The following is a 144,179-nucleotide window of genomic DNA, read 5'->3' as shown; positions in this document are numbered from 1 at the left end:
ACTTCAAGAGTCAAAACTTTTCCTCCTTTAGCAAGTGTGATAGAATGGTCGATCGTGTTTTGATTCGTCGCCGATCTCTTATCCAGTTTCCAAGATGCCCGGATCAAGTGATGAAACGAATCTCCAGCAACTTCAAGAGAATAGTGATCGAATCCTAGCCGCGCTGGCCCAAATGCAAATCACTCAAGAACAAACCTATGACCGCCTTGAACTTATCGAAGGCGGCCGTATCTTTGAGGTAGAAGGAAGGTTACCTTCCCCTAAAAATGAAGCACGTTTTTCTGACGACGAGTCTAAAGATGAAAATCCTCCCGTGGGGATGACTATAGCTGAGAAAAGACTCCAACATTTGGAGGAACAATTGATGTACCATAAGGGGAATGACATTTACATGGAGAACAATCGCAAGTATGAAGCCGTCAATTCCAAATTACCCACTAACTTTAGCATGACGTATATCCCTAAGTTTAAAGGACACGAGAACCCTTTGAACCACATCCGTGCCTTCAAGGATTACATGTCTATCAAAGGCATCAAACCCGAGATGTTCTTAAGGATCTTTCCTTCATCTCTTGACACCATCCCAAAGCAATGGTTCTACACATTAGATCATAAGAAGGTCGCTACTTGGGAGGACGCCGCAATCGAGTTCTCTAAACAATATGCGGATAATGCCGAGATCCAAGTCAACATGCGTACTCTAGAGGTTCTTACCCAAAATGACAAAGAAGGATTCACCGACTTCCTAAGTAGGTGGAGGAAGACTAGTACTCAACTAGTCGAACGCCCGGATGAGGCCACTCTTGTGGAAAAGTTTGTGGATAATCTCAAGCCCATATATGCCAATCATTTGAGATATCAAAACATCAAAAGTTTCAAGGATCTAACCATACTAGGGACACGAATCGAAGATGACATCCGTAAAGGACTCTTGTCCAAAACAGTAGGTAGAGGATATCAAGGGTCCACAAGTCGTTCATACGGCTCTACTAGCAAGACCGACGAGGTTAACCTTCTCGAGCCATCCAAGAAAACTAGCCCACCAAGGAAGTTCACAAACCTTGGGGATACTTACTCCAACGGCCTAAAAAGGCTAATAAAACAAGGTAAACTCCAACCCATTGGACCTACTCCCGAACCCGAAAAGAAATCCAAGTTCTGGGATGAAAATTCGTACTGTGAGTACCATAGGGGCAAGGGGCACGACACAGAAAAATGTTACAAGTTGAAACACGTGCTTCAGGATATGATTGAAGATGGTCGACTCCCAATACCACCAGGAGGTAAACCCAACAACACTCAGAATCCTCTTGGAGTTCTAGTGATTACAAGTGATGAATCTACCTTAGATTGCTCACACCTCATTTCTTCCACCGAAAATGAAATTCATGCAATTGAGAGAGAGGGGTTCTACTCTACTATCTCCCCTACCATCTCCGACTTTATCACATGGGCAAGAAGTGTAGATAGACAAGTTTGGGAACTAGAGAGCATGGTGACAACCTTACGCAATCCCAACGCAATACCCGAAGGACATGCGCCACTAACCTTCTCCCAAGATGCCACTATGCAAGAGGTAATTACCGTGGTTGATAAAGTAGTTGATCAAATCATACGACTAGAAAGTGACATCATGAGAATGAGGGAACTAGCCGCGATCAACGGGGTTTGGGCCGATAATGATGAAGACGAGTATCTCATTGAAAACTCCGTAGTCAAGGAAATAGTCCAAAATGGCAAAGACCAAGATGTGGATCACCTAACTCGTTCGGGCCGCCCATATCAAAATGCTACTCAAAACGGTCCAACCAACGTCATCACACCTAATGACAACGAAGATGATCCCACTGATCAATTGCTCAAGCAATTACAAAAGACCAAGGCTGATTTTTCAGTCTGGCAATTAATAGCAAGCTCATTTCCACATCGCCAAGCTTTACTGCAAGCTTTGGCCAAGCTAAGTGTAGCACATAACTCCACTCCCGAAGATGTAGTCAACTTGGTCTTCCAAGAATCACCGAAGCTAAGTAATCCTATTACTTTCTCAGACGAGGACTTGCCACCTTTTGGCGCTAGTCACAACCTTGCTCTATACATCACCGTCATTTGCCTAAAGAAAAATGTACCAATGACCTTGGTAGATGATGGCTCCGCAGTCAACGTCATACCCCTCAAAACGGCATACAAACTAGGCATGAAAGAGTCGGATTGGACTCCCACCAATCAAGGTGTACGTGCATATGACGGCACACGACGAAAAGTGGTTGGACTTGCTAGCCTAACCATAGCTACGGGACCAATCGAACGAAAGGTTAACTTCCAAATAGTGGACATCGAAGCTTCATTCAACATACTTCTGGGAAGGCCTTGGATTCACGCTTCCAAAGCGGTAACATCCACCCTTCACCAAAAGATCAAGATCCCACTAAATGGCAAAGTAGTGACGATCACTTCGTCACCCATCAAGGCAATAATCGAGAGACAATCAAACAATCAAGTTCTTGCGGATCCCGTATACGAACTTGGGGGCTTCCAAAGTGTGAATGTCATAGAAAGTGAGTTGGCACCGTTATACTATAATCCCTACTCCAACTTAGTGGTCAACCACATACTCAAGTCCCAGGGATACTTCCCTGGAATGCCTTTGAACCCAATTCGGAAAAATGCCTTCGCACCATACAAGGAAGGCAACTCAAAGAGGATACCACTTGGACTAGGGTACAAACCCACAAAAGAGGAAGTCCTCGAAATGCTGGCCCAAGTCCAAAACCGCAAGCACGTGGGAGTCCAAATAAGGCCCTATCTCCCTACCTTAAATGGATACTTTGTGCAAGAAGGAAGTTCGGAGCTCTTTCATGGATTTCCCGAACCTTGGCATTACCTTGAGAGGAAGTTAGCCGGAATCGAGATCTTTCACGATTGCTACTTCATTCCTCCAGAAACGGTTCCTACCGTCAAAACCCGTCAAGCACCTTGCTTAGACGAACAAGCTGTTAGTCTTTTGTTTGGAGAGGACAGATTCATTAGGGCCGCGCAGGATGAGATCATCACTATGATTCTTCAAGACGATCGCTTCAACCCTACCGCATTGATCACAGAAACCGACACAAAGCAGCAGAAAGGATGGAGAAAGTCAATCAAATGGACCAACAACCAAGGAAGGCTCTTCAAGCTCACAACTGGAGAAGGAGAGATGTTCAAAGGAGAACCAGAAGACGACGAGTTCGAGTCGGAATCGGAGTCGGAGTCAGAGTCAGAGTCTAGAGGAGTCATTAGAGAGTATACTCCTGTTGTCATCCCCACTCCCTTCGTTTCTCCTAGCTTAGCCTCAAGTAGTCACGGTAGTTCGGGGAATGCCCCAATTACTGTTCCTTTGCCACCACTGACCATGGATCAGTTGGCTTCTTTGTTTCAACTTTACTCAAATCTTAATATGAATAAATCAGGTTCTGCTTACTCTCTGTGTTCTTTCGAGTGCAATTCTGTTTGTGATGATACCGAGGATGACCAAGACCCAGACTTGACCGAAATACCTCCCTATGTAGCCAAAGAAATACTGCAGGAAGGGGAAGGGGGACCAGTAATAGAGGACACCGAACCCATCAACGTAGGAACCGAACTAGAACCCCAAGAACTTAGGATAGGGACTACCTTGAGCTCTACCGAAAGGGCCGATTTCATAGACCTCCTAAATGAATTCAAAGACGTTTTCGCTTGGTCCTACAAAGACATGCCAGGGATCGACGGGGATATTGCCGAACATAGGATTCGATTAAACCAGGGTTCAAACTTTGTGAAACGAAGCTTCGACGAATGAGAACGAAATGGGCTCTAAAGATTAAGGAAGAAGTTGACAAGCAATTCAAAGCCGGGTTCATCAAAGTTTCCGAGTATTCTGACTGGGTAGCTAACATAGTACCCGTACCCAAAAAGGATGGGAGAATCCGTGTTTGTGTTGACTTTAGGGACTTAAACAAAGCAAGTCCAAAAGATGACTTTCCTCTACCTCACATCGACATATTGGTGGACAATACTGCAGACCACGCGTTACTATCCTTCATGGATGGATATGCGGGTTACAACCAAATCAAGATGGCCATGGAAGATATGCATAAGACCGCGTTCGTCACCCAATGGGGAACCTATTGCTATACGGTAATGCCATTTGGACTAATCAACGCCGGAGCTACATACCAACGCACCGCAACTACGCTCTTACATGACATGATGCACAAAGAAGTTGAGGTATATGTAGATGACATGATCGTCAAATCCAAGGAAAGAGAGGGACATATTGCGAACCTTCGCAAATTCTTCGCAAGGCTACGGAAGTACAACATGAGGCTCAATCCTCAGAAATGCACGTTCGGGGTGACATCTGGCAAACTCCTAGGATACGTGGTTAGTCAAAGAGGAATAGAAATAGATCCCTCCAAAATCAAAGCTCTGATCGAAATGCCACAACCCCAAACAGAAAAAGAAGTCAGAGGATTCCTGGGAAAGGTACAATACATAAGTCGATTCATATCGAAACTTACGATGATTTGCGAGCCTATCTTCAAGAAACTCAAGAAAACAGACCATACCATGTGGGACGATGATTGCCAAAAGGCATTCGACCGAATCAAGGAGATATTGGCCAAACCACCAGTGCTCATGCCGCCACAACGAGATCAACCTCTTGGTTTATATCTCACAGTAACTAAAACTGCCATGGGTGCTATGCTAGCTCAAACTGTAGGGAGTGAAGAAAGGGCTATTTACTATCTAAGTAAGAAGTTCTTGGAATATGAGTGCAAATACTCGCAGCTCGAAAAGACATGCCTCGCTCTTGTGTGGGCAACGAAGAAGCTACGTCATTACATGCTTAGCTATTCCGTCAAAATATACTCCAAAATAGATCCAGTCAAATACCTCTTCGAGAAACCCGTCCTCAACGGACGTCTGGCAAGATGGACTCTGATGCTCTCGGAATTCGACCTCAAATATGTACCATTGAAAGTCATAAAAGGTCGCGCCGTCGCCGAATTCTTCGCAGAAAATCCTATCGACGACGCACAAACCATAGATACTTGGTCATTTCCCGACGAGGATATACTTCAAACAGATGTAGACTCCTGGGATCTATACTTTGATGGAGCATCAAACTTAAGAGGATTCGGAATAGGAGTGTTGCTCATTTCTCCTGAAGGTGAGCATACACCGATCGCTGTCAAACTCGACTTCGAGGTAACAAACAACGCTGCAGAGTATGAAGCTTGTCTCATCGGGCTACAAGCGGCAGTGAGCTTAGGCATCAAAAACCTCCGAGTACACGGGGATTCATCACTGATCATCAATCAAGTTACAGGATCTTGGAAAATCCGAAGTGAGAGCCTTGCACCCTATCAAGCCAGGATAGACCAAGTAGCTCAATTCTTCGATCACGTAACCTACTTACACCTACCTCGAGAAGAAAATCAATTTGCAGACGCTCTTGCGAAACTTGCATCTTTGATAAATATGCCAGACCACATGATGGACATGCCTTTGTGCATCGAGCGAGCCAGTCGAGCGGCTTATGTTCACCAAATCACCGATGAAGAAGAAATCGCACAGGAACCTTGGTTCCAAGCAATCTTGAATTTTAAGCTCAATGGTACCTATCCACCGGATATGGACAAGAGGGGACAACGTGCTATACGCCTATTAGCTTCCCAATACATTCTCATGCAAGGAGAACTATACAAAAGAACACCTCTTGGTGTAGTCCTACGTTGCCTTGATCATTCACAGGCACGAAAGGTGATGGAAGAAGTCCATGACGGAGAATGCGGTCCTCACATGAGTGGGCCCATGATGGCAAAGAAAATCACACGTTTGGGATATTATTGGACCACCATGGAATCTGATTGCATCAAATACGTGAGACATTGCCACAATTGCCAAATCTTCGGGAATGTACAACATGTCCCTCCTTCATTGCTCTACACGATGACATCTCCTTGGCCATTTTCCGCATGGGGAATTGACATAATCGGAAAGATAACCCCAGCCGGAACAGGAGGTCACTGTTTCATTCTAGTAGCAATTGACTACTTCACCAAATGGGTAGAAGCGGCTTCCTACACTGGTCTTACGGCTAAGAATGTGGCAAAGTTCATACAAAACAACATCATATGTCGATATGGTTGCCCACATGAGATCATTAGTGATAATGGGTCACACTTCCAAGCTGAAACCGAGCAATTGCTAGCCAAATACAAGATTAAGCATCACCACTCCTCGCCCTATAGGCCACAAACTAACGGCGCGGTAGAGGCAGCAAACAAAAACGTTGTCACAATTCTCAAGAAAATGACTGACAACTACAGAGATTGGCCAAGCAAGATACCCTTTGCTTTATGGGGGTATCGTACATCAGTTAGGACGCCCACTGGGGCTACTCCTTTCTATTTGACCTACGGCATGGAAGCCGTACAACCCGTCGAACTAGAAATACCATCTTTGCGTATTCTACTCGAAAGTCAAATCCCTGAAGCCGGTTGGAAGAGGGATAGATATGAAGAACTCATCCTCCTGGATGAACGTCGGCTACGCGCCTTACATAATGTCCAGACATATCAAGCACGTATCAAACGAGCTTTCAACAAAAGGGTTAGGCCGAGAAACATCAAAGAAGGAGACTTAGTACTCAAATCGGTTAGGGCTCTTTTACCTGTCGACCCAAGAGGAAAATTCAAACCTAATTGGGCCGGACCATATCTAGTCAAATCCATACTCCCAGGGGGTGCGGTTAGAATCACAGACCTAGATGGGAATGAGTTTTCAAACCCCACAAACCTTGACCAACTGAAACGTTACTATGCCTAGGATAGGACAAAAACGCGCCTCGCGTAAACCCATGTGTCGCTCTTGTGGCACTAAACACACGGCCCCTGGCCAAGCTGAAGTAAGCTAAGTATTACTATGCTCTTGCATTTTGACTAACTTGTCGTCCTCATATCATCAAATAAACTAAATTCGCACCTTGAGAACAAGCAAAAGCTCATGCTTATTTTCTATGTTCAGTACAAGCTCTTGCTTCGAACAATTATTCTTTTACATTTACTCGAACTACGCGCAAGGGTTTGATTTCGCTTTTTTAAGTGAATACGTAGGCAATCCTTCGCGGGATTCAACCCATCATATCTAAAATGTAAATAGAAAGACATTTGCATTGCATTTGAAATTCGACAAGAATAATAAAAGAAAATCACAGCGGTTTCTTAACCATCCAACCTTTTTTTATTCCATTCGTTTTCTAATAATAGTACGTTACATAATAAAAATAGAATAGGCTAGGATTCTAAAAATCCCTCCTTTTTATTACAACAATAATAATAATAATCAAATAGTAAAGACTAGGGCTATTCATCCATCTTCCCTTTGCCCTTGTCACTCTTCTCATACTTCTTGTCACGACCTCGAGCGGGGCGCTCATGCACCACTTCCGACCTAATCACCAACGGTCTTTCTCGAGGCCTGACTCTTCCATTCTTTCCAACCACCACCTCTGCAATAGGAGTAGTCTTTGATTTCTTTGAAGGACGAATGACCTGAAGCCCGGCTTCCTCTTCTCCCTCGGTCAAATGCTTCTCCTTCTCTTTCTCTCCCCCGCGCACCTTTTAGTCTACAGGTTCGCGTTTCCTCAGTTTCTCGCGCTCTTCCGGAGTTGCGGCCTTTCTCCACCTCAGATAGGAATCCGACACCCACAAAGCATTGGCGGAGAAGCTCAAGAACCACATGTTCCTTTGGGCCCATTTGATAGCCCACTCTCTTCGGCTCTCGGTGGTAAGCGCTACAGCAGTCTGCGGAACGGTATCAAACCTCGGGATAGTCTGCTTCAAACCAACTTGCCTCATCAATCTTTCCGGAAAGATGCATACCATAAACTCCAATCCCGGAATGCGCACAGACCTAGTGGGATCCAAAGAAGATACTCCAGTGACAGACTTGAGGTGCCACCACGGTATGACCCACCTAATCAACGGGCCATCATCACTCTTCAGCTTGTTCTTCCAATAGTCACAGACCCGGGTGAAGTCCACCATGTACAACCGCGTCCTCATCGCAATCATACGGGAATGATAGGAAAGTGCATGAACTGGGGGCTCGAGCAGTCGGAGCCGTTCCATAAGCCAAACCTACCAAAAGCAGGTATTAGACACCAAAACAAAAAAAAAAACAAAAAAAAAAAAAAAAACAAAAAAAAAACAAAAAAAGAGAGGTGTCTTTACCTGTAAGATGACGGGACTACCCAAAAATGGAAGATCGCGGTTGGATTTCCTATTATCCAAACCCAAGATAATCTCCCCTAAGCACAAGCAAGCTGGGCTCCTGCGCAGCTCCATTTGCTCGATAAGACCCAAAAGACGGGGATCACCTCGCAAATCTTCATCAACGTATCCATGGAAGACATAAATATGAAGCAGACAAAAACCAAATGCTCTCCTCCTAGCAACATAAGAGACGGTGGGGTCAGCCCCGTTGATGAATCGATCTACAAAGTCCAGCATTCTCACGCCTTTCGGGGTAACCAAGCGATCCACCTCGAGCCTAGTCAAGCCAAGCAAATCTCTGAATTTGGTCTTATACCCTTGCGAAGTGGAGGGAATAGCAGGAAGGTGCTCGGGATTCCACCCACCAATAGCAGCAATTTCCTCCGGAAAAGGACAAATATCACCTCCTGGGAACGCGAAAACATGACAATTTGGGTCCCAGTAGTCAAGGCAAGCATCCAAGAAAGGTTTTACAACCTTAATGAGTTTCAAACTCAATAAAGACCCAAGGTTATGAGCACCCATGTCGTGCTTCTCGACATTCGAAAATTCATTAGTCCATTCCTTCAAACGGATCTCAAAAGTGTTCATGATGGCAAATTTTCTCTTGAAAATTTATTTTGGGAGTTTCTGTGAGATTAACGGAGAAAAGACGGAAGAATTATATGATTTAAAGCTTCTGTGATTTCCGCGTCTGGATCTTTCCTAATTCTATAACGAATAATTTCCTATTCCTACGGGATTTTATTTTGGTAAATACGAGCAGTTTACCATGTTTCAAACTTCCTGAAATCGCGGGCACGCATTTCGAGGCGACGTCGACACCTTCGCCATTTTCATCGCACTTAATTCTTCTTTTATTTTAATTCATTTATTAATTCTTAGGAAATAAAATTTCATTAAATTTCATAAATTTCATTTTAATTTCATTTTCACTTTTTAGGAAATAATTCTCTTTTGTTTTCATTTCAACATTTTCATTTCTACACTTACAGGTTTCTCTTTTTTTTTCTTTTTAGGGGGTAACCCTCCCTACCGTCCGGTCATTTTCGACGAATTTTTGCATTTTTTGTATTTTTTTGAGTCTCTTTTTGCGCTAATTAAGGCCATATGTGTACGAAATGTATGTTTTGCGTAATTTCCATGTAAATTTCGGCAGCACGACGGCGTAAACCGTTGTCTACCAAACCTGTTCAAGAACTAACCTGCAGGTACAAGCAACACAACCCAGCAGCAAAGGCACTCAGGCCATCATATACACCAAATGAAGCAAATGTACAAGCAAACTGGGGGCTGGCGCCCCGAACAAAGTCCAAAAGTCCGAGTAAACTGGGGGCTCGCGCCCCAAATAAAGTCCAAAATGTTCAAAATCAGAAGTCAAGATGTACAAGTCTACAAAACTACGCCAGACTACTGTTGGGCACCCTCCAACTCAGCAACCCTCGCCGTGAGAGCGGCAATCTCGGCATCCCGAAACTCGAGCTCCCTCAACAAGCGTGTTGTCTCCTCCCGAGCCTGGGTCAACTCCCGCTCCGACTCACGGCCGACCTGTAAACAACAACAAATTGGCTCATGTCAATCAATTCAAACAAAATTGGAAATCAAAAATCAAAAGAGATCAAATGAGGTTCATACCTGACGACCACGACCACCGACGAGTGCCTCGATGGCGGTAGCTCGCAGCCGGTTGGCCACCCTCCATAGTGCCACGAACCGAGATGGCGCGACCTGCAATTCAAAGGAATTCTCAGCAAATTGAACAAGTTTAATCAAATGTGTTCTTACACGAAAGGTAAATAAGCTGGAGGCTCACCCTCCGAATCAGATGCTGCCAATCGTCTAGGCCAGCATCCGCCACCGCTGCGTCAAAGTCACGCAGCTCGGAGATCGTCGTCCTCCCGGTCGCGTCAGTGTACTCGAGGGTCTCGGGATACACTGGGGGCTCGATGCCCGCCGCCTCGACCTCCTGCAAAGACAAATAACTCTCATTAATCGACGATCTTTCGTCGTAATTCCCAAAATCAAACAAAGAAAAGTAAAGGATACTCACCACTACTGGCCAGTACGCCAACCTCCCGTAAAGGAACGCTGAGTAGTCCTCACCAGGCAGAAGAAGGTCGTCGCCACTGGCACCAGCCAAGTCCGCCTCCCTCTCAGCCTCAGTAGGCTCCCTGAACATCGTCCTCGGAGGATCAACGGGAACCGTCAACGCATCCCGAGAGCACTGACGAGCCAAACGCTCGCCTAAGTACCACACAGAACCCATCGACGTCCACAACAGCAGCCGACTCGAGCTCCTAGGTCGAAGGACCTCAGCAATAAAAGGAGGCGCCTCAGCGTACTCCGCCCAAGGTCTGGGCACCCACTGCGACAAGATAAAGCAAAGATCATTCCTATGATCAGATGAAGGAAAAGCAAAGGAAATATAAATGGATAATGCAAATGGGATACTCACGCTGCTCAGCTGAAGGGCGTTCACGTCCCGCCGGTAGACATTGTGCGAAGAACGCTTGCTCTTCGTCCGGCACATCACCCAATCCCTCACCACGGGATAGGCCTTCTCCAGTGGCTCCGTCCTCTTCGGCGCAAGACTCGGGAAGTAGGAGTACACCCAGGCCTGTAAAACAGAATGATCAATAACGATCCTTCGTAATTCGATTAAGAAAGGAATTTGCTATTAAAAGAAAGGTTCATACCTCCAACAGTAGTCCAGGTCCGACAGCACCGGGAGAAGTCCCCTTCTCCATCAACTCCGGACGAACCATGGCCCTCATGAAACGGATGAGGACCGCAAAGCCGTGATGACCCGGTCCCAACGCCTAGGGAACTCGGTCGAAAGAAAGGGAAGAAGCTTCGTCGATAGCCTCTCGCCCTTGTCTCCGAGGTAAATCGAAGACAAACCACCACGGCCACAAAGGCGAGCCCTCTCGCTCACCAGGGAGGAGGAGCAGTCTCCCTCCCATCGATCGTCACCAGCTCCGGGGTCTTCCCCGCAAAGTAGTCTCGGACGTAGGAAATGGGTACCAAACCCGGCACCGCAACAGCCCTCGGCGACAAGTTCCAGCCGATCAACCTCCTCGCCTCAGCCGAGTCCGCCCTCATGGCAGTCTCCGGCCACACCATCTCCTCGATCCCACACGGCAGACCAGAAATCATGCCGTAGTCCTCCAAAGTAACTCCCACCTCACCGAAAGGCAGGTGGAACGTGGAAGTCGTGTCCCAGAATCGATCCAAGAAAGCACGGACCAGGCTAAGGTTGGCCCGCAACTTCCTCTTCACGATATCCCTCCAGACCTGAACCAGAGGACCGAACGCTCCACGCTCGATCATGGCCCTCTCCTCCGCCGACAGCCGCTCGTAGTGCTCCAACGCTGTCGTGTAACCCGAGAACGACCTGATGTTCCCGGCCTCCTATTATGATTTGAAACAAAGCTATCTTTAGTTTTGAATGAAATATGAAAGAAATTTGGACGAAAAGACTGAAAGAGAATGGATAATGAACAGTGAATTCTTATTTACCAAGCTCTTCACCGTCCTGTAGGACAGGTGACCCTCTGCAGCCCACACCAGGTGCCTACTCTCCCAGGTCTCGGCCCACGCGGGCGCTCCCCTCAGCTGACGACCTCCTCGCCCAACGTTGGCTCGTCTCGGAGTCTCCTCCTCCTCGGCAGCCTCCTCCTCATGAAACTCAGCAGCCATCACCGCGTCGGTGAAAGCCTGCTCTAAATCCTCCTCAACCGCAATGGCGTCTATCTCCATGGGAGTCCTCCCAGAAGTAGAAGCGTCATCACCTGCAAAGTGAATTCAGGCCACGTCACGTGACGACAAGCCTTGGTTAAGAAGTTTTTGAGCCTTCAAAGCTCTGAAAACGCCCCTTTCCGGCCATCCTTGGCCATATTCCCGCCAACCCAATCACTCATGTGATAAATTGGGTCAAGTTAAGTCTAAGTCAAAGCCTAGTTCCGGGTTCGAGTCAAAAATTCGGCAGCATTTCGCTATAACGGCGATTATGACCTAGAAAGGTGTCCTGAAAAAGTTGTTACAAACCAAAATTCCGAGGTGGTAGGAAGATTACCCATCACTCAAGGATTCCAAATATCAAATTTCATCGCCAATGGGCATTCCTAAGGCTATTTTCGAAGCAATTTACGGTTTAGCTGTGAAACCGTCTCAAAATTCGCTCAAGGGCTCAAAACTCGATGAAAATTCAAAGTAAATACATGGTTATGTTCCTAACATTGCCTACTATCCATTTCTAGCATCAATTTGGCATAACAAATCCATTTGGGGGAAAAGCCCCAAATTTTCGATCAAAAGGGTCGAAAACCCTAGTTCTTGCGGCTCAAAATTCGACAAATACGGATGTTTAATGCAAGATTAAGAGACATACCTCGATTAGTCATATTTCAAGCAAGCTTTTGAATCCAACCTCGACGGAAATGGTGAAGATTTGAGAGAGAAATTGAAGGAATTGAGTTTCGAAATAATGAAACATAAACCCTTCTGATTTCACGTTTTACGCGGAAATTGCCAATTTGGGGAAAAGACGCAGCAGGTGCTGCGCCTCTTCCAAGAGACGCAGCTCTTGCTGCGCCTCTTCCTTTTGTTCCCTCCATGCGAATTTTCAAAAATTCGTTATGAGTTCGTTATTTATGGGCCCATCTTTGGTGCGCCTCTTCTTCAACGCTATTATATTCTTTTGGTCCGTTTCGACGATTTTCTTTCGTTCCGGCCCGCGTTTTATCCAGCGCGACAGTATTTTGCAGTATTGTCCAAATTCGTTTTATCCCGCGCAGCAGTATTTTGCAGTATTGCTCATATCATTTTATCCGGCGCGACAGTATTTTGCAGTATTGTCCAAACACATTTTATCCAGCGCAGTAGTATTTTGCAGTACTGCTCACTCGAGATTCCTTCCATGACGATCAAGATGTTCCTAGTCGTCAATATAATCACCCAACGAGAGTTTGCCTGAGGACAGAGACAGGCAGATTCCCCAAAGTTATCGCTATATTCCCCAGTAAGAGTTTGTTTGAGACCGACGCAATCAATCAACCTCAAGTTTCGCCAGAGTTCGTTTGAGACCGACGCAAGCAGACTTCCCCAGCAGTTTCTACCGACGTCCTGCTGCTTTCAACATTTCTTGTTTCCCCGCGAAGTTCGATTAAGTCTCAGGTATGATCTCTTCTTATGGCTGGCGAGCTTCCTTACGTAGTCTAATGGACTTTAAACGACCCTCCCCGATAGTCGACAGACTCTAAAATGTTCCCGACGACAGGTCCTTGGCTCAGACCCCTTGAGCCGCCTCGCGTCGCCATAGTCGTCAGGTTGTAATCTTCGATTGACCTGATGGCTATACTTTAACTTTCGCCTTGTCCAAGCCTCAGTCAAAGTGGGGGCTCTGTAGACACCTCGTTTCTGCACCCCTCGCAAACCACCCGGTGATGATTGGGCCGCATGTTTGATACGCGGAAGGATTTGTGACAGTTCGTAAGATTATCGTCAAGTGATTGCTCAAATATTAATGTCAACCTCTTAGTTGTCATCTACGTCCTGATACGGTCGTTTTGGCAGTAATTAGAGTACATTCGGAGTCCGGGTCAAAAACCGTCTCCATTTTCTCGATAGTTTGTTAAATCCCGAGTCGGAATGTTCGAATGTTCCTGATATTTCTATTCCATATTTTCATAAATTTTATCTTTTGGCAAATAATATCCCGTAATATTTATGATAACTATTAAGGATAATCGAATTATTTCCGTCCTACCATAACTCAAACACGGAAATCTTTCTTCAGCAGGAGGAAACCTCCTGGGAATAGACGCAGCAGTCTTTGCGCCTCTTCCAAGAGACGCAGTGGCTGCTGCGCCTCTTCCCAGGCCCTTCTCTGCATGATTTACGTATCTTTTTCATATCTTTCCGAGATTCACTTCCAAAGAGTCTCCGAAACCCTAAACCTTCACGTGATTAGTATAAATAGGAGCCTTCGCTCCTCATATTTCTCACGCGAGTGTCCGCCCTTCTCTTCTCCCTTTGCATTCTAGACTTCGTTCTTACTAATTGGCGCCTACGTGCTTGGACTTCCGACCACGTAAGCTCGGATCCTTCCGGGTACCAGCCTCTCCGTTGCATGACCGACCAATTTGACCAACTACACTCAATCAACTTAAATTAATCAATCGTTTTCCTCTCACGAGGGCACTCTTTCCTTGCATTCGCGTCGAGCATTCACTAGTCGATTCTTAGTTCATCCCGTTTCGTCAACATGTAAGTCTGAGGGTGTAATCTCTCTTTTTGTTTATTGTATTTAATTTCGTACCAATTGTAAGATTTATGTCGAATACACCATTAAAATCGATTTCTAAAACCGTGCTTTAAAACTCTGTTTTACGGTTTCCGATGAGAGATGACGAAGAGAAAAGACGCAAAGAATCGCTGCGCCTCTTCGAAGGAGCGCAGATTCTCGCTGCGCCTCTTCGTGAGGCTGCCGCAGTTCCTGCTTTTCTTCTTCCTCGTCCTCTGAAATTCGTGCGTTTTCTTATTGGTTTTAATATGTTTGTTCTTTAATTCATTCACATAATCATCATCAATAAATCATATGTATATTATGTATCATTCATCCATATGTTTAATTCATTAAATCCGAACTTAAATCCCAAGTAATTCAATATTTGCGGGTTTTCGTCATTAATATTCAATTCGGGTTTTAGAAATTCAATTCGTTCATATTGAGTTTCTGGGATTCATCGTTGATATATTTTCATCTGTCTTTTATCATATTCATCATCAATTCATCATCATTCATTATGTTTAGTCTAATTAATTTGTTTAGTTTGTTAATTCATTCATCATTGTAATTAATTCGTTTAAATCCGTCTCATGCATGTTTTACTGTTTTTATGACCCATTCATATGTTAAATAACATGCTAATCACTTTCATCCGAGTCAATAATCTAATCAATCCTTTAAATTAACAATTAACATTAACGCTTGCAATTACGGCCATTACGGCCAGTTCGAGCCAAGAATGACGCGTCTCTGCGCCTATTCCAAAGGACGCAGCTCTGCTGCGCCTGTTCTTGGCTGAGTTCTGTCCCTGAACTCCGTTTCTGCTTTGACTTAGTTTAATTAGTTTACATATCAATTAACTACTAATCGTATTATCACCTTCGGTTTAACTTGTTAATTTTATTCTTTTATTTCTTTTTCTCAAATCATCCGTTTTAAAGGTATTTTCGACATAAATCGCCTATTCCATTGTAATTATTGTAATTTCCATTATTGTAATTTTCTTTTATTGTATTTCTTTTATTGCTTGAATGTTTTCACATGAAATTGAGCATTAAATCCAACTTCGACATTAATTGTATGCTAATTATTTGTCAACCGACTTAGCATTAATCTTCACATGTTAGGATTAATTTATGGATGTTGCATTGCATGCATATAGCCGACGATATATCGAGTATAAATAAACTCCCTAATCATTAGTAGAGGCCGCTATCGAGGCGGGCGGGATTAGGTGTTCGATCAAAAGAGCTTCCTAATACGTACCCTCACCCCTTACTCCAGATCTCCGTGAGCACCCGTGTTCATTGGCATCCACGAGAGTCATTCTAGACATAGAATGCTAAGGGTAACGATTGCTTAGTGTTCATGTCACTACTTTATGTCTTGACATGACATGAGGTATTCGAACGGTTCCAATTTCCCATAAAAATTGGTGGCGACTCCATACAAAATGCAAACGCTTGTTTTCGCTCCTCACCAAGCGCCCCCGTGGGCGGCCCGCTGTCCACACTGATCGATCACAAATGCGAGATTATATTGATACCTCGTAGGACAAATTTTTGTGACAACGTAATGGAGTCCTAAATGTTTAAAAACATTCGGTGCCAGGTCGTGGATAGGACATCCATTGTGTTCCTAGAGTCGATTCTTTTGACTATCGACTGTCTCTTGAGATTAAGGCAGTTTTTGGGTGACTTTGGTTTCTTTCTCACGATCCGCCGTGAATCGGAGGCTAAGTAGATATTTTCTGGGTCATTTCATAATGTGCTTACATCTGCAGGATTCGAGTTGAGGAAAATATCCAACCCTTATCAGGTATAGTTATTTCTCAGGGCCACTCGAGGAGTTGTAACTGAAATGCATGGCCATGCTCGAATGATGATTCGTTTATCAGTTAAGTTACTCTCTAGTCGGGGAAACCACTCTTGATACAGATCGCTTGTAAAATAAGACCTTTGTGAATACGTAATTTTCAAATTGTTTTACATTTAGTGGGAGAAATTTTAGGATATGAGAATTGGTTATCGCATATACACTTGTGAGGACAAGTGGGAGTTTGTTGGAGCTTGCGTCCTCCACAAATTAGTGTGATAACATTTGTAAATCTCTTACAGGTTCACAAGGGTATACTTCGTATTTTAATCAGTTGATTAACGATTACCTAATAACGGTTGGCTTGCTAGAAAGTTTGACGTTATTATCATACAGATGGCGGTGATCAACTGGTCCCTAAAGGTCACACCTATAGGATGTGTTTGAGAGATGTGGTTATGAAAATATAATCACATTGATGCCTTATATGACTAAACAGTTAATCAATGTGTTGATGAGACGATTATTTAATGCCGATTAAATAATATTAATTGAGGCGAATTAACTGTCAATTCGTAAATTGAATATAATAAGTTATATTTAATTAATGTATATAATGTTAAAGCTTGGACGAATTAATATGTTAATTCGTAATTAAATATAATCGGTTATATTTAATCAACAAGAAGATGAATGTGTCATAGTGGTAATAGTAAGGATACTTAAACCAAGAGGTTATGGGTTCGATCCTCACTAGATGACAATTTATATTTAACACATTTTATACATTTTTGGAATAACCGAAAATAAGGAAATTATACTCCTTATTATTTCGGTATTTGGGCCGAAAATTAGGAGAAGAAAAATCCACCCTAATCTTCCCTCATACACGGTTTAAGAGGTAGAGAGGAGTGAATTTTTCTAACCTAATTTTTCTACTCATTCTTGCCTCTCATCTCAACAAAACACAAAACCCTAATTTTACAGAAAATTTTGGGGATCGATTCTAGCAAAAGGACAAGGGCATATCTCATATCGTCTTGGGTGCAACTGATAGGAGAATATGATTGCGATATTGTTCATAGGCCATAAAAGCTTGGACCGAAGGTTATTTCTTAATCCTTTACGTTTTGTTTATGCATTTTAGTTTTATGACTCGTAATCATCACTTTATAATTCGTTATAATCCTTAAATATAAAGGGATGCATACAGATAAATCCCACAGTGTTCAATTTCATCATCTAACATGTAGAAAACAACCCAAAATCAGTTTTGATTTTTGCAAACCCTAGAAAATTCGTCCCCAATTTGCGATTTCTTGACTATTTTTTTTACAGCAATTAATCACCAACATTCATGAAAGGAAAGCATGTGAATCATATTACAATAATTAAAAGCAATAATTCGCCCATATGAACCGAAAATTTCAGATTATACCATCATTATAACAAATCCAAAGTAATAAAAACATATAAATATGGAAGAAGTTCATACCTTGGCTAGATAGGAAAGTAAAAGAATGAAATTAACAAGCAAATAACCCAAATAATCACCAACAACACAAGAAGAGAGGAGAGATTTGTGAGAGAATTAGTGCTTAAGGTTCGAAATAAGAAGGAAGAATGAGAGGAATAAGAAAGAATAAGGGTTTTAAGAAACCCGTAAGAGGCTCTGTACTGTAGCCTACTCGATCGAGTGCCCTCTACTCGATCGAGTAGGTGCTATTTCGTCGAGTATCTGCAGAAAATTTCCACATCCCGACGTCATAGCTTCCTAACTAGATCGAGTGAGGTCTACTCGGTCTTGTAAGCACTTGCACTCGGTCAAGTAAGGTTGAGTACTCGGTCGGAAATACGAATTAAATTGACGATTCCTGCAAAAACAACATTGCGTGTCGATTCCAAACCATGTTCGGAATTCATCACTAGTCATCATACTCACTCATGTATTACCATTACTATTCAAGCATATCATACGTCTCATCAGATAAGATTTATGTCATATTACGCTACAACAATTTACCCAACTCGGTTTACCTGCTACCGAGTCATTCTTATACACAATTACATCACCATATCATACTTAAACTTATCTAACCACATTACTAGCAACTCGTGTTCACGTCAATATGAAACATGTAATTAACGATAAATCATTCTTTCATATGTTATCTAAGTATATTCCACACACACGTATTAAAGCTTACCAAGTTCTAATTTCAACATAAACAAAATTACTCTACACAAATTAATCATTACACAGCGGAAAGTTTCAATCACCAAGCATTGTATATACACATCACTAATTACCAATTCCCGTACTATATCTCAACACTTCCTTAACTATCTTCATTATAATTACGGCAGAAATTATAAACTCATATAGGTTCGCTATTATTAACAACTTAAAGTGAACACCAACACGTCCACCTTTCATATCACAGCATACACTCCCGTACTTTCACGCATTTCCATTAAATAAAACCTACATCACATAAGCTCACTAATTCTATCCAACTTTACCATATACGATTCAAGTGCGACTATCATGCTCATACCAACTTCAATAAAAACTCATCCACAGGTAGTTCCAACGAAACTAACATACACATTAGTCATACACACGGACTCCACATTCCCATACCCAGTGACTGGCTTAAGCACGATGGGGCTAAGATTTTGAAATGAGGGCGCCTACTCACCCAAAATCTAGCATCCACTGGGGCTCCCATTATACATACACCAGGTTCATTTTATTAGACTCTCTACGTTCATTAGGTTCATTTGTTACAGGTTCCAAAATCGTCGCTCTGATACCACTTTGTAACACCCCCATATTCAGAGGAGCCTTAACTAGGCCTTCCTTAGTATATAGAGGCGTTACCATCTCGGTTGCCCGAGGTAAGTAATCATCAAAAGTCGATAGAAGAACAATTATAGTTATAATACAAGCGTTACAACCAACTTTACAAAATAAAGGTACAACTCATTGGCTACATTCTAATACTATCAAAACTCGTGAAGACTCATCCCTGCCAGGACTCCAGCTATCAACCACATCAACACCTGCTAAGACTGACTGCTCAACATAAGGGATCACGGCAGACACATAAACAAACAAGACAACCACACAAGGTCAGTAACTGAGGCAAGACACAACATAGATCAACAACAATTATCGAAACAATACAAACACAACCAGTCACACACACAATCACACCCACATCAATCCATCTCCATCACCGACTGTCCACTGGACCAGCCCTGCCAATGGGGGACCGCAGCCGTACCCACCAAATCCCCGCTCATCATACCGAGCGATAACCCTGTCCCATTAATGTGCATATCCCCTCCCGTGGCGGGTTCCACGGAGGGCGAAACTAGGGCGTGAAGCCACTCCCGCAAGTGACTCCACTCAGCCGAGAACGCATCTCGAGAACCAGAGACAAACAATCACAGACAGCTGCAACACAATGACAATCAACCAACCACATACACCAACCGACTATCGCATATACACTGCCACACAAACCCAACTACAACACAACAACCATGACACAACAACCGACGCTCTAGACCAACCACAGAAACTGAGTAGGCGAACCTACCTTTAAGCAACTGCAACCACTCCATGCCAATCATACGAAATATCCAGCAATCAAGCAACACCTATATACACAACACAATCATCTATCACTAACAAGCAAACCCTAAATGCAAAGACAAGGATACGGATGATGATGACGACATACCTATAAGGAGAAACCCGGCAAAAGACCGCTACCCGACTCAAGTTACGCTCTCCTAAGGCACAAGAACCTTCAAAGGCTTCCATGGAGGTTATATGGTGAAGGGAAGGGAAGGAGGCGACCTAAGGATCTGAAGAAATGAGGCAGAAATGGTTTGCGGATATAACAAAACGCGACTATAGACCCTCGCTGAAAACCCGTTACTCGATCGAGTGTCCCACATACTCGATCGAGTGTCCCCTACTCGATCGAGTACCCAAGCTACTCGATCGAGTAGCCTCTACTCTATCGAGTATCGCGCACAACTCACAACCCAAAGCAACTTTGGCACGCACTTCTAAGGACTATTACCGCTCCCAAGGTCAGTCAACACTGGTCAAAGGGTCTCTAAAAGGGCGGGTATTACAGTGTAACATCTAATATGTAACATGTTATTAATAATATTAATGCATATTTAACAATTAAATATCATTACATATATAAATTCAATTATATATAACAATTGACTAGTAGTTCATAATCACAAGTGCATAAAATAGTTCAAGTTAATATATTCTACAAGACATTGTAATTATAATTAACCAATCATTCTTAATTAAATTGTTTCGTAAATAAAATTTTAGTAATATAACATTTTATTTACTAAAACGAATCTCATTTAATCGAATTACAATAAGATTCATATTCTCACTCACATATGTAAATTGTTCAATTTTTAAGGAATTAATTATTCTCTATCAGTATACAATTAATTAATTTATCTATTAAGGGAATCGTCCTTTAGGTGTGACCTTAAGGGATCAACTGATCACCACCGTCAAACGACAGTAATGTCAAACTCTAGTCAGCCAATCATTACCGATTAATGTTGATCAGTTGACGTATAAAAATGAATCATCCCTTCATGTATTCTTATCATGAGTTTTAATAATGTGATCGCACTATTGTCGAGGACACATACTCCAACATGTGGCTACGTCTAGGTGTGTCCCGGTACGGGTGTAATGATCATATATTAGTGTCTTGTTCAATTCATTGGCATGTTGCATATTTACATATCCTTTTGTGTTTTATGTCTTATTATCGAAACTGGCGTGTTTGAGTTGTATGTAAATTGTCACCTACTTCCGGGGTGACCTGTGTTGATCCATATGATATTTTCGATCATATGGGGAGCAGTTATTCACAGGTTGCATTTGGTGGCACGGGATTACAGGCCGGCATAGAGTTGGATCGAGTGGTTTAGTAGCTTATAGTTGGCATATAAGTTTTTGTCGTCATGTATAGAGATCACTTGTAATATTTATTAATTTGTTTGTAATTCATTAAATATGTTAATTATACAAAGAGTTTCGTAATTATAATTCTGATTTTATCGCCTCGGGAAACCGAGATGGTAACATCCTCCCATTACCTTGGTCGGGTAAGAAGGTGGTGTTACAAAGTGGTATCAGAGCGACGACTTTGGAACCTAAACCAATGAACCAAAATGAATCTAGGAGTGTCTAATAAAATGAACCCGACATGAGTACAATAGGAGGTCAACTTTGGATTGGTAGGCGCCCTCATCTCAAAACTAGATCATATTATCTCGGTTGGTCACTTCGTTGGTGGTTGCAAGGATAGGTGAACGATATAAGGAATGTTGTGTGATTACATGTTATGTGATTACATGAGTGATGTGATTGTCGATACACTTTTGCATGTTATAACCCTTCATGTGATATATGATGAAATGTGGAGGTTGGATAACCAGATTTACGTATTGTGACATGTTTGTTGGTATGAAGGATAATAGTCCCATTTTTTGGATTCATATCGTGTGCTTACTTGATGCTTGTTAGTGTTATCATTAGAGTATGACTAATGACGATTGTTGGTAGAGTCGTTGCGAGTGTGAAAGTAGTGTGCCAGAGACGATAACTAGCATGACGTATGAGCTAACTCGGGAGGAGTCACTGACAATCGGTGAGCCCCGAACCTTCTCTTTTGATGCAGGGATTCCTTCATTTAAGTTAATCGGAAATTGCGAACCGTTGGGAGTCAATCGAACGAGTACGAGCGAGCACTAGGCCGAGTGAAAAAACACTCGACCGAGTGGACCTTCACACTCGACCAAGTGGACCAATTTCCAGAATCTGGAAAGTTTATGGAAAATGGGCACTCGACCGAGGAAACTCGGCCACTCGACCGAGTGATTTACGCGAGCCAGAATTTCGATTAAAATCCCCTTTTTCCTTCATCTTATCTTCTTCATTTCTACATCTTAGCAAATATCTTCACTACCAAAATTCCTCTAAAAATAATTCCAAAACTCCATTGTAGTGATTCGTTGCTTGGGTTTGAGTTTTCTACTCCTTTTTACTTTCTCGGTCCCTTCTTATTTAGCAATGTAAGTATTTCATCATCTCTTTTATTTTTCCCCAATTTGATTTTGTTTAGATCTACACTAATTTGTTCAAGTTTTGTCAAATGTTTGCATGTTTTTACTTAAATCTTGGTAGTAATTAGCTTTCTACATCATTGTTGTTGTTAAATATCAAATTTTTAAGATGAATTTTGCCCCAAATTTGATGAACTTGAAAATTAGGGTTCCCGAGTCAATAAATTGATTTTCGTGTTTGTTACTTGGTTTAATTGAACAACAAAGGCTTAACTTTTGTTGTTAGTAATGGATCTTGTCTTACATGTGAAATTTTGTCTTAAAAATACGCCTTGTTTTCGAATTTTAGGGTGTTCATGCCCAAATTTCGATTTTCATGTGTAAAACTTGGTTTATTTGTCTTATAAGACTACTATCTTTACTAGTAATATGGTACATTGTCTTAAAAATGAAAATTTCACCTTCAAAGTTGACTAAATTTTCTAGATATGTAGCATGTATGAACAAATTTTGATTTTTACATCTCAAACATGGTTTAATGGTATTATCAGCTATAACCTTTGTTGATTGTTATAATATGATTTAAATCGAAAACTTCCGTCTTAAAAACTTGACCAAATTCTCGAAATTTTGTAGAATATATGCCAAAATTTTAATTCTTTTTTTAATGCTTACAACGTGGTTTAATTGTCCCATGTCATCCGAATCTTTGATTATGATACATTGTAAAGCCTTACCTTGAAAATTTCCGTCTTAAAGGTTCTCAAAATTTCAAAAGTAAGTAATACACGTGCCTAAATTTTGATTTCTTTCAAGCTAAATGTTGTCTTAATTGTCTTTTGATACTCCAAACTTGTCTAGTAATACCATGTACTATCCTATATCGAACATTTTGCCCTAAAGGTTTCCAACGTTTTTCGAGACAAATGGTTCTTATGCTAAAGGTTTTGACATTGTAATTCATTCTTGAGTCAAGCATAATTAAGGTTGGGTGATAATTAAAGATATTGCATATTTCTTTAATTAGGATTCGATGTTGCATTATTTCACAAGAATTTCAATATTTGATAAAATTTGTGATTTAAACAAGTTTTTGGCTTGATTAAATACAAAGGAAACCATGCCAAATTTTCTTTCAATTTGTTACATATCAACTAAAAGTGTTGGGGAGAATTTCATTCAATTCCAAGTTAGTTTCGATTCTTATCCTTCTATCCTATATTGTTGTGTGAACCGGTTTGTAGCATGTCAAGGAACGCCCGTGCCAACCGTGGAAGGCATGCCCGCCGACAACCTGAGGCACCCGCCATCAAGGCTCAAGGATTTCCGGGTGTGGAGTTTGAAAGTGAGGCTCACCGGAACACCTTTCTTGTCTTAGCCGGTAGGCGCATGGCTGCCACGAGGTGCATGTCGGAGAGTGCGTTGACGACCTTGGGAATTTAGGAAGAGGTACATGACATATTTCGAGTGCAAGGTATGGAGGGATTATATACTTTGAGGGAAAAGAGCTACCGTCACCTTACTCTAGAGTTCTTGAGCTCATTTGTTTATAACAAGGAGGACCACTCCGTGAGCTTTAGGCTCAAGAACACAACCTTTCACTTGACGAGTGATGTGTTTGCGGAACGTTTAGGGGTGGGAAGAAGGACCGCTTTTACCTTCGAAAAGGTGGGTAAGAAAATGAAGGCCACCAAGTACTTTGACCTTTATACTAGTAACCATCATACCCTAGTGAGTGCCATGAAAGTGAACGATGAGGAGCACTTCGTCTTGAGAATATTTCTTAGCCTTGTGACCATAATTCTCTATGGGAGGGATGACCCTAGCAAGCTAAACTCGACCGAGGTCTTACTTTTGAGCTCTTACCTAAACCCTTAACGCGAGGAGCCCTTTTACTTTAGTATCGTGTCCATAGTGAGTCTAGGCTTTGAAAGAATGACCAAGCCGTAGAAATGCTCCCTTGATTGCGATGCCTTGGTAACTAGGTTGGCAAGAAACTTGTTAAACTATAAGCCGGGGGAGGTGGATAGACCATTGACCGTTGAGGTGCCATACTTTGATATTGACTATTTGAAGCACCTTAACTGGCTTATGGACACGAATTAGAAGGATGTATATGGGTGGAAAGTAGATGCGGTGAGCATCCAAAGTTGAGCATCCCATGTTGAGTTTGTGTGGACTTATTAATTGGGCTTGACATTTCTTGACTTGTGTTGTGCATTTCTCAAATTAATCCACCACATTTGCTCATGCAAGTCCATGCTTTACTTCATTGTTGGTCCATTCTTCTCTCCAACTTAGATTTGTATCCTAGTGCTTGTAAATATGTGGAATTAAGCTCCTTAAAGCTTAAGTACCTATAAAATATGATAGAACATGCAAATGCAACTAGAAATACAATATTAGCTCAAAATCACTAAGGTTAGTGCATAATGTCAAATATATTAGAGCTAAAAGAAGGAGATAAAGTCTATATAAAATGGACTTATCATGCGGATTGGTATGTGAAGCTCCCCGTACGAGAGATTTTACCCCCGACCTTACACTTGTCGGACGTGAGTCCATCTCGCCTTCCTCCTTAACGTTACACAATTCTGAGTGAGCTTACCTATGTCATTTATGATGAGACTATGGAAAGGATTACCCCGTCACCACCCAGTGTACCCCCTAGACACTCTATGTGTGCTCCTTCGTCCTCTACCATGACCATGCCTTCACCACCTCGTGTACCTCCTAGACATTCTATACATATACCATCATATGCCGGAGGATATACCCAACCTCCGTTGAACTATGACCAAAAGTATCACATGTCGGACATCATTCAACGTGTGAACACCGACCTGGTGTTGCGGGACATGCAAGAGATGGATTATAGCCAAGGAGTGCGACCTGCACATCGCCCTAGCTATTGGTGTGGGGAGGGAAATACGTCGGGTGTCTTCAAGGCCTATGGTATACAACCATCATATTGGTGTACTAGGATCCCTTTTGGTGATGGACACTTGTTTGGTCCTTGGGCAGGACCTCATTATGCCACCGGGAGCTTCTTTGGTAATGCCTATCAAGGTGGTGGGAGCGGAGAAGGCATGTTTGGACCGGGAGCCGGATCCATGGAGCATGATGGTGGTGGCTATGATGATGTGGTGCTCGAAGATGTTGATGAGGAGACCTCGGGAGAGGTAGAGAGTGAGAATCACGTCACTCGAAGAGAAGGGTCACTGATGAATAATGAAGGAGTCTTAGTTCGGTGGATGAAGTTGCTTGGTAAGAGGAGAAAATCCTCTCATTAGTTTTGTTGTTTTGAATCTAAATTTGTTTGACATTCGTCTCGGTTGAGACTGGAACACTTTATTTTATTTTTATGATGTGTAATCTCGGCCATAGGGCCAAATTTAGTTTACATTTGAGACATATAATGGTGTGATAGTCACCATTGAAACTTATTTGCATTTGTATAATGAAATAAGTGAGTTTGAAAGCCATTCCTTTTAAGAAAAGCTGGGGCCCAGTACCACTCGGCCAAGTGCTCTCCTCATTCGACCGAGTGCTCCCTTACTCGGCTGTGTGGCCTTCCACTTGACCAAGTGAACTGTTTATGCCCCGTTCTGCATGTTTTCGACCAAGTATCGAGTGAATACCCTTGCTTAGCGACCATAATGGCCTCTCAGTAGTTGAATGGGCCTACTAGGACTTTCATGATTGATTTTCGTGAATTGTTTATGTTTGATCATAGTACTTGGGGTGTCATTATTGTTTGGCGTGTTATCATTTAAAATGTGTATAATTAATCAATAGCAACATGACATGACTAAATAAAAGGCAAATAAATGTGATAATCTTACGTGACATGTGATGAATTTTCGTGATTTTGTGATGACTGCCATTTATGAATTTTATGATAATTGTTCGATGCATAAATGAGTCTTGTAGTGGTTGTAAACGGGAATACTTGTATGAAGTGGAGATAGACATAGACACATGTGTGATCATGTGGTATATTTGACGCGGTATATGCATGGCATGAGGATTACGTGAATATGAAGTGTGGATGGTAACTGAGTTCTATTAGAATACATAATTTATCATGTGGTGTTCATCATTTTATTAAGTCATATGTTTTGGGTATGAGAATATATATATATATATATATATATATATATATATATATATATATATATATATATATATATATATATATATATATATATATATATATATATATATATATATATAGGCAAGATCCTGTGAGTTTGCCACTTTTCGTGACTTACCCCCGCATTTATATACCATTGGATCTAACAAGATCAAGGGCTGAGATTAGACCCAAAAAAATACACACACTCATTTTTTTCTCTCTCTTCTACATAATCTTACGTTTTCCCTTTTTTTCTCCAGCTTTCTTCATTCTTCACCTCTTTATTCTTATTTTCTTCAAATAATTCATGGCATAATCCAGTAAAATCTTTACGAAACCGGAGTAATTCAAGTCGAAAACACGAAATTAATTCATTATTTTCATTCAATTTGATTGATACACGCATCAATCGTCAGTTTTTGCCCAAAATTTGCAGAAATCCTAGCCCAAATCGACATAATAAAGGTAAGAGTAGATTACATAACTCAATATATGTTATTTTTCGAGTTATTTCAATTGCTACTCTGTTAGTATACTTGTTTATCATACCTTTGGCATTTGATTGATGATTTATTATCATTATTCTGAAAATTTGTTGGTGTAACACCCCAAGTTATTGAGAGTAAGGTTATCCCACATCGGGGAATTGAGGAGGTTGTGATATGTTTATAAGGGATTCCACCCACCACTTAGTAACAAGGCCTTGTGCTTTTGGGCTTAAGTGAGGACAAATAATGGGCCCAAAGGTACACATCCCATCTTATTGGGGTTGTGTTACGACCGTGGTGGGTCGGGTTGTTATAAATGGTATCAGAGCGACCCTGCGACCGTGTGGTGAACCTGTGGTCGGGAGTACCCGGGTCACACACCTAGCGGGGGAGGATTCTGGGCTTGGCTGCGGTCAAGTTGGAGGCACAACGAGGACGTTGTGTTCTTTAAGTGGGGGAGATTGTAACACCCCAAGTTATTGAGAGTAAGGTTGTCCCACATCAGGGAATTGAGGAGGTTGTGATATGTTTATAAGGGATTCCACCCACCACTTAGTAACAAGGCCTTGTGCTTTTGGGCTTAAGTGAGGACAAATAATGGGCCCAAAGGTACACATCCCGTCTTATTGAGGTTGTGTTAAGACCGTGGTGGGTCGGGTTGTTATAGTTGGTAATCTAGAGTAGCACACCAACTGCTTGTTAAAATGTCTAGTTGAATATAGAAACTCGGTTATTGTAATGAAGAAACGTGGTTATTTAATAGTTATTCAAATCTGCGAAAATCGATTATTGTATTGTAGAAACCCAATTATTGTAATGTAGAAGCTCTGGTATGTTTAATTATTGTAATGTAGAAATGCAGTTATTGTAATGAATAAATTGTGTTATTGCATTGAGATGAAACTCAAATATATTCAAATTTCTTGTTCACTCGTTACTTATTGTAATATTACATCTCGATTATTGTACTACTTTAAGCCAGTTATTGTATTATTAAAACTCAGCTATTGTATCTTCTAGTTACTTCTTGGGTGTTTTGATAACTTATATTCTGTTTTTTGGTGATTTGCAGGTCAAGTCACGATAAACGCGGATAATTGACGTTCAATGGAAAAATTGATGTATATACTTGGTCATTTTAATGACGAAATGTAGTTATTTTATAGTTAACTCAGTTGTTTACCGAGAATAATATTTTCTAGTATTTATAGTTATTGTAATGTAGAAACTTAGTTATTGTAATGTATAAATTCTACTATTTGTAGTTATTGTAATGTACAAACTCAGTTATTGTAATGTTGAAACTCGGTTATTGTAATGAACAAAACATGTTATTGTATTGAGATGAAACTCAAATATATTCATATCTTTTGTTTGTTTTCATCTTATTTGATTGAATAACTAGTCATTTCCATTCAATCAATCATTGAGATTGATTAATGCAATAGGAAGATATGAAAAATGAAATTATCATATATAAGAAGGTTAAAAAAATTACTTACTCTCATTATATAACTATTTTGTTCCCAACACATTACACTTAAACATCTCCAACAAATTATATCTAAGCATCATCATCAACATTACAACTAAGCATTTCAAAATAATATATCTAACAATAGTAACATTACAAATACTACGTATATTTATCTCCAATACTATGTCTAAAAGTAATTTTCCATCGAGAATTGTGTCTTGTCGTTGTTTTCACCCTTCTTCCACGAGTATTTCTTCCCGACGAGAAACTTGTTTTGCCGTGAAGGAGAGGGTTGCACCAGTAGGAAACAAAAGCTCACTGAAAGAAATAAAGCAAAAAAGGGGGTAAGTTATAAATAACTACGCAACTATAAGTAATTATATAAAACCACAACAATAACTCAGAATTGAAATAACTAAGTTAAGACAATACAATAATTGAGATATAATATTACTATAACCAACTGATTATATAAGAAGACGCCATCTTACAACAACTTTAATTTGAAATAACTAAGTTAAAACAATACAATAACTAAGTTTGAATAATACAATAACTCGATTAAAGTAATACAATAATCAAGTGATAACATTAACACAACAAATAAAAAGTAACTACAGCATACAATAATTGAGTTTGAATAATACAATAACTCGATAAAAGTAATACAATAACTGTTGTTAACAGATTAACACAACAATCAAAACGTAACAAATCAACAAAAATGAAACGGATATTAGATAAGAACGATTATGAAAACACACAAATCGGATCTAGAAAAACAAAATTAGTACTTACATATATTGAAATTGAAGAGAAATACGAAGATAAAGCGAAATAGACAACGAAATCAAATGACGAAATCTCCTTAATTGATGACAAATTCGAACGAAGATGATGAAGATTGAGTATGAAGATTAAGTTTGTAGCCTGCAACTTGAACGAATTTGAATGAATTTGATGAAGACGGAATTTGATAATTGAACAAAATCAACGAAAAAAATAGTATAAAAGAAGAAATTTATTACCTGATTAGGCGAAATTGAAAATATGAAGTAGAACTGAACACGAAAAACAAGAAAGACGGATAAGATCGAAGAAACAACCACGAAAATCTGGAATTGAAATCGTAGTAGACAAATTGATGAAGATTGATTTCATAATTTTTATCGATTCTTTTTTTTTGTTCTGGTTTGTTACAGGGTGGAGGGAGGAGAGAGAGTGATTTTTTTCTAATAATAGGGGAGATTGAGGGAAAAGTGGGTATTTATGGGTTAAGTAAGATCTAATCTCAGCCATCCATCTTAGATTAGATTAGTGGTTCAGATTCAGAGGGGTAACTCACCAAAAAAACCAAACTCATATGATCCTATTTCTATATATATATATATATATATATATAAATGGGATCAAGTGAGTCCTTTAGTATAGGTGAGTCCCATGAGTCCTAATCCTAGCCATTAGATTATAACAAAATCAATGGCTAAGATTAAATCTGAAAATAAAAGTGCATATAAAAACCACCAAACCCTAATTTCATTCATTCACTCACCTACCTCCCTCACTTTCACTTCTCTCTCTCTAAATCTCCCTTCTCTTCCTCCTCCCACCCCGCCACCACCGCCTCTTCTAACGCCGCCGCCACCACCGCCCCTTCTAACGACACAGCCACCACCGTTCTCTCCTCCGCCTGTCTCCTGCCTCCCTCGGCCACCAGACGAAGCCGCCTTCCTCCTCCCCTCTTCTGCCTCCCTCGACCACCACCCGCCACCTCCATCCTTTCTTCTTTCTTTTTTCTTTTTTTTCAGATCTGAAAAAAAAGTTGTTGGTGGTGGTTGGAGATGCGTATGGCTGCCGCCTATCTACTTTCTCTATTTCTTTTTTTTTTCTTTACTTGTACAGATCTATGGTGGTTATTGTAGGTGGTGGCATGGTGGTGGTGATGTCGTATTTTTTTTTTTCTGCTGATTGGTGGGTGCGTGGTGGTGGCGGTTGCAAGGGACGTCATGGTTGTTAGTGAAGGTAGTAGTGGTTGTGGGTGGTTATTAATATAAAGTTTCAGCGGCTTGGATTAAAGTTACAACGCATATGGACTAAAGTTACGCTTAAATGGACTAAAGTTACGTTCTGATATTGACTTATTATACTTGTCCAAGACTTAAAATACATAAATTAAAATTAGTTTAAAGTTATAATTCAAAAAAAAATAATGTTTCAAAATTTATGACTAAAGTTACAAACTTAAAACATTAAAGTTTCAATTTTTAGTATTAAAGTTTCACTCGTAAAATATTAAAGTTTTATTTATAAATCGGTAAAATTAAATAAAATCAAATTTTTATATTAAAAATGTCCCAAAAAAAATTAAAGTTTCAATTTTTAGCATTAAAGTTTCACTCGTAAAACATTAAAGTTACATTTATAAATCGGTAAAATTAAATAAATTCAATTTTTTATATTAGAAATTGTCTAAAAAAATTAAAGTTTCAATTTTTAGCATTAAAGTTTCATTCGTAAAACACTAATCAAATTTATATATTTAAAATAAGATTTATAATATAAATTTTAATTTTTTAAATAAAATGACAATAAAATATTAAAGTTACAATCATAAAGAATTAAAGTTACATTTATAAATTAAAGTTACGCTTCTACAACATTAAAGTTACAGTTTAAAAGTTTCAAATCTCAAATATCAATCTTAAAAGATCAATGGCCAAGATTAGAACTCATGGACTCACCATTTTAGGTGGACTCATTTGTACTCCCCTCTCTCTCTCTCTCTCTCTCTCTCTCTCTCTATATATATATATATATATATAGAGAGAGAGAGAGAGAGAGAGAGAGAAAGGATCATGTAAGTCCTTGTTTTTTGGTTGAGTCCATAAGTCCTCATATGGACCTTTAGATCTAATAGATGTGTGGCTAAGATTAAAACAAAATGAAGGGTGGAGATTAAATCATAATAAAAACCCTAACCCCCTCATTTCTAATTCATTCTACTGCCACAACAAAACTTCTCACTTCTCTCTCTTCCTCCCATCTCACTCCGGCCAACAACATCGCCACCACCACTCCGACGCCCGCACGCCACCAGTCCAGCGCCGCCCACCATGATGTCGCCTCCCTCATGCGCCGCCTCTTCTCCACCAAACCTGCGCCGCCCACCAAACTGCCGCCACCCTTTTTTTTTTCTTTTTTTTTTTTAGATCTAAGTCATAAGCGTTTGGTGGTGTTGTTGGTTGTTGCGTTTTGGTGGCGGTGGATGTGGGAGATGTGGCTGGTGGTTCGTGGTCTGCCGCCTCCCTTTCCTCTTTTTTTTTTTTCCTCAGATCTGATTCGGTGACGCGTGGTGATGTTTTTTTTCTTTTTTTTTTAATGGTGACGCGGGGGATAGGGGGTGGAGATGGGGATGGTGGTGGTGGTGGTGGCGGTGTGGGCGTGGTGGGTCTGCCGCCTTTCCCCTCTTTTTTTTTTTCAGATTTGAGATAAGTGGTGGTGGTTATTGTTTTTTTGTTGTTTGTTGCGGTTTAGAGGTGGTGGTGGGAGTGTGGTGGTCGTGTTGTGGTGGTTGGGTTAGGAGGCCGTAGGATGGTGATGGTGGTGGGGTTGAGAAATAATAGTTATTAGTATAAAGTTACATTTTCCGGAACTAAAGTTACAAATTCAAGGACTAGAGTTATAATCGTAAGACAATAAAATTACACCTCTAATGACAAAACTTCCTCCACGCTAAAGTTACACTTTTGAAGGACAAAAGTTACACTTGCAAGTACTAAAGTTACAATAGAAAAGTTTATTAATTTAAATTTTACATACAAACCACTATACGACAAAAGTTACGACTATAACGACTAAAGTTACACTTAAAAGGGGTAAAGTTACACTCGTAATAGTATATAAATTCAAATAAGCCACCATATGACTAAAGTTACACCTAAAATGACTACAGTTACATCTAATATGACTAAAGTTATACTCGTAAAACAATAAAGTTACATTTACTTTTGTTAAAATTATATAAATTCAAATTTATAAAATCAATTTTTCATATACACAATGATCTTAAAATGAAAAAATTACATTCATTAAGCTAAAATTACACTCCTAAATCAATAAATGAATAAAATTACACCCATATAGTAGTAAAGTTACACTCAAAAAATGATTGGCTAAGAATAGGACTTATGGACTCAACCAAATTTGTGGACTTACCTGAACCTATCTCTCTCTCTCTCTCTATATATATATATATATATATATATATATATATATATATTTAGGATCCGGTGAGAACGATCACTCGGTGAGAACGGTGAGAACGATAAGAGATTAAACAAAATTAGACGGAAACAGGTAAATATCCACGCAAATGCACAAGCCCAACTTACGCACTGATTAAACCAACATATTGACCCCACCCTCATCCTTACACTTTCACTATCCTCTGTAATTTTCTCAATTTGCTTACCATATCTCATATTTTACGCACTACATTACTCATCCAAAGCAGTTTCTTTGTTTTTTCTCTGCGTACTTCGATTCCTAATCGGTTAAAGCTATTTTAATCACATAATTACGTAAATTTATTAATCAGGTGAAGCTTTTTTTACCTACATACGTCGCCGCTTCCAAATCCGTTGACCACCTGACAAGCCCACTCCACATCGCATTCTTTTTCCGACAATATACCACACAACCTCGATCCACCACAGACAGTCGACGGACGCAAACCTACATGGTGGTGCATTCCCAGTGCATCTTCATTGTCGAATTCATCAATTAATTAAGGATCTGCCATTGTCAAATTTGCTTTCTCCGTCCAACCATCATCAGATCCATCAATGTCAGCTAATTGAAATTATTGCATTTAGTTTATATATTGATGTATATCAAACCAATTTTGATGTACCTAATAATTAATTGTGTGTATCTATGTGTAATTAAAAATCGTCAGTGGTGATTCAATTTCGGCGGCAGAACCACGTGAATATTGGGAATGAGTTGGTTTTTGAGGTGTGATAGATCTGGGAATGTGTAATTAAAAATTGGGTTGTGTGTGCTTATCAAGGATTTAAGAAGTTGGAGATGCAGCACGATGGTGGTTGATGCCGACACTGTCTTGCTCCAGACTTCCCGATAACATCCTCGACGAGTTGGTCCCCATTTACTTCAATGTATCTACTCTAATATTTTATGTACCCAACCAATATTTTTTAATGTATCTAACATAGATACACAAAGTTACTTATTAGATACATTAAAATTGGTTTGAGGTACATCAAAATATAATCCAGATACACTTATTTCAATTAGCTCCATAGTGATGGATCTGATGATGGTTGGAGTGAGAAAGAAAATATGACAGTGGTGCGACGTGACCTGATGCGGCTGAGAGTCACATGGTGGTGTTGTTCGTTTAGTTCAGAGAGAGTGGTTGTGACGTCCATGGTGGACCGTGGTGGCTGGCGACGAGAAAGACACCGAGAAAGGATGGTGTTGGTGCGTTGGTCAAAATGTGTTGTTGGCGTTTCTTTTAAAAAATTCATTCATTTCTCTTAGATTATGATTTAAATGCAAAGTTTTTTTTTAAAAAAATGAGTGGATCTAATTAAGTTTTTATGGTGGATCTAATTAAGTAGTTATGGTTTTCTTTGTTTTTTGAAATAAGAAGTGGTTGGTGGGTGGCGTTCAATATTCACGTGTTGATTCTGAATGTGTCGTTGGCTTTTGTGTTATTTTCAGATCTTGTTTCTCTCTTCTTTTTTTTTCCTGATTTCATATTTCAAATATCGTCTATTAAAGTTACATTTTTTCTCTATTAAAGTTACAATTTTTTCTATTAAAGCTATACTTATCTCTATTAAAGTTTCACTCGTTATACGCTCAATCGACTAAAATCACATTTTTAATATGGACTAAAGTTACAGTCTCAATGGACTAAAGTTACACTCTTAATGGACTAAAGTTACACTTTTAATATGGACTAAAGACTACACTCTCAATGGACTAAAGATTACACTAAAATTACACTCTCATAGTCTCGTTGACTTAAATTACACTCTCAAAAAACTAAAGTTACACTTCTAAAAGATTAAAGTTATACTTATAAGTCAATTAATTTACAATAAGTTGTGTCAAAATTACGAAAATTTTATGAGTCTTAATCTACAATAAGTCTTTTATGAGTTTAACTTTAGTCTCTTACAAGTGTAATGTTAATTTATTAAAAGTGTAACTTTAGTCTATTAAAGTGTAACATTAGTCCATATTCATAGTGTAAATTTAGTTCATTGAGAGTGTAACTTTAGTCCATATTGAGAATGTAACTTTAGTCATTGAGAGGGTAACTTTTATCCATTAAAGTATAAATGTAACTTTAATAGAGATAAATGTAACTTTAATAGATATAAGTATAACTTTAACTTTACTAGAAGATTATAATAAACAAATTTTACTAGATTTGAATAAACAAATATGAAAAAAATGTAACTTTAATAGAGATAAGTGTAATTTTTACTTTACTAGAAGATTAAATAAACAAATAAAAAGAGAATCTTAAAAAAAATAGATCTAGGTTTAACTTTTCAAAATTAGATCTAACTTTTTCATAACTAAATCTAAAAAGTAAATCATAATTTCATTTCAAAAAATAAATATATAACAAAAACCACATTTTTTTTTTAAAACTAGATCTAAAATTTTAAATTTTCCTTATCTTCATGTTTAAATCTACTAAAAAAAGGTACAAATTTTAAGAATATTTTAGGAAAAAAACCGACATAACCACAACCATTCCTTCGACCACCACCAAAAAAACCGACCCAAACAAAAAAAAATATACTTCATAATAACACTAAATCTGGAAAAAAAACGAAATTTGAAAAAAAAAAAAAATCGTGGTGGTGGGCGACGGTGGTCTTGGGGTGGTGGTAGTCGGTGGTGGTGAGGATGGCGGTGGTGGGTGGTGGACGGTGGTGGTGAGTGGAGGAAGAGAGAAGTGAGTGATGTATTTGGGTTTTGGGGTTTTTGATTTATTTGGGTTTTGATTTATTTGGATTTTGAGTTATTTAGGGTTTTGAGAGAGAAGATGAGTGAAATGTGTGAGATGAGATAGAAGTGGGCTAGGTAGAACCAAAACGTAAATGGACACGGACACGGACACAGACACGGGACATGGCATCCCATAAAGTTTAGGACACAGGACACATTATTTAAATTTAATAAAATATATATTTTGTAATTATAAACGTTCAATTTTATTTTTGTAAAATTATTTGATAATAAATTTAAATAAGTGAAGGTAAAATTTGTCTTGAGTATAACTCATTTTCATTTACCATCCAAAAACATCTTCTAAGCAATCTCTTCCGACTGCTCATTTCTCGTTTAAAGAACATTATTCACCGCAAATGATGTACAAATGTGATGGACACGCGTCGGACACAACGTGGAACACGGCTCAAATACTATGCACACGCGTCGGACACATGTCTGAATAAATGTAGAAAGTTAGACACAGTTTTAAAGGCGTGTCCGACACATTTCGGCGTGTGTCCGAGGAGTGTCGATGTCGGACACGGTGTCAGACACGGGACGACTGATTAGTAGAAGTGTTCGTGCTACCTAGGAAGTGGGTGGATGGAAAAAATATATATAGAAATTAGTGTTTAGTTAGGGTGTGTTAGTAATTAATTAGTGTAAGTATGAGAGAGCGTGATAAATTAGTGTTAAGTGTGTTTTTTGCTTCCAATCTCAACCATTCATATTGTATGATCCACGGGCTCTAGTAAGGACTTAGGGACTCAAATAATATAAGGGACTCATTTGAACTTCATATATATATATATATATATATATATATATATATATATATATATATATATATATATATATATATATATATATATATATATATATATATATAGAGAGAGAGAGAGAGAGAGAGAGAGAGATAGTAGTTCTAGTAAGTCCACCCAAAGAATTGAGTCCATAAGTTCTCATCCAAGCCATTGCATCTTGTAGATGCAAGGTTGAGATTGACACACAAAAACATACTTAACACTAATTAATTTCATTTTCTCTCTCTCTAGACTTAATTAAACATGCACGAATCTATTATTCTACCCACTTAAAACTAATATTTTGTCTTCTTATGCTTTTAACTTTTTACAAGACACTTTTACGAGTATAACTCTAATGCTAATTAGTGTACTTCTATGTTTTACGAGTATAACTTTAATCCAAAATAGTGCAACTTTATACTAAAAAGTGATTTTGACGGATATTTTTTGACTTTATGTAATTTAAAGAGACGTTTAAGATATTTCAGTATTTTTTAGAATATAACTTCAGTGTTTTACAAGTATAACTTTAATCCAAAATTGTGCAACTTTATACTAAACTGTGATTTTGAAGTATATTTTTTTGACTTTTTATAATTTTAAGACAAGTTTACGACATTTCAGTATTTTGTAGAGTGTAACTTCAGTGTTTTACAAGTATAACTTTAATCCAAAATAGTGCAACATTATACTAAAAAGTGATTTTGACGTATTTATTTTGACTTTTTGTAATTTTAAGACAAGTTTGCGACATTTCAGTATTTTTTAGAGTATAACTTCAGTGGTTTACAAGTATAACTTTAATCCAAAATAGTGCAACTTTTTACTAAAAAGTGATTTTGACCGATATTTTTTAGTTTTTGTAAGTTTAAGACAAGTTTACGACATTTCAGTATTTTTATTAGAGTATAACTTCTGTATTTTACAAGTATAACTTTAATCCAAAATAGTGCATCTTTATACTAAAAAGTGATTTTGACGAATATTTGTTTTGACTTTTTGTATTTTTAAGACAAGTTTACGAGATTTCAGTATTTTTTAGTGGGTAATTTCAGAGTTTTACAAGTATAACTTCAGCCAAATTTATGTAAATTTAGTCCATTTGGATAAATTAATGGAATTTATTTAATTTTAAGTCAAGTTTATATAATTTAGTCCTTTTGTATTTTTAGTCATTTTTGTATAATTTTTTTTCAAAATTGTGTAACTTTAGTCCAAATTTGTGTAACTTTAGTAAAAGTTACTTGGAATTTATTTAATATTAAGACAAGTTTGTATAATTTGTCCTACTGTAACTTAGTCCTTTTTGTATAACTTTAGTCAGAAATTGTGTAACTTTAGTCCAAAATTGTGTAACTTTAGTCCAAATTTAAATTCAGATTTAAAACCAACACAATAACAAAACGAGGTTAAAGCTGCGCATAATATCATTAAAGTTGCACGTAATGCCACTGAAGTTGCGCATAATAGCATTGAAGTTGCGCATAATGGCAATTGAAATTGCGCATAATGCAACTTTAGTTAGACAAAGTGTGCAATAAGGTTGAACATTATGGTTATTGAAGTTATACATAATGTGAAATAAAGTTGCACATAATGCAATTAAAGTTGCACATTATGGGTATTGAAGTTATACATAGCAGCTACTTTAGTTCATGAGAGTATCACTTTAGTATAAAACAAAATGATATTTGAAATATGAAATAAAGGATATCTTGAAAAATATTTTATCCAACAAAAATTAAGAAATAGAAAAATTAAAATTTTAATTACACCAACACCCAAAATAAAGAAAAAAAAAATCAAATGTAAATTAAAAAATAAGATCTAAAAAAAATGTAAATTAAAGACGAAATCTGGAAAATGTAAATAAAAAACAAAATTAAACATATTTGAAATAAGAAATAAATGAGATCTGAAAAAAATATAAATCCAATAAAAATTAACTAATAGAAAGATTAAAAGGTTAATTAAACCAACACCCAAATAAACAAAAAAAAATCAAATGTAAATTAAAAACAAGATCTGAAAAAAGGTAACTTAAAAACGAAATCTGAAAAATGTAAATTAAAAAGAAAATCAAACCAACCCACCACCACCACCCCAAACACCTCACCACCACCAAATATGACGCCACGATTACCAGACGTGGCAAAAACTGTCACCACCTCGACGCCCACCATAGAAAAACCACACAGTCCGTTTTATTTAAAAAAAAAAGGAAGAGCAGATCTGGTGGCAGCAGCAATAAAAAAACAAAAAAACGAAAACAACAACAACCACCGCCGACAGCAACAACAAAAACCATGTAATATTTCAAAGAAACAATAAAAAAATTAAAAATAACAAATTTGAACAAAAAAACGAGCCACTACCGCCACCAAACACCGCACCAGGCCCACCTCGCCCTAGTGACAACCACCACTAACCTACCATTGACCTCTAACTAACACCCACAACAAAACGAGATCCGGGTTTGAATAACATCGAGATCCGTTTTTAAGGCGTGATTTAGTAAGGGTGTTGGCCGGAAAGAGGACGTGGCGTCGGGTGTTGGATTTGGAGACCATCGCGGTGGCGTCGGAGGGAGAGGAGATGGCGTTGGGTTGTGGCGGCTCATAAGGTTGTGTCAGGTGGTGGCGGAGAGGAGGTAGAGGGTGTCGGTTTTAGAGGGAGATGTGGTGGTACGGTTGGCGGTGGGGTAGCGGCGGTGGGGGAAGGGATTTATTTTGTTATTTTTTTGTGGTATTTGAAATGAGAGGATTTAGTGAGAGAGAGTGTTATAGAGAGAGAGAGAGAGAGAGATGGGGGTTGTGAGAAATGAGAGGAATGAGAGAAAGTGAGGGATTTAATTAGGGTGGGTTAATAGGTTAGTGATTAATTAGGGTGGATATGAGAGAAAAAGTAATTAAACACCCTTTTTAGGTTTAATCTCAGCCATTCAATCTCTAGCTCTAAGGGCCTCTAAGAGGACTTTTGGTCTCAATACTAAAGGGTGGACTTATGAGATCCTCTCTCTCTCTCTCTATATATATATACACACACACACACACACACACACACACACACACACACACACACACACACACACACACACACACACACACACACACACACACACACACACACACACACACACACACACACACACACACACACACACACACACACACACACACACCCAAGAGTGAGGTACGAAAATAGTGACACGAGTCGGAATTGTTACGGGATTAGAATACAACGTTAAGTTTGACCGTGTTACTTGACCTTTGAGAAACTATAGTGGGAGAGTTATATAGACGATACTATCACCATATGAGGTTGACCATGAGATATTATTAATAGGAATTAGAGTACGCTTACCAGAAACTTACTAGTTTTGGATTTTATTGGATGAATAATGAGAGTGTTCATGATATTGAGCAGTGAACTTCGGGACGAATTCTCTTTAGAGGGGGATGTAATAATTGGGACTTAAAGAGAAATAAGCATGCTATGTTTATGAGTGTAAGAGAGTGTATACGGTAAGGATTTACAAGAGTGAGTTCAAGTGAGAGAGATGAGAACGACAGTGGCATGACAAGAGTAAGTGTGTTTGGGGAGAAGAGAAACACTTGAGAGTCGGTAACAAGACGGGAAGGAACTTAAGAGAGCGTTGTAAAGGAGAGAGTGAGGCGAACTTCGGGGACAAAATTCATTTTAAGAGGGGAAGATTGTAATATACCCGGATATTGTGGAACCCACATAAGAGACCTTGGGATGCGTGATAAGACACTCGGGTTTATAGAGTGACCCTACAGTGGACTTAGTGGAGTGTTGGATGGACCTAATGAGTGTACACTAGACCTAGTAGGACTTGGATTAGTCCTAGTGAACCTGCAGTGAACCGAGTGAGTGGCACTCGGCTGAGTGGACTCAGCACTCGACTGAGTGCACTTGTCAGATGGGTTAAAGTGACTCGTGATTCCCCTTATACTATCTTATCCAAATCATTTCCTTCTGCTTCCTTCTTAATCCAAATCCTATCCATTCTCTCTAAAATCCTCACAAACACCTCTTAATCAGATTTAAGCTTGGATTAAAGGATCATACACCTTCCTCCTTCCTTTCTTTTACCTTGTAAGTTGAGATCTACACTTTCTATTTCTTATGAACCCTAACTTTTGGGGTTTTTTATCTGGGTTAATTAATTAGAAATTAGCATATATAATATCAGTAATTGATGGGTAACAATAAGGGGTTTTTGATGTGACTCAAATTTGCGCACATTTAGTCCCCTAATTGAGCCTATCTTGTATACTATTATAATATTCTATAGCCATTTTATCCATCAAATGCTTTCTATTTTGCTTTCCTAGTGCATTTCGTATGTTTTGTAGGAAAGAAGGTAATTAGGCGGAAATTCCCGTCTTTTGAGCTTATTTGGAAGGACATTGATGAATTTGGCTGAACGAGTATGGAAGGAGAGGCAAGAACTAAGACCAACATTGCAAGAATAAGAAGTATGCGAGAGGAAGAAGCTAAGTACTCTGAAGAACAATCCGAGCGTCCAAAGCTCCAAGCCGCTCGTCCTCTGCTCCAACAATCCGAGCGTCCCGACTGCCTAGCCGCTCGTCTCCCCCTGCTACAGTCCGAGCGTCCCGACCCACAATCTGCTCGAATTCCTTCACAGTGCAAAACGTCTTCTTCCTTGTGCCACTCGAGATGCGCATATTTCTGAAAGACTAGCAAAAAGAAGACTAGCATCTTTCTTTGAGGGGAGCATTTCCCTACTCAACAATTAGCATTGTTATTTACTAACTTACCCTTGCTTAACCTAATGATGTACTACTATAAATAACCCATTTGATGATAATCAAAAGGGTCTTCCACATTAGAAAATGCTCTTAGAATAGATTAGGAGTAGATTAGATTAGATTACTCTTTAATCTTTCCACAAATTTCACATTAATCTCTCCTTAATTATTGTTCAAGTTTATTACTTTTGGGTAATTGAAGATTATTGGGTTATTATAGGAGGATTGACAACCCTTCATCAATCAATCAAAGTTCTCTTCTTTTATTCTTGCTTTATTATTTAGATCATCTCAAGTTGGTATAATTCCTTTGCTCTTTACTCTTTATTGTTTATTTCCTTAAGCTCTTATCATGTTTATACTTGTTGTAATGATTGACACCATTAATGACATGTTTTCCATGATAATGAGTGAGTAGCTTCTTAACTAGGATTAGTGGGTAATTAGAGGAGGTAAACATGGCGAATAATCATGCTTAATCCAATATGTTTCCATAATTAAATTGCTAGTTTGTTGTAATGTCAACCTATGCACATGTTATGTTTGATGAAATGCTAAGCCTATGAATCCTTGTATTTACAACCATCTCTTATCTACTCAACTTGACTTGTAAGATATAAACCAACTCGAGTCTTGTTAGACCATGCATAGAAGTGATTAGGAGGAAAGTAAGTCGACTTGTAGGTGTTGTACAATCTAATCGATTCGGCCCCGGGACCCAACTCTTCCTAAGAACCGTAAAATATAAACCAACTTGTTTCCTTTACAACATTAATTGCTTGCAACCTTGTGAACATGTTTGTATGGTCAACTCTCATGAATCCCCTATGAACACATGATATCCTAGTACTTTTAATCATTTGTTTACATCCTTACTTTTATTGCTTGTTTTACTTTATTGCTTGCATTAGTCTAGAGCACAACTACAAACCCAAATCAATTGTGACACTAGCATAAATTGAGATAGATAGACTTAGAACCTAAAGCACACCGTCCCATGGATCGACCTCGACTTACCACTAACTAGTTGTTTGTTGAGAATTATAAATGTGTTTTGATTGGGTGTACAACGACACGCTCACGTCAAAAATGGCGCCGTTGCCGGGGACGGTGTTATGTGATTAAGTTCTTACTTGTTTGTCTATTTTAATTGTGCTTTCACCTTGAGGAACTTGTTCCTCAAGATTCGTTCTTACCATTTTGTGTAGTTTCCATGCTTGTAGTTGGTTCCTTGTCTTAGCTATGATGACCCAAGACTTGACATATGGAGTATATGTTGGATCTTTTGAGTATGACTATGGGTATGAGGAGTTTGAGAAGCAAGTCAACACAAACCTACCTTACTACTCATACAATGAAAATCCTAACTACTACCCCAAAATTTCACACCAAAATCACCACATCCAATATCCACAACAACCACCCACTCAATACCCACTTCATAATGACTTTCAGTTGCCACAATACAACCACTTTCACACATACCCACAACAAGAAGATGAACCCATTCAAAATCTGATTCTCCAAATGATGGGAGATCAACAAAACTTCTTCAAACAAATGCTAGAGGAGAGCCAAAAGAGGGACAATGTTCTTCAAGGCATTGTTGCCCAAGGTGAGGAATTGGAGATTCAAATTGCCCAAATGGAAGAATCCCAAGCAATCACTCCCCACCATTCTTCGGACATTGATCATGAATGTGAATTTGAAGTAGTAACCTTTGATATAGAAAATGAGAAGTGGGAAGAGCCAACCTCTTTGAGCTCTTGTGAGTATGAAAGTGTGGTATTTGATGAGGAAGATATGAGGTTGAGTAAGCCAAATACTCTTAACCTTTATGAGTATGAGGGTGTGACTTTTGATGTGGACTTTAAGGTATTGGAGAAAGAGTTAATGAAGAAGAGTGAAGCCCCTATCTATGATTCGTATGGAGATAGCAATGATGACAAGCCTATGGAAGAAGCTTATGCGAGAGGTGTGTCTTGCAATACAGAAGAGGAATGGACTTGTGATATCACCTTGCTTGAGGAGCCTATCCTTGAGAAGTTTGAGGTATGCTTCCGTGAGGAAGATGAATGTCTATTTCCTATTGACCATGAAGACCTTTTCGCACCCACCATAGAACCTATGATTGTTGGAGATGATGTGGCAGACCTTCTCCAAAAACCCAAATCATCATATAAAGGGTACTTGGTGGAAAAGCTCAAGAAACAAACTTGCAAATGAACTTACTTGTGGAGATTTGGCACCCACAATTTTAACTCCAAAGGTACCCCGTCATCAATGCCATGAGAATTCTCCTTCTACTCTTGAAGGATTGACAAATTCAAACGCTATCATCATCACCGAAATTGAAGGAGAAGGTGGTGAGTGGAAGTCTTCGGACGAATATGAACCATACTTCATACCTAGTGTTGACGGGAATCATGGGCTTATTGGTTTGAAGCATTGGGAAAGCTCTAGTGCCAAGGACAAGGTGAAAGAAAGGATATATGACAAACTTCCTTGGCCAAATTTCACGTTCAAATGGAGCAACCCATACTTATGCTTATTTGGAGCTTGTTTACAAGCTTTTGATCTTCTTCTAAGAGCCTTGAGCTCTATGGACAAAGCAAAAGAACTTCAACAATTCAAACTAGTTTGGTGGAGTCCTATCTCAAACCACCATTTGTAAGATACCCTTTACTTTGACTTTGCATTATATTTACACTTGCATTTAGTTATATACATATACATTTAGCTTGCATTTGTATTATATTTCATATTACATTTACATTAGTTAGTTCATATAGTATAGTTGCATTGTAAAATATCCCAAATGATTATATTAGTTTGCATTGTGATATATCTCACATGATTCATGTAGATAGTTGCATATAGACTAGAATTAATGCATAGTCACTAATGACCAATCCTATTCTTTTCTACACTAGAAATAGTGTTTAAATCGGTTTGGGGAGGTTTGATCATAGGTGACCATATCTTACTAGAGAACATGCATCATCTAGTGTAGTTTAGATTGCATTCATTTGTTATATATGTCATATAGAATTACATTTAGTTAGAGCATGCATTTATTCATATCATATCATTGCTTTTGTACTTTATTTCAAAAAAAAAAAAAAAAATCCATAAACATGTATTTCCTTTTTCATTCCTACTCCTACATGTACATTTAGGACAATGTCCAAAATAAAGTGGGGGATAGGAATTTATATTCCAAAAATGAAAAAAAATTGAATTTTTTTGAAAAATACAAAAAACATGTCTTTTTGTTTCATAAACACAAAATACAAAAAAATTGAAAATTTGAAAAATCCAAAAACAAGTTCATTTCCTTTGTAGTGTAGTCTTATATATATATATATATTGTTTGTATATATTGTGTTTGTTCATCCTTGTTCACATTCATTGACTACGCCACATCCGAGACATGAGGATATTGAAGACCGCATGGTATGATCTTTCCAATCTCAATTTTCCTCTTTATGTTAATGACTATGTGGCTCTATTTTGATTAATGCGGTATAAACAATGTGAAATTAGGATTGCATTTAGTTTATTTGGCATACTAGTTGGTAGAAGCATATGCATTAGGTTGTATATATGTTAGTTGCATCATGACATATAGTTGCATTTAGGAAAAATTTTGTGAAACCGTCTATTTGGGAAGCTTGACAAGTGTATATAAGGCCCTTGTAGGTACTTTTTCTTCTGAAGACTTTGCTTGTTAGCATACTTGTAAAACACCCTAGGATGTGTTATGCTAGTATCCTTTGACCCATGGATTAAGGCCTAGTCAAGAGTACCTTGTGGTGTGATAACTCTTTGGCTACCGTTTATTCCAAGGTGACCCTCGAAACCATGCAACCATCATCCATATTCTACCACATTTTGTCATCAAAGGGAATGGGCACAAAAATTGTTCAAATTTGAGTTCAAGAAATGAAAAGTCAAAAAGTTTGCAATTGCATCAAAAGAAAAGAGGAGTAACAAAAATGAGAACTCCTATGCTTCAAATATAAGGCACCCTCGTTACTAATTGGGGTGACTTTGAAAATGTTCAAAAAAAAAATGCAAAGAAAAGTAGAAAATTGTCAAGTGTTGAAAATGCCAAACATCAAAAGAAATGGCAAAGAAATGTTCTCAAATGTCAAATACCACAAGAAATTGGGGGGAAAAAAACAACAAAAGCAAAACTCCCATATGAAACTCAAATACAAATGATCCCTTTATCCATCAAATCCACTTTTGTGCATGGTAAAGAGGGGACGACCCTTCTTCTTGTCTAGGCAAGAAGGGGAATTCTGCGATCCTCCAGTGTTTCTAACACCATAGGGAGTCTACTCTTGACGAAAGCTTTAACGATTGAGGACAAAGGTACCCTAGCTCGACACAACTTGGAGGTGATTTATTGGTATCCTTCTAGGCTTAGTAGTTTGAAGAAACCATATCTATGATGGAATGTGTACCCTTGAATTGCTTCCCCTTTAGATAATTTTCGCCACTTAGATGAGGAAAGTGGCTATTCCTTTTGTAGATGCATCCATTACTTGATTTTGTGTGCTTTAATGATTGGATGTGTCGCCATTTTGGCAAGCCCCACCTTGCCTTGCAAGAAGGCAACCTACCTCATGGTTGTCTTGTTGTGAGTTGAAGGGGCGGAGTGAGACCCGCTAATTATCTCACATCGGTTATATTAGTAGGTTAGTTTGAATAAGGGTCCTAGTTTTTGTCACCTCTTTCCTCGGGACAAGCAATGGTTCGGTTTGGGGATATTTGATGTGACTCATATTTGCGCACATTTAGTCCCATAATTGAGCCTATCTTGCATACTATTATAACATTCTATAGCCATTTTATCCATCAAATGCTTTCTATTTTGCTTTCTTAGTGCATTTCGTATGTTTTGTAGGAAAGAAGGTAATTAGGCGGAAATTCCCGTCTCTTGAGTTTATTTGGAAGGACATTGATAAATTTGGCTGAACGAGTATGGAAGGAGAGGAAAGAACTAAGACCAACATTGCAAGAATAAGAAGTATGCGAGAGGAAGAAGCTAAGTACTCTGAAGAACAATCCGAGCGTCCAAAACTCCAAGCCGCTCGTCCTCTGCTCCAACAATCCGAGCGTCCCGACTGCCCAGCCGCTCGTCTCCCCCTGCTACAGTCCGAGCGTCCCGACCCACAATTCGCTCGGATTCCTTCACAGTGCAAAACGTCCTCTTCCTTGTGCCACTCGAGATGCGCATATTTCTGAAAGACTAGCAAAAAGGAGACTAGCATCTTTCTTTGAGGGGAGCATTTCCCTACTCAACAATTAACATTGTTATTTACTATTTTACCCTTGGTTAACCTATTGATGTACTACTATAAATACCACATTTGATGATAATCAAAAGGGGCTACCACATTAGAAAATCCTCTTAGAATAGATTAGGAGTAGATTAGATTAGATTACTCTTTAATCTTTCCACAAATTTCACATTAATCTCTCCTTAATTATTGTTTAAGTTTATTACTTTTGGGTAATTGAAGATTATTGGGTTATTATTGGAGGATTGACAACCCTTCATCAATCAATCAAAGTTCTCTTCTTTTATTCTTGCTTTATTATTTAGATCATCTCAAGTTGGTATAATTCCTTTGCTCTTTACTCTTTATTGTTTATTTCCTTAAGCTCTTATCATGTTTATACATGTTGTAATGATTGACACCATTAATGACATGTTTTCCATGATAATGAGTGAGTAACTTCTTAACTAGTATTAGTGGGTAATTATGGGAGGTAAACATGGCGAATAATCATGCTTAATCCAATATGTTTCCATAATTAAATTGCTAGTTTGTTGTAATGTCAACCTATACACATGTTATGTTTGATGAAATGTTAAGCCTATGAATCCTTGTATTTACAACCATCTCTTATCTACTCAACTTGACTTGTAAGATATAAACCAACTCGAGTCTTGTTAGACCATGCATAGAAGTGATTAGGAGGAAAGTAAGTAATGCGTGTCCTAAATATGATGTTTTACACCCTATTTTACACGCATTTCAGAGCTCAATTATGTAGTTTATGCTACTATTTTCCCTATTTCCGTCTACTTTCGTGTTCTTGGGTAATATTGCAGAAACGCGAAGAATCCAACGGAAAATGTGCCAAATCCGTCCCCGAGTACTTGGCATATTATTTGACATGAAGTATTTACTCAAGAAACGAACTTGGTGCATGTTTCGAGGCCTGAAAGACAAATTTACGAGAAGATGGCAGAAGCATAACTCCAAGAGGGCAATGATCGATCGGGCAACAAAGGGTCGATCGATCGGAGGATTGAACAAAGTCTGCGAGATCGAAACCTGTAGCATTGATCGATAGGAGACCTCGATCGATCGATCGACATACTCGGTCGATCGACCAAGGAAGTCAATCTTAAGTATCAAGTCGTGGCTACTTTCACATCGTGCTTAGGTCGATCGACCACGAACCTCACGGTCGATCAACCGCTATTTTAATCTGACGCAAATTTGGAAAACGAGAAAGCCCAATGTAATTAGGTTTTAGGAATAAAAGTTACGTAAGACTATCTATATAACGTAACCTGAGGTTTCAGAAGAGGGGATCGAATTAATTAAGGTTCAATACACATAAGTTGAATTTTGGATTATTTCATTAGTTTACATTAGTTTTCATCAATAAAGTTTTCTTTTCGCATTGGGTTTTGGCCTTTTCTCTTCAATTCTTGTTTACGGTATTCCTCTGTTCCTTTGTTCAATTTTGTTGCTTTAATTCTTCCGTAGTTTAGAATTGCTAGTTTAGATTTCCCAAAGCCAAATTCTCGTTTCATGTTAGTTATTTATTTAGTTATTTCAATTATGAATTCAATTGCTTTATTTGTTAATTTTATTGTTGTTATTATCACCATCATGAGTAGCTAAATCCTACGTGCTAAGATATAGGGGATCTGTAGGTTAGATGGTTTCGACAATAGGTAACCTGTTATCGGGCTCTGGTCGATCGACTGAATTTGTTGGTCGATCGACTGGGTCCGAAGGTCGATCGACCGCCCTGCATGGTCGATCGACTGCCACGTGTTAGATTAGCTTCGACTTAATTAATTTAATTGCTATATTTGACGAATCGAGTGCACGCGACTAGTTGAATGCTTAGGAATTGACCGACCTGATAGATCGAAAGATAGGGGAGGGAAATAGACTACTTAATTAAGACGACTAAATTAATAAGATCGAGAGATAAGTTAATTTAGGCTTTAAGTATCATTAATCAAGAACGAAAGTTAGTATTAGTGAGACTTAGGGACCCGTAGCTTAGGCCGAAAGGTTGCTACCTGTTAAATTGGACCGAGAGGACTTTTTATTTTCCCGTCTAACATGCTTAAATCAGTTTACTTAGAGTTACCGCCGTCGTAATAACTACAGTGAACCGACCATCTTAGTTCTTTTTCAATATTTGATTTCATCTACTTTCTTTAAATTGCTCATTTATTTGCTTTAGTTTAGTTTAAATTTCATTTAGTTTGCCCTTTTAGATATAGTTCAGATCAAAACACCTCCCTTTTAACTGTTACCTTAGACTAAAATTAGACAACTTTAAATTGCCTGTCTCCTTGTGATTCGACCCTGACTGCCACTATCTATAGTAGTAGTTTGGATTATAAATTTTATCTTTGATACTCTACGACGGTATCAGTAAGTCGACTTGTAGGTGTTGTACAATCTAATCGATTCGGCTCCAAGACCCAACTCTTCCTAAGAACCGTAAGACATAAACCAACTCGGTTCTTTTACAACATTAATTGCTTGCAACCTTGTGAACATGTTTGTATGGTCAACTCTCATGAATCCCCTATGAACCCATGATATCCTAGTACTTTTTGTTGGAGTTAGTGTCCTCCACAATAGTGCGTTTACATAATAAATCTCATTAAAGGAATATTATCAGATATTTAATTATTTGATCCTCGTCAGTTGATTAACGTAAATCGATAACGGTTGGCTGACTAGAGTTTGACGTTATTGTCGTGAGACGGCGGTGATCAACTGACCCCTTTCGGTCACACCTAAAGGAACGAACGCCAATTGATAACTAATTAATTGTATGAGATACAATTTATTTAGTCCCTTGATTTATAGAGTAGAAAGGTTAGTCGATTATTTTTAGAGAGATTTCGAGTTGCGAACTCGAGGAGCGGCAGTTATTATTTAATTACGCGATAATTAAATAATAAGTTTTATGAGACGGGTTTTAGTTAATTAATTTTTAATTCACTGAAATTGTACTAATTGATTAATGTGATTAATATTAGTACGTAAAATAATATGTGTAGCGGTACACGTATATTTACGGAGTGATTTGGACGAAATTAATTATGGAAGCATTTAAACATGAAACGATGTTTAAATAAAATTTACACGTATTTGTGCGACAAATATAAGAACCAAAATGGACCCGTAAATGGGACATGGGACCGTGTAAATAGAGTGTAGTGGATGATCATAATCATTTCACTTTACTAGATTTTCTTCCATAAGTTGTCATGTGATCATTATGCATGTCATAATGAATTGGACAATAAAAATATAAAACAAAATCAACACTCCACCTACTACTACTCCACCCGTCCTATTCCCCTCTATAATAGACCAACACAATTGTTCTTTAATCCACTACTTCATTTTTGTACACCATTTTGCATGTGTGTATAAAAGGTTGTTGGTCTTTCTCTCTAAAATCCAATAAAATCATTTACTAAGTTGTTAGTAAAATAAATATTATTACTAAGAGAGTTAGTAATATTACAAATAATATCAAGGGTATAATATTAACAAGTTCTAGTAAAATACTTGTTATTATTTTTGGGTAAGTTCTTGGGTGCAACAAGAAGGAGATCTTCTCTTTGAAGATTAGTAAACAGGATCATCCATTTGGAATAAGCTCAAGAACAAGCTAGTAAGGTGAACTAGTTTGTGCCCTTTTTACCACAAATTAAATGTAAGGAAATTGTTTTTCCTTATACTTTCATTTTTATGCTTTCATATTAGCATGCATGTTAAATAGATCACCTAAATGATAATTTATGAGATAAATTAATTTTATTAGAGAGTCTAATATGGATCTATGATCTTTCAAGTGGTATCAGAGCTTAGGCTTGTAATTTGCATGTTGATTTTAAGCATTTTAATGAATTATGAGATAATTTATAAAAACTCAAAAATGGTGTTAAAAGAGGTTTTAGCACGAAATTTTTGGGACATGCATACCTACTGATCTCAAAAGGTATGTGGTATTTTTGGTGATTTTTTGAAGTTATTTTGCTATTTTTGATGATTTTTGGTAGAAAACCGAGTCAAAATGTCGTATTTTAGTTAAAAATTGACTAAGTTTAGTTAAAAGTTGATTCGGTGCATGGATTTTTTATGACATTTCATGCATGTTTTCTAATGATTGTATTGAAAAAGTTGAAGGTTGGTTCGAATTTTTTGCATGTTTATTGATTTTATGAGATAAAAGTCGATAAAAGTCAAATTAATTAATCATAATTTTGAAACTTTTGATTCTGCCCATGATAAATTTATGTACATTTAAGAATATTATTTAATTGTCAAAATTTATTTTTTATGTGTGTTTTCACTTTGTTTTGATGTTCATTGGTTTTTGTGGTTAAAAACCGATAAATATCGATCTTTTTCTTCATAAATTTTATCCGGATTTTTTGGGAAATTTTTCTGACATTTTGGTGTTCTTGGGAGTTTTCCAGAATACTAAAAATTTGGTTTAAACTTTTTGGGTAATTTTTCAATTATTTTGGATTTTTACTTAAATATTATGATTTTACCGTTTAAATTAGCAAAATATCACCAAATCAAACTAATTATTTATCATAAAATTAGTGATAGCTAATTTTGAGGTTCAAAACAGTTTGGAAAATTAGTTTGGACTTAAATGAGATTTAAGAGGTTATTATTGATTTTTACATGTTAAAAATCGATTAAATCCACAAAAACCGAGATGAATACCAACGATTGATAGATAGGGCGATTTTGGCATCATTTTACCGCATTTTAAGCATATTTATTTAAGTTGAATGAATGATTGTCATTTATTTAAAGTATTTATCTTGTTGTACCTAGTATGGCCTAGTTAATTTTAATCGTTATTACCCGAAATGAATGGGAATAGCGATTTGTTTGTAATTAAATACGATCTCGTATCGTCGGTTTGTAATTAATTAATAGTTTTATTTATTTTATTAATTAATGTATAATAGGAATAGCTATGTAATTCAATTGTAATGGTTATTTTTACCGGCGTTTCCAAAAGACGGATTACAACGAGACGGAGTCTATTTTTGGAAGGTGTTTCAAATCCCACAAGGAAGAGCCACTTATGGAATGAAGAGGCAAGGGACCAAGGAGTTGGTTTCCGAAATGTAATAGACTAGTTTTTATTAACTAGGTGGCCATACTAGGATATGTTCATATGCTTACATGTTTGCTTGTTTTATTTTCGCGCATGCCAAAATCGCCATTCACATGGATTTTATTTTTGCGGTTATCAATTCACGTCATTTACATTCTCTGAATTAATTCACTTATAAGGAATTTATGACTAAATTGACAAGATCTCTCACATAACTAAAATTGAGATTAGCCTTACCAATTAGTAACACCTATGAATCTCTTGTTCATTAGAGCCACGCTCGCCTAAGCGGGGTGTTCTCTTTTTACCTTGGGTAAGTAGGGTTGTAAGCGGTTATCACACGCCAAAACTGGTTGGACTCAACGGGATATAATACGGTCTTGTGTTCCGGGGCTAGTAGATGGATTTAAGGAAATTCGCCGACCAAGAGTTCTAGAGGTAGAATTAGTCAACGTGACTTACCGAATTTACACAATTATGGGATGTTTCGCCCAAGCGATGCCTATTTTTGTCTAAAGACGGATCTTGGAATCATTTATATAATTTAGTGGGAGATTATTATATAGATGTTAAAACTTGTTGAACATGTTTTCACAAGTATTTTTAAAACATTGAATGCTAATTTTTCCTATTTTTCGTTCTTTTTCATTATTGTATTTACTATGACATCACGCTCTTCATCCTCCTTTCATCCTCTATTTATTATTATACTCGTTTCGTTATTTCATAGGAAGCGGTTTCTTTGAAAGAATTTGGTAGCAATAATTGGTAACATGATTTACTAATTCACCTACATAAGCTTACAACAATTATTGCGATTATCATACAACTTAACATCCATACATATTTAAAAAAGGGGTTTTCATGTTGCAAACTCATATTACGAGTTTAAAAGGGAGTCCAATTTTATCAAGAGAGTCTTGATTTCGGAAGTGACACCTCCGTCATGAAGATGACATATTAGTTTTAATTACTCAAGTGTAATTCAAAAGTTTGCAAAAAGAGTTTTCAAAAACACTTATAATACTCCAATATGATACCGTCAAAAGGCTCACTTCGAGAAAGGCCAAATCAATTGTTTATGCGCTAAAGAGTTTAGGCATATGATAACAATTGAACGGTTAGGTAGTCCAATTTCGCAAGCAGTTGAGATTTTGCCACATGTTGCACTCACTTTATAGTAATTCACTCTTACTAAGTGTATAAAATATCACGAATGACATGAAGAGAGGTCTTCATGAGATTGATTTTTGCTTGATTGAAGCAAAGAGGAATGTGAAAGTGAGTGGGAGTTAAGAAGAAATAACCCTAGATGTATGCGATAGGACAAAGTTGAAGGGGACATCTACTCAAAGGATAGGCTAGTTCCACTATCTTGGTATGAAATATCAAGTATGGATCATTTATTTGTAAAGAAGTTTACATGAATTGATAAAACGTAAGACGTCTAGCATAGGACATTTTGTATCGAAATGGTGCTAGATTAGCAATGATTTCGATGGGGACAAATGTACCTAAATTTGGTTTTAAAAGAATGTAATCATCTATGTTTATACATAGAAGGCATCACTCATGTGATTTAAAACAAAAGGTTGTACCTACTCCTATGATAACTTGGTGGTTGGTTTAGACCACTTAAGTTAGAGGAATTTTACATTCTTCACGAAAACTAAATGTTATACTATCTTGTAGATTTTAAAGTCTCTAATCTGATGAACCCAATTGATCAAACCTCAAGTAAATTCGTTTAAATGAATAAACGGTAAGCACATCGAACAAGAATCTTATGGTATGTGTGCATGTATTATGTTTTCTTTTGCAGAAAAGAAACACAATAGTGAGGTGATTGACCATATACATACGGATGTGTAAGGCCGATAGTTGGTAATATACATACTTGGTTACTTTTACCGTAATGTTAAGTAGATATGAAAACCTCATATCTATTTAATAAGACATAAAAGTGATTTTTGAAACGTGGAATATTTTCAAAATGAAGTAGTAAACCAAAAGCACGTCAAGATCAAGATGTTGATCGGAAGTTTCAAAGTAATGACTTTGAAGATCAAATGGGTAATATCAAGTAATGACCTTGATAATCACTAAGAAGATTGTGAACCAGTTCACATAATACCTTCTCCTTGGGACACCATAGAGTATGGTGTAGTCAAGTATATAAACCGAACTTTATGAGATATAGTTTGAGGTTTTTCGCAATTTTGTAAGCTATTTTCTCACTAAAAGTTTAAAACCCGACTATAATAGCCTAAATAACTCCATATGAGATATGGATAGGGAGAGTCCCTAATTTGTCATTATTATACATTTGGGACCATAAATGTTTATGTTCAGAACCAATTTATGTATTTGTGAGGGTTATCCAAAATTGAACCACTTGGTTTTTACTCCTCCAAAACGAGAACAAAGAGTTTGTGGCTCATAATACTGTCTTTCCAGAAAGATTTTCATTTTCAGGAAGACAGAGTGGGAGAAATTTTGAACTTGCGGAAGTCCAAGACCCACAAACTGAGTACAATGCAAAAAGACGTTATTTATTGAGGCTCAATGGTGAGTACAATGCAAGAAGACGTTCTTTATTGTGGCTCAGTGGTTATAGGGAGATAATTTTGCGATAATATTGCATTACTTTTCAAAAGTGACGAATCTTAAACCCACATCAAAGGCTTTTCTATAGTATGAACTCTATATGATGGTGTGTCACCATGCAATTCGAATTGATCTCCTTGCACACGATGCGATAAGGAAGGAAACACGATATGTTTTCGAGACTTGATTTAAGGTGAATACTTTGGTTGGTTACCTTGATCTTGTCATAAAGGTTACATAAGATGTTTAAAATTTGGGCTTGTTATAGAGAGTTTGTGACAACCCAAATGCCTTTATCAATTCGTATGTTCTTAGCAATATAGCTTCTCATGAGGATGAGATTCGGAAAATAAATAATGAAACTTTCTCCTTGGGATAAGTTTTGTTGATGTTGTCAATGCTAAGTGATCTATATACGTCAAAGAGTTGGAACTTTGGGTTCAATTATGTAGTCTATTAAAATGGTATTATTCGAGTGTTGAGGTACCATTATGATACATGGAGTTTAGTGGGAGCTAAAGTTAGTTTCTTAGTCTAAATATGTGTTTGACATATTAGTGACTAGAAATATAGCTAAGATGACGTTTATTAGTCTAAATATGTGTTTGACATATTAGTGACTAGAAATATTCTCGGGTGAATACTTGAGAGTAGCATGGCGCATATTAAATATCCGGATCTAATGAGATAGATCTCTATGGATATTAACATTATAGTCAAGAGACTTATGTGATAAGATTCTTGACTCGTTCAAGTTGTTGAACAATTAATATGATCTCTTGTGCTTCCGCTGCAGGATCTATTAAATATGCTAAAAGCTTCTCTCGTCGGAACTTATCATGTTGAGAATATGAGAAGTCATTACCAATCATTTTCTAGTGAGTGTCACTAGATGATTATCAAGAGCATCCTTGAGTACTTGAGAAGCACCGAGGATTTACTCTTGATTGGAGGAATTTATGAATTTTGTGTAAAAGGATTACACGGAAACATTCCTATGCTTATAAGAAGTTATGGGCCTCGTTAAGGAAGGGTTAGTATATAAGAGTGCTATGTGCCTAAATAATAATATGTATAAGAAGTTATACATATATGTATAAGAAGTTATACATGTATAAAGCAAATATGTATGAGGAGTCATACATAAAAGATGTCATATGAAGGACGTGTATGTATAAGTGTTATACGTACAAATCATGAACGAAAGCTAAGTACATTACAGCATCCGATGTTGTAAAAGAGATAATTGATATCCGGATTTTAATGGAACTAGAGTAGTTCTGTTAGCCGAATATCGTTCCCCGAGAAACTGTGAAAACAGTGGGAGTGTTTGACTGGCTTTAGAACCAGAGTCTAAAAACTTGTTTAGACATGTACTTAGAAAGGCTCTATGCGATGAAAAGATTGCATAGAACAAAGGAAAATAGCAATGGAAATTAGAGTGATGCAACTGTTGCTAATCCTCTAACCAAAGCCGTTGGCATAAGGTAGACATGATGGTTATGTTATCTCAATGTGATTGAGCAGTATACCTTAATTGCTGAAGATCGTTATGTAAATATTGGATAGAGTATTGATATTTACATAAGTGATGACCGCATTCATTGTTAGAGTTTCTTTAAGAACTCAATCATTCAGTTTGACTGAAAACATGAATACCTTGTTTATCTGAATAAGTTGTCGAGACAATGTTGAACAATATTCAAGTGAATAAGATGAACATTGTATTTTGTCCTTAGTCACTTAATGAGGTGACGTCTCGGAGTGACTAGATTGTGAGTCGATTGATGGTTGTTCAACACCATAAGGTCATACGTGATGACTAGTCGATTACATAGGCAGAGTGTGTGACACTTTGCCGGACAGTGACCATTTAGAGAGTCCCTAAGTTCTATTATAGACGTCAGGTCGTGGCGGGGATCTCTAAGATGTTCTAATGAGTCGATTCTTTTGACTGGAGACTATTATCTGAGCAAGTGCAGTTTCCGAGTGACTTTGGTTTTTGTCCTAGGTCGTGCCGTGAAAGGAGGCCAAAAGGGCATTTACTAGGTCATGGTGAGTCAGACAGTGCAATAGGGTAAATAGGGCATACAGGAATTGTCCACCCACGTTGGGTAACTATATCTCAAGGCCACTCGAGGAGTTAATGACTACAAATGCGTGGCCACGCTCGGAAGTAATCTGTGAGAGATTTTTCCGGTCAGGTAGTCACACTCCCGATCGAGAAAACCACTCGCGATATGTTCGTGTGCAAGTGCGACCTGAAATACACCTTGCATTGAGTGGGAGATTAAAACGGACAAGAGAATTGGTAGCGCACACCTTGTGTCGGACAAGTGGGAGATTGTTGGAGTTAGTGTCCTCCACAATAGTGCGTTTACATAATAAATCTCATTAAAGGAATATCATCAGATATTTAATTATTTGATCCTCGTCAGTTGATTAACGTAAATAGATAACGGTTGGCTGACTAGAGTTTGACGTTATTGTCGTGAGACGGCGGTGATCAACTGACCCCTTTCGGTCATACCTAAAGGAACGAACCCCAATTGACAACTAATTAATTGTATGAGATACAATTTATTTAGTCCCTTGATTTATAGACTAGAAAGGTTAGTCGATTATTTTTAGATAGATTTCGAGTTGCGAACTCGAGGAGCGGCAGTTATTATTTAATTACGCGATAATTAAATAATAATTTTTACGAGACGGGTTTTAGTTAATTAATTGTTAATTCACTAAAATTGTACTAATTGATTAATGTGATTAATATTAGTACGTAAAATAATATGTGTAGCGGTACACGTATATTTACGGAGTGATTTGGACGAAATTAATTATGGAAGCATTTAAACATGAAACGATGTTTAAATAAAATTTACACGTATTTGTGCGACAAATATAAGAACCAAAATGGACCCGTAAATGGGACATGGGACCGTGTAAATAGAGTGTAGTGGATGATCATAATCATTTCACTTTACTAGATTTTCTTCCATAAGTTGTCATGTGATCATTATGCATGTCATAATGAATTGGACAATAAAAATATAAAACAAAATCAACACTCCACCTACTACTACTCCACCTGTCCTATTCCCCTCTATAATAGACCAACACAATTGTTCTTTAATCCACTACTTCATTTTTTGTACACCATTTTGAATGTGTGTATAAAAGGTTGTTGGTCTTTCTCTCTAAAATCCAATAAAATCATTTACTAAGTTGTTAGTAAAATAAATATTATTACTAAGAGAGTTAGTAATATTACAAATAATATCAAGGGTATAATATTAACAAGTTCTAGTAAAATACTTGTTATTATTTTTGGGTAAGTTCTTGGGTGCAATAAGAAGGAGATCTTCTCTTTGAAGATTAGTAAGGAGGATCATCCATTTGGAATAAGCTCAAGAACAAGCTAGTAAGGTGAACTAGTTTGTGCCCTTTTTACCACAAATTCAATGTAAGGAAATTGTTTTTCCTTATACTTTCATTTTTATGCTTTCATATTAGCATGCATGTTACATAGATCACCTAAATGATAATTTATGAGATAAATTAATTTTATTAGAGAGTCTAATATGGATCTATGATCTTTCACTTTTAATCATTTGTTTACATCCTTCCTTTTATTGCTTGTTTTACTTTATTGCTTGCATTAGTCTAGAACACAACTACAAACCCAAATCAATTATGACACTAGCATAAATTGAGATAGATAGACTTAGAACCCAAAGCACACCGTCCCATGGATCGACCTCGACTTACCACTAACTAGTTGTTTGTTGAGAATTATAAATGTGTTTTGATTGGGTGTACAACGACACGCTCACGTCAATTTTGTATTGTATAAAAGTGTAGGATGCTTTGTGATAGTTATTACATGATTTGTACAGGATGAGACGGTTTCATGAGACGGAATCGGGTTGGATTCAGGTAGCTTATGAAGATTGCTAAACGGTAGGTTAGTCCTACTCAGTTTTGATAATGTGTATACTTATTTGTCTGTATTTTGTCATCATTTGCATAGTATGAGTCGTATTGCATTAAATGATGTTATTTGAGGATCTTCGTGAGTCTCATATGTTGTTGAAAATGCATTATAACATGATATTGAGTTATGGCGACTCTATGAGTCGGAAAATGGAGTGTTTGATGTCCATATCATATTTGGAAAGTGTATTTAATAATGAGTCGTGTTTGGAATATTGAGTTGTATACTATATTGTTGTGATATCTGTGTATGCCGGAGGTTGGTGGTGATACTTGGTTGTTTAGGAGACGTAAGGCGGTTGGGAGACCGTCTTACGCTCTGGTCGCCTCTTGGAGCTTCTCACTCCAAGAGGGATGTGCACATTAATGACTTGAGTTGTGGAGGGACGCATGTGGTTGAGGCACGACGTCTGGTAGGGGATCTTGTCAGCGCTCGGACCTGGTACCACGGGTGTGTCCCGAGTACCTTAATACGGACTGCGGTCCGACTGTTTGGTGGGCGGTGCTGCGGTGCCATCAACGGGTTGTGGGTACGTCTGGGTGTATCCCGGTACCGGTGTAATGATCGTATATTAGTGTCTTGTTCATATCATTGGCATGTTGTATATTTACATATCATATTGTGTTTTATGTCTTATTATCGAAACTGACGTGTTTGGATTGTGTGTAAATTGTCACCTATTTCCGGGGTGGCCTGTGTTGAGCCATATGATATTTTCGATCATATGCGGATTAGCTTTTCACAGGTTGCATTTGGTAGCGCTGGATTACGGGCCAAGACACGGAGTTGGAGTCGAGTCGTTTAGTAGCTTATACTTGGCATAGAAGTTTTAGTCGTCATGTATAGAGATCACTTGTAATATTTATTCATTCGTTTGTAATTCACTAAACAGGTTAATTATACAAAGAGTTTCTTATTTGTAATTCCATTTTCACCGTCTCGGGAAACTGAGATGGTAATATCCTTCCATTACCTTGGTCAGGTAAGAAGGGGGTGTTACAGCAGGAGCCTGCTATTATCGACCTTATACGTTGTACGACAAAGGGACGTAAAAAAGGAACTTGGGAAAGAAGATGTCTAGGAAAGGAATGAGATGCGGGCAGCTAACAGTTCCGCATACACTGATGTCCCACGTCTGATATAAAAGGCGCAAAAGGGCATTAGGATATATGATAATAATCCGGCCATATTATGTGGAAATTTTTTTGGGTAGTACATGTTGTGTATTGGTGCAAGGTTGTTATAACATTGTCAGCGTACATTTTGTAGTCAGAAGTGCTCAAATTGTTAAACATTTCACTCCAATATGTGACCAATGTATCTAAATATGTTACCATTTCACTTCAGTATGTCACCAGTTTAACTAAATATTTTATAATATCAGAAATCATTTCAGATTACCAGCAGAACATTATTGCATACAAATTAGATTCAAATGGTAACACTGTACTCTCTCATGGTAACAGTATAAATTAAATGAAGTAACTATAGTCGCTTAAATGGTAGCATTGTAATCTCCGATGGTAACATACTAATTTAAATGAATAAAATTTAATGTATTTTATATTTTTTGTGGTCACATATTCGACATAAACTGTAACATTTTTAGACGTTTAAGGTGACAGTAAAATTGTTAAAAACATATCCGCACATTTAAATAGATAATGATGCTATTTTATAATAAAGTGGTTACAAAATAAACATTGTCTTAGATCCTTGACATTATGAAGGACTAAAATTGTGTTTCAAAATAACATATCTTCATACTAACCACCAAGTACTAAACATAAGTTTTATTACAAACTGACAGTTAAACAGACCATAGTTCATAAATCGCCCCTTTTCTTATATCTTCTTGCCAGCACCCTTTGGAAGACCTCTAATTTCTATGTTGTTTGCACCTCCAACTTTTTTGAGGTTTGTCCAACTTCGAACTTTATGTTGTCCTCTTTCATTAGCTGCGATTGCATACAAATCTCTGCGGAATGAGAATGAAAACGTTACCGTTACTTTATATTAAAAGTGCCCTTCAAATAAAACATATTGCAACACATTTCTAACTAAGATGGTTATATTTAAAACGTAGTACAATTTTCATATGTCACCATGTTTATTCATAGATATTACCATCATAATATTCATTCACACATTCTAACTACTTCGATAATATTTCAGACAGGGTTAAATTTCGAGACAAAGGCGATAACATTTCCATATGTCACCACATTTATGCATAGATGTTATCCTTATAACATTCTTCCAGACATTATAACAAATATGACAACATTTAAAACATGGTTACATTTCGAGACTAAAGAGAGTAACATATTTAACACCAATCATAGGTCACATTGTTTTTTCATAAATGTTATCATTATTACATTCATTCAGATATTCTAACAAACATGCCAACATTTAAAACGAGGTTACATTTTGAGATTAAGGTGGTTACATTTTTAACAGAAACCATATGTCAACGTGTTTATTCATACATGTTATCATTATAACATTAATTCAAATCCAAACAAACACATTGTGTAATGGTTACATTTCAGCTTAAGGTGATATACATTACTATAGAAATTCTCATGTCGCCATTTGTAATCATATGTTTTCATTTAAGAGGTTATTGATGTGACTCATATTTGTGCACATTTAGTCTCCGAACTAGCCTCGTTCCTATGCTTTCTAGTGCTTATTAGAGTCGTTTCTTATCTTTATTTCCCTACTTTGCATATTCTTTGAGCTTTTGTGTCCTTGGTAGGAGAGGATTGCTAGCCTTGCATTTATGGAGCAAAGTAGAGCTAAATGGAGTGCACCTAAAGACCAAACATCAAAGAGGGGACTATTACTAAAGACCTAAGGGAAAAAATGAAGTAGAATGGGCAATGATGAAGACCCCCACGACCTCCCAAGGATCCCCACGGATCCTTAGGCAGTCAAAGAAGAAGAAGAAGAGCTGATCAAATATCTGGGCGTCTCAAGCCTCAATCCGGGCGTCCCGAGCTCAGGTCGGGCATCTCAAACCTCAATCCGGGCATCTCACCTTCAGGTCAAGCGGATCCCTGGGCAGCACGAGTTTGCTTCAATGACAATCCCGACGGCTCCTTATGGGACTTGAAAAGCACTAATCTTCTTCTTAGGGACATAATCTTCATTTAAGCCCTTAGTTACCCTAATACTTGTACTTAGTATAGATTACTAATCAAGTTGTATTCACTCAATTCAATATTAATCAAATCTTAATTCCTCTTTAATCCTTCAAGTGTTCTTAGTTTTAGTTGGGTAATTTGAAGACTATTTGGGTTTATTGAAGACTTGACAACTCTTCATCATTCATCAAGTGTTCTTCTATTATTCTCTGCTTATTATTTGTATCATCATTAAAGTTGGTATAATTCCTTTTACCCTTGCTTAATTAATTGTTACTTACTCATTCATCATGTTGAACTTTGCTAATATGATTGACACCTTTATTAGCATGTTTACCATAATCATGAGTGAGTAATCTCCTAGATAGGGTTAATGGGGGATTAGGGGAACTATAATATGGGGGTAGATTCATTCTTAATCTAATATGTTTTCATAAGATTGCTTGCTTGTTGTAGTGTCAACTTATGCACATGTTATGCTTGATAAATTGCTTGATTGAAAACCTTGCATTCAAACATCTCCTATCTATTCAACAAGACTTGTAAGATATAAACTAACTCGAGTCTTGTTAGACCATGCATAAAAGTGAATAGGAAGAAACTACGTCAACTTGTAGGTGTTGTACTATCTTGACCGACTCGGCTCCGTGACCTAAATCTTCCTAGGAATCAAAAGACATAAACTAACTCGATTCCACTACAACAATAATTTGCTTGCAACTATGTAAACATGTTTGTATGATCACCACCATAAACCTCCTATGAACCCATGACACCCTAGTACCTTAATCTACTGTTTACAAACTCCTACTTTACTTGCTTGTTTTACTTTTATTTATTTACATTTCATTGTTGAGTAGTGTAGTTTGTTACCTCAAATCTCAACCCAATTTTTGACACCCCATAACTTCCTACAACTGATAACTTAATTTATATCCGTCCTCTGGGATCCGCCCTTTACTTACCATTGTACTAAGAATGGGGCCATTGCTGGGGACGGTGTTCAATTGAATTGTTATCATTTGTTTTTTTTTAGTTGTGTCTTTCTTAACCTTGGGGAAGTCAAATTCCTCAAGGTAGTTTTAATTATTTTCTAGTTGTTTGCTTTTTGCATGTCTAGAAGATCACAAGGTAGACTTTTGCCTATTGATCCTGAGATTGAAAGGACCTTGACCAATATTAGAAGAGTTGTTAGAGGAACTTCGACAAGTGTGGGTATTGGAGAACTTGTGGACATTTGTATTGTCCAATCGGATAATGTTGAGTTTACCAACCCTTTTGCAAGATAAGGAGAGGAGAACCCAATTCAAAACCAACCACAAAATCAACCCACAATGCCTAAATTCTCATCTCATTTCGTACCAACCGAGGAGAACCTGCCAAATGGTACTCCAGCACCACCTCACTTAACCGTAATTTCATTGCTAAATCCGCATTCATACAATTAGTTGAGAGAAGTCAATTTGGAGGGATAGTCAAGACAAAGAGAATAAAACGAGAATACCAAATTCCATCCAAATATTTCATACAAGAACCAAAATGTCGAAAACCCTCAACCCACATATACACCTCCTCCAATGAGAAATCCTACTCAAAGACCATACTACAATCAACCTTATGACCAAGCTTTTTATGTTAAAAAAGCGGTCCTCCAAATGCAAAAGAGCCAACAAGATTTCTTTGCTCAAATGCAAAGGGATAGTCAAGCCAATGAGACTCCCATCAACAATATCCTTGCTCACACCAAAATGTTGGAGACTCAATTGTCTCAATTGGCTTCTTCTAGCTCCCAAAGACAAAAGGGACAATTACCTCCTCAAGGTAATCCTCCCACAAGACATGAGACCATCAATGCTATCCACTTGAGGAGTGGTACTAGATATGAGGGACCAAAGATGCCAATTGAAGAAGGAATTGTTGAGGAGAATGACAAGCAAAGTGATGTGATTGAACCACTAAAGAGAAATCCTAAGGTGGTGGAGACAACTACCAATGACTCATCAAAGAAGAGAAATGAAGAGAAGGCTAAATAAGAGCCTATTGTGATTAGACTTCCATTCCCAAGTCGCCAAGCTAAGCCTAAGTTTGATGAACAACTTGGAAAGTTCATGGAGATTGTGAATAACTTAGAGGTTTCAATACCATTCACGGAGCTAATCCACCATGTTCCGGCTTATGCAAAGTACATGAAAGACATCCTTACCAAGAAGAAGTCCATCCGAAAATTGGAAACCATTGCCTTTACTAAGGTAAGTAGTGCAATACTACAAGGGAATTCCCCTCCAAAGCTCAAAGATCCGGGGAGTTTCTCCATTCTATGTACCATTGGTGATACCACAATCAACAAGACACTATGTGATCTAGGTGCAAGTGTGAGTGTCATGCCATATTCGGTATGTGAAAGAGTAGGAGTGGGACAGCTCAAGTGCACCAACATGACCTTACAAATGGCGGATCATTCAACAAAGAAACCACTAGAGGTATGGGAAGATGTACCTATGAGAGTTGGAAAGTTCTTCATACCGGTGGACTTTGTCATTGTTGATATGAAGGAGGATTCTAACATTCCAATCATTCTAGGAAGACCATTCCTACACACCGCCGGAGCGGTGATCGATGTGAAACATGGAGAGCTCACCCTTAAAGTTGGTGATGAAACAGTCACCTCAATCTTGATTAGACTATGAGAGCTCCTAACTTGTTTTAGCCATGCTTCATGATTGATCACTATACTCGGGAGAGTGACAAAAAGAAGAAGGAACCTCCATTCAAAGAACAAGGGAAAGGTGGAAATCTCAAAGAGAAGGGCAAAGACACATCGCCCAATTGGAAGAAAGATACTGATGATGTTGAAATGGCACTATTCGGAGACCATGGAATTTTTCAAAACAAGAATGAGAGGTTGCAAAGCTCACCCATGAAAAGTATAGATGGAGGCCTCATTGGCCATGATAACAAGGAAGGAGAGTTGCTCTTGTAAACTCATGATCCACCCTACATAAGGGAGAAAGAGAATGAAGTGTATGGTCTATAGGACGATGAATTTGAAGGATTGGTTAATCCCTACATTGGGAATTGTGGACATGGCCCACCTCCGTATGCCCAGCCGATCTGTGGACAATGGCAGCGGTCTAGAAAGCCACGCTCGGTGGCGTAAAAATGCTTTCGACCGGATCGCTTTAGATCGGTCGGTTTCGTCTCGGTAAAGGTCTCGAAACGATTAGAGATGTTCGGAGTCGCCACCAAGCATTTATGGGATGCTTGGAACCCATTCGAATCCACTTTATACCTAGGTCAATCAAGGAAAAAAGCGGTGCTTGACATAGGTACTAAAGATAAGGACTCGTCCCCTTTTTAGCATTTTATGCCTAAAATAACTCTCGTGCGCCCTGGATAAGGCCATCCACTATCCAAAGGTTCTAAGTAAAGGGTGAGGGTACGTATTGGGAAGCCCTTTAATCGGACACCCAATCCCGCCAGCGTTAGCGGCCTCTACTGATCGATCGTGGTTGTTTAAGTGCAAGAGTTGATAAAACGGTTAAATGCATGAATGCACATCCAAAAGTTTAACCTAACATGTGAGAGCTTTCTAAGTCGGTTTGTTAATCCAAATATCAAGTAATTGATGTCGAGTTGGATTTAGATTGATTTGCATGTGAAAACGGAAATTAAACATCTATTTACCAAATTCGGATTACGATGCTTAACACGATCCATTTATTTGAAAAAGGGTGTCAAATGACAAAGTGTAAAAACGTAAGCTCGTCAATCTGATCTGTCATGTATTCGGATTAACCGTAATCGGGATCGTCCTAGACAAGTACAAAAATGGGACAGAACAGTGCCAAGCAGCCACATTGGGGCGCGAGCCTATTGGCGAGGGAAGGAGCTCTGCTCTGGTTTTAAAATATGAAAACAGGAGCTGCCTTGGGGCGCGAGCCATGAGCCGACCCAAGGGGCGTCTCCTGGTTGTTAAAGAGGTTGTTTAAAACCGTTTTTTGTGATTAATGATTTGCAAGTATGATTTGCACCACTCAGAATAATTACTATTATGTTAGTAATATTCTTTGTCGGATTTGCATGTTTGAAAAGCATAGTTTACAAATAAAAATGTAAAATGTTTGATTTGAACTAAATATGTTAAGTTCATTTCATTGTAGTTAGTCAAGTTTGTCATCGTACTCGGATTAAACCGACATGGTATAAAGAACCAAGGATGATTATAAATTATGACTAATATATTTACAGATGTAAACAAATGAGAAAAATGCTAAGTAAAATAAAAGGGGGTTAAATTACCCCTTAATTTGTAATTAACCAATAATATCATCGAGTCACGGAATAAACCGTCATGGTATAAAGAACCAAGGATGATTTTTGTAATGGTCAAAATATGTTTATCATAAAAATGAATTAAAATGGTAAATAAAAGAAAAGGATTTCCTTTAAAATGTAATTAACCAATTAATATCACCGAGTTACGGATTAAACCGTCATGGTATATGGAACCAAGGGTGATTATAATTTATGGCTAAAAAGTTTGTCATAAAAATGATATGAAACATTTGAAATGGTAAAACCCGATTACAAATAAGAAATGAAATAAAGAGGAAAGACGAGAACAAACACGTTTGAGTCTGACCCGAGACCCACAAGAGGCGCGAGCCTCTTTGCATAGCAAAGGGCTTCTGTCTCGGGCCAAAACTCGGTTTTGGCTCGTCTAACCTATGTTTAAATCATGTTATGCATTGTTCATGCATATAAACTCATAAAACAGTAAAGACATGAAATAGAGTGAGTTATTTACACCCTCAAACTTTCGTATTTTGATGTTTGCGACGTAGACGACTTTAGAGACGGTTTTCTCGTAGCGACTACTCAAGATCAAGAAGTTTAAAAGAGTGCCTTAAAAAAGGATTTTGTTTTGAAAATGAGTTGAAAATATGTTAATTAAAACATGTTGATTGATGAATTGAGTTGGTCAAATGGTTCGGTCGAATGCACGGTGACGGTACCAAACAATATGTGTAAGGCTTGTGTTTACGATCGCTCGGTCGTAAACACGTGTCAATTTTGTAACTTAGGAAGTCGAGTCTAGAAGTTTAAGAGAGAGGTGAGGGGGCGGACACTCGCGTGAAGATTGTGTTGTGTGATGGTGGGTATTTATAGAGAAATGTGGGATGGTAGGTCGGTTGAGTTTTCTTAGAGGCTAAGCAGACACCCCATTGAGGCGCGAGCTACCTAGTGATGGAATGAGGTGCTCTGTCCTTTTCAATTTGGACGTGGCCAAATCTCCATCCATTGTTTGGTTGGTTTGATTTGTGGTAACCAAATCAGATGTCGTATAACAATATGGGCATTTAATAAGATGATTTTGGTGTTACTTGAGGTAGGTGTTTTTTGTGCTTGACTCGGGTTTGACTCGTGTGAGTCGGGATTTGAATTTTGAGTCGGGTTTTGGGCCGGTGTCAGTTTAGACTCTAAATAGGGTCATTTTAATGGAAATGACATGATGAAGACATTCATGGCATTATTTATGACATTCGAGATTTTGGTTGACTCAGGTTGACTCGAGTTGCGGGTTTCTGAGTCAGTTTTGGGTCCGAAGACGGTTTTAACTCTAAATAGTGTTATTTTAATGCAAATGAAGTTAGAAAACTTTTGAAATCATTTTTCATATCCGAGTAGTGCATTAAACCGTCTCATGTATAGCCAATCCACGAAAACACGTTATAGTCTGATCATCATCGGGTGGTTTTTGGAAGGTGCAGATACTGGGTATCTACAGGAATGCTATGACTCTAGACCATGGCTTGATGGATCCTTATCAACACTTTGACTCGGTTTAGAACAATGAAGACAACAATGTGCAAGGGTCTATGCAAGACATTTACCATTAGAATGAACAAGCCTTTGACTACTTCTACAAGGTGTTGAGCAAAATCAATAACACCTTGGCTTTGCCCCCTTGAACCTATCAAAAGAAGGAGATTTTTGTGGAGTCCTACCTAAGCCACCATTTGTAAATATTCTAACCTCTTAACTTTAATTTCATATGACTTGTACATTAGTCATTTTTGCATTGCATTTTACATGCTTTGTTTGACGAATTTGTGTGACATGAGAGCAAGTGAGGGAGGAATTTTAATGTGCGTTTAATGTGTAGTGTTTGATGATCAAGTGTGGGGAAGCACATGCCTAGGCTAAAGCAAGCCTTTGTAATGCTACCCAAGAAGAAGTGAAGAAAAAGAGAAGAAGAATTGACACGGGGAGAAGATCCCCACGAGCAGACCTGAGCTCGTGGGGACTGGGAAAGGAGTACAAAGTGGAAATCTGCACTTGAAGGAAATCTTCCCGAGCCGACCTCAGCCCGAGCGCCACTGCTAAATTCGCCCGACTTCAGCTCAAGTCGTGGGGACTGAAGGAGCTCTCAATTGTTATGTTTTTACTGGAAGACAATCTGCCCGTCTCAGGCACAAGTCGAGCGAGCCAAGCAACAATCCGCCCGACTTGCCTTCAAGTCACCCGTCTCTAAAGCCTTGCACATAATTGATTTTTCACTGGATGAAAATCCACCTGTCTCCAGCCCTGTCCGCCCGTCCCTACCTACTATATAACCAAAACACGGGACCAAACTCTCTTCTTCATTTCATTTCATTTCATTCAAACACACACAATATTTTTCTCTCACTTCAACCTTCAAACCCTCATCCAAAAACAACAATCTCTCATCCAAATTCACCACAATCAAGTCCAAACTTGCTCAAATCAAAAACAAATCACTCCTTTATCAACAATAAGACCTTTCAAACAACAATTTCTTCACAAAATCAATCAATTCCTCTAGGGTTAGGAGAAATCCGAAAATCCTCAAATTGATTGGGCATTCAATTGAAACTTGAGGAAGAAAGGAGCATTCAAGCATAAACTTGGTTTGTTGATACTAGTTCGAAAGGAGAATTGCAATGGCAAGGACCAAGGGAGGCATCAAGGCAACAAAAACACCAACATTATCCAAAAGATAACAAGCTGTAGCATCCAAAGCAATGGTCTTGGTTCAACAAAAGGAGCAAGCTCCATCAATCGTCAATGCTATCAAGGAAGCTACTACTTCTATCCCGGAGGTGGAACAATTGAAGAATTATCCGGAGGTAACTTTCAGATCCGATAAGCATAGGCTTGCATTCGAAACCCTAGCCAAGAAAACGATTCTAGCTACAAAATTCATATGTCAAGATGTTTTGAGTAAAGTGGGTGTCCTTGAGCAAACAAAGGCATTTTTCGAGTCCATGTGGTAACCAACCCTCTATCAAATGAATGAATTGACATACCCCTCCTTGACATTGTAATTCATTAGTTCCTTGAGAGAGTATAAAATTGAGGCTCGAGATTATGTAGAATTCCGTCTCGAAAACAAGACTAGAACGATGCACAAAAGTGAATTTGGCAAAGTGTTTGGGCTTAAGAACCATGACCTATTCAACAAGAAACCTTTGGAATTTGATGCCAAACCACTATGTCAAGCTATCTCCGGTCGTGAGTTCACTACTTTCAAAGAATGTCATGCCTTGTACATTCTGTAACACCCCCAAAGTCCAAGTGCCTTACTAGGACCACTTAAGGCATGGGAATGCTACCATCTCGGTTACCCGAGGCAATGTAAATCAAATAGACAATAAAGAAACATACTTTATTAAATGAGTTTAAAGTGATACAAGTCCAAATCTCAAAATTGATAAAGTAAATATAACTGTTCCAAAAGTACTAAACCAAAATAATGTAAAAGAATGTTTATGACACAGCGGAAGACTTCTAGACATACCGTGGCGGCTCAACCCAGCTATTCCATGTGCATCAACTCATACATTCTCAGTAACTCCTCACCATCCCCGAATGGATCAACACAGTTTTCAAAACATTTAAACCGGGGTCGGTTACTGTTTACATAAAACAATACAACAAAAATAATACATCAATCCAATCTAAACAACCAATATCCATCATCACTCGACACAAGTATTTCACACCGCCAGTGAGGGACCGCAGCCGTTCCCACCTAAGCCCCGCTCATCTCATCCGAGCGATAACCCATGTTCCTAAATGTGCACATCCCCTCTGTGGCGGGTTCCACATAGGGAAAATCAAGGGCGTGAAGCCACTCCTGCAAGTGACTCCACTCAGCCGAGGACGCACCTCGCAAACCACATACAGTTATACAACCAACCACAACAATTACCAATTCTGATATGAAATAAATCAACAACAATGATCAACCATCAACAACACAATGTAAACAATAACCGAGTAGGGAAACCCTACCTGGAATAGCAACCACGAGACTGTCACAACAGCTAATCAGTAATGTTCCTCTACGAATCCTCCTCCTATAACACATATTCATATAATTATCACCTAATTAACATAATACACCCAAAACCCCCAAATCTACCCAATTAGGGTTTTAAACAAACTCAACGAAATATTATAAAAATTATACAAGAAACTTACCCTTGACGCGACGAACTCAACGGTGTAAAGATCAAGACAATCTGACGATCCTAGCCTTGGGATTTGCTAATAACGCGATGAAAGTGAACTACGTAACTTCTTTTTCTTTTGAAAGGTTTTAGAAAGGTGGAAAAGTGATTAGGGAAGATGACGGAATCCTTTTATACTAATCACGCGTTATTAACAAAACCCGACTAAAATAACCCGTAAGACCGACTTACTCGATCGTGTAAGTGACTTACTCGATCGAGTGCCCCTTACTCGATCAAGTGTCACACGTACTCGATCGAGTACCCAACAGGCATACTACTATTTTGCATAAAAACACACTTACTCGACAGAGTAAGCTCCACTCGATAGGAGTACTCATAGACATGGAAAACCGTAGTATTACAGTCTTCCCTCCTTAAAAAGAACTTCGTGCCTGAAGTTCAACCCATACACAAAAACAAAACACACTAACTCAACTCCATCACAAAACAAAACTACCAACCAATACTCAAACCGACTCAAAACAACTAGCAACTTTTACCAAAACCAACATAAACCATACCAAAACCTTATGCGATCACCTCCTACCCCCTTAAAAGAAACATAGTTACGTCCCTGTAACCACGCATACCTGATAAAAAAGAGACGGATACCGCACCCTCATGAACTCTTCCGCCTCCCAAGTAGCTTCCTCAACCTCATGGTTAGACCAAAGAACCTCAAGCAACACTGTTTCCTCATTCCTAGTTTTCCGAACCTGGCGATCAAGAATCTGTTTTGGCACCTCAAGATAAGACAAGGACTCATCCAACTCTATGTTCTCCAGCTCTAACACATATGAAGGATCGCTCACATACTTCCATAACTGAGACAGATGAAACACATTATGCACTCTATCCAAAGCTGCTGGTAACGCTAAGCGGTAAGCAACCTCACCCACGCGATCCAAAATCTCATATGGTCCGATAAACATCTGGCTCAGCTTCCCTTTCTTACCAAAACTCGTGACCCCATGCATAGGAGACACTTTCAAGAGATCCTTTTCCCCAACCTGAAACTTTATGTCACGATGGTGTAAGTCGGCGTAACTCTTTTGTCGATCCTGGGCCGCTTTCATCTTTTGCTTGATCAGCTTAACCTGTTCTATCATCTCTTGTACCATCTATGGTCCTAAAACCACTGCCTCAGCTCTATCATCCCAGCAAATCAGACTCCTACACCTCCTCCTATACAAGGCCTCGAACGGTGCCATACCAATACTCGTGTGATAGGTGTTGTTATAAGAAAACTCAATCAGGTCCAACCTATCCTCTCAGCAACCACCAAACTCCATCACACTAGCCCTCAGCATGTCCTACAAAGTCTTGATGGTCCTCTCTGACTGCCCATCTGTCGCAGGGTGAAAAGTTATACTCATCTTCAAAGTAGTTCCCATCAACTTCTGCAACACTCTCCAAAAACGTGATATGAACCTCGCATTCCTATCTGACACTATATCCTTAGGAACCCCATGCAAACAAATCACATGCTTCCTATAAGCCAAAGCTAACTGTATCTTGGTCCAAGTATCTTTCATTGGAACAAAGTGAGCTGACTTGGTCAAACGATCAACTATTACCCATATCATGTTATTACCTTGTTGACTCCTCGGTAAACCCACTATAAAATCCATAGAGATAGACTCCCATTTCTACTCAGGTACCTCAAGAGACTGAATCTTACCTTATGGTCGTCGCTGCTCTTTCTTAACCCTCTGACATGTCAAACATCGAGCCAAAAACTCAGCTGTTTCCTTTTTCATCCCAGGCTACCAGAAAGTCTTCTTCAAATCCTTATACAGCTTGTCACCACCTGGATGTACTGAATATGGTGTGCAATGAGCCTCTGTCATGATCACCTTTTTCAACTCCTCATCATTAGGAACACACAACCTGCCATCAAATCTCACACTGCCATCTGTATGAAAAGAGAATCGAGACACTGTCCCTCTCCACTCCTAAATCTTAGGATCCAAAGCCTGTTTACTACAAATGTCATCAAAAAGATCTAGCTCCACTGTCAAGTCCCCTCTAGCATCCCCTTTCTGTATCATATGTATCCCCATCTTTCCCACCTCATCTCTCAACCTCTTCAAAGACATAGTTGTGCTTAGAGATTGCACACTCTTCCTGCTCAGCGCATCTGCCACCACGTTTGCCTTTCCTTCATGATATATAATATCCATGTCATAATCCCATATCATCTTCATTCACCTCTCCATCTCATGTTCAGCTCCTTTTGAATGAAGATGTACTTGAGACTCTTGTGATTTGAAAACACCATAAAGGTCACCCCATAAAGATAGTGCCTCTAAATCTTGAGAGCAAACATAACTCAACCCAACTCCAGGTCATGTGTCGGATAGTTCTCCTCATAAGGCTTCAATTGCCTAGAAGCATAGGCAATTATTTTCTGATACAGTCATTTTAGTATCAAAAATAAATACCTAAGTACTACTAACAAAAGCCAGCGGTAAGTAGGGTCGATCTTCACAGGGAGGCTATTGTATCTATCTGCTAATTATGTCTGTCTAGTAACAAATGGCGGTTTTTAGTTGATTTCTAAACTACTGAAGGTCTAAGGCAAGAGAAATAGAGGAAAGAGCAGTAAAGGCAAGAAAAACAAAGATATGTGATCAGATAGAGAGAGATATGTCAGGATTTCGGTTCACCATGGTAGTTCACTAACTCAGTCATAAATAGTTCAGACGATCTACTGTGAGAAGGGCAAGGGAAAGGTCCTTCCGGTCCGCTATCCACCCTAGATTATAACTAACTTAACTTCCGCCCTCATTAGGGTAGTCTATTGTTCATAACAGGTCTGTTCAATCCAATCTTCCGATCTAGGATCGAATTCAACCAAATTAAAGGAGTTTAGAAGCGTGAACTCAACTAAACTTATTACAGTTATATTGCTATAAGGCAGTTCTCACAATCAATCATCTAACATATTCACAACATCGTCAATTCTTTACCATGGCTCCCCTAATCCTAACACAAAGGGAATTAGGTACTCATGCTTTTGATGTAATCAACAACAAGAACAATAAATATGCTAATAAGAGACATAATAAAGGAACTAAAGGGATGAATCATAAATCAATAACTAAAGAAATCAAGCAAGATAACAATAATAATTAAGAGCAAACAAGAGATTAAATTGAGAATAACGAGAAGGGGAAGATTACAAAGTTCGATTCCGGAAAGAAAAGAGGCAGAGAAAAGTTCCAGCAGTAATTAGAGTAAAGTAAAGTATGATAAGGCGTGATTAAGATCTTTCATAACCTAATGACGACTTCCTTTTATATAGGGAAGCATTTTATTAACATAAACAAACCTAACACGAAATAAGAATCCCGTGTAAACAAGCTAGTCACTCGATCGAGGCATTTCATTCCTCTCGATCGAGTGGTTCTTCAGCAATTTTTCTCGGTCGAGCAAACACAGCTCTCGATCGAACATTCCCAAAAGAGCTCACTTCGATCGAGTACAGCAGGGACTCGATCGAACAACTTCAACTGCCAAAACTACTCGATCAAACACAAAACCTCTCGACCGAGTAGATAACCACTGAAAATAGCATGGACTCGTTTGGTTAGCTTCCAAGGACCTCCTTCACGCTTCCCGAGGTAGGCATTCCGCTCTAAATCTTCATCTCCTCAAAATGCATGCTAAAGAGGATTGAACAAGGCGCGATTCCACTACTTTAAGGTCCATTCCTGCAAATGAGACAAAACGAACCAAAGTAGCCAATTCGGGGCATTTTGCAATACAAAGCAATGAAAATGACATAGCAATGCGTGCAATAAGAGGCTAAAAAGACTAAATAAATTGCACGTATCAAATCTCCCCAAACCGAACCTTTACTCGACCTCGAGTAAACTAAATGCAAACTAATGGAACAGATAAGAAAACTCAAAGCTAGCTATAACTTTTCCACTTAAACCGTTTAATGCAATCTAAACTAATAATTATAGCTACAACAATTAAGCGCAAACGAGTTGTATGATGTCTATAAATAAGTTAAACTGTCGACCTTACAAGACCTTTAAAATCAGACTCTCACGGGTCACTCTTCTCTCATGAAGCAAAGGGTGAATGTAAATCTGTAAGAGAAGATGAGAAATCAGTCACTCACCTGAACTACGACCCACATAAACATGCATGCAACTAAAATGATATACGATTCTAATCACCATACATACATTCCAACCAAACAGTGTCCGTCACAGCCGAGGGCTTGCAATAGTTATGGGAAAGTGAGGCTACGGGTAAGAAAAGGCAAAACAATTATGGATAAAGTGGAGGTAGAGCGTCAAGCTAGCACCTAAACAGAACCATATAAGAACATCAAATTCTCAGCTGATTATGAAATCAAATACAAGTGCCCGTCTTTGGCACTCAACTTACTAACCAAACACACAATCTCCTCAAAAAGATATAAATAAAACAGAGGTGTAAGACCGTCACAAACTTCCCTTTTTTACACGGTCTATTCTTTTTCTTTTTCTACTATTTTTCCTTTTCATGCTTTTTTCATTTTCTTGCCCAAATTCTTTTCTCTTTTTTTTTCACAACTTTTTTCTTCTTTTCAATTCAACATATCCTCCTCCTGTCTTTTCTTTTTCTACCAACTCCATATGAAATAGAACGAGCCAACTCGCATCAATGAGAAATATACCACAAGAATACACTAAACTAGCTTGACATGCAGGCTTAATTTGGGTGTAGTTAATGGGTGAAAAGGCAAAGTTTGGCTAATGTGGAGCTAAATGGGTGAAAATGAAAATAAGAGAAAAATTGCAAGCACCTCCCAGCATGTGACACCGACCACAAACTCGAATGTATGCAAGCAAAAAGCAATCGAATTTCATAAAAGTGCAAAGTGATGAACATGTTATGCAAGGAGTATACTACTCTCAAATTCCTACATGAACTTAGAAATTTTATAGTAGTTTGCCAATTTTTCAGATCAAGTCTATATGTGCAGCTGTATTTTTTTGACACTAACTCATAGACCATGCGCATGACAAAGCTAATAACTGCCAATCTGATGCAAGGCTTAAGTGAAATGACAAGTTATAGTGCAATATCATCATGGAAATCTACCGTTTCGACTCGACATATATACAAAATAAAACGTGATATTTTTTAAATTTTTCGAAATTTTTCTATTTTTTTTATTTTTTTTATTTTTTTAGAAATTAAAAGCAAATGCAAGCAAGAAAATAAACGTGAATGCAAAACAAATGCAAATCCAGACTCAAAGGATTCAATAACCTCCCCAAACCAAAACGGACAACGCCCTCGTTGTCCTCCAGCATACACCAGCAGTATATATATAAGGGGGAACGGGATAAAACAACCAATAAATGAATGAAACAATAAATAAAGGAGATGAAAAATAAATAAAGCACAAATACTTACAAAATAATGAACTTCCCCAAACCAGCCAGAAAACTGGGGAAGTGAGTAGACCAGTAGCTACTCGTCAGCCTCCTCCTCCTCAACCTCCGTGTAGTCAGGATCTCGCTCCTACTCCTACTCCTGCCTCCTCTGACGACCTCCAGCAGCGAGGTCAGCTCGTACTCTCTCCTCCCTCTATGTTGTGTCCTCCTCACTCTCGGGCTGTGGGTACCCCTCCGCCGGGTATCGTTAGGAAGACGGGTGTGTCCAGCCCTCAGGAATAGGACGTCTCTTCATCATATGGTACTCGTATAGAGGAAACAAGGCAAGTGCTTGGTCCCGCTCCATACGAGCCTGTCTACTGCACATCTCAAGGAGAAGAGCGTCACGACGCCCTTGGTCCATGACCTCGAGCGCCTAAAAGGGAGTAGGGGGCACAAAGTTAGCCGGCAGAACCGGCTGTGGAACAGAAGGAGTAGAGATAGGGGTCGGTGTGGGCGTGGGTGTGGGCGTGGACGTCCGCCCATCCTGAGTCGGTGTGGACCCCTCTCCAGTCTCAAGTCGCTTCCGCTTCTTAGAAGCGGAAGAGGTGGAAGGAAAAAGTGGAAAGTGGTATGAAGGTAGAGGTGGAGGCAACCTACCCGACACAGTGGTCAAAGGTACAAGACGAGGTAGGTCGGGAAAAGGTAAGGTCACGGACCTGGAACTACAAATCTTCCAGGTCCGCTGGTCTACAGCTAACCAAAACATCGCCAGAATGGCGTTAATATCTAAGTCCGCATCCTTATCTATGTGTCTCAGGCCTCTGGGGAAGTCAGTGAAAAGGGAACGGGCAATGTAGGAGGCTATGCCTCCGCAAGAAACCGTGCCCGTACTCTTCTGCCCGACATCGTTAAAATGTTGAGCTGTCAAATAAGCAATGTTAAGAACAAAGGGGCCAGTGCTATCAATGTTCAGATAGCCCCCTAAAATAGACAACTCAACGTTGTTAACGTTGTTAGGCTCCTTTCGGTCAAAGATCGTCCCTCCAATGAGACGAAGAAAGTAACGGGCCGAGGGAAGATGGATGTGAGCCAACTTCCGCTGGCTAAAGGGAGTCTGTGCCAAAGTGGGCCAAAGTAAAGCCAGGACCTTCTGAGGAGGGTCCTGATGGCCGTGAGAAGACAAACCTAAACTCCTCCCAAACTCAGCTAAGGTCCAGGTAGTGGTTTGGTTAAACAGTCTAAAGGAGACACAAGAGCTCTCCGGGTCAGTATCATAGGCACCACCTGAGAAAGTAAACGAGCTGAAAAACTCAAGGGTCAACTGCTCGTAAGTCAGAGCACTCATTGTGGTCAACCCAATCATCCCCACCCCGTTCAAAATTTCAGCCACAGACTCGTAAATCCCTAATTTCTCAAGTGAATTACGACACAAAAACTTAGTGGAAGTGATGTCACAGCGCATTAAAACTTTAAAACATTTACGAGGAATAGAATTCACGAAACATACCTCAGGAAAATCGGGAAGCGAATCAAGAGAGTTGTACGCGCGGTACGTGGCAGCAGTGCATCCAGCAGTAGGAGCTCCTCGACCCCATCCCCGTCCTCCTCCAGCAGCAGCAGGCAGTCCAGCAGTGTAGCCTGTGACTGGCCGAGGTACTAATGCAGACGAGAATGCAGCTGTGACAGCGGGTGACAACGCAGCAGGGGTCGTCACCGTGGAAGGGACAGAAGCTGCAGTGACAGCAGTGGCAGTAACAGTAATAGTGACGGTGGCAGCATGATGTGACCATAATTAGCGCATATTTAGCCCCCGAATTAGCCTTGTTCCCATGCTTTTTAGTACATATTTAGGTCATTTATTGTCTTTAGTTCTTTGTTTTGCATATTCTTTGAGATTTTGATCCCTTGGTAGGAAAGGAGTAAGAATCTTGCATTTTCATTGCAAAACGAGACTAAATTGATTGAATTCAATGACCAAGCATCAAGGAGAGACAAGATTAGAAGGCCTTTGTACATATTATAGTATATGGGCAATGATGAGGAAAGATCCTTGCATCCCCGAGGAAATCCCCAAGGATTTTATGAAGAAAAGGGAAGAAAAGAAGAAGAAACAATGCTGAGCTACAATCCGAGCGGATTGCCCTGAATCCGCCCGTCCTCCACAAGCACAATCCGTGCGTCTTCTCCCAAAGACGCCCGGGCAGAAGCTTCAGAATCCGGCCGTCTTCTCCCAAAGACGCCCGTCCCGCATGTTCGAATCCGCCCGTCCCGAGCCTAAGACGCACGGATTCCAGTCCAGCGCAAATTCGTTCTTCAAGCTCCGTGAAAGACTCCCTTCCTTCGAAAAAGACCGGCGTTTCCTTAAGTAGGGACTTAATCATCATTTAAGCCCTTAGTTAACCCTAATGCATACACCTATTTTCCACTATAAATACCCCATTAGTCTAATGAGAAGAGCATGTTCTTCTTAGCAATCTTTAGTGTAGTTAATATCAATCAAATCTCTCTTTAATATTGTAATCAACAATTAATCAAGTTCTAATACAAGTTTTATTTCCTTAATCTCTCTTTTGTTCATCCTTTATTTTGGGTAATTGAAGATTATTTGGGTTATTATTGGGAGATTGACAACCTCTCAATCAAGCATCAAGTACTTCTTTTATTCTTGCTTTATTGGATCATTAGTAGGTATAATTCTCTTAATCCCTTTTTAATTATTGCTAATTACTTTCATTTATTCATCATGTTTTACTTTGTTGGTATGATTGACAACCTTGCTAGCATGATCAACATGATAATGAGTGAGTAGTCACCTAGCTAGGGTTAATGGGTAATTAGGGGAACCAACATGGGGAATGATTCATGCTTAAATTAATATGCTTTCATGGTTTATTTGCTTGCTTGTTTTGATCTCGACTCATGCACATGTTATGTTTAATGAAATGCGAGCCTATGAATCCTTGCATTTTTTACCCATCACCTACCTTTTCAATGAGACTTGTAAGACATAAACCAACTCGAGTCTCATTAGACCATGCATGTTGTTGAGTAGGAAAGACTAAGTCGACTTGTAGGTGTTGTACAATCTAATCGATTCGGCTCCGGGACCCAAACTTTCCTAGGATTGTAAGATATAACCCAACTCAATCCATCACAACAATAATTGCTTGCTTATAATTTGAGAACATGTTTGTATGATCAATTCCCATGATTCCCCTATGACCCCATGATACCCTAGTGCTTTTCATTAATTGTTTACAACCCTTTTAATTCATCTTGCTTGTTTACTTTCATTGCTATTTAGTTTAGTGACCTTCTACATCAACTCAAATTGTGACACTCCTAAGACACCACTAGTTTCAATAGAAATCTCATCTCAATTCCCGTCCCTTGGGATCCGACCTTTACTTGCCTCTTTACTAATTTTAGAGTTATTTGTAAAGTTATAAATTGTGTTTTGATCGGACGTGACCTAACGACATCATCGCAAACCGCATCAAAAATGGCGTCGTTGCCGGGGAGACCCACCTTGCCTTGCAAGAAGGCATCCTACCTCATGGTTGTCTTGTTGTGAGTTGAAGGGGCGGAGTGAGACCCGCTAATTGTCTCATATCGGCTATGTTATTAGGTTAGTTTAAATCATGGTCCTAGTCTTTGTCACCTCTTTACTCGGGACGAGCAAAGGTTCGGTTTGGGGATATTTGATGTGACCATAATTAGCGCATATTTAGCCCCCGAATTAGCCTTGTTCCCCTGCTTTTTAGTACATATTTAGGTCATTTATTGTCTTTAGTTCTTTGTTTTGCATATTCTTTGAGATTTTGATCCCTTGGTAGGAAAGGAGTAAGAATCTTGCATTTTCATGGCAAAACGAGACTAAATTGATTGAATTCAATGACCAAGCATCAAGGAGAGACAAGATTAGAAGGCCTTTGTACATATAATAGTATATGGGCAATGATGAGGAAAGATCCTTGCATCCCCGAGGAAATCCCCAAGGATTTTATGAAGAAAAGGGAAGAAAAGAAGAAGAAACAATGCTGAGCTACAATCCGAGCGGATTACCCTGAATCCACCCGTCCTCCACAAGCACAATCCGTGCGTCTTCTCCCAAAGACGCCCGGGCAGAAGCTTCAGAATCCGGCCGTCTTCTCCCAAAGACGCCCGTCCCGCATGTTCGAATCCGCCCGTCCCGAGCCTAAGACGCACGGATTCCAGTCCAGCGCAAATTCGTTCTTCAAGCTCCGTGAAAGACTCCCTTCCTTCGAAAAAGACCGGCGTTTCCTTAAGTAGGGACTTAATCATCATTTAAGCCCTTAGTTAACCCTAATGCATACACCTAATTTCCACTATAAATACCCCATTAGTCTAATGAGAAGAGCATGTTCTTCTTAGCAATCTTTAGTGTAGTTAATATCAATCAAATCTCTCTTTAATATTGTAATCAACAATTAATCAAGTTCTAATACAAGTTTTATTTCCTTAATATCTCTTTTGTTCATCCTTTATTTTGGGTAGTTGAAGATTATTTGGGTTATTATTGGGAGATTGACAACCTCTCAATCAAGCATCAAGTACTTCTTTTATTCTTGCTTTATTGGATCATTAGTAGGTATAATTCTCTTAATCCCTTTTTAATTATTGCTAATTACTTTCATTTATTCATCATGTTTTACTTTGTTGGTATGATTGACAACCTTGCTAGCATGATCAGCATGATAATGAGTGAGTAGTCACCTAGCTAGGGTTAATGGGTAATTAGGGGAAACCAACATGGGGAATGATTCATGCTTAAATTAATATGCTTTCATGGTTTATTTGCTTGCTTGTTTTGATCTCGACTCATGCACATGTTATGTTTGATGAAATGCGAGCCTATGAATCCTTGCATTTTTTACCCATCACCTACCTTTTCAATGAGACTTGTAAGACATAAACCAACTCGAGTCTCATTAGACCATGCATGTTGTTGAGTAGGAAAGACTAAGTCGACTTGTAGGTGTTGTACAATCTAATCGATTCGGCTCCGGGACCCAAACTTTCCTAGGATTGTAGGATATAACCCAACTCAATCCATCACAACAATAATTGCTTGCTTATAATTTGAGAACATGTTTGTATGATCAATTCCCATGATTCCCCTATGACCCCATGATACCCTAGTGCTTTTAGTCAATTGTTTACAACCCTTTTAATTCATCTTGCTTGTTTACTTTCATTGCTATTAAGTTTAGTGACCTTCTACATCAACTCAAATTGTGACACCCCTAAGACACCACTAGTTTCAATAGAAATCTCATCTCAATTCCCGTCCCTTGGGATCCGACCTTTACTTGCCTCTTTACTAATTGTAGAGTTGTTTGTGAAGTTATAAATTGTGTTTTGATCGGACGTGACCTAACTGAAGGAAATGTAGATCTATATACAAACTAACATACTCATATATGTTAAATTAATTTGTCATAAAATTAAATATGGATTTTATGCATGCAAACAAATGATAAAATAGAGGAGAAATCATGTTCTTACATTGGTGATTTCGATTTAATGGGCACAAGAGAGATCACCTTTCTCTCTTGTTCTTGAGCTTTCCCTTATGGATGAACCAAGATCCAAGTGTAGGATCTCTCCCTAAGCTTTATACCCAAGGCTTTCTCTTAATTAAGATTAATATTATAAGAACTAGTATAATATAAATCTAGAAGAAAATTGAACCAAAATATTATAAACACTTAATATTTCGGTATAGTAGAGAGAAGAAGTGGAGGATTTTTTTTTTTCTCTCTAGAATTATATATTTTTGGATGATAGAAAGAATGGAATGAATTAGCACACACTAGAAGTAATGTGTTAAACAAAAACTAAGGCAAAACCTTTGCCTTTCCCTTGGTAAAACCGGGTAGGAGGGAAGAGGAAGGAAGAGGACTCACCCAATGCATGCCCTTGTTTGCCTTTACAATGCAAACTAGGGTTGCATGCCTACTCTTATTAGTAATCATTGTGTTTACTAATTATAATTAAACAACACAATATTAGACTAATGCTCCTTCCTCATTTCGGCACAAGTATAATATGGAGTCCATATTATTTTGTCAATTTGTCAATATGTCACATGTCACAAGTCACATAAATTTGTTATGTATTTTTAACATATTAAAAATCAACGTATTAATAAAAATACGTCATATACAAAAACGACTTAGTAATTCATAATTACTTGTGCCAAAATATTTTACCGTTTATAAATCACAACAGATTGTATTTATAATAATTCATTCAAATCCGATTGTTTCTTTAAACAATAATTTCATCCGAGTAATGATACAATTCGATTACTCAGACCGTATCTCATTTAATTACATTTCAAAATGATACGTAAATTTTACTTCCAAAATCGTCCGTCAATTTTCAAGCAATTTAATTAACTCGTAACGTTATACGATTAATTAAATAATCAATTAAGAGTGTTGCCCTATATGTATGACCTAGGGGGTCAACTGATCACCACCGTCACACGACAGTAATGTCAAACTCTAGTCAGCCAATCATTACCGATATATGTTGACCAGTTGATAGTAACAATATTACTTCCCAATTGTATTCTATATAATGAGACTTAAACATGTGATCATCATGATCAACAGTCGTGATCGCATTATTGTCGGAGGACACATATTCCAACAATCTCCCACTTGTCCTCGACAAGTGTGCGTCACCAATTCTCTTGTCCTATTACTATCTCTCACTCAATGCAAGGTGTCTTTCAGGTCGTACTTGCAAGTGATCATAACGTGAGTGGTTTCCTCGATCTGGAGAATAACTGATTGACCGGATTTATCCACTCTGGATACCTTCCGAGCGTGGCCACGCATTTCCAGTTCATTACTCCTCGAGTGGCCCTGAGATATTGTTATAACCCTGACTAGGGGTGGACAATTCCTATCGCACTCATTCCCTTCGACTAGCCACAGCCATCATAACCCAAAATATGCCCATTTGACCCCATTTACGAAGGTCGTAGTAACACAAATCAAAGTTAATCTGAAACTGTGCCATCTTAGGTGAATAGTCTTTAGTCAAAAGAATCGACTCATTTGAATACTATAGTAGCTCTCGCCACGACCAGGCTATATAAATTTGCCAGAACTCTATAAGCGGTCATAAGGCCCGACAAAATGTTCCTAACAGTCTGCCTATGTGATCGACTAGTCATCTCACATGACTCTATGGCACTTGAACTTGCCATCAATCGCATCACACTCTAGTCACTTCGAGACGTCACCTCATATAAGTGACTATGGGCAAATACTATGTTAATCCGCGTTCACTTTAACGGGGTTCAATTGTCTTCACAACCCGTTTGGATGTAACAAAGTATAAGGTGAGTTAATAATAACTCAAATGACAAATGTCGACATCACACTCGGGTAGTCAATATCATATTACAACCTTGTGATGTATATCGTAAGTGTAAACACTCATTGATTGTAATAGAAGTTTAACATGCCATGTGTCCATGTGTTCAAACTTCTTATACTTGCATTTTCCTTTACATTCATGTTCTCTCTCATAGCATGAATCTTACCAAGTACACATCAAGGTTCCCAACCTTGGTGTCAGTTCTTTATCTTGAAAGAACTTCCTTGTTGATTATCACATAACGAACGAATTTGTGGTGAATGATATAACTTGTACTGATCAAGTACCCATCCACACACAATGCACTAGGTATATGTTTTGTAGAATCTTGCAACAATTGTCAAGATGATTAGCCTAGCACTTATAACAAGTCCTAGCTTATTAGGAAAGATTAGTTTTAAGCAACTTCTTGTTCAACTAAGTGTCTTCCCAAAACTTCTTATTTCTCTTTCTAGCTCGAAAGTTTTAGGATTCTCATAAATCCTTACATGTGTTCGGATTTCATTTATATGTGCAACCTATTGTCACATAATAGAGTATTCCGTCAAACACCGAAATCGCTCATCGGATTCTTAGTTGGGTAGATAAGGAGGTATTCTTCCCAAGTGCTTCTCAAGATGCCGAAATGGATAGTCGGGTGGGTAATAGAAAGGAGGTTGTTGTTGTTGTTGAAGACGGGGAAGGTAGTGATTCATGTCAAGATGAAGAAGAGCAAGGTTCAAGTTCCAATTATGATGATGAGAGTGGTGAATCCTCTGGGTCAATGGAGGTGGATAATGAAGAAGATGAAGAAGAAATTGATGATGAAAGTGATGAGGATGATGGCGGCGATGAGGCCGGATATGATGATGTCGGAATGAGCGACAATTGAGGGTTGACAAGCTATTTGGAGGATACCACATATGCGGAGTTGATTACTTGACTTCAACCTATTCCATTATGAATTTCCTACACCTCCTTTAACTTTGTTTATATCTCTTGTTTTAAAATTTTAATCTTGATCATTTGTTGAATCAATCTTGGCTCTTGGTAGTTTTGAGTCCTAGCAACACTTAAAGGACTCCCACCTCGGTTCCATTGAGGTGTCTCATATTTTGTTCCCACTTGAAAATCCAAAATGACAATTAGAATCTTGCATTGCATCCTTGCCTTGTGCATGAACTTCCCTATTTTAACACTAGAAATAGTGTTGATTGGTTTGGGAAAGTTCACACACAAGGAATGCGAGTTAATTTAAACTAGCTCTCCGATTAATAGAAAGCATGCATCATATAGGGTAGATTAGATTCCATCACTTGTATATATGTCATATAGTTTTGCATATTAGTGTATAAATCATGCATTTTTATTTAGTTTGCATTGCATAATTTCCTATCGTATTGGCCATTGAGAACAATGTCCATACTAGTATGGGGATGGGAAATTCTAACTTAACTTTTAAAATCAAAAAGTGATAAAATTTGAGAAATTTCGAAAAACACAAAAATATGTTCTTTTATTTCATAAAAATAAAAACCATAAAAATTTGAAAATTTGAAAAACCAAAAACATGTTCATTCCTTTGTAGTGTAGAATTATATATTGTGTCTATACTTGTGTTTGTTTGTCCTCCTATCACATTGGATCGACTACGACACATCCGAGGCATGAGGAATATGAAGACCGCATGGTATGATCTTTCCAATTTCCTTTTTCCTCTCTATGTTAATGACTATATGGCTTTATTTTGGTTGATGCGGTATAAACCATTGTGATTTTAGGAGTTGCATTTAGTTTATATGGCATACTAGTTGATAAAAGCATATGCATTAGGTTGTATATATGTTAGTGACATCATGGCATGTAGTTGCATTTTAGGAAAAATTTTGTGAAAACATCTATTTGGGAAACTTGACAAGTGTATATAAGGCCCTTGTAGATACTTTTTCTTCTTGAGACTTTGTTCATTAAAATACCTCTAAAACACCCTAGGATGTGTCATGCTAGTATCGTTTGACCCATGAACTAAGGCCTAGTCAAGAGTACCTTGTGGTGTGATATGTAACAAACCAGATTTTAAAATAACGTTTATAATAAAATTTAATATTTTTAATTAAATAAGTTCGCCCGATAGTGGAATTATCGAGTAAATAGAAAACCCGGTTCGTTAAACTCAAAATGAATAGTTAAATTACATAGAATAGCAAAGTTACGAAATACTATTTTATCTGTAAAATAACTATCTAAAATAATTAATTAAATCTTTGACCAGTCGTCCGTGTGCTCACTCGTTAATCCAACCCGAACAAATAAGCATCCAATCTTCGAAATATCAACCTGCACCAATCCGAATAACGGTTTCTCACTAGATGCCTCAACAGTTAGCACACAAAATACAATTTCATGCAGCATATTTTATGGTAAACAAACAATTATACGAATGCGGGTGAAAATACATGGCGATAGGAGAGTTGTGTCTAAATCACTACAAGTGGAACTCACGTAGCAGTTAGTAACTATACCATAGGAAACAACCTGACAAGTACAGCTATAGAAATCTATATTAGAGTAGATAACATGACAAGTATAACAACATATATTATAACTAAGTCAATTACAAATACGGTGGAACGCCCGTGAATGAACAATATGACACACTCTAGATAATCAGACAATACTGACATCTAATTCCCTATGGTAGGACGACGATCATAACACTAAAGGAATTTCGTTCTCGGGCTACCAAAGTAGGCGACGGAAAAGCAGGGTCGAGAAATTGGCGACGGATAAAAAAATCGGGCGACTGCGTCTAGTCGCCAAATTGGCGACTACAGTTTAATAAATTGGCGACCGCTTTTTATAGAATAGCGACCGAATTTAGTCGCTAAATTGGCGACCGCGTGGGGGTCTGTCGCCAGTTTCCGTCGCCCGAAAAAAAAAATACCATATACCAGATTTCCTCCCCCTCTCTCTTACTTTACCAATTCATAAAAAAAAGGAGAAGAGGACGACTCAAAACCCGACGCCGCGCCACCATTCGTCACCGCTGCCACCTACCGCTGCCGTCAACACCAGCCCACCACCTCGACCCCACCACCGGCGACTACCCAACCACCATACAACCACTAATTTCATTTGAACAAGGTATGAATCTTTGTTTATAATTTCAATTTCTTAGATTAAGTTTAGTTTAATTTGTGATTGTAATTAGTTTATTTAGTATATTAGTGTTTAATTTTAAGGTAGATTTAGTTTGGTTAGTATAAATTAATTTTAGTTTAGTTAGTATTAGTGTTGTTAGTATATGTTAATTATAGTATAGTTTTTGATTTGTTTGTTGAATTTGTTCTTGTAGTTTACTTGGATGTTGTTTTGAATTTTAATTAGTTAGGATTTGTATAATTTGATAATTAGGGTGAATATGAATTGGGAGTTTTTGTGAAATTGGTAATATTATTTGAATTAGGGTTGTAGTTGACAATGTATTGGTGATTTTGATGATGTTAGTATACTTAATTACAAGATTTAGTCTAATGTTAGTATAATGTTGGTATAATACTAGTTTAGTAAATTGCTAGTCTTGTTAAAAACTAAGAAGTATAATAATGTTGTATGAGTTATATTGTTAAAAATTATTGTTTGGAATATTTTTTAGATTAAAATGAAGAGATCGGAACGCAAATGGATGTACGAAGATAGGGTAGATAAGAGGAAATGTCCCACTGGTAGATTTGTAAAGGGGGTTCTTGAGTTTATTGAGTTTGCTAAACAACAAGATGGATATGATTTGGTAGAAAATAAACTTAGGTGTCCTTGTAGTAAATGCAAAAACTTGAAATATTTTCATTACATTCAAGTAGAAGAACATCTTTATACAAATGGGTTTTCTCCAAATTATTATAATTGGATTTGTCATGGAGAACCATATTCTCCAATTACCGAGCAACCTCAAACCGAACAAAATGATAACCCATATAGAAATATGGTAGTTGATGCTTTGGAATTTAATACTTTTAATAATGACATCCACGAGCCTATCATTGAACAAGAACCAAACCCACAAGCAAAATTCTTTTTTGAAATGTTAAAGGCTTCAGAAAAACCTTTATATAAAGAGAGTAGAATGACATTGTTACAAGCCGCCTCTAGGATAGTAACCTTAAAATGTGAGTTTAATATGCCATTTAATGTCGTTGATGCTACTGCGTCTTTGCTTGAGGACGCTATCCCCGACAATAACGTCATGACCCGAAGTTTCTATAATACCAAAAAAGTAGTTAAGGGCCTTGAGCTTCCGCATCAAAAGATTGATGCATGTCCTGAAGGATGTATGCTTTTTTGGGGAGATGATGCTTTGCTTGACAAGTGTAAGAAATGTCAAAGGGGTAGATATGAGACAAGAGAGGGAGATATTTTTTTGAAGGGAAAAGGCAAGAAGGGTAATAAGACGGGTCCAAAGAGTAAGAAACCAATATCACAAAACCAATTAATTTATTTTCCTCTTGCTCCAAGACTTCAAAGAATGTATGCAACAAAAAACATTGCAGAACAAATGAGATGGCACAAAGAAAATCCTCGTACACCGGGGAAGATGTGTCATCCGAGTGATGGAGAGGAATGGAAGCGTTTTGATAAGTTGTACCCTGATTTTGCCGAGGAACCTCGCAATGTTCGACTTGGCCTATGTACGGATGGCTTTGCCCCTTTCACCCAATTTGGTAAAACTTACTCCTGTTGGCCTGTGATGATCACGCCATACAACTTACCACCTTGGTTATGTTTGAAAAGGCAGTTTATCTTCTTGTCGCTAATTCTTCCCGGGCCTAGTAACCCAAAAGCCAATTTGGATGTTTATTTACAACCATTGATAGAGGAGTTGAAACATTTGTGGGAAGTTGGTGTGGAAACATATGATGTGTCCTTGAAGCAAAATTTTCATCTAAGAGCGTCACTTTTATGGACCATAAATGATTTTCCCGCCTACGGTATGCTATCTGGATGGTCTACCGCAGGACAAAAGGCATGCCCTTGTTGCATGGATAAGAGCAAAGCATTTTGGCTTCCTAATTCCAAAAAAATAAGTTGGTTTGATTATCATAGAACCTTCTTATCGGATAGAGATCTAAATAGAAGGAACAAAAAAACTTTTATTAAAGGTAAGGACGTGCTTGATGATGCTCCGGATCGGCTACCAGGGGATGAGTTATGGGAGTTGATACGTGATTTGTCATCTACTGTTGATGGTACTGAAGAAGAGTTTAAAGAGTTGAAGAAAAAGAAGAGCGGTTGGTTTAAAAGAAACATTTTCTGGGACCTTCCGTATTGGAATATATTGTTACTCAGGCACAACTTGGATGTAATGCACATAGAGAAGAATTTCTTTGAGCAACTCATTCATACGATTATGGATGTAGAAGGTAAATCCAAGGATACTATTGCTTCAAGAAAAGAGTTGAAGAGATTTTGTGATCGTCCCAAACTACACATTCGTAAGGATGGGTCTAAGCCAAAAGCTATTTTTACTCTTGATAAAGCTCAAAGGAAGGCATTGTGTCAATGGTTAGGAAAGTTGAAGTTTCCTGATCGATATGCATCCGATTTCAAACGTTGTGTTGATCTTAAGAAACTGAAGTTGCAAGGGTTGAAAAGCCACGATTGTCATGTTTTCATGGAGCGCTTATTACCCGTTGCATTGAAACATCTTCTCCCAACTACCGTGTGGAATGCAGTTACCGAGATTAGTCAATTTTTCCGAGATTTATGTTCTTCAACCATATCGGTTGATGACATGATTCGTCTTGAAGACCAAATTCCAATTATCTTATGTAAACTTGAGATGATGTTCCCTCCTTCATTCTTTAATTCCATGGAGCATTTACTGGTCCATTTGCCTTATGAAGCAAAAGTTGGTGGACCCGTCCAATATAGGTGGATGTATCCATTTGAAAGGTATGTAATAATAATTTACTAGTATTTCAATTATAAATATTATTCATTGATGTATTTTATTCTAATAATAAAGAAATAACTACATTTTAATTTACATGTATAGGTTTCTTAATCATTTGAAGAAAAAAAATTGGTAATAAGGCTCGGGTTGAAGGTTCTATATGCAATGCGTATTTAACGGAAGAGATTGCAAATTTTTACTCTCTTTACTTTGAAAAACATATAGAAACGAAAGCAAAGAACTTAAATATTGATAAAGCCGATGAAGTGGACACAAGTGTACCCGAGTTTTTCCAAACTCGTGATGATGAAGGGTGTTCATCAAGTGGGGAGACAAGATATTTGGATGACAAAGAATATAATCTTGCTCACCTTTACGTTCTTTCTAATTGTGAAATCTTAGAGCCTTATGAAACACAATTTGTGAACGATTTCATTAAAGAACATCCTAATGTGAGCAATAATGATGTTTGGAATAAGCATGAGGATCAATTTCCATCATGGTTTCGGAAACATGTCATTGAATGCAATATCCAAGATGATTTGGTAAGGAGTTTAGCCTTAGGTCCTTCACGAAAGGTTAAAACTTGGAATCGGTATTCAGTTAATGGATTTAATTTCCATACATTCAATTACGGGAAGAGGAAGGTTAGATGCAATTATGGTGTTACAATTTCCTCCCTTGATGAGAATGAATATTACGGCATATTAGAGGATATCCTTGAGTTGTGCTATAATGGGCGTGGACGTGCTTATAAAACAGTCTTATTCAAGTGTGAATGGAAAGATAATTCCATAGCGGGAATTTGAGTCCATGATCGTTACAAACTCGTAGAAGTTAATCATACCCGAACATACATGACTTATGACCCATTTATAATCGCACATCAAGCTCATCAAGTGTATTTTGCTTCTTATCCAAGCACGAGTAATGATAAACATCAAAAGCAATGGTGGGCAGTCTTTAAGACAAAGGCTAGATCAAAATTTTATACAACATTTTTTCAAGAAGAAATTGTATCAAAATCAGTTTTATCTCCAATTGATGATGAAATCATTCATGAGAATGAGAAAGAAGCGGGAGGGGAGGAGTTGGAAGAAGAGGAAGAAGATAATGTGGAGGGGACAGATGATCACATGGAGATGGAGATGGAGGAGGAGGAGGAGGAGGAGGAGGAGGAGGAGGAGGAGGAAGAGGAGGGTGACGGTGATGACGATGAGGATGATGAGGATGATGAGGATGATGATGATGAGGATGACAATGAGGATTAGGATAATGAGGTTTTTACATCTTTTTGTTATCAATTTATTTATTATTGTGTTTTCTAGCCATTTTTTATGTTATATATGTTATATTATTTCGTTTTATTTAATTTTAATTAACACTTTCTAACAATTTTATTTGTTCAATTTGTAGTTGTATAATGGCACGTGGTCGTGGTGGTAGACAGCGAGGCGGAGGTAGTGGGGGGCCGTAGTACGCAGGAGGAGGAGGAGGAGGAGGAGGAGACCACTAAGGTCGAGCAGTCCTTAGAGGATGACACTGACGAGGAGGAGGAGGTCGAGCATGAGATCCCTGTCACATACACCGAGGATAACAAGATCATTATTGACATTAGGGGTCTTTGGTAAGAAATTCTCTTTATTTATTTTTTTATTAGTAGTTGATTTATTTTTAATATGAACATTTTTAATTCGTATTTAACTTGTATAATTTCAGGTTTAATTCAAAGTATGTAGTTCGGGGAGTCACCGCTAGCACTCAGCAAAAGATGACCAGGGATATTACTTGTTGGTCAGATGCAAGCGAAGAAGAGAAGGAGGGATGGTTCAATAACTTTCGGGTATATATATTTTTAAATAATTTTCGTAAATGTATTCTAATTAATTAGTGATTTGTGTTTTCTAACGATTTTTTTTACGTCTAGCAAAACTTTCATTGGCCTAAGGAACAAGAGCGTTCCGTTTGGGAGAGATACAATTACATCGGCAAAAAGAGGCTAAGAGATAACATGTATAAGGTTTCTAAAAGGAAGAAACTCCCTCAGTTTATGGAAGGTATTTAGTTACTTTTGGTGGTTGTATTTAATTAGTTAAATTATCGTCATTTGTTATCTATTTAATTAAATACTAATATTTGGCAAAAAAAAATTTTATAGGAACCGCATATGAAGAACTGATGGAGAAGAGAGATACCCCCGAATTTAAGGAGAAGTCGGCTCGAGCAGTGATCAATAAAAGGGGAGGGAAGAAGGATGCCCACATTGATGCTACGCATTACGGAGGTTCTCAATCATTCTATGACCGAGCAATGTCAAATGTACGTCGTATATTTAATTTTATATATAAGTTAGATTATGTTTGAGATTATATTTAAACTATTAATTAGTCTTTATAATTTAACCTTTGTTTTTCATTTTCGGAAGGCGGCCAAGAATAAGAGTAAGATGCCTACGGTTCCGGAGCTTTTCTATGAGACGCATACGAAAGAAGGAGCTAAGGGGAAAAGGGTGTGGAATTCGAAGAAGAACGCCAATTTATATGTAAGTATATAATACAATTCCTTTCAAATGTTTTGATTACATATATATTGTTATACAAATATAACATATAATCATTAACGCTTTAATTTTTTAGGCTAAATTTCGACTTCGAAAAGAGAGGAATCCCGACATCTCCGATAATGAGCTTTGGCTTGATTTAGTGGATGGCTTCAATAAGGGGGGGGGGGTGTATGGAACCGGAACACTTCTATGACCGACCTACTTCGGGAACCCCTCAAAGCCAAACATATATGCCGAGTATCGTGTCTCAACTTCAAACTACACTTGAGACCGAAAGAGAAGAAAGGAAGGCGGAAAGGGAAGCAAGGGAGGCCGCAATGGATGAAGAGTTGAAGAGAATGAAGGAGCAAATGGAGTTGATGACCACTTATTTCTCGTCTTGCAACCCGGGATGGCGTCCACAAAATCAAGACCCTAAAGATCCTTCCGGAGGAGGTGGTAGTGGAGCGGGATCTGCTTTGCCGTGTCATTGACTCAGTTGTTGGTTGTTTATCCTTTTACTTGTCGGATGTTTTAGTTAGATGCATGAGACTTTTTTATCCTTTGTTTAGTTAGACTTGGACCCGAACCATCTTGTTGCGTTGGTTGTAATAACTTGAATTCGGATTTCATTTGTATGAAATGTGACGTTGTTGGCCATCATGTGCGTTGTGTATGCTGCTGGGTTGTAATTTTAATTGCAGGTTCAAATTGTAGGAATTTGGCTCGAGCTAAATGAAAATTTTAGGTCCAATCTATACAAAAATAGCGACTGAAATCGGCTCATTAGCGACCAAAATCAGTCGCTAAAATGGCGACTACAATGGCCTGTCGCCAAATTGGCGACCAAAATAGCGACCACCCCCATCGCAAACCCCCTGATCATATTTTTCAATTTTTGCAACATAGCGACGAATTTGGCGACAGATACACATGCGTCGCCAATCTAGCGACCAAAATAGCGACCACTTTCCGTCGCCATTTTGGCGACTAACAGGTACCCGTCGCTATTTTTGCGACTACTTTCCGTCGCTATTTTTGGTCGCTAATTTGGCGACTACACGTTTATCCGTCGCCATTTTAGCGACTGAAATCCGTCGCCCGAGTGAATTTAGGCGCCTAAGCGTTGCGTCGACCCCTTGGCGACTGATTGTAGTCGCCCGAGAGCATTTAGCGACTATTTTTTGTCGCGTAAATCAGTCGCCCGAGAGCAGATTTCTTGTAGTGTAATACGGTCCTAGTCTAAGTTTGGCCAAACTCTCGAGTACCAATTATACCCGATTCAACAACTGGTAAACCTAAAGGGTAAACCAATCCTATAGTCTCAAATCAAGTAACCGCGACCACTTGATGGAGCGACCTCGTGGACCTAGTACCAACAATATGGTACAAGGATCTACCCACTCAGTGGTAACCCGTCAACGGGTGGCACCTGTTCCAAAACAAGGGGATCAAAACACCCGTCTTGTTACCTCTCAAGTAGACCCCACTAGTTTTACCTTCTACTATGCTCTCACAAATATCAAAAGAGTTCAGTCATGAATCGTAGTCCATACTTCGCCATTCATCAATCATATTTACATGCCAACAATAACATTATATACCAAACACCATACAAAAAGTGTCAGAAGAAAGGACTCTTTAATTGGCGTGAAACAATGACAGTAAGGAAAATTTGAAATTTAGTCAACCATTATCCTAAATATAAGTAAACAATCACAAAGAGCCCCTGCAAACTCTTGTACCAAATGATTTCATCACCATTAAGGCATTAATACTCACAAAGCATATTATCAGTTCACAATTAAAGAATTTCTAAGTTATGACACACCAACTCACCATATAATGTGAAGAAAATGAGTCTGCCCAAATCACAAGGACACAACAGCTATGCAAATGATAAATTACGCAACTAGAATAGCCAACATGTTCGACTTGAGTACAGCTCCATGCACCCGCATAGTAAATATTAGATATGAGTATAGACAACCCAGGAATAACATGATAAATTACATAATTTAAACAAACAAAGAGGCATCTAGATCACCTTATATGAGTAGCCCTAAATATCGTCGTCGATTATGTAGGAATCAACCTCCGGATCGTCACCACCTTCACCTATACAATTAAGGTAAAGAACCAAACTTTACTAATCAAATCGAACCCAAACGATTATATTTTGCTACTAAATCGAGTCTCGGGGTTACTTACCTAGAACGATTGAAGAGCAATAGCGGAGTAGAAGATGAAGATTGAACAGGAAGCAATTGAGATGGGAAAAATTGGGAAAAGGAGGGAAAAAAAAGGAAGGAGGCAGCTAGTTTTGTATACGTGAGTTTCCTGAGTTTTACTCGGTAATAAAATTAGGTCTAATAACCAAGTCAACTTATTACATATTAGCCTGTCCGATGTTTTTCGGGTCAGCCCGTGTCGAAAATTGGTAAATTAATCACAATTAAAATTATATTCATAGACTCAAGTCAATTAATTTACTTAACACACTCCATTTTATTTTATTTTATTTTTAATTTTACTCTAAACTTGTTATTATAAATTTAAAATTTTACGAGTGTTATAGTCTACCCACCTTTTAAAAAGTTCCGCCCTCGAAACTTGAGGGAAAAATGAATGGAGGAAGGGAAATATAAGAAAGAAAGATAAGTGGAACGCGATATGCGTACGATACTCACTCGAATAGGTGAGGGTGTTTCTCCCGCATCAATGCTTCTGACTCCCAGGTTTCCTCCTCGAACTTATCACACTGCCAAAGAACTTTAACCAAGGGAACCACCTTATTCCTCAGTCGTCTGTCTTGCCTATCGAGAATACAAATCGGTCTCTCCTCGTAGTTAAGATTAGGTTCAACCTCAAGTATATCAGCTTGTAAAACGTGTGTTGGATCACTCTGGTACTTTCTTAGCTGGGATACATGGAACACATCGTGTACCTTCGACAATTTAGGAGGCAAGGCCAACCTATATGCTACCTCGCCAATTCTCTCTAACACCTCGTAAGGTTCCACATATTTAGGGCTCAACTTACCTTTCACACCAAATCTTTTCACTCCCTTCATAGGTGACACCTTAAGGAACACGTGGTCACCTACCTCAAACTCCAGAGGCCTACGTCGTATATCGGCATAAGATTTTTGTCGATCCTGGGCAGCCTTCATCCTACCTCTAATCACCTCAATCTGCGCGCGGGTTTCTTGTAACAGTTCAGGACAAAGGGTCGCAACTTCACTCGAATCGTTCCAACATATCGGACTACGACACTTTCTCCCATAAAGTGCCTCATAAGGAGCCATCCCGATGCTAGCATGATAGCTATTGTTGTAAGAGAACTCCACCAAAGGTAAACTCCTCTCCCAACCCACGTGAAACTCCAGTGTACAAGCCCTTAACATGTCTTCTAAAGTTTGAAATGTTCTTTTAGTTTATCCATCTGTCGCTGCGTGGAATGCCGTGCTAAACCTCAATTCACTACCAAGAGCTAACTGAAGCTTCTTCCAAAATTGCGAACAAAACCTAGGATCTCTATCGGAGACAATATCTTTCGGTACTCCATGTAACCGGATGATCTCGCGTTGATATGTATTGGCTAACTCTTGTAGGCTCCACGACTCCTTCATGGGAACAAAATGAGCGCTTTTAGTTAACCTGTCCACAATTACCCAAATAGAATCCATTCCTCTAGCTGTCTTAGGGAGTGCCATCACAAAATCCATAGATATCGATTCCCATTTCCAAGTCGGAATCTCCAGTGGTTTCAGCAGACCAATGGGTCTCCTATGCTCAATTTTCACCTTTTGACATGTAAGACATCGAGCCACATAGTCAGCTATCTCTTTTCTCATGTTAGGCCACCAATACATTAGCTTGAAATCCTGGTACATTTTATCACCCCCCGAATGTACAGAATAAGGTGTCATGTGCGCCTCCCGCATAATCTTCCTTTTAAGTTCAGTATCGTTAGGTACACACCACCTTCCCTGAAACTTTAAAGCGTCATCAGAATCAATCTCGAATCCTGGAGATTTTCCTTGACTCAAATTCACCCTAAAACCTCCTAAAATCACATCATCCTTTTGCTTATCTCTAATCTCCTGAAATAAATCAGGCTCAACCACCATAGCTGACAAACGAGTATCCCCTGGGTGTACTTCTTCTAAATTTATTCTCCGAAATTCTCTACACAACTCATCGGGCAGGACTATGATAGAATTAGCAGAATGCTCCACCTTCCGGCTTAAAGCATCAGCAACGACATTACCCTTGCCTTCATGGTAGTGAATCTCCATGTCATAGTCACTTCCTAGCTCTAACCATCTTCTTTGTCTCGGGTTCAAGTCTTTTTGAGTAAAGATATATTTTAGGCTCTTGTGATCTGTAAACACCCGACATGGTACTCCAATCAAGTAGTGACGCCAAATCTTAAGAGCGTGAATTACTGCTGCCAACTCTAGATCATGGGTTGGGTAATTCACTTCATGAACCCTCAACTGCCTTGAAGCATAAGCAATCACCTTATCCTGCTGCATGAGCACACACCCTAAACCTAGCTTGGAGGCATCACTGTAAATCTCGAAATCAATGCCATCCTCAGGAAGGGTCAAAACTGGAGCCGTAGTTAATCTCTCCTTAAGCTCCTCGAAAGCTTCCTCACAGGATTCAGTCCAAATGAACTTCGACTCCTTCTTTAGTAGCTGAGTCATTGGCCTAGCCAGTTTGGAGAAATCCTTTACAAACCTACGGTAGTAACCAGCCAAACCTAAAAAGCTTCTTACCTCATTTACATTAACTGGACTCTTCCAATCCATCACTGCTCGAATCTTAGCTGCATCCACCTTAACGCCTTCACCCGAAATTACGTGACCCAAGAAAGCCACTTCACTTAGCCAGAACTCGCACTTAGAGAACTTAGCGTACCACTTTTGTCTCTGAAGTGTCTCTAGTATAATCCTCAAGTGTCTCTCATGTTCCATCTCATCCTTAGAGTAGACTAAGATGTCATCAATAAACACGACTACACATTTATCAAGGTACTCACTGAAGGTACAGTTCATCTGGTCCATGAATATAGCTGGGGCGTTGGTTAACCAAAACGGCATCACATTGAATTCATAGTGGCCATATCTGGATCTAAAAGCAGTTTTAGGAATATCCTCTTTCCTAACTGGAATCTGATGATATCCCGATCTCAAGTCAATTTTAGAGAAGACACTTGCACCCTTCAATTGGTCAAATAAATCCTCAATCCTCGGCAAAGGATACCTATTCTTAATTGTTACCCGGTTTAGCTCGCGATAATCTATGCAAAGACGCAAGCTACCATCTTTATTCTTTACGAATAACACTGGAGCACCCCATGGTGAAGCACTCGGTCTAATAAACCCTTTCTCGATCATTTCTTGAAGTTGCTTCTTCAATTCTTGCATTTCTGTTGGAGCCATGCGGTAAGGAGCCTTGGAAATCGGACTTGTCCCCGAAATCAAATCAATTGTAAACTCTACATCCCTTTCAGGTGGAATACCGGGAAGCTCATCAGGAAAAATATCAGCAAAGTCACGAACCACTCTGATTTCTTCCAACTTGGGAGTTACTAGCAAATCAGTGACACTGCACAAGTACAGCTCATACCCCTTTCGCTTCATACTGGCCATCTTCATGGCTGACACCAACTTGATCCCTTGCTTCACTCGCACACCTTTATAAGTTATCCTAGCACCCGATGGGCTCTTCAAAAGAATTCTAGAATCGCGACATTGAAATCTTGCATCGTACATAGCTAGCCAGTCCATGCCCAAGATGACATCAAACTCGGCAAGATGAAATTGAATTAAGTTGGCTGGAAGGATAGACCCCGCAATGGAGATGGGAACATCCCGGAATAGAGTAGAACAAGGAATGAATTCCCCCGTGGGTAAAGATATAGCAGTATCCACGGTGGTACTTGAAGTGAGAGTAGCCTTTTCGGCGAAGGAATAAGACACAAATGACATGGATGCACCCGTATCAAATAAAATAAGAGCATGAAGATCACAGATAAGAAATGTACTCGTAATAACTTCTGGATTTGCCTCTGCCTCAACTCGACTCATAACGAACACCCGTCCAACCTTAGGAGCTGTAGTGACTCCAGATGACATAGTCATAGAGGAAGTGGTAGCTGGTTTCTGTGGGCACTCAAAACTCCTATGACCCTGAGCATTGCATTTAAAGCAGGTATAAGGATTCCCCTTACAATCCTCTCCTTTATGAAATGGCTTCCGGCACGTAAAACATATCATTTCCTTCTTTGGTTGTTCTAAGTCCCGGTTCACAGCAGGCCGGTTATCAGACTTTCCTTTCTTTTGTTGATTCTGGTAGGTGGGAGGTGGTACGTAAGGCCTCTTCCCAGACTGGTTCTTGTTACTCTCCTTGGTGAGATCTTCAACTGCACCACCAACTCTTAAAGCACGATCATAAGCGAATTGAAAAGTCTCAGCCGGTGCACTAGCAATATGAGTGCGGATAGTGGCAGTGAAACCTCGCTCATAAAAAGTAACATGATCTTGCTCCGTCGGAATGATGTTCCCAGCGAACAGAGCAAGTTCATTAAACTTTTCAGTGTATGCCTGCACCGACATGGACCCCTGAGTTAAATCCATAAACTCTCTCTGCTTCCTCATGCGAAGTTCTTGAGGGTAAAACCTCAAATTAAGCATGTTATTGAATTGGATCCAACCAAATCCGGGCTTATTTATAGCAGTACCCCGAGCCACTGCCCACCATCTATCAGCATCCTCCTTCAGGTAATGAGCAGCAATATCAACCTTACGGCCTTCTGGGACTTCATGAATAATGAACAACTTTTCCCACTCACGAAGCCAGTTTGCCAGTGCTACTGGATCAACCACCCCATGGAAGCTAGGAGGTCGAAGGCAATCAATACGTTCAATAAGAGTACGTTGCTAGTTCCCATCATTGTTGTTTCTATCATTCATCAATTTCATGAGGGCTTCTTGCATAAGCCTATTGCTTTCTTCCTGAAGTCGGTTCCTCTCAATCTCCAGGTTGCGGCCATTGCGATTATTGTTAACGTTAACCATCTGTAGCACCAAGTGAATTAGTTATTAAGCGGGGGAAATACTATTTCCACCACTACACGTTACTACTCAGTTAAGATCGAACGAGAAGGATGTCCTTAATGGTTTCTACCCATCTCTCATACAATTATTTTAATTTGTTTACATATTATTTGGGTTTCCGAGTAAGTGTTGGGAGCGATTAGGCTCTGATACCAACTGTAACAAACCATATTTTAAAATAACGTTTATAATAAAATTTAATAATTTTAATTAAATAAGTTCGCCCGATAGCGGAATTATCGAGTAAATAGAAAACCCGGTTCGTTAAACTCAAAATGAATAGTTAAATTACATAGAATAGAAAAGTTACGAAATACTAGTTTATCTGTAAAATAACTATCAAAAATAATTAATTAAATCTTTGACCATTCGTCCGTGTGCTCACTCGTTAACCCAACCCGAACAAATAAGCATCCAATATTCGAAATATCAACCTGCACCAATCCGAATAACGGTTTCTCACTAGATGCCTCAACATTTAGCACACAAAATACAAGTTCATGCAGCATATTTTATGGTAAACAAACAATTATACGAATGCGGGTGAAAATACATGGCGATAGGAGAGTTATGTCTAAATCACTACAAATGGAACTCACGTAGCAGTTAGTAACTATACCATAGGAAACAACCTGACAAGTACAGCTATAGAAATCTATATTATAGTAGATAACATGACAAGTATAGCAACATATATTATAGCTAAGTCAATTACAAATACGGTGGAACGCCCGTGAATCAACAATATGACACATTCTAGATAATCAGACGATACTGACATCTAATTCCCTATGGTAGGACGAAGATCATAATACGGTCCTAGTCTATGTTTGGCCAAACTCTCGAGTACCAATTATACCCGATTCCAAAACAAGGGGATCAAAACACCCGTCTTGTTACCTCTCAAGTAGACCCCACTAGTTTTACCTTCTACTATGTTCTCACAAATATCAAAAGAGTTCAGTCATGAATCGTAGTCCATACTTCGCCATTCATCAAGAAATTGGGGGAAATAACAAAATAAAATGCAAACTCCCATTACGAAACTCAAAAATACACATTCATCCCTTTTTCCATTGAACCCACTTTTGTGCATGGTGGAGAGGGGACGACCCTTCTTCTTGTCTAGCCAAGAAGGGGAATTCCGCGATCCTATAGTGTTTCTAACACCATAAGGAGTCTACTCTTGACAAAATCACTTAGCAATTGAGGACGAAGGTACCCTAGCTTGACACAACTTGGAGGTGATTTGTTAGTATTCTCCTAAGCTTAGTGACTTGAAGAAACCATATCTATAATGAAGTGTGTACCCTTAGATTGCTTCCCTTCTAGATAATTTCCGCCATTTAGATGAGGAAAGTGGCCATTCATTTTTGTAGATGCATCCATTACTTGTTTTGTGTGCTTAATGCTTGGATGTATCGCCATTTTCACAAGACCCACTTTGCCTTGCAAGAAGGCACCCTACCTCATGGATGTCTTGTTGTGAGTTGAAGGGGCAGAGTGAGACCCACTAATTATCTCATATCGGCTATATTAGTAGGCTAGTTTAAATAAAGGTCATAGGTTTAGTCACCTCTTTACTCGGGACGAGCAAAGGTTTGGTTTGGGTATGTTTGATGTGACTCATATTTGAGCACATTTAGTCGCTGAATTAACCTCGTTCCCATGCTTTCTAGCATATAGTAGGGTCATTTCTGATCTTTAGCTTCCCATTTTGCATATTATTTGAGGTTTTGTGTCCTTGGTAGGAGAGGATCGCTAACCTTGCATTTATGGAGCGAAATGGAGCTAAATGGATCACATCTAATGACCAAACATAAAAAAGGAGACCGACACTAGAGGCCTAAGCAAATGAATGAAGTGAAATGGGCAATGATGAAAAAATCCTTGCATCCCCAACACGATCCCCGCGGATTGTTAAGGAGCCAAACAAGAGGAGAACTCTGTGCCACGATCCGAGCGGCCTGAGCTCAGGACGAGCGTCCCAGAGGCATTATGCGAGCGTCTCCTAGACAATCCGAGCGGATATTCTTACAGGACCAGCCGTGCTTCAGAAGAGGACGAGCGGATCCTGGTGGGAGTTGCAGAACGATCCGCGCATGTCCCTCGGGATGAGCAAGATTGTTAAGTTTTTCTTAGGGTCTTAATCGTCATTTAAGCCCTTAGTAACCCTAATCCTTGTACTTAATTTTAGTATAAATACCCCATTGTACATTCTAATTATCATCTTATCATAATCCTTCTCTTAATTTAGTCTTAATCAAAGTTGTAATACACATTTCAATATTAATCACATCTTAATCTTTCCTTAATTTCTCAATTTTTCTTAGTTTAGTTGGGTAATTAGAAGATTATTTGGGTTTATTGGAGGATTGACAACCTTCCATCAATCATCAAGTTTACTTCTATTATTCTTTGCTTTATTATTTAGATCATATCAAGTAGGTATAATCTCTTTTACTCTTGCTTAATTATTGTTAAATCACATCATTTATTCATCATCTTTTGCTTTGTTAGTATGATTGACAACCTTATTATCATGTTAAACTTGATCATGAGTTAGTAGTCCTTTAGCTAGAGTTAATGGGAAATTAGGGGAAACAAACATGGGGATTGATCTATGCTTAATCTAATATGTTTTCATAATTAAATTGCTTGCTTGTTGTGATTTCAACCTATGCACATGTTATGTTTGATGAAATGTTAGACTATGAAACCTTATATTTTTTATCCATCTCTTATCTTTTCAATGAGGCTTGTAAAACATAAACCAACCCAAGCCTTGTTAGACCATGCATAGAGTTGAATAGGAGGAGACTAAGTCGACTTGTAGGTGTCGTACAGTCTAGACGACTCGACTCCGAGACCCAAATCTTCTTAGGGATTGTAAGATATACACTAACTCGATCCCATCACAACAATAAGTGCTTGCTTCTAATTTAGAACGTTTTTGTATGATCTATTTCCATGAATCTCCTATGAACCCATGACAGCCTAGTGCTTTTAATCAATTATTTACAAACCCCTTTAATTGCTTTCATTAATTTATATTCATCTTGTTGATTAGTTTATATTACACCTCATCTCAACCCAATTTGTGACACCCTAAGACATAGCTGAAGGAAAAGTAGATCTATATACTTAACATATTCATATATGTTTTATTTTAATTTGTCATAAAATTAATAAATGATCTTATGCATGCAAACAATATAAAATATAGAGAAGAAATCTTTATCTCACCATATGATTTTCGGATATATGGGCACAAGTGAGTTCTCCTACTCACTTGTTCTTGAGCTCTCCAAATGGAAGAACAAGGATTCAAATATAGAATCCCTCCCAAAAGCATATACCCAAGGAAACTCATAATAACCAATATTATTTAGATCTAGTAATAATATTAGTTTTACTATAAAATTGACACAAAATAAATTGTATTTTTCTCTTGAAAATTTCGGTCAAGAGGGAGTATTTTGTGTGGTTTATTTCTCTAGAAATCTCATAAGATGTAGAGAGCATATTAATTTTCTTACTCTAGAAAATTATTGTCTTGAATGAATGAATGAATGAATGGTAAGAAAAAGAACCTCTCCTTTTCTTTTCTTTTGGCCGAAAAAATGGCTTGGGTAGGTTGCCCAATATTTTTCATTTTTGCTCTTCACAATAGACTAGGCATGCAAGCCTACAACCTAGGGTTATGATTGTGTCTCCATTTAAAAATAAAGAACACAATATAAACAATACACTCCCACCCTTATTTTCGGTTTTAAGCATAAAATGGAGAATCCATTTTATTTTGTCATTTGTCAAATTTGTCACATGTAACATGTTACATAACATGTCACAATGTAATGTATTTTTATCATATTAAAAATCAACATACTCATAAAATATGTCATTTACAAAATCGACTAGTAATTCGTAATTACTCGTACCAAAAATGTTTCCAAATTATAAACTACAACATTCTGTATTTATAATAATTTATTCATTCCGTTTCAATTGTTTATGTAAACAATAATTTCATCTAAGTAATAAAACAATTCGATTACTTAGACCGTGTCTCATTTAATCATATTTACAATAAGATACGTAAATTATACTCACAAAATCATCCGTCAATTTTAAGCAATTTAATTAACTCGTATCGGTATACGATTAATTAAATAATCAATTAAGAGTATTTCCCTATAGGTATGACCTAAGGGGATCAATCGATCACCACCGTCGCACATCTACGTAATGTCAATCTCTAGTCGACCAATCATTACCGATATGTGTGGACCAAATTGGATCAAAATATTACATCCCACATGTATTCTTAAAATGAGATTTAATAATGATATTTAAATCATGTGATCGCACTATTGTTGAGGACACATTTCCCAACAATAGCTACTTGTAATTGAAATCTTAAATCAATACCCGTCCCTTGGGATCCGACCTTTACTAACTTCTTTACTAAGAGTAGTTTGTGAAGTTATAAATATTGTTTTGGTTGGTAGTGACAACGACATAATACACATGATAAAGCTAGCCCGACCACTGCCCCATTCAACTGATCAAACAAATCATCTATCCTTGGCAAAGGATACCTGTTCTTCACCGTAACTCTGTTCAACTCTATGTAGTCGATGCATAACCTCAAACTCCCATCTTTCTTTTTCACAAACAGAACTGGTGTTCCCCACGGTGATACACTAGGTCTAATGTATCCCTTATCAATCAAATCATCCAGCTGTTTCTTCAGCTCTTCCAACTCCTTAGGACCCATGCGGTACGGGGCCTTAGAGATTGGTCCCGTCCCTGGTTTCAACTCCACACTGAAATCTATCTCCCTCTTTGGTGGTAAACCCGGTATCTCCTCCGGAAAAACATCTGGAAACTCTCCTACCACTGGTATTTGCTCAAATGTCGAACTCACCATACTATGGTCTCTCACATGGCATAGGATCAACGGACACCCCTTCCTCAGATAAGACTTCAATGTCATTGCTGCAATCACTTTGACTTTGGGTTTGAAAACAAACCCACGATAAGACACATTAAATCCTTTAGGACCTCTCAAAGAGACTCTCTTTTAGTGACAATCTATTCTAGCTTTATACTTACCTAACCAATCCATGTCAACTATCATCTCAAAACCATCCATAGGAAACTCTAACAAGTCCATTGGTAGGTCAACCTGCCCAACTATCATAGACACACCCTTATACAACCTCCCATAAGATACAGACTCCCCCGACTGTATAAAAACTTCCTCTTTTACAGACTCAAACTCTCTCAAACCCAAAAGCTTAGCATGACCTGACGATACGAAAGATTGTGACGCCCCCGAATCAAACAAAACAAAGGTAAAGACACCATTAACAAGAAATGTACCCGTGATTACGTGAGCATCATCCTTAGCTGCTTTCTTCTCCATCATGAAAAGCTTGCCACTGGTCTTCTGTCCACCTCTCTGGACAGTACTAGTAGAAGTAGATGGCTTAGCAGCCGACCCCTGGTTGTTGTTCGTTGCTGGTCTCTGATATGAATTACCGCCATTGCGGTTAGCCCCACTGTTGTTGTTGTTGTTTTGACCACCCTGATTATTCCACGACCCAGACGGCATGTTACTAGCATAGCTCTGAGATGGACCCTGAGAGAAACTCCCCTGCGATGGTTTCTGGAAACCCCTGCTCACAGCACTGGTGCACTCATGTCTCTTATAGCCCATATCGCCACAGTTAACGCAAGATACCCCCAGATGCTACTACCACCACCGCGGCCATGCCCATAGAAAGCTCCACCACTAAACCCCGATCCCGAAAAGTAAGCCCTCACCGAGTTATGGCCACCCCTCTTGTAACTAGATTGACCACCACCCACACTCTCAGCCTTCCTCTTCTCAGAACCTCTGTCCCTATTCTCCTTGGCCATCTCGACCAACCTCTCAACTCTCCCGGCTCACTCATACACTTCCTTAACATCATTAAGGACTCCTACAGGCAGCTTCTCCATGATCCTAGGTGTCAAAGCCATCTCAAACCTCAACGTTAAGTTCTCCTGACTTAACCCCATATCCTCTGCGTACCTAGACTTCTCATTGAACTTGTGATAGTACTCAACCACCGTCATATCCGGAGTCATTTTGAAATCATCAAACTCCTCTCTCAACTTACTACGCACATCTTCCGGCATAAACTCTCGACGCATAGCTTTCTTGAACCTACTCCAATGTATAGAAGACATCCCCTGTTTCACATATAGGTATAAAGCACTCTCTCTAACCTTATCCCACCATTCTCCGTCCGCGTCTCTCAGGTAGAACGCCGCTTGTTCCACTCTAAAGTCCTCAGGGCAATGAACCACATTCAGAATATTCTCCATATCTCTATGCCAATTATCAAGCAAGATTGGCGCACCTGTACCCATGTACTCTTTTGGGTTGAAACGAGCGATTTTGATACTCATCTTAAAAAAATTCACCCAAGCCTCTTTATCCTTCCCAAACTTCTTTAAAACATCTGTGAGCGCGTCTTGGTGCTCTAGCATCTTAACTATCTCATCAATACTCATCATCTTAGCCCTAGCATACAACGCATTTCTCTTTGGCGGCATCTTTGAACTATATAAGATAAAAGGTAAACATAAACACACATCCCATAACTTAAACATGTATATGACATGTGCAGAACCTACTCGATCGAGCATCACAACCTACTCGATCGAATTGAGGCAACTAGATCGAGTTGCCCACTTACTCTATCGAGTACCTCGACTCCAAAAACCTAACCAGAAAGCCTCACAAACCTCACTCGATCGAGCCTCACACTTACTCGATCGAGTTGACCCTGATCGATCGAGTCCCCCTACTTACTCGATCGAGTGCCCAAAAATAGTACACTGTCCAGAAACGATGTCCACCCCACTCGATCGAGTCACACCCACTCGATCAAGTCACTCACCTACTCGATCGAGTGCCCCTCACTCGATCGAGTCATGTTGACTCGTATAATACCCGCATGCTCAACTCAACACTTTTCAACCAACTATATATATACATAAATCGATAAACATACGCATATATACAACAAACAACATCCTATTTCACATGTTTCTAATAAGCCACATTAGAAATCACTTATCATGCAATTCCACCATTCACATTAACACATAAACTCATATTAATTATCACCTTTCACCACAGCATTCTCCATCCTCCACATGCGTTCATCCACCAATTCATACAACACATTACTATATAGATATGCAACTTACATAGATAAACACATAACGATCCCAAGACACACCCCATAGTGACCGGTTCAAAGTTGTAGAGCGAGATCGCGACTTTATTAGGATGTATCCCAAGTCTTTGCATTAGCTCCTAACAACTCATACCCGGGTTCATTTTATTTTCACTCCCTAAGTTCATTGGATTCATTAGTTACAGGTTTCAAAATCGTCGCTCTGATACCACTTTGTAACACCCCCATACTCCAAGTGCCTTACCAGGACCACTTAAGGCATGTGAATGCTACCTTCTCGGTTACCCGAGGCAATGTATATCAAATAGACAATAAAGAAACATACTTTATTAAATGAGTTGTTTAAAGTGATACAAGTCCCAATCCCAAAACCGATAAAGTAAATACAACTGTTCCAAAAGTACTAAACCAAAATAATGTAAAAGAATGTTTATGACACAACGGAAGACTTCTAGACATCCCGTGGTGACTCAACCCAGCTATCTCATGTACATGAACTCATACCTGCTCAGTGGCTGATCACCATCCCCGAATGGATCACCACAGTTTTCAAAACATTGAAACCGAGGTCAGTTACTGTTTACAAAAAACAATACAACAAAAGCAATACATCAATCCAATCTAAACAACCAATCTCCATCATCACTCTAGTGTGTAGTCCTGCCAGAATACCCATCGCAACAAGTATTCAACACCGCCAGTGGGGGCCACAGCCGTTCCCACCTAAGCCCCGCTCATCTCATCCGAGCGATAACTCATGTTCCTAAATGTGCACATCCCCTCTGTGGCGGGTTCCATAGAGGGCAAATCAAGGGCGTGAAGCCACTCCCGTAAGTGACTCCACTCAGCCGAGGACGCACCTCACAAACCACAGACAGTTATACAACCAACCACAACAATTACCAATTACCAATTCCGATATGATATAAATCAACAACAATGATCAACCGTCAACAACACAATATAAACAATAACCGAGTAGGGAAACCCTATCTGGAATAGCAACCACAAAACCGTCTCAGCAGCTAATCAGTAATGTTCCTCTACGAATCCTCCTCCTATAACACATATTCATATAATTATCACCTAATTAACATAATACACCAAAAACCTCCAAATCTACCCAATTAGGGTTTTTAACAAACTCAACGAAACATTATAAAAATTATACAAGAATCTTACCCTTGACGCGACGAAAGAGAACTACGTAACTTCTTTTTCTTTTGAAAGGATCGTCAGATTATTTTAGCTTATTAAAATAAATCACCAACATCCACTAAACCCTCTACATTCGGTCCACTTATAAAATGGACTACCATTTTATTTTGTCAATTGTCACACAATATGTCACATGTAGTATGTTACATGTTATTAATTAATTTAATGCATATTTATCACATAAATATCATTTTATAAATTAATTAAATTACATACAACAAATTGACTAGTGATACTTGATCACATAAATAAAATGGGTCATATAATTATAATTCACAACATCTTGTAATTATAATTAACCATTCATTCTCATCTCTATTGTTTCACAAACAATAAACAATTTTAGTAATAAAGTATTTCAATTACTAAAATAAATCTTATTTAATCCCATTACAATAAGATATCAATATTCTCTCTCACAAATTGAATTGTTCAATTTTAAGGAATTGATTAACTTGTATCGTCATACAATTAATCATCTTTACAGATTAGGGCATCATCCTTTAGGTGTGACCTTAAGGATCAATCGACCACCACTGTCCCCACGACGATAACGTCAAACTCTAGCAAGCCAATCGTTACCGATTAATGTTGATCAGTTGACTATAAAATGAATCATCCCTTACGTATTCTTAATATGAGATTTAAACATGTGATCTCAATATGATCAACAATGTGATCGCATTATTGTCGGGGACACTCCAACAATCTCCCACTTGTCCTCGACAAGTGTGCGTCACCAATTCTCTTGTCCTATTACTATCTCCCACTCAATGCAAGGTGTCTTTCGGGTCGTATTTGCAAGTGATCACATCGAGAGTGGTTTCCTCGATCTGGAGAATAACTGATTGACCGGAATTATCTACCATAGATACCTTCCGAGCGTGGCCACGCATTTCCAGTTCATTACTCCTCGAGTGGCCCTGAGATATTGTTTTAACCCTGACAAGGGGGTGGACAATTCCTATCGCACTATTCCCTTAGACTAGCCACAGCCATCATAACCCAAAATATGCCCATTTGACCCCATTTACGAAGGTCGTAGTAACATAAATCAAAGTTAATCTGAAACTGTGCCACCTTGGGCGAATAGTCTTTAGTCAAAAGAATCGACTCATTAGAATACTATAGTAGCTCTTGCCACGACCAGGCTATATAAATTTGCCAAAACTCTATAAGCGGTCATTAGGCCCGACAAAGTGTTCCTAACAAATCATTATGTGATCGACTAGTCATCTCATATGACTCTATGGCACTTGAACTTGCCATCAATCGCATCACACTCTAGTCACTTCGAGACGTCACCTTATACAAGTGACTATGGGCAAGTACCATGTTAATCCGGGTTCACTTTAACGGGGTTCAATATTGTCTCTACAACACGTTTGGATGTAACAAAGTAATAAAAGAGTTTTTAAAGTAAAAACTCGAACGATAAATGCGATTATCACATATGAATAGTCAATACCTGATTACTACATCATATTCTATAATCCACTTTGATCCTGAATGTAGTTGTTCATCTCAATTCAATTGAAATGACATGACTCATCATGTTAAGCCTATGAGAAGGCCTTGGTTAGTAGGTTTTATCAACTTCTTGTACCTTACTAAACCTTACTACATACTCGTTTTCATTTGTAATGTATACATTTGCATTACAAAACTTTCTGAGTACATGTCTAGATCCAATTTAGACATAAGCTCTCTAGTCATAGAACAACTCCCATCTTTTTTTTCACGATGTGCGGGGACCCACCCATCTCGCACATCTCATGATTGCAAGTGTACTCAATTTCCGTTGTAAGCATCTCTCATTGTTCTTTATTGCCTAGAACGATTCTAACAAATCCATTTCTTAAATAACATAGCCACAATGGTTCCTTAACCATCTTTAGGTGTTTTGAATACGGTTTTTGTCCGAAACCTTATACAATCTCAACAGTCATTAGTGTAAGCGCTTACACAAATTAGTGAATTGCATCAAAACACTTAACTTTACACCCTTAATGCTTCTACAAGCACTTAAGGATAATCTATATGGCTATTTGGTAACTATTACTTAAATTCGATTTTGAAATAATTCATCATACTCAAAGTATATGAAGTGTTATACATCATTACTCATTTAATTGATCCGGCAGCGGAAGCAAATGGAATTAATCAAATATGTTCAACTCGATTGAACTAGTCATGAATCTTATCAACATAAGAACTCTTATATGATGCTAACATCATATAGATTTATCTCCATAAATCCAGATATTATAGATGTATTATATTTCTCCAAGTCTTAAATCATTCCCAGTGATCAATATGTCATCCACATATTAGACTAATTAAAAATTACTGTAACTCCCACTAAACTCCATGTATAAACACAACTTCTCGACTTATCGAGAAAAGTTTTATAACATGATCAAAACATTGATTTCAACTCATTTATGTCCTACTTAAGACCCTCTCTTAAGCTTCCCATTATCTTAGGATTTTAAGAATCTACAAAACTCAAGACATGTATTGAATACAGTCCTTCTAATTGAAGAAGTGGGTTTTAGATTCACTCGGTATATATCTCATAATGAAACACAATCCCTAAGAAGATCCAAATAGACTTAAGCATTTCAACTAGTGCAAAAACCCTTTGCCACCAATCAAGCTTTGATATCTAACAATTCACATGGAATTTATTTCGGATTTTCATGGCTCTAAGCCTTGTATTGAGTTGTGACTTAAACACTCTCATGTAAGTCATATATTCATTACTTTCCAGAAGTAACTTGAATCAAACAATTTCTTTGTAAGTTGTAAGCTCTTTATTTTCTTAAAAGTAACATGAATTCATCATCTTCAACAAGTGATGAATTTAACCTCCTAGGTTTCGAAGAAACAACGTTTTACACAGAACGTCTCATGTAGCCAAGAAAGACCAGTTTCTTGTGACATACAATTCTTTTGTGGCTCTTGAAAAATGTATCCCACTCTGTCTTCTAAAAATAAACTTGTATTCTAGAAAGACAGCTTCACGAGCCAAAAACTCGTTGTACTCGTGATTATAGTAAGAAAAAATGAGCATTTGTTTCTTGTGAAAACTTACAAGCATGGTACCCTACCATTTCATATCTCATATGAATCGTTTTAGATTTAGTGGAAAAATAATTTAGACAATATGATAAAATCCCCAAAAGGATCAAGTAACTCAAAAGTAACTTGATTAAGGTCCAAACCATATTGAGTAGGGTTTAATTTCTTTATCCAACCCACACATTATCCCATAATGCGTACTAAGAGAGATTAACTTGTGATACTATATCACATTTGTTTTGGCTTATATCAAAGTCTTCACTTTGATAATCCCATCACGACTAAATCGTGATTCTTTGAACTCTTTGAACTTCTTCAAAGATTTCTCTATTTACCTTATTAAGTGAACACATTAGTGTCAACTTAAATCGTTGGTAAAAGAAAATGATCAACCTATTCTGGATCAATGATTTACAACCTCGATCTCCTTTTCAACCAAAGGTACGAGACATCTTGCTTTGAATACAAGATACGCATATACCATAAGATTAACAATCTAATGGTTCCAAGAGTACTCGCTAACTCTTTGCGTTCATCATTCCAGAATTTAAAGTTTAATCTTGGGTTACCAATTTGAGTCTTGCATCATCTACATGATATATCATTCTAGTTTGGTTTAGAATATAATCACCTTGATAATGGGCTAGCCATACATCAAATCGTGGTGTATAGGGTCACAAAAGTGAAACCTCTTTTGTATCTTAACAAGATTATATTCTTATTCAGAGTTTATGCACTTAATAGTCATAACTAAGGTACAACTATAAACCCAAAACTAGATTGATTACACAATGACTCTATCTCTCGCCATTATTTGATGCTAGTCGTCATATTATAATCATCTTATGTATCGAATACAATGATGAAAACCTCCACTGGTTTCTAATATTGACGAAGTAGTACTAGCAAAATTTATGTCAATCAAATAAACATTTAAAGAAGAAAATCCCATTAGATGTCCCAAAACTAACTTGCTGATTCTTCAATAATTTGGGGTAGTTTCCTTTCTAGCGTCCAACAATTAAGACAATGGAAACTTTATCGGTCGGGATTGATAGTTTTAGTATCATTATTCTCAATAATGTAACTTTTACCATTACCTTGTATCAATTCCATTCTAATTTTACTTCTTGGAACCTCGTCCTTTTCTTAACGGTTAAGAGAATGCTCCCACTCATTTCAATGAGTCTTTGCTTAGAGAAGCAAAATTGAATTTCATGAAGACTACTCTTCAATTTATTCGTTTAGTCTTGAAACTTTCATTGAAGTGGTTGCGGTATTTTGGTCAATTTTGATTTCCAACAAATCTAGTCACCAAAATGATGTAACGTTTCACAGTACTAACTCAATTAAGCGCATGAGAAATAATCCATTTCAAGTAGATATGTTAGTCAAGAATCAAAAACCCTTTTGATCACGAATAACTTTTATCTATACTCTTCACAAGAGATCCTTCCAATGGATAACACTAGGTTTTAGAAGAAAATTCATATTTGTCTTTAGTTACGATGTTTTAATGGAGATTTGAATTAAAATCGAAATGATATCGTATAATTTGCGGTAAAGAAATAGAACAATATGATAACGGAATAATGAAAACAAAACATTTTTCGTTATAATAATACTTGTAAATAATTAACAAGATATGAGCATTTATATAGTGATCTCTACCCAACTATTATAAATGATTCCAAGATCCAAATTCATATTAACTTGGGCACGCTTTGGCGATACAACCCTAATCAATATAACTCGGTGGATTAACTCTTTAATCGATTCTACTTTTAGAACTCTTGGTCGATAAAATTACATTAATATTTATCTTTAGCCCAAAACACATTCGGCTATGGTCGAGAATACTTATGTTGAGTCCAACCCAAATTTCGAATAAATGTGTTCATGATCCAAATTCACATTAACTTGGGCACGCTTTGGCGATACAACCCTCATCAACATGAATTCGGTGGATAGACATTTATGACCCACTTCCCCTACGTAACAAGGTTTGTACCCCGGTTTGGCCGAGCGCACTCCCTCACGAAATAGGTTTTCATGGTTTCTAATTTTTGGTAAGGCTAAGTCTCAATTGTTTATTTAGCGAGAGGTCATGTCAATTTATTATCTATCACGTTTTAAGTGAACTAAAGCGGTGAACTACGATAATTGTAATTGACACGGTCGATAAACTCGATTTAAAAATGCATGTTTAGTTATGGCGATTTAGCGATGCATGCAAACATATAAATAAAATGCAAAGCATAAATATAAAGTCCTAGTATGGCCTTCCTAAAATAGTAAATCTAATAAACTATTACAAATTCGGAAACCAACTCCTTTGGTCCCTTGAACTTCGGTCTTGGCACGCATCTCGAGGTAACACCGTCTTCATAGAAACTCCGGGAAATTACAAAGTAATAAATAAAAATTACATAATATCCTATTATACATTTGTAATAAAAATAAATCTATTAAATTACAAAACGGTAATACGAGATCACAATAATTACAACCGAATCGATATTCTCATACATTTCGGGTAATACCAATTAAAACTAAGGCCATACTAAGTAAAATTACATAATTCAAAATTATATAAAATGAAAATATGACAATCATAAATAAAATTCAGCATTATAATATGTATGAACATGCTTAATTTTATGCTAAATCGCCTTTGAAGAGCCAATATCGTATATTTTATCGGTTTTTACGGATTTGCGTGATTATAAACTTGTTAAAATCACAATATGTCTCATAAATTCATATTTATGTTCAAGTTAATTACCTTAACCATCTTAGGACTCAAAACTTAGTCTTCACTAACATTTTGACAATAATTCAACTTGATTTCTTAATATTGTTCATTATTGGACCAAAAATACAATATTATACTATAAACTTCAAATTAAATTATAAAAATTTCAAATAATTTCAAAATTTGAAATTTAAACTCATGAACATTCTGGAAAAATACCATGACACTCATAATGTTCAAAACTTAGGTTAAAAATTTCGAAAAGTTTTTCAAGAAAAACATCGTTGCGGTTTATCAGTTTCATCAATTATGACCATTAAAATATGAGCAAATTAACTTTAACCAACTTTTCACTTTTAGATCTAAAATGTGGGATAAAATGCAACATATGACGTTTTTCTTTAGTCATGAAATATGTTTTAGCATTATACACTAAATTAAGTCACTATTTATTGAATTTTTACTCAAAAATTCATAAATCATGCAAAAGGAGTTCAATCCGTCTAAGATTTTTACACACACTGAGTAAAAATGCATCTGACAACATATTAAATTTCTATGACCAGATGCGAAATATAACTCATATTAACCTAATAAACCCTTTAAATTCGATTTAAGCTTATAAAATCCATATTTCATGCAAAATAACTTAGTTTTTCATGAGATTTAACATGCCACCAGTAGATAATATATGTGAAAACATATCCAAAAACCACTTTAAAATTCGAAGTTTATCTATTTTTCGTCCAAAAATGACATTTTCCTCATAAAAATCACATTTTAATGTCAATAATTTATAAAATGAACAATAAAATCCATAAATAAACCAAAATGTCCTAAAAACCATTTAGGACCAGAAACTTTTAACATGCAAAATTATTTCATGATTTATCTTCATAAATCCTAAATAACAAGTTTTATATGTTAACTAATTAACTCGGAAAAACAAACCCGATTTTGCATGCAACAACCATAATGCTCTGATACCACTTGTTAGAAATCATATTTTAAATATCACATATTTTGGTTCAAAGTTTTAGTCATAAAACTTAAGGATCTTATGCATGCAAAACAAATACAAGAGTAAGGAGAAAAACGGTTCCTTACATTTGATATTTCGGATATTTGGGCACAAGTAAGGTCTCCTACCTTCACTTGTTCTTGAGCTATGATGAGTATTAGGATGATCCTCCAAAGACTCCAAGTATAGAAGCCACTCCTCTTGATTGCACCCAAGACTATCCCTAATCTCTACTAAATAATATGTGCTAGATATTTGTTTAGTAGTTTACCTTAAAATTGATTACTAATACTCATATATTACACTAATAATATTAGTAATCTCATTGAACAAATTAGATCATCATTTCTCAAGTTTTTAGAGAAAAATGAATTATGGAAGAGAGATGTGTATGAATGATAAGATGAGATACTAAAATGAATACTACACTAGTAAACATAGAGCACACCCACTCCATATGTAAAGGAGGGTCACGGTTTTTGGTGTGTGGGAGGACCAATATATATCTTTTACTTTTCCCTTTTGTTCTTATCAAAACCTTAGGCATGTAAGGCTAGGTAAGTAGTGTCATGATGATGTTATTTTAGCTTATTATAATAAATCACCACCATCCACTAAACCCTCTACATTTCGGTCCACTTATAAAATGGACTACCATTTTATTTTGTCAATTGTCACACAATATGTCACATGTAGTATGTTACATGTTATTAATTAATTTAATGCATATTTATCACATAAATATCATTTTATAAATTAATTAAATTACATACAACAAATTGACTAGTGATACTTGATCACATAAATAAAATGGGTCATATAATTATAATTCACAACATCTTGTAATTATAATTAACCATTCATTCTCATCTCTATTGTTTCACAAACAATAAACAATTTTAGTAATAAAGTATTTCAATTACTAAAATAAATCTTATTTAATCCCATTACAATAAGATATCAATATTCTCTCTCACAAATTGAATTGTTCAATTTTAAGGAATTGATTAACTTGTATCGTCATACAATTAATCATCTTTACGGATTAGGGCATCATCCTTTAGGTGTGACCTTAAGGGATCAACTGACCACCACCGTCCCACGATGATGAACGTCAAACTCTAGCAAGCCAATCGTTACCGATTAATGTTGATCAGTTGACTATAAAATGAATCATCCCTTACGTATTCTTAATATGAGATTTAAACATGTGATCTCAATATGATCAACAATGTGATCGCATTATTGTCGGGGACACTCCAACAGATTAAACCCTTTGTACCTCATAAGGTATGGAGACCAGTCAAGAGCTCTAATATTATTCATGCTCAGCCACAGAGTGGCTCTGATCCTTCTCCTCAACCTGCCTCTATTGCTACTCCTGTCATAAAATTAAAAGAGGTAGCAGTGGTTAGTGACAGAACACCTATTCCTAATACTACTGTGATGTCTAGTGGGGTTATTTCTCCAGTAAGGCGGTTCATGGACATTAGAAAAGGGAGTGAAAATGATAGCAGAACCCTTCACACTTCTCCATACCAGATGGAGCCTTTGAAGGGGAACCTCTCTCCTAAGAAAGGCACTGAGATTAATTGTCACGGCCCTCCTAAAATATATCAATGAACTTTGGTTTCTGGAATGTAAGAGGGATGAATAAGGAAGTGAAGCAAAGAGTTGTGAATAATTTCCTTCACACAAATAATGTGGGTCTCTTTCGTTGGTTAGAGACCAAAGTTAAATCCAATAATGTTCATAGGATAGTGAATAAAATTTTCTCAGACTGGAGTGTCTCTACCAATAACTCAAAGCATCCTGGTGGAAGGGTCTGGGTGATCTGGAAGCCTCATATGTTTGAGATTCATTTAATACAGTATGATGCTCAGTTCATTCATTTACATGTGACTAATAAATTTAATCATATGAAATTCTTTTATACCATTATTTATGCTTTTAATAGAATTAGTGAAAGTTAATCCCTATGGCTTAATCTCAGAAGTATAGCTCATCAGACCCATGGTCCTTGCGCTATAAGGGGAGATTTTAATTGTGTGCTACCAGCAAATGAAAGACTATGAGGGATTGTTTCAAATGCTAAAGCTGAGCCTTTCTCTGATTGTTTGCAAGATTGTGGATTAGTTGATATTGCTGCTACAGGCTCATACTACACTTGGAATAATAACCAACCTTATGACACAAGGGTCTACAGTAGGTTAGATGGATTCTTTGTCAATCAAGAGTGGGTGGATGCTTTTCCTCAGTATATGGCTAATTTATTACTAAAGGACACTTTGATCACACCCCATGTTTGGTAAGTGAAGGAGATAAAGGTGGGAGGCAGAATAGGCCTTTTAAGTATTTCAATATGGGGAGCTCTGCACCTGGCTTTCAGGAATGTGTAACTAAAGCATGGAATACATGTGTTCTTGGTACCAAGATGTACAAAGTGGTTAGAAAACTGAAGATGCTTAAACCTGTCCTTAAAATGATTAACAGATCTCACTTTTCTGACATTGAAAACAGTGCTGATATTGCTCATCTAAGATTGACTCATATCTAGGAGCAACTCATTAACAGGCCAGGAGATGTGGGACTCATTAAGCAAGAACAAGAAGCTCATCAGATCTCTCTCTCCCTTCAAGCAGCTAAGATGGATTTTCTCAAACAAAAAGCCAAAGCACACTGGATAAAGTATGGGAACTCAAATTCAGCATACTTCCAAGGTGTAATAAAGGCAAGAAGGAATAAAAATTTCATCTGTCAGATTGCTGACCATAATAATAAAACCCACAGTGACCAAGAAGGGATCCAAAATGCTTTCCTAGAGTATTATCAAATGCTGCTGGGTTCTAGAGCAACTATTACTAAAGTCTAAAAAGCTATTGTGAGAAAGGGGAAAGTTTGCACTGTTGCCCATAACAGTGCCTTACTTGCTTCTATCACCAGGGAAGAGGTCAAAGATGTAATTTTTCATATTCCTGATGATAAAGCTCCAGGCCCAGATGGATTTTCAATCAAATTTTTCAAAGATAGCTAGGATATTGTAGGGGAGGAAGTCACTAATGTTGTTATCGATTTTTTTTAGTCAGGCCTTCTTCTGAAACAAATAAATACCACTATGGTAACTTTGATCCCAAAAATTGAAAGGCCTTCTAGTGTTCTTCAGTATAGGCCTATTGCATGCTGCAATATTCTATACAAATGTATTTCTAAATTGTTGTGTAACAGGTTGGCCAGCATCCTACCTGATTTGATTGCTCAGAATCAAGGTGGCTTTATCTAGGGGGAGTATTTTGGAGAACATCCTCATTTGCCAGACATTATTAGACTCTATGAGAGGCAGGCTATATCCCTAAGGTGCTTATTCAAAATGGATCTACAGAAAGCATATGATACCATTGAATGGGATTTCTTAGATCAGATGCTTACTGCCCTAAATTTTCCAATTCAATTCAAGGGGTGGATTATGCAATGTGTTACAACAGCTAGCTATTCCCTCAACCTTAATGGTAATGTTTTTCTGTTTTTCAAAGGGCATAGAGGATTGAGAGAGGGAGACCCTCTATCTCCCCTCCTCTTTACTATATGCATGGAATATCTCTCAAGACTGCCGGCACATACTACTAACAATATTGAGTTCAGATATCACCCCCTTTGCAAAACCATGAAACTGATCCATCTTATGTTTGCTGATGATTTACTCTTATTTTGCAAAGGTGATGTCCATTCTATCATGACCTTACTCAGGACTTTTGCTACTTTCTCCAGTTCTACTGGACTTAACATGAGTAAGGGCAAATCTAATGCATACTTTAATGGGGTCAAAGAGGAGTTGAGGCAAGAAATCATACAGATCTCAGGTATGGTAGAAGGCACTCTCCCCTTTAAATATCTTGGAGTCCCAATCAAAACCACAAGACTCAATGCAAAGGACTGTAAACCTTTGATAGATAAAATAATCTAGAGAATAAGGGGACTTGGAGCAAGGAAACTCTTCTATGCAAGGATATTGACCTTAATTTAGGTTGTTTTAAAGACGCTCCATAATTATTGGGCTAGCATTTTTATTTAGCCATCTGGAGTGATCAACAGAATCGAAGCTATTTCTCATAATGTCCTATGGGATGGGGGCATAAACTATGTGAGATCTCCCCTAGTCTCATGGGAGAAGATTTGTAAACCTAAAAAGGAAGGGGGCCTTTGTCTGAAAAATGACACCCAATGGAACCAATCTGCTGTGGGAAATTGGTGTGGTGGTTGGCCTCCAAATCTGACCATCTCTGTGTCAAATGGATCAATCAAATATACATAAAAGGAGGAGAATGGCTAGATTACTCCCCCACCAATAACTTAACCTGGTCATGGAGAAAAATCTGCCAAATTAAGGAACTTTACCTGGTCTCTTATCAACAGCATGTCTGGAAATCCGAACCAGGTCACGGTTATACAGTTTCTCGAGGACATGAATCAATAAGGAAAAAGGGGGGAAATATGAGGCGGTCTAAGCTGGTATGGAATAAGTATACTATCCCTAAGCATGGAGTTTTAGCCTAGATCAATCATCAGAACAGTCTTAATACTAACGAAAAACTGCAGAAACTGGGTATTAGTGAGAGTGATACATGTTGTCTATGTGGTAATGATGTAGAAAGCTCCCACTATTTGTTCTTTGTATGCAATTACAGTCGAAGAATCGTCTCCTGTCTTGGAGTGCAACTAGGGATCACAATCCTGAATAGGGATACTGTTACCCGGAGACTTCGTATGTCGGGTACCGATTCGAGGAGAGGTGTGATCAACTCTATCTATAATGCTGCCATATACTGGATTTGGCGATAGCGTAATTTGAGTGAACATGAAGGGCTTATCCTTCGGCCGGAGAAATTGACGGACTTGATCGTAACAGACACCGTTCGGCGGATTCTGAGCTTGTATGCACTTCAAGTTGGGACCCAGGATAAGGGTCTCTTAGATCCTCTACAACAAAGACGATGAGACTGATGGCTGGGTTTTTAAACGGAGAAGCAGGAGGTTTCTGATAGAAGTTCTAAGGTTGACGGAAAGTGACGACATCTGTTTTTGTTGTTCATCTGCATTTGATGTCTGAAAATAGGTTTTTCTTTTAATCCGTGCCTTTGGGCTCGGTTTGAGATTTGGGCTGGTCTTGTATTGTTGTGGGTTGAGTGCTAGGATTGGTCTCTTGACCGCCTTCCCCTTGATGTATGGTGACTTTTTTTTTCTTTAATAACTTACATTTTAACGAAAAAAAACAAATACACATAAATATAATGGTACCATTTCAGAGTACAATGTTGTCATTCTCTTTCTCACCATTTTTTCTGTTGATTTGTATAGAAATGTAAAAAAGAAGATGCATATTGTAGAGGAGAGATAATATTAATTGCTAAAAAACCACAACCAAAAAACAACTATATTTAACATTAAGATCAGATTTAAAAATTAAATCAACGTGGCCATTTTAACATCAACAAATGTCCCAGTTTTTTACAAATAAAATTAAGATTTTAAGATAAATTACGAGTTATAAATTAAAATCAACAAGTTCAACACAATACTTGCATTGTCTTGGGCCGAGCTGAAGATGTTACCACCATATCTGGGATGAGCTGGAGAGATTGACGCCGAGATAAAAATGGTCACGATGAAGATATGAGATGAAGATCTTGATGAGGGAGATGAAGAATGTGAGGTTTTGTTTTTTCTAGAGAGACATATTTTTACTATAATTTTGTTGGTTAATTAGTCTTAGAGAGATGAGGGAGCTAGGACATGAAGATCTTTATGGAGATGGAGATGAGGTGTTTAGAGAGAGGAATTAATTTGTGTTTTGAAAATTTGATGAGAGATGCGATGATGTAAGGAATTGTATCCTAAGATATTATTTCCGTAAGATTACGTTATTAGATCATAGTACTTTATATTATTTTTTATACGTTCAATTGTGTGAACACTTAGAAGAACAATCAAGTGCTTTCTTATTAACGTAAGTTAGACAAGTCAGAGTATTTAACGGTACTCGAATTTGAGTTACAGCTAGACTTAGTTGTACGGGTAGGGTAGTAATTTTGTAATCCGGAGAAAGGTACTAAAATTATTAATCGAGAATAGTGGACGTAGGTTTCGACTTGTGAAACTGAACCACTTTAAAATCACGTGTGTCATTTCCTTACGTTCTTTATTTATGTTTTTTCACCGTATAGTTAATTAGTTAAAGATTAATCGATAAACTTTAAGTAATTAATTGTTTAATCACGCTTATATAAGATACTCGAAAAAGTGGGCTATATTTTTAATACTCAATTCATCCCCCCCCCCCCCCTCCTCGAGTATTTCGGATCGATAGACTCTACACCTAGACTCATTAATATTATTGAATTTGTCTTTTAATTTATTAGCAAACTAGATATTACCGCCTCCCTGTGGATTCGACCCTTTCTTGCCACTAGCTACCAGTTAGTAGTAATTTAGAATTATTTTGATATAGGGCATACAACTAAATTCTTATCATTAGTTGTAGTGGTTGGAGTTTATCAAGCTACTCACGTTTCGCTATATAAACCTTGGTGTGGGTTATCTTTGACTTGTCCTTGAGTTTTACTCGAGGAAGAGTAAGGTCTAAACGTGGGGGAGTTGGAATAGTGTAGTTTAGTAAGGGTTAATAAATATTATTTTGATGGTTAATTTGTAGGTTGAGAAGCATTTTAGTGGATTTTATTGCATATGTTTCCTATGTTGGGTTGGTAATAGACTTATGTGTTTTTATGAGATAATTGGATTGATTTCTTGTTATGTATGGAGAGGGTTTCTTTAGAGGTAGGTAATGGGCTAAAGATGTTATGTGAGTGTGGATTTTAAAGTAAGTAAAAGCCCAAAGACTAAGGTCAAAGCAAGGAAGCATCACGAGGAAATGCCACTCGGAGTGGCAAAACAAAGACTCTTGAACTTCTAGCCACTTGGAGTGGCTCAACATTGGATTCCGCATTGGATTCCGACAACTCCTTAATTCTCCTTTATTTTGGCAATTCTGCTCATACTTTATGAGACTTCATGGAGATGCTCTTTGAATACCTTTATAAGGAGGTGTTGTTGATCAATTTCCCATATACTTTTACATACATAAATACTTTGCTTACTTCTCTACCTTTTAATCATTAGAATAAATATAAACAATTTCCAATTTCTAGTTTGTTTTAGTTAGTTTCATTTTGTATGGAGGGCTAAGTTCTACATCTTGGAACAAGTTATTGAAACCAAATTAGTTCTTGAATTGTAAGACTCTTATTTTATTTCTATTTCATTGTTTGAATAACAAGTTTAATTTGAATTATTGTTGGTTTGTTAATTATACATCCAGAATGATCAACTAGTAGTTAGTTAATCAACCATTGCTACATTAGGTGAATGAATCTTTTATTTGCTTACCTATTCCATTGTAGCAATTATAATTCATCAAGTAGTATGCTAATTCATCATTGTTGAGTTATAAATGATTAAACTTGTATGAATCATAGTGAAGCATCGCTTATTTTCTTCATTAATTCATCTTTGCTAAATTCCATTGCTTTATTCTACAATCTTGATACGATTAAGCGCTTGACTAAATTGATAATATTGTAAGGGTTATTTGTTTACGCTTGTAGCTAATAACTAATCTTATGTGGAATTAGAAGTCAACAACTTCATAGCAAAATATTCAATAATGTAATATATAGAAGAGTCAATGATCAATTCATAACTAGTTGGTGGAAATTACTTGGTCTAAAAATTATTCTCATACTAGGTAGTATCCCGCGCTTCGCGCGGCCTGTTTTAAAATTTAACTATTATAATTGAAGAAAAAATAACATAATTTATATATGATCTTTAATATTTTTAATTAAAAATAAAAAAAAATAATTTTTCTCAAATTAAATTTTTAGGTTTATTTTCAATATTTTAAAATAAAATACATAATATTTTAAGTAAAACTAATAAGATTAGTTTGTGACTGATCGAATATCATATTACTTAAAATAAAATTTATTCGAATAATGCAACAATCAATATTAACTTCTCAAATTATATCATTTCACAATACGTTAGGCTCCAAATCAATTAATATTTGTTCAAAATGATGTGAATATAATTTTATGTCATTTTAAATTTCTTTTATATTTAACGTGTGATATTTATGTATCAAACATATAGAGTTCAAACTCAACTTATTCAAATGTTTTGATTGTGTTTTATGTTATATGTCAAACATATCAATAAAAATTGCACCTTTTGTATTTTTAAACAACTATATATAAATTATGTTTGAGAGTTTACCTGTAAATAAAATAGGTTAAACTTTCTCAAATAATATTTTTTGAGGTTTAATTTCAAAGTATTTAAAATATAATATATAAAATATTTAACTAATAGTAATATTTTGCTAGTCATAATCAATATTTATACTTGACGTATATGTATTTTAATTGAAGATATTAAAGAAAAATTTAACGTTTTTTTCTAGTTTTTCATGTCTTTTATAATACTGTAATATTTAATAATCATTACTTTTTTTTTTATTATTCAAATTTATTCGCGATCATTGTGTACATACATTTTCTTCAATTAAATTAAATTTAGAATGAACCATAACTATGTAGCCCTATTCCTAAGAGATTGACTCCAAAATAGCATATCCAAATTATAAGAAAGCCTATAAAAGCTACAATTGCAGAATTTGCACCCTGAAAAATTTTATTTGTTCCTAGATGTAAATAAATTGCAAATACAGTCCAAGTAATAAATGCCCAAGTTTCCTTTGGGTCCCAATTCCAATATGAGCCTCACGCCTCATTTGCCCATACTGCTCCTGAAAGAATACTCGTTATCACACTATTTAAACCCAAAATCTCATATGAATTCAATTTATCGCAAGATAATGTTTTTCATTCCTACATAAAAACTAATTTGTTAATAGTTTTCTTTAAGTTCTGTTTTTTAAGAAATACAATGACTCTTCCAAGTATATTTTTCTTAGGATTTAATGGTCTAAGTTTTATAACTTTCTCAAATATTTTTTTTTTTTTACGTAAACATAAAATATTATGAGACACTAACTTTAATCATCTATACTAATCATAAATATTTCAATAAATATAATGAAAATTATACTCAATTAGAAGCATTTTTCGCAATAAACGTAATTATTTACATTTTAGGATTTTTATCAAAATAATTTTTTAATAAATTTAGAATCAAATCACCGTATTTGTTATATGTAATTTTATAATACAATTTTTAAACTCTAATTATTACTTGTATTTAATGTTGGGTTGACACATGTGGCATCCACAAATATTTCAACCTTATATATATATATATATATATATATATATATATATATATATATATATATATATATATATATATATATATATATATATAGAGGAAGGATCAACTAAGGTCCATAGATAAAATAAGTCCATAAGTCCTATTGTGAGCCATTGGATGGAGGGAGATGGATGGCCAAGATCAACCTCCAAAAGTGTGTTTATGTACTAATATCACTCATTCTCTCCTCATTCACTAATCCTTCTAATTAATCACTAATTCACTATAACTTCTTTTCCTCTCATCCATTTCTCTCATATATCACACAACTCATCTTCTCTCTAAAACCCCAAAAAATAAAAACCCAAAAAATCCAAATAAATAAAAAACCCAAAACCCAAATAAATAAATAAAACCCAAAAAATCCAATTAAATCAAAAAACCCAAAAAATCCAATTAAATCAAAAAAACCCAAATAAATCATTCATTCTTCTCTTCCTCATTCACCACCACCCACCACTATCCCACCCGACACCAACTCACCGCCCACCACCGCCGCTACCGCCGCCACCGCATACCGCACCATTTTTTTTTTTTTTTTTTTTTTGCCTTTTTTTTTTTTTTTTTTTTTTTCGTTTGGTCTTTATTTTCATGTTTTGAGTTGTTTTTTCAATTCATTTTTTGTTGTTGTCTTTTATTTTCTTTTATTTTGTTACTTCTCCTTTTTTATTCATTTTCTCAAACCTCTTCTTGTTATACTTTTTTTTAAGATTTCGGGTTTTAAAACTTGTTATTTGGTTTATTTTAGATTTCGGGTTTGGTTGGGTTGTTGGTTTTTTGGTTTTATTATTGTTATTTGGTTTTTTGTTTTTGTTATTATGAGTTTTTTTGGTTTTTGTTATTATTTTTTTTTTCATATTTTTCATATTTATTGTTTGATTTTTTTACTATTTACGACTAAAGTTATACATTTTATGACCAAAGTTATACAAAAAAAGACTAAAGTTATACAAAAATTGGACTAAAGTTACACAAAAAATTGGACTAAAGTTATACCAAAATGAACCAGAGTTATACAAAAATGAACCAAAGTTATACAAAAATGAACCAAAGTTATACAAGAATGGACCAAAGTTATACAAAAATGGACTAGAGTTATACATCAAAGGCCTAGAGTTATACATTGTATGTCTAGAGTTATACAGATTGTGACTAGAGTTTTACATCTTTTGACTAGAAATATAAATACTGTGACTAGAGTTATACATTAAATCCCTAGAGTTATACATTATATGCCTAGAGTTATACATCATATGCATAGAGTTATACATTATATGACTAAAGTTATACAAAAATGGACTAAAGTTATACAAATATGGACTAAAGTTGTATAACTTTAGTCATATAATGTATAACTCTATGCATATGATGTATAACTCTAGGCATATAATGTATAACTCTAGGCATTTAATGTATAACTCTAGTCACAATATTTATAATTCTAGTCAAAAGATGTAAAACTCTAGTCACAATCTGTATAACTCTAGACATACAATGTATAACTCTAGGCCTTTGATGTATAACTCTAGTCAAAAAAAAAAATTACTCTAGGCCTTTGATGTATAACTCTAGTCCATTTTTGTATAACTTTGGTCCATTCTTGTATAACTTTAGTTCATTTTTTACAACTTTGGTATATTTTTGTATAACTTTAGTCCTTCATATGTATAACTTTAGTCCATATTTGTAAAACTTTAGTCCAAAATTGTATAACTTTAGTCATATAATGTATAACTCTATGCATATGATGTATAACTCTAGGCATATAATGTATAACTCTAGACATTTAATGTATAACTCTAGTCACAATATTTATAATTTTAGTCAAAAGATGTAAAACTCTAGTCACAATCTGTATAACTCTTGACATACAATGTATAACTCTAGGCCTTTGATGTATAACTCTAGTCAAAAAAAAAATAACTCTAGGCCTTTGATGTATAACTCTAGTCCATTTTTGTATAACTTTGGTCCATTCTTGTATAACTTTAGTTCATTTTTGTACAACTTTGGTATATTTTTGTATAACTTTAGTCCATAGTTGTATAACTTTAGTCCATAATTGTATAACTTTAGTCCATTTTTGTATAACTCTAGTCCTTCATATGTATAACTTTAGTCCATATTTGTAAAACTTTAGTCCAAAATTGTATAACTTTAGTCATATAATGTATAACTCTATGCATATGATGTATAACTCTAGGCATATAATGTATAACTCTAGGCATTTAATGTATAACTCTAGTCACAATATTTATAATTCTAGTCAAAAGATGTAAAACTCTAGTCACAATCTGTATAACTCTAGACATACAATGTATAACTCTAGGCATTTGATGTATAACTCTACTCAAAAAAAAAAAAATAACAACAAAAAAACAAAAAAAATAATATGAAAAATCTAAAACAAATCTAAAAATCTAAGGTCCATTATATATTTGAGACCATATTTTTGTATAACTTTAGTCCATAGTTGTATAACTTTAGTCCATTTTTGTATAACTCTAGTCCTTCATATGTATAACTTTAGTCCATATTTGTAAAACTTTAGTCCAAAATTGTATAACTTTAGTCATATAATGTATAACTCTATGCATATGATGTATAACTCTAGGCATACAACGTATAACTCTAGGCATTTAATGTATAACTCTAGTCACAGTATTTATAATTCTAGTCAAAAGATGTAAAACTCTAGTCACAATCTGTATAACTCTAGACATACAATGTATAACTCTAGGCATTTGATGTATAACTCTAGTCAAAAAAAAAAATAACAACAAAAAAACAAAAAAAATAATATGAAAAATCTAAAACAAATCTAAAAATCTAAAAACTAGATCTAAATAAATAACAACATAATAAGTAAATAACAAAAAAAAAAAAAAAAAAAAAAAAAAAAACAACAACCCAACCCAACCCGAAATCTGAAATAAACCAAATAACAATAAAAAAAAACCAAATAACAAAACCAAATTTAAATATCGTGTGTATAACTCTAATGCACATAGTGTATAACTTTAATAGACAAGATGTATAACTTTAGTCCAAAAAATCAAATAACAATAACAACCAAATAAAAAAATAACAACCAAATAAAACCAAATATGTAACACTAACAAAAAAAATACCAACAATAATAAATAACATTAAAATACCAAATCAGAAAAAAAATAAAAAAAATAGATCTAAAAAAAACACCACACAAAATTAATACCAAATAACTCATGAGAATAACAAATTATATGCATAAATCTAACAAAAAACCCGTAAATCTAACAAAAACCGTAAATAAAACAAAAACCAAAAATACAAATAAAACAAAAAACAAAGAACAATAAACAAAAAACAAAAAACAAAGAACAAAAACAAAAATAAAACAAAAAACAAAGAAAAAAAAACCAAAACGCATTACTGTCGGAGGTTCGAAGGAAGAAAGGACAAAAATAAAACAAAAAAACAAAGAACAATAAAACAAAAAACAAAGGAGGAGGAGAAGAAACAAATCATTTATCAAGCTCCAAGTGCAGTACATAAACAAACACCTTATTCTTCAAAAAAAATACTAGTACAACATAATCCCATCATCACAGCGAATTCAATTAAAATCGATTCCAAAAAAAAATGAAAGGAGGAGAAGAAGGAGGTGGCGCCGAGGTAGAGAAGGCCGGGTAATTGTTGTCGTTGTGGTTGCCACGTTGGTTGGAGCGGCAGATCTGGAAGGAGGGGAAGAAGGAGGTGTCGCCGAGGAGAAGAAGGAGATGTGTTGTTTTGGTGGGGTGAAAGAGGAGGTGTGACGGTGGGGTGAGTGGTGGCTGGTGGTTTTCGTGCTGGCGGTGGGGTGAGTGGTGGGTGTAGTTGTTAGTTGGTGACGGTGGTGATCGAGAGGTCCGTCGTTGGTGTCGTTGTTAGTTGGGTTTTTTTTTTTTGGTTTGGTTTTTGGTTTATTAAATGAGAGAAGTGAGATAGAGGGAGGGAAAATGGTTGTGATAATGAGAGGATAGGAATGATTAGTGAGGGGGGAGTAATTGAGTTGAGGAGGAAATTAGAGAAATGAGCAACTTGTTTAGTCAGATTAGTTTCTAGCCCTTCATTTTGATTGAATCTCATCCCTTCATCCACTCTATCCAAGGGTTCTTATAAGGACTTAGGGCCTTATATGATAGGAGGACCTTATAAGAACCCTTCTCTATATATATATATATATATATATAGGATCTCGTGCGAACCTAAAGTTCGGTGCGAACTAATAAAAACAACTCTTTATTACGTCATTTTAGGCCAAGTTACAGCAACACACTTAATACTACATCACTATTCTTTTTCCCTGATTTCTCTATCTCACTGTCAGTTACCTCGCAACAACATTCATCTACCATGCCCTGCTGCTTCAGTTGAGACATCGGCGCCGGAGCTCCGACAACCATCACCGATGCCTTTACCTTCTCCAGACAACCATCACTCCAACGAGATTTTTGTGGTTTTTTTATGTTTCATTCTGTTTTTCCTTTTTCAAATGTTATATCTACTAAGAAATACAAATAATTTCGAAAAACTAATCATATAATTGCATTCCTTGTGAAATTTTGATGATGGTTGAGTTGTCGACGATGGTCGTTTGATCGTCGACGCGATTCCGGCCAGATTACTACCGGCGATAGCTTGGGGTGCGGATGGAATGAGTTGTTATTGCTGAAGATGGTGGTGGTGCTGATTAGTGGTCGGTGTTGGTCGTCAGGATTGGCGGTGATCTGGAGTTGGTGTGTGGGGATTACCGGTGATGGGTTTCAGTTGCTTTCCGAGTATAAACGACAACTTTCCTCGCAAGACGTCGGGATTGGCGGTGATCTGGGGGTGGTGTTGGTGACGGCGGCAATGGTGGTGGTAGGTGGTGGTGGGCTTCGTGGATCCTAGTGGAGCGGTAGATACACGTAATACCGGCTCGGGTACACATGGTATAACTACGGGATACATGTGTATCTAGTATTTATACCATGTGTATCTGAGGGTAGTAGTATGTGTATCTGGAAGTACTAACTTGTGTATCCGAAAATATTATACTGTGTATATACTGTATGTGGTTGTGAACCATTGTGGATGAGGAAAGTATATACTGTATGTGGTTGTGAACCATTGTGGATGAGGAACAAAATCATATTCCTGTATATCATATTCTTATTTCACAGTAAAACTAAGCAATGCAATGTAAACAAAGTATGGAACATTTTTGCTCAAAAAAAATGAAAAAGGAAGAACTATGGAGCCTTTTAATTGCTTTTGACATGTACTGTGGGAACTAAAATAGTGAATTATATGCAACATTAGGAAAGTCAACGGGAAAATGACAATTGTTTTGTAAATTAATCGATTACGAAATACGTATTCATGTTCGTGATGAAATTAAGATGTATTGGCAATGTTTTGCTGCTTTGTTGCACGGGTATTTGTATATCGAGTTTGTGTTGAATAAGTGTAAGTTTAGTTTCGACGGTTTCGAGGCTTGTAAGTTTCTAGATACGTTCTTTTAAATTACTAGATGCGTTCTTTTAAATTACTAGATACATACCTTTAAGGTGCTAGATAAACTCGTTTAAGTTACTAGATACATTTCTTTATGATGATAGATACGCTTCTTTAACTTACTAGATACATACCTTTAAGGTGATAGATACGCTCCTTTAAATTACTAGATACATTTCTTTAAGTTGATAGATACACTTCTTTAAATTACTGGATACATTTTTTAATGATGCTAGATACGCTTCTTTAACGTAGTAGAGACACACCTTTAAGGTGCTAGATACGTTCTTTTAAATTATTAGATACATTTCTTTAAATTACTAGATACAGTCCTTTAAGTTAATCGATACATTTATTTAAATTGCTAGATACACTTCTTTAAATTACTAGATACATTTATTTATGATGCTAGATACGTTTCTTTAACGGACCAGATACACACCTTTAAGGTGCTAGATACGCTCTTTTAAATTAGACGCGTACTAGATATTAACTGAGTTTAATATCTGAGTACAAAAGAATGAAAAATAGGGAATTGTACATTAACTCGGTCTCCCTGGATTCTGGGGTTCGTTGATATGCACCGGACCCGGTAATCATTAGTTCATTACCCATCTGAATTCTGAAGGAGAAGGCTCAAATTCATCTACAATTTTATTCATCGTTCTTTTATTTTCGAAATACCTATTGATATATATTACACTGGTTAACTTTGCACAACCCAAAAAATGGCCGCGACATTACAGCAAATGGAGAAGAAAAAAAAAAGAAATTAAGTTGAGCATCTTGCATCAAGCCACTGAACAATATCACTAAAAACTCTGGAAATGGCTTCATCAGGTTCGCCTTCAAGAATAGAATGATAGCCTCCTTCATAGAGTTTTAGTGTTTTATCCTTGCTACAACCTCGATCATATAGAAACTTGCTCACATTTGGATCATCATCTGATACTAATCTTCCAAATGTGACTAAATGTCAGTACTGTGAACAAAGCCGTGAAACACACATTCTACTCAGGGAACATCAGGTCCAGGACCACCCAGAACTGTTTAGGTATAATACTTACTACTGACTACTTTACTTGATTCATTTTTGTGTTTCGACTCGAGTATTAATCTAGCAACCGAATGAACGGTTTCGCTTTACATGACTCACACTAGTAGTATACTGTATACTGTTGTAGACTCAAATTCTGATATCTCTTCTAGGACAGCAACAATGCAATCTTGTAAATAATTTTATGTACCATCTGAATTCAAACCCGACTCCACAGCATTCCCATTTTACCCTCGTCCAACAACTGCCTAACCCCCTCTTACCAACATCCTGAATTTACCATCTCCCTTTTACCTTCCATATTCACACTACCATGTCGGTCACAATTGGCGTCGCATCCTACACCTTATCTCTCACCTCTTCTTTCCTTTCTCGGATTCTGCCACCCATCATCGCATCACCCGAGCTAGCCATAGACCTCGATGCCACAATACCGAAAACAACAACAAAAAAAGGTGACAAACAATCCAAGTTACCACAACACCACCACTGTTGCCAATTTTCACTAAAACCTTGACAAAATAATTTTAAGGTATAACAACAAGAATTGAATTTCTAGGTAGAAATTAAAAAAAAAAACATAATCAATTATAAACAAAGAGGAATCAATTCATAATGCAAGGGCCGGAAAAAATGAAGATGGAGATCAAAGGTGGCGCTCTGAATTCACTTATTAAAGGTATGCATACAAAAAAAACCACCATTAAATCGATCGACCAAATCCTTAATCGAACGATGACAACCGAAGCTTCATCCTTCACAAAGCTTTATCACCCTCCCTTTCCACCATTAAATCGATCGGACCGCCTCAACAAAACCACCACTATCTCAATACGGACGATGATGAGGACTATGCAGGAAGGAAAAGAAGAGATGGATTAGAATGGCACTGGCAATGATGTTCACGGAGCTACGCCGGTGATAGCTACATCGGCGCTCTGGCGGTAATGGAAGTGGTGGTGGTGGTGTGGTTGGAAGGAGTTTGGTGTATAAGGAGAGAGATGGAAGTTTAATGCGTGGTGTGTGGCTAGGATTTAAAGGAGCAATGCAATATAATCTGACGGCCTCTAGAGTAGTTCGTAAAGTTCGTATGGAACATTAGTTCGTACCTGACCCCGACCTATATATATATATATATATATATATATATATATATATATATATATATATATATATATATATATATATATATACACACACATAGTCGAATCCGGTGAGAACCACTAACATAATGAGAACCTTGATAACCCTTACTAAATCATCATCAAATCTTGTTACGAAAGTTTTGATGGATCATTTACCCTTAGTTTAGTTTATTCTAACACATTTTTAATATAGTTAAACAAAAATTTTTGATTTTGTAAACATAATATAAACTTAATGTACAAAAATACAATTAGGTATACTAAAATGGCTATAGATGCACGAAAATCAATACTCGGTGCATGAAAATTGTTACATGCATGAAAATGATTACTAGGTGCATGAAAATACCAGGCTCAAGGTGCACGAAAACGAGTTCTAGGTGCGTGAAAATTGTTAGATACATGAAAAATGAGTACTGGGTGCATCAAAATTAATAAAATGTTTCTCGTCTCGGTCCGGTCAACAATTTATACTTTTTGGACAAAGAAATATGTTATCTAGACATAAAATTCTATGCTGAATCCAAATATGTCGTTATTTTTAAGAAAAAAAATCAACAAGGTGGAGTTCTCACGGTTCTCACTATGTGGGTGGTTCTCATCGCATCCAAAATCTATATATATATATATATATATATATATATATATATATATATATATATATATATATATATATATAGTGTTGAGATCATATAAGTCCCCCTCTTAAGTGTGAGTCCATAAGTCCTCCTTAGAGCCCTTGGATGAGGGAGATGGATGGTTAAGATCAAAACAAAAAAAAGGGATTAATAGGCTAAATTAAACCCCCTCTCTCTACTCATCATAATTAATCTCAACATCCTAATTAATCACTAATCTTAACATATTTACTTTTCCACCCAACATCTTCTCTCTCATCTCACACAATTTCAATCTTTCTCTCCCTCTCTAAAACCCAAATCTCTCAAAAACCCAAAAAATCCCAAAAACCAAAACCCAAAAAATCCCCAAAACTAAAAGACCCCTCTCTTCTTCACCGGCCACCACCACCAGCCACCACCGCCGGCCACCATTCGCACCGCCGGTCTACGTTTTTTTTTTTTTCTTCTTCCTCCCAGATCTGGGTGTTTTTGTGTACGTTTTTTTTTTTTTTTGTGTTTGTGTTTGTGTTTTTTTCCTCCTTCATATCTCTCCTTTTTATTTTAGTCTTAGATCTACTAAATAGATCTTATATTATTTTAGTCACATTTATTTTTCGGTTTCTTGTAGTTGTTGGTGGTGGTATTGGTTATATTTATTTTTTTTCGGTTTATCCCTATTTTTTTTTTTTTCGGTTTATCCCTATTAGTCTTAAATTACACATTTCTTTATTAAAATTACACTTATCCCTATTAAAGTTAAAGTTACACTTATTTCTATTAGAATTACACTTTTTTCTATTAAAATTACAGATTTCTCTATTAAAGTTACAGCTATCTCTATTAAAGTTACATTTTTCTCTACTAAAGTTACACTTATATCTATTAAAGTTACACTCTCAAGGACTACAATTTTACTCCCAATGGACTCATGTTACATGTTTAATATGGACAAAAGTTACAGTCTCAATGGACTAAAGTTACACTCTCAATGGACTGAAATTACACTTCAATGGACTAAAGTTACACTTTTAATATGGACTAAAGATACACTCTCAATGGACTAAAAATACACTTTAATGGACTAAAATTACACTTTAATGGATTAAAATTACACTTTAATGGACTAAAATTACACTTTTAAAAGACTAAAGTATCACTTATAAGTCACTCAATTCACAATGAGTTGTGTTAAAATTGGAAAAATTCAAAATAATATTTGTCGAAAAAACTGAGTTACACTCGTAAAACGCAAAATATATTGTAAATTTGCTTCAAATTTTCAAATTTCAAAATAAAATCCTACAAACCGCAATTTTTTTTGTTAAAATTACACTTTTTTCCGTTGAAATTACACTTTTAAAACAGTGAAAGTGTAGTAACATTTGTATAAAGTTTCAGTCCAAAAAAAAAATTATGCTCAAAAAAAATTTTTTGTGTATAATTAATGCATTAGTGAATGTATAATTAAAGCTAGAGAGAGAAAGTGGATTAATTAGTGTATAGGAAACTCATTAGTGTTAAGTATGCTTTTTGGCTTTCAATCTCAACCATCCTTAGTGGGATATCTAAGGGATGTAGTGAGGACTTATGGACTCAAATATATAGGTGGACTCATTAGAACTTCACTCTATATATATATATATATATAGGGTCGGGGCCAGGTGCGAACTAAAGTACGGTGTGAACCGTACGAACTACCACAGATACACATGGTATTATTACTAGATACACATGGTATTACTAATAGATACATGTGTATCTAGTAGTTATACAAGGTGTATCTAGTAGTTATAGGAAATGTATCTAGGGTGGTATTTTGTTTACTCACTGCCGCCACCATCACCACTGCCCCCACAACCACCACCGTAGTTGCCACCACCACAACCACCACCGACGAACACCATACCGCCACCACTCACAACCACAAATGACGCATTCATCACTTCACTAATAGGACACACCACCAGACCACCACCACCACGAATGACCCCACATGACCGATAATCCCTACAACCACCACCGACCCCACATCAACTTACTCCGACGAACTTTCCCCGCTCCACAATCTCCCTGCTCGTTCTCCTCCTGTTTCGTCACCTACCCCCATCAAACCTACCACCGCACCACCAGTTCTCGCCGGTGACAACCGATATCACGTCAAAGATATCACCAGCAAACCGGACCACCATAGCTCGGTCACGCGCCTGAATAACCACCACAAATCTCATTTTTTTTTTTAAAACGCTGTGATTAAATCATAGATCTACGAAATACTAAGACGAATTTCAACAAATTAATCACACTAATGACATTGTTAAAAGATTTCGGATCAAATTAAGCTTATAATGACTGGAAATGCCCTTAATTGTAGTGGTGGTGGCAGTGCCGCAAGCATGTCGGCGACGAAGGAGACGATGCACATAGAAAAGAGTGCAAGAGGGAAAACGATTACATGAAGGGAAGAGAGAGAATTGGGAGGATCGTCGGCGAGGGATTAGGCCGGTCGTCTCTGTCGGCGTCAGGTGGCTGGCGTTTGTTGGTAGTATTGAGGTGAGATAGTGGATAAAGAAAGTCGGGTTTTGGGATTCATAGCAACGACAGTTGTCTTAGTTAATTTTGTTTCCTTCAACCGTTGATTTGTTTAATCCATCAGTAGTCAAATTAGTTCGTATGAGAGTGTTAGTTCGTACAGGATCCTATATATATATATATATATATAGAGTAAAGATCATTTGAGTCCTCCTCTTACATTTGAGTCCATGAGTTCTCATCCAAGCCATTGGATGAGGAAGATGGGTGGTGGAGATCAAAACACAAAAAGGTGATTAATTAGCCAAAAAAAACACTCTCTCTCACTACCTTAACTAATCCACCCTAATTATCACTAATTTCACTATATATAATTTATCATCACACCCATTTATCTCTCATCTCACACAATTCATTCACCTTCTCTATCAAAAAACCCAATAAAATCAAAAACCCAATAAATTCAAAACCTAAAAATTCAAAAAAAAATTCCCCCTCTTTTCCTCACCAACCCACCTCCTCAGCCAACACCACCTCCTCGGCCGCACCACCACCTCACCCACCACACCGCCGCACACCCCACACCTCACAGCCACCACCGCCGCACGATTTCCTCCGCACAGCAACCACCACAGCCCACACTCCCCTCCCTCACCAGCCACGACCGCCACACCTTCTTTTAAATTCTAGATCATGCCAACCCCGACCACCTCTCCTCGCCACCACATTCCTCTTTTGCCCAGATCTGAAACCACCGCGCGCCAATCTCCGCCTCACGCCACAGCCACCACCACAGCCCACCACCTCCTCTCCTTCCCTACCCCACCTCAGATCTGCCGCCACCTTCCCTCAACCATCCCTCCACCATCACCGTCCCTTCCTTAGCACACCTACCCCACGCACTATACCCCACCGGATCCGCCACCACCCTACAACATGAACCGCATGACCATACACTACCCACCACCGCTCGCGCACCACCCCCGCGTGTATAACATGAACCATTTTCGTTTTTCATATTTCAATTTTTTCTTGTTTTTCCGTTTTCATTAGTCAATTTTTGTGTTGTTGTTCACGGTTTCTTTTAATGTTTTACGTCTCTTTTTTCTCGTAATTTTTTCTTGTTTTCTCGGTTTGTAATAAATTTGTTGTTGAATGTGGTTGTTCTTTGTTGTCTTTTGTTTTCTTATTTTTTGTTTTTTTTTCTTTTTCTTTTTCCTTCATGTCTTCTCGGATCTACTTTTTTTCTTTCTTTTTTTTTTTTTTTTTTTCAAATTTGGGTGTTTGTATTTTGGGTTTTTATCCCCTTCAAATGTCTTGTAAATTAGTCTTGTTATACTCACTTTTCTCCATTAAAATTCTATTATTAAAGTTACACTTTTCTCCATTAAAATTACAATTTTTTCTATTAGAATTACATTTTTCTCTGTTAAAATTACATTTTTTTCGTGTTAAAATTACACTTTTTACCGTTAAAATTACACTTTTTTCTGTTAGAATTACACTTCTCCTGTTAAAATTACACTTTTTTTCGTTAAAATTACACTTTTTTTCTGTTAGAATTACACTTCTTCTGCTAAAATTACACTTTTTTCTAATGAAAAAAAGTGTAATTCTAGCAGAAAAAAGTGTAATTCTAACGGAAAAAAGTATAATTCTAACAGAAAAAAGTGTAATTCTAACGGAAAAAAGTGTAATTCTAAAGAAAAAAGTGTAATTCTAGCAGAAAAAAAGTGTTTACCGTTAAAATTACACTTTTTTCTTTAGAATTACACTTTTTTCTTTAGAATTACACTTATTTCGTTAGAATTAAACTTTTTTCTGTTAGAATTACACTTTTTTCTGCTAGAATTACACTTTTTTTCATTAGAATTACACTTTTTTCTGCTAGAATTACACTTTTTTTCGTTTTTTTCGTTAGAATTACACTTTTTTTCGTTAGAATTACACTTTTTCTGCTAGAATTACCCTTACTTCTATTGGACTAATGTTACACTCTCAATGGACTTGGTTATATTCTCATTGGACTTATGGACTAATGTTACACTCTCAATGGACTAAAATTACATTCTCGTGGACCAAATTATACTTTTCTTGACTAAAATTACACTTTTCTGGACTAAAATTACATTCTCCTGGACTAAAATAACAAATTCATTGGACTGAAATTACACTTATATGGACTAAAATAACACTTTTTGTTGTTAAAATAACACTCTTAAAATGCTAAAATTACAATAACTTGTGATAAAATGACAAAAATTCAAAATATTATTCGTTAAAATCACTCGGAAAAGATTGAAGTTAAACTTGTAAAACGCTAAATTCTCGAAAATATTTCTTAAAATTACACTTTTTGCCGTTAGAATTACACTCGTAAAATCCTAAAATGTCGAAAACTTGTCTCGAAAAAAAAACGAAAAAAACGAAACAGTCGAAAACTTGTCTCGAAAAAAAAAAACGAAAAAAACCGAAACAGGAAAAATGTTAACAAAATTTTCATAAACTTTGAAGTATAAGACAAAATATGGTGTTAATTGTGTATGATAATGAATTAGTGAATGTATTATTAAAACTAGAGAGAGAAGTGAATTCATTAGTGTTAAGTGTGTTTTTTGCTTTCAATCTCAACCTTCCACCATGCATGATCCAAGGGTTGTGGGAAGGACTTATGGACTCAAAAAAAAAAGGGGACTTAGAAGAACTTTGCTCTATATATATATATATATATATATATATATATATATATATATATATATATATAGAGAGAGAGAGAGAGAGAGAGAGAGAGAAAGGATCAAGTGAGTCCACCAAAAATAATTGAGTCCATAAGTCCTCTTTAGAGCCATTGAAAAGATAAGATGAAAGGTTGAGATTGAAGAGCAAAAGTAAGGGATTAGTGCAAAAATTAGGGGATCAATGCTAATTAAACTCTTTCCCTCACTACCTTCACTAATCAACCACTAATTTTACTATATATCATTTATTTTCCACTCACTTCTCTCTCATCTCACACAATTACATTTCTCTCATCTCTCTAAAAACCCAAAAACATTCAAAAAAAAAATTCCCCCCTTCATTCTCTCATCCTCATCCGTCATCCCCATACACCACCCACATACCACCCACCACTCACACACCCGCCACCATCACCACGACGCATCTCTCCTGCCGGCGACCACAATACCACCAGCCACCCTTCTCGTCTCCTCCAACAACCACCACCACCAACAACAACACACCTCCTTTACCGCCATTCTCACAACCTAAAACACCACCTCCATTACCGCCATTCTCACAACCCAAAACACAACCACCCCTACTTTTCCACCACCACAAACACCACGACGGCCGCCACCACCAACAACACCACCACCCACGAACTGCCACCACCTTTGTCGCCCTCACACAGCGCCTCCTCACCTACCTCCCTCCAGATCTGGCTCCTCCCTTCTATTTCCGTCACCCACAACCGCCACCCTCCTCTCTTCCTCTGCCGCGACTGTCTCCACCACCACCACCTTCTCCCATCACTACTTGAGTCTTCTGAAGATGAAGAGGCGGCCATTTCAAGAAGTGGGGTTTTATTAGAATCAGAATTGTGATTTTGGGAATTACCCTTATAAATATTACTCGTATGTTGTTGTTTGGGATTTAAATCTTTCATTGTTTTTATTTGGAAAGAAATTATGAGTGCATACGTTTCTGTTATTTTGTGTAGATTTTGTGGGAGTCTGTACAAAGTCAACTTTCCTGGGGTTGTTCATTCTTCCTAGATTATAGTACACCCTGGCTTTACTAATCTAGTGTTGATGTTTCGTGTGTTGTTCTTTTTTTTTTTTTTTTTTCTTTTTTTTAAGGTTGGTGGATTGTTTTGTTTTGTTTTATAATGTTTTGTTTGAGATTTGTCTCGCGGTTTTTATTTTGTTAAATTTTTTTTTTTTGACAATTTCTTTATTCTAGATATCGTCTTGCTATAGTTTTCAAAATCGTATTATTATGATTTTTATTCTTAGATCTAATAAATATATTTATTATACTCATTTTTCTTTACATTTACACTCGTATTTCTTTACATTTACACTCATATTTCTTTTCATTTACACTCATATTTATTTACATTTACACTCATATTTCTTTACATTTCTTTACATTTACACGCATTTTTCAGATTTACACTCATATTTCTTTACAGTTACACTCGTATTTCTTTACATTTACACTCATATTTTTTACATTTACACTTATATTTCTTTACATTTACACTCGTATATCTGTACATTTACACTCGTTAAAATTGTATAGATTTGCACTCATAGTTTTTGTGGATATGAGTTGGTGGTGGACGATGACGTTGGTGGTGTTTTTTGGTAGTCGGACTAAAGTTTTACTCGTAAAGGACCAAAGTTAGACTTGTAAAGGACCAAATTTACACTCAAAAGACCAAAGTTACACTCTTAAACCTTCAAATTTACACTCGAAGACCTTCAAATTTATACTTAAAATACTACATTTACACTCGTAAAACATCACATTTACACTTGGTAACATGTTGAAATTATATAAATTCAAAATTTTATATAGAAAATTGCCTAAAAAATCAAATTTTAACTCTAAAAATATTTACATTTACACTCGCAAAACATCAAATTTACACTCATAAAATGCTAAAATTATATAAATTCAAAATTTCCGTCACAAAAAATCAAATTTACACTCTTAAAATGTTACATTTACACTCGTAAAACATCACATTTACACTTGTAAAATGTTAAAATTATATAAATTCAAAATTTCCGTCACAAAAAATCAAATTTACACTCTTAAAATGTTACATTTACACTCGTAAAACATCACATTTACACTTCTAAAATGTTAAAATTATATAAATTCAAAATTTCCGTCACAAAAAAATCAAATTTACACTCTTAAAATGTTACATTTACACTCGTAAAACATCACATTTCCACTTGTAAAATGTTAAAATTATATAAATTCAAAATTTCCGTCACAAAAAATCAAATTTACACTCTTAAAATGTTACATTTACACTCATAAAACATCACATTTACACTTGTAAAATGTTAAAATTATATAAATTCAAAATTTCCGTAACAAAAAATAAATTTTACACTCTTAAAATGTTACATTTACACTCGTAAAACATCACATTTACACTTGTAAAACTCATACAACATTACATTTACACTTCTGAAATCTGAAACTCAAAACTGATTAATTAGGGGCTAGAGAGAGAAAGAAAAATTAATTAGTGTATAGAAATTTGATTAGTGGTAATTTTTTTTGGTAATTTTCAATCTCAACCACCCATCTCAATCCAACCATCCACATTTTTTACCTTTTCTTTTTAATAGACCTTAATCAAATTCATTTCAACCATCCATTGATTCCATCCAATGGCCCTTAGAAGGACTTATGGACTCAATGACACATGTTGGACTCATTAGAACTCCTCTCTCTCTCTCTCTCTCTCTCTCTCTCTATATATATATATATATATATATATATATATATATATATATATATATATATATATATATATATATATATATATATAGGAATGAGATCATGTGAGTATTAGTTATATATTTGAGGATTGAGGATTAATAGTATGATAGGTATTTAGGGTGAAAACAAGCAAGGGCAAATTTGTAATTTAACAGCTGCCTATATAAACCACTTTTTACATCAATACCGTTATTTCCTCCTTTTTTGTTCTTCTTCCTTCAACTTCTCTCTCTACTGTAGCTTTTTCCTCCATTGTTGAGCTGGAAAACCCTAGAATTTAGGCGTCATCTCCGTTTTTCGTCCTCATTCTTCACAATTATCATATTATTCCAATTAGTTCGTTTGCTCAGGTACGTAATTGGCGGTTTTCGTCCCTAAATTTCGAATTCGTTCCAACATTACTCTGTTTGTTCTTGTTTCGTTTCTATAATTTGAATTTCCTCTTCCTTTTGTTTGTTATTTTCAATTTAATTTTGTGTTTCCTCAAACTTCGGTACGTTTTTGTTGTATTTCCAGGTTTTGCTGCTCATTCTTCACAATTATCATATTATTCCAATTATTTCCTTTGTTCAGGTACGTAATTGCTGTTTTTCGTCCTTATGTTTCGCCTTCGTTCTTATCTTACTCTTTTTGTTCTTCTTTTCGTTTATATGCTTTGAATTTCATCTTGATTTATTTGTTATTTTCAGTTTACTTTTGTGCTTCCTTAAAATTCGGTACGTTTTTGTTTGATTTCCAGATTTTCCTGCTCAAATCTCTGCGTATTCAATCCTCATTGCGATGTCTGGTATGTTATTCTTCTTAATTTTGTACTTTCAGCGTATTCTGAAATCTCTGTGTATTGTCTCTTTATTTTGTGCTTTCAGCTTTCAATCACATGTTCGTTATACTTTTGGTAAATATTTTTTGTTCATTGACGTTCTTATTTTGCTCAATATGTGATATTGTCTTCTACAACTGGTGATATTGTTTATGTTGATCTGTACCATTGTACAACTGGTGATATTGTTTTCAACTTCATGTGTGATATTTGTTCCAGAGTACGTGATATTGTTTTCCTGGATATGTGATATTGTTCAGGCACTTGTGTGATATTGTTCCTGCAACATTCCTTGTGATATCGTTTTCCATCTCATGTGTGATATTTTTCCCAAACAACGTGATAATGTTTTCCTGGATATGTGATATTGTTCAGCCACTTGTGTGATTTTGATTTCGTCCATATCTTTAAGACTTTTTCTTGTTATTTTACATTTTACATTTTACTTTTCTTGCCAGATCCTACAAGTAATGTCACTTCTTCTTCCTGTAATGATCTTCATGTCTCTGCCATTACCTCTAAAGATAGTACTGATATTGTTGAGTCTTCACTTACTTCTACTGTTCTGATTGAACCACCGATGCATCTAGTTCTACTCCACATGTTGAACAAAGATTCTGCTCCTTCTCGTGTGCATCAACTACTTTTGGACTCCACACCTGGTGGTAGTGAATTGTGGACAAGGAATGTTGCACCGAGTTTAAACCTTATATTGGCCGGTTGTTTGGGACGTTGGCGAAGCTATTAGTTTTTATGATGTGTATGCGAAAGCATGTGGTTTTGAACCTAGGAAGTCTTCTCAAAAAGGTCATTTTTCTCGTGATGTGAATTATAAATTTGTTGTTTGCAACCGTGAAGGTTTTAGAGATCGTAAGAGGAAGGCTACTGTTTTAGATATTGGAAAGGAGCAGGCAACTCCCAGGCCTTTTGATATCAGGAACACTAAACTAACTAGGATTGGTTGTACTGCTATGATTGAGTTTCGCTGTAATGGGGATGGTTATGTTGTTTTTCAGTTTCGTGAGTGGCATAATCACCGTCTTTGTTCACTTAGAAATCAACAGTTTCAAAAAAAACACAGGCACCTCCATCTTTACCATAAAAAGACAATTATTGATCATTCAAGGGTTAATCAAGGGCCAACAAGGGCATTTAGAAATGTCAAGGAATATGTAGATGGCTATGAGAATGTTGGAGCTCAACTGGTTGATTTTAAGAATTTTGGAAGGGATATCAAATGTTTCATAGGAGACCGGGATGCTCAACTGTTTGTTAAATATTTTGACGATAAACGTGATACCAGTGAAGGTTTTTACTTTGCTTATGAGGTGGATTCTGGTAAATGCTTGGTTCGCGCGTTTTGGTGTGATGCAGAGTCTCGTAGAAACTATGCTTTGTTTGGTGATTACATCACCTACGATCCAACTTACAGTACGAATAAGTATTGTATGCTTTTCACTCCTTTTACTGGCGTAGACCACCACAAAAGGTCAGTTACTTTTGCTTCTGCCTTGCTATTCCATGAGGATGAAGATTCGTTCACGTGGGTCTTTCAAAAGTTCTTTGATGCTATGGGACAGCGAGAGCCACACTGTATAATAACTGATCAGTGTGCTGGAATAAAGCTGGGTTTGCGTGCTGTCTTCAAACATGCTAAGCGCAGATATTGCATGTGGCATATCATGCAAAAGCTTACTGATAAGGTTGGGCCTATAATATCGAAAGAGACTGATTTTGTCAGCCGTTTGAATGCTATTGTTTGGGATGCTGAGCTAGAACCTCTTGAATTTGAAGAAAAGTGGTGTCAGTTGGTCAATGAGCATAATCTTGAAGGTAATTCCTGGTTGTCAACCATGTTTAGAAAAAGGAGAAAATGGATCCCAGCTTATTTTCGTGATGTTCCTATGGGTTGTCTCTTACGAACAACTCAACGTTCTGAGAGTCAGAATAATTTTTTCAAACGTTTTGAAAATGCACATGGTACACTTGTTGAATTCTTGATGCGGTTTCAAAGCGCCATTGATGTACAGCGCCATACTCAAAAACAACTTGATAGAGACGATGATTGTACTCTTCCACAATTAGCGACTTCTCTTAAGTTGGAAGCTCATGCTTCCAAGGTTTATACAAATGCTGCTTTTGCAGATTTTCAAGTAGAAGCTTCCGCTTCTATTTGTTCCCTTAGTGTTGGTGGCTTCACACCACCTGCAAACGGTGTAGAATTAATTGGTATTGCTGATGCCAGAACGCAGAAGACCTACCAAGTTGTCTACAATTCTCTCACGAATGACGCTGAATGTTCTTGCAAGTTGTTCAACAGGAAGGGTATTATTTGTAGACACATTATCTGGGTTTACTCTGGAAAACAAGTACACACTTTGCCCGATAAATACCTTCTTATGCGGTGGACCAAGAATGCTCATAAGATCCCTCTTTATGGTCCACATGGTGAGTTAATTGAGGATTTTGATGCCACTGATTTACGAAAGATGGAAATGTGCAAGTTATGGTCGGAGTTCTACGCGACCATCAGTGTGCTCAAGAATGTGCCTACGAAGGACATCACTGATCTTGTTGACATACTTAAACAATTCAGGGTGAAACTCAATCCGCAATCAGAGTCAATGACGAAAGAGCAGGAGTTGGAGATGCTTCTTGGGTGCAGTTCCTCAACTGAGGTGAGGATTCTACCACCTCGTCAGGCAAAGAACAAGGGTAACGGCAAGAGAATGATCTCCAAAAAGCAACAATGCATAGCTAAAGCGGAGAAGCCTAAAAGGCTTTGTCGTAATTGCAAACAAATGGCTCACCATGATAAACGTAACTGTCCTAATGCTTTTGTACCTGATGCCGACAATAAGGTATGTTCACACCATGAAAAGTCTATTTCTGAAACTTTTTATATATGCTGTATGGTCACGAGTCAGAAACAATATCACAAGTTATTCTAAATAATATCACATCCTATACTAAACAGTATCACTATTTGACGATACCAGAATGTGATATTAGTTGAGGATAATAGAATGTGTCGACACATCTGTCTCAACTTTCTTTTATATTTTCCTGGTAATTTTAGAAACAATACCACACTTTATTAGAAACAATATCACACCTTATTATATATAATATCACACTTTTTAGTACACAAAGATCACCGCTTGAGAGGATAACAGAATGTGATATTGTTTGTAATTGTTCTCAGATAGAAACAATATCACACTTCATTTGAAATAATATCACTCCTTATATAAAATAATATCACTGTTTCACCTTTTTGTATTTTCAGGGTAGTTCAGATGAGGATGATGCTGATGATGGTTGATCGGTCGAAGGAGTTTTTGTTGATGGCGCTCGTTAATTATAGCAGCAGCAAATAGACGACATTCTTTATGACTAGTATATTACTATAGACCACAACATTCATTAAAGTATAGATTATACTTTATTTTATATAGAAAGTACTCGTACTCGGATAATATTTGATTATTTTATTTGTCTCAGTTGTCTTGTTTTTGTATTTTGTGATACTGAGAAACAATATCACACCTTACATTTATATATTTCACATCTTACTGTAAACAGTATCACTACATCAGGACTACTATATATGCCTTTTGCTTTAAGATTTTCACATCTTGTGTTTTGTGTGTTGTCAAAATATGGCAGTTCATAATATGCTTCTGCAGTTTTCTAACCCAATATCAACTTGTGTACACAACAATATCACAACATTGTGAAAACAATATCAACGTAAGATTTAAACTTTCATATTCATATTGTGATATTGTTTAGTACTCTGTGTGATATTGTTTACCAAACTGTG

General features: G+C 37.2%; 1 protein-coding gene and 1 long non-coding RNA gene across 2 annotated transcripts; both read left to right on the top strand.

The window, feature by feature from the left end:
- The first annotated feature begins 139,998 nt into the window (after window positions 1-139,998).
- On the top strand, window positions 139,999-140,895 carry LOC141658844 (uncharacterized). Its single transcript, XR_012549471.1, has 3 exons — window positions 139,999-140,106; window positions 140,273-140,320; window positions 140,812-140,895. It is a non-coding gene; the product is annotated as an uncharacterized LOC141658844 (long non-coding RNA).
- Window positions 140,896-140,933: 38 nt separating this feature from the next.
- LOC141588341 (protein FAR1-RELATED SEQUENCE 5-like) lies at window positions 140,934-143,030 on the top strand. Its single transcript, XM_074409788.1, has 3 exons — window positions 140,934-141,072; window positions 141,212-142,899; window positions 142,950-143,030. The coding sequence occupies exons 1-3, from the start codon at window positions 140,934-140,936 to the stop codon at window positions 143,028-143,030; spliced, it is 1,908 nt and encodes a 635-aa protein (XP_074265889.1).
- The last annotated feature ends 1,149 nt before the right edge of the window (window positions 143,031-144,179 follow it).

This window comes from Silene latifolia, chromosome 6 (assembly GCF_048544455.1).
Source record: "Silene latifolia isolate original U9 population chromosome 6, ASM4854445v1, whole genome shotgun sequence".
NCBI lineage: Eukaryota > Viridiplantae > Streptophyta > Magnoliopsida > Caryophyllales > Caryophyllaceae > Silene > Silene latifolia.
The sequence above is the reverse complement of the archived record's forward strand: the minus strand, read 5'-3'. Positions and strand labels throughout refer to the sequence as shown.

What these genes read in the sequence shown, in the direction of transcription:
- LOC141588341 (XM_074409788.1), top strand. Translation starts at nt 140,934, where the DNA reads ATGCATCTAGTTCTACTCCACATGTTGAACAAAGATTCTGCTCCTTCT. An exon ending in TTTAAACCTTATATTGGCCG is followed by an intron (nt 141,073 to 141,211) that starts GTTGTTTGGGAC and finishes GCAACCGTGAAG; the next exon opens with GTTTTAGAGATCGTAAGAGG. An exon ending in CCATCAGTGTGCTCAAGAAT is followed by an intron (nt 142,900 to 142,949) that starts GTGCCTACGAAG and finishes TAAACAATTCAG; the next exon opens with GGTGAAACTCAATCCGCAAT.